The following is a 144,179-nucleotide window of genomic DNA, read 5'->3' as shown; positions in this document are numbered from 1 at the left end:
ATGACTGGGTTTTATGATCCTGGTTTGTCTCTTCCTTGACATAATTTCCATCCCCTTCTCTTCATTCAATAAGCAGGAATGTCCTGGGCATTAGGTGGTTAGGATTCAGTGCAGATTAACTGGAAACACTTTTCACTGCAGTTAACCTAGTGATCTGCCTAGTCATAGTTCAGTGGATGTTATGTGAGCTCTTTTTCTTCCAGGTTTGCTAATTACTTCGCTGGAGGCTGTGCCAGTGCTGATAAAACTCTGCATTTCCCTGGGCTGCATGTAGAAAACTTTTTTTAAACTTCAGATTACTTCCTAGACATCCATTCCCTTGGAAACCATTCTTTTTATGCCATGTGACTGCTGGACAGGGTCTGATCCTTCATCTGCATCTTTCATCTTCAGGATTATTCTTCAAAGTTACTAGTTGATGCCAAAGTTCTCCACAGCATAATATAAACATCCTCTCCCTTTTCAATGTCCAGATTTTTTTTTTTGTGGGGGAGGAGATAGCATGGAGGAAAAAAGTAGGATGTGACCCTGAGGAACTTACAGGAGACAAGGAAGAATGAGCAGGATAAAAAGTTGTTCTGCTCTCTTTTTACAGGTGGCAGCCTGGGCACTAAGAGAACAAAGCCCAGGTAACAGAGAGAGTTGGTAATTTGGGGAATTTAATCCAGGGTCTTGATCATGAAGAATGCAAGGGATACTTCCAGAAGATTCAGTTTTTAATCTTGTACTTTTCTCCAACCTAGTTTAGCCACTGAAGGGCTGATCCAGACAGCAGTCTTTTACTGTCATGTCAGAGATTTTTAGCACATGTTAAGTGGTACAAAGTGAACTCGTGACAAACCAATTCACTGCGTGGCACTTATAACAGGATTCCTTTTGGCCAACTTGAGCCATTTAGTAGGTGAGCAGTTTAAGCTAGTCTTCTAGACTCTTCCTGTAATGCTTTTCTCTCTCTGCTAACTAGCTTAGATTTAACATCTAAGTACTAGGTGGCTGAAGTCATAAATCCCGCTCTTGTGTATTTACCGGACAGTTTATGGTAAGAAGTAGTTTAATGTCTTAACAGTACTCTTGTGCATCGCACCTTTTCACAACTTATGCCTATGAAAACTAAATTTTGGCATGGAGCAATTGGAATCTCTCCTTCTGGAAAGGAATTTGGCAGATACTGAGAGGAGACTTGTGGCAGTACTTCCATATTTTCCTGGCGGTATTGAAGAGAAATTGTAGAGGATGGAATCTTCCATGCTGCTCCATATAGCTGCTGCCAAGGTGCTGGTGGTAGGCATACTGCTAGATGAAGTTTAGCAAAAAATTCCTGTATTCATAGTCTCATATGAAAATATAATTTGAGAAAGATGTCCCTTTCTGACAAAGGAAAACCACAAGACTGCAAGCTCTGATACAGCTGCATAAATCTGATCTGTTAACTGGAAAGCTAAATTAAAAATTGACATACTTGTGGTGTAAGTGAAAAGTAGGATGAAGCACATTACTGTGAAAAATAGGCTGGGCACTAGAAGGAAAGTTAGCTGTTTGTAAGATTGGTATGGGCTGCATTTCCCTGATACTAGAATCAATGGCACACCTACTAATAACCTGTGCCTGGCCCACAGACTGTAAACAAGGGTACATAAATGTCAGTGATCAGATCAGATTATTGCAAATATGATGGCAAAGAGTCCTCTCAAAAAAGAAACAGAAAATGCAAAGGTTGTGTGCTTCTGAAACCTGCTCTCCATGAACAGACCTAGAAGGTCCCTGTCAAAGTACATCAGTTTATTATTCTTTTCTATTACATGCAAAGCAGCTGAATATCACTGTGGAAGCCAGGAGCTTGCTGCCCTAACACTTCCTGGACTATTCCCTGGAGACCTAGCATGTTCTTTAATATCCATACCACGCAGTGGATCGTAAAGAATGCAATACCAACAAATAAACTAATGAATGCCATTAAAAAGAAAAATCCATGAAGGAAGGAAGGACGTTTTTCATACAGATTTAACTGAAAAGATCTCAGAAGTAATTTTCTCCTATGTTTTGGAAAGCCGATGGAGTATGTCCTTGTCATTAGAAAATCACCAGCTGCAGGTGTGGTTTTAAATTGGTGGGTTTGTTGCAACTTCAGGGTGTTGGAAAACTGAAAAGAGTTCAGGAGCTGTAGGGAACATTCATGTGGACAATGCCGTTATAGTCTCCAAAGAATAAGGTGGGTTTAAGACAACTTTTTATTCTGTGAAACATTGTCTTTTAAAATGTATTCCTATTGTTAATTAATCAAACGTAATACAATTTTTCCATTATTTTGCTCAAGGTTGTAATCAGGATCCAGCATATCATTTGGTTCCCCTTTTATTCTTTTTAAACATCAAGAAAACGCTCACTTCTTTTCATACTGAGATGCTTTCAGCATTCTGAGACTTTCTAAAATGAGTGTTACGGCAGAGGTACCACCAGCCAGTTTGTTAAGGACTTTTGGGTTCAAGCTGTCTAAAGCTCTTGATTTTTAGATTGTTTATGCCTGAGGAGGTGGTGCTCTTACATTCTTACATGGCATACATGTACTGTGGGGTTTTTTTTCCCTCGTAAATACAGAATCTACTGTTAATGGAACAATTTGCCTTTTCAGCATCATTATTGAGAACCTTATAATTTCTATTTAATAAATGGCTGTGTCTTTATTTCCTCTTGTGCTATGTGCTACCTAATATTAAGCCATGTGCATTCAAATCTTGCAGGACTGAGGTAGCAGTGGTGTAATATAGCATGTCACTGATTCATCTCTTCTTTTCTCTAACACAGCCTATCCTTCCTATGCAGATTTATAATCTCATAGCAGCTTCCCTCATATCTCAAGGGTTCTGGAAAGGTGTGTACCCAGGAGCTAATTACAGAGACAGATACACTAGTTGCTGGTTCACTGGATATCTGTTAATAATTTGATACTTCTAACCTGGCTGAATGACCTCAGATTCTCTTTCTTCTCTGTATTAGAGAACATCTGTTAGCTTCTTTTATTTCTGTACTGTGGTTATTTCATTGCTTATCTATACCCTTGTGGTTATCTGATATATGTTAGTCTTTTGAGAATCAAAGCATCAACCATGACTTCTTAAAATCAGTTGAGGAATTTTTGTGCATACATCAGCAAAGAAAAGGGTGAGGGGTTAATAAAAAATGTTGGTAGATTTGACAGATAGTGCTTACAGCTGTTATGTATGTGATCAAATAGATATTGGAATTGTGTCAGCCACTGAGGTGCACCAGAACACCAGGTGTCTGATCACTACAAGCTGTGCGACATCGAAATGAATGTTAATTCTTGACTCATGTGAAGAGGATGAATGTTGAATTCTGCTCTGCAGCATGCCATCACAAAAGCTTTAAAGTGACTGGGAATGGTTAGACAGCACTCGCTATACTTTGTGACAGCAATATTGCAAAAACAGATAGAGTTTACATGGAAGCAGCTGAATTAGCAGAAAGACCTTAAAAGGAGGAGACAACACGGTGCATGTTAACATCTAAGCATGTTCATTCTTAGGTTACCATCATCAAAACTCCATCAAGGAGTTCAGACAGCACAGGAGGGCTTTGATGTGACTGATTAAAGAAAAAATTAAGTGATCTTTTTATTATTTTTCACAAAACCTCTGGAATGGGGTAATTTTGAAATTAGTGGAAAGCATTGAATGGATGATAGGGTATTAACTGTTTACTTCTTCATGAGGATAGATTCTTTAAGCATTGACAACAGCAAAATAGGATTGTGACCAGACTGAGGAAAGAAAACTTTAGAGACTAATTGATAGGAGTTTGTTTATGGATAGAAATCACATAGCAGTAAACACTGAAAACCTGTGTTACAGATACTGTAGCAGCATCTGCACTTCAGAAAATGAACATAATGTTGCAAAAGTACTTGCTAAGAATAGAGATCGTAAGTTTTCTTAGAGGCATGCTTGAAAACAGATAAGCTATTAAATAATGAAGGGGGTTAACACGAGTTTGAATTGTGATGGTTGAAAGGGATTAGCCTGCCGCCTAGCTCCAAAAGCATCATGTAATGAGGAATGCCCCATCCTCTCCTTCCCCACCCCTAGGCCTGCCTTTCCCTCCCAAAATAAATCTGTGTCTGAATGATGGAAACAAGGAGTTTAAATAGGAGACTTGGAAATATGGTTATTTCCAGCAGTACCCATTTCTGGAGAAAATGGCACCATGAGAAACACAAAATGATTTAATATAGAAGTTTAAGAGAGTATTTTATGCAACTGGCCAAACTTCCAAGCATAAAAATGTAATGTGCCTAGCACTATTAAGTTGCTGAATATTTAATGACAGTATACATACAATAGTGTGAAAACATAATATAGCATGCAATCAGAAATCTCATATCTCAGCTTCAGTGCCCAACTTATTACTGAGAAAAAGACAGAAACTTCTAACTTTTGTCAGTGTAGCTGTTGCCTTTATAAGTAAATATCAAGGTTAAGAAATATGTAGCCGATTCAGGAAGCTACATTAAATTCCTAGCAGTGTTAGCCCATAGTGGGTGTTAGTCTACTTGAAATAAACAGGAAAGATTTCCTTTTATTAGCTGTTATTCCAGTTTATTTGCAACTGTATTGGAATAATTCCTATCCAAATGCATCTGGGTAAATTTTAATTTTCATAAATTAAACGACACTCACACTGAAAAAGTTGAGGGCAAAATTTATTCTCACGTAATTCAGATGAGGCTTTCTCTACTTCCCTCATTTTCTCAGGTGCAGTGATAGGACTTAAGAGGTTAAGAGGTTAGTGAACATGCATATGGGTTTTGGGGGGGGTTGTTTTGTTTATTTTCAGAGCTGCTAATAGACTGTATGAGTTTGGGTGAGGAATGGAAAGCAATGGTTCAGCTGTGAGTTACAGCTATGAAGATTCTGTGATCCTTTTAAATGAAGTTGTACTGCCTATACTGTCCAACCATTACCCCAAAAAGAGGAAAGGAGCATCCTTGACATTGTCTCCTGTTCACGCCAGTTGAGTAATGTTTTTGTAACATTCACTGCTGCTGGTTGCACCATGAGCTCTTTTGACAGTGTCATTGTCATTGGGGTTCTCTGTGGTGACACAGGCCAAACTGTGGTTTTGTTGTTTTTAAATGCATTTCAAAACTCTGGCTAAGGTAGCCAAAAGCATGCATCTTACAAGAGAATTAGACCACACTGGCTATTTCTAGGATGCAGAAGTCACTTAACTGTCCCTGGATTTCTGATGTAACAGGGTCCCTGAATCCCTGAGTAAGTGGAAGTCCATCCCAGTCCTGAAATTTTTAATTTATTTTTATTTTTAAAAGAAAAAATATGGTTATTAGGAAGAGGGGCTCTTTCTCATGATTCACCAGTCCTATTGAGCAGAAAAATATCTCCAGTTCACTTTTGAGTGGCTGGGAAGTGAAGATACTTGTCCTTGGCTATATCAGTGTAAGAGTTAAGTCCTGAAACACTGGGATTCGTCCCACCTAGGCTGTCCAGAGAGGATTCAATTCTGTCACTAATCCATGACTGGCAGACATGCAATGAACTGCTGTCTAGAGGTACTTTTCTCTTCCCATTGTCTGTAAAGGAAGCCCCTAGACAGATCATGTCATTTGGACACCTCTCCATTTAGAGAAGAGTAATCTCATTTTACTACTAGTTTTTGTTTTCTTAACAAGCTACTGCATTGCTTGGTGCCAGTAATTGCAGTCATCTGCATCAAAGCTTCCAAGATGGCAAAGGAAAAAAAACCCCAAACCTAAGTCTCATTCTCTCTTCCTTTAACCTTGAAGGAAGGAAACTTTCTTCTTTGTTACTCTACAGAATATGTAGAGTGTGGCCATGGTTGAAATGGTGGGAAATAATGCTGTTAATAGTTCCCTGCATGTAAATGACAACTGGATAGGACTTTTTGAAACTAGTAAGCAGGTGAAGAAGTGTTATTCAGAGCTAGTACTGTGAGTTACCAACCTGTTTCAATAATGACTTTTGTTAAACATTTGGGGTTTTGTATGCAAGATCAGAAGTAAGACTAGCGGAGTAATAATAGTTTGTGTAACAATGCAATACAAGAAGGAAGCTTGCTGCACTCTCTTAAAACTTGTTTAAGGGTTTAAAGTCAGCCTGGAATGTTGTATCCTGCAACAGCTGCACCAAGACCACTGTGCTAGATTAGAACAGAGGTACAGCTTCAGATCAAAGGAAAACAGCCATCATTTTCAGTCTCTTGGTAGAGGATTGATGAAAAGCAATTCTGGCTGTGTTAACCTTGTGATTTTATTTGATTAGCTGATGCATTCATTTGATGATTTCAGAATTTGATTATTTAAGACATCACCATTAACCCATTTGATTTATTGATCCAAATTCTTTGTGACCTAGACTTGGCTATAGTTAAATTTTAATTTAGAGAATTTAAACCAGTTTTGGCCTAGTGATATATTGGTTTGTTCTTAATATTTCCTTGCTAATTTTTAGAAAGAAAATCTATACAGAGTGCATAGATCTATGTTTTGTATACTCTTTGTTCTTTTAAACCCAGAAGCCTTGAGGGGAAAAAAATGTAATTTAGCTTTGGTATTAAAGATATTTGGCTCTCTTTTAAATTAAATCCTTTGTTCCCACATATGGCACAATACTTCAAGCAGCAGCAAAATAATACCCTGTAAGTTGCAGTTTGCTCATTATAAGATCCAAAATTAACTAATAACAGGTAATTATCCACAAACTGCTAGTTGCTCATTTTGGCAAATCTCTTCAATACATCAGTTCACGTGCATAAAACCAGGTCCTTACTGTACTGTGAACTGAGTTAGAGAAAATGTCCGTATAAAGAGCAAAAGAAAAAACATCCAAAACCCCAACATTTAGCTCCACTGAAATATCATAATATCGTTCAGAATGACTCATCAAATTCACATATTCGGAGACCTGGTTGGAGGTCAACAGCTTTTATATTTAACAGGCTTCTTCAGTGAAAGTAAGTTAATCCTGAAATGGTTGTGAGTGAATGCAGTGTGCTAAGGAGCTAGAACAGAGGGAAAGCTACAATAATGTCAAACCGTGGGTGGGAATCAAGACTGGATTTCAGTAGAGAGGTGAAAGGCTCCTACAGATGAACGTCTGTTCTGCAGGTAGCAGAAATATGTGAAACATCTAAACACAGCCCAGGAGGACACCTTGATTCTCTGTTGCTTGAGAATATGCAGAACGCTGTTGAAAAACGTTGCTGTATCACTGATGCTAAAGCAGCCTTACAGCCTGATTTCTTCATGGATTTTTGTCTGGTTTGGTGTTCACGCCAGACTACTTGGACTTATGTAATGGTGGTGTAACCTGCCAAGGCAAGGAGGAGTCAAGTGTGTGACTTACAGTGGATTCATTTGAGCACCCAAGCATGCTGCAAAAAACGGAGGACTGTAGGACCAGTTGGGTCCCTTGCATTATTGAGTACAGCCTGCCACAGTCCCAGGCAGCCCTGTCACGGAAGTTTAGATGAGAAAGGACCACAAAACATTCACCCTCTGCTGGGAGTGCTGGAAATGCAAAAAAAGCAAGAGCTGACTGTGATGCTAAACTCTCAAATCTGTGGCAATGGAGCAGAGCTATCTTATGGGTTTTCTGACCCAGGCCAAGTGTAGGAGCCAAGGATTAAGTCTGATCTCTTTTCCATGTGCCAATTACATCATTCCACCTGAAAGAGATAGTTGCCTCATTAAATGATGGCTTGGTTTGAACTGTATCACAGACTGCTGCGGTATTGCAGGAGTATCAAACTGAAGTGGATAACTGAACATATGCTCTGTCTAATGCTTGTGGGAGCAGTAAAAATTAATAGTATAAGTCCTTTTTGCTAGCTTGATTTTTCTGAACATCTGAAATAAATTTTGGACAGCTTAAATAACAGTATCCCACATGCTAAGACTCTTCCTGTTTAATGGAGTATGCTGAGAGGAAATTACTTTGCTTAATTTCTAAAATGCTAATTTTAAATTTTCCAAGCAAATTGTCCTATGTACCAGTCCTACCAGCAAGGAAATTCAGTACTAACCGTGCAGCATGCCTGCTGCCCTGATTTTTCAAGGCAATAAAGAAATTGGGGTCATCCTCCCTTGCTCCTCTGTAACTCAGTTATTAGACTGATTTCTAAAGAAAGAGTGGAGTTCGGTTCTAACACCAATAACGATATTTCCCATGAATGTCTCTGCTAATGGCATAACGCAATGAAAAGGTAAGATGTGCTGTTAGAGTGTTTGCTGATCCCCTTCATACAAGCTGTAAGTTCAATTGGATGTTCACTATCTGCCTCTTTCCTTCCCAATCTCAAATAGCCATATTACTGGGAATGGCAGAAGAAGCATGGGCAGAAGACACTTTATTCAGTCTTGGCTTCTGCGTTGAATGCGAAAACCATCAAGACAGGTCATTGTCCACAAAGTCTGACAGACACCAACAGATTGTGACTTTCCCTGTTTTGTCTTAAGGCAGGGGCCTCTCTTGTTTCTAGTCCATCTAACATTGGTGTGCGATTCATGAATGAAGCAGATGTGCAGAAAGCTCTCCATCATGGGCTCCAGGACCTTCTTTCATGGTCATTGCCTTGTCTCCTCTGCTGATTCACAATAGCAGAGCTCACAAACTAGGTGGGAGGGGACATCTTTTTGAGAAGATACAGGATACAAGGTTGACTCTATTTTTCATTTCTTTCTTCTGCAACACCTGCTATCTTTCCCTGTCTTCTGGAAAAAAAACCCCAACTAATTGAGAAATAAAGTTTTTTAAGGTTTTCCTAGCTTGCTTGAGGGTTTTTGAGCCTAAGATGTAAAGCAATGGGTTTTCACACACACATGCTGGAAAAGGTAACTAAAGTGGTTGTTGAGTGTGTATAGATTGTAGAGTGACTTTAAAAACATGCTTAAGAAAGGGAAGAGAGAAAAGCAATCAATTAAAAGCATTGTCGCTTCAGAGAATGTGGGCAGAACAAGGGCTGCCCTTTTCATGAGGGGGAGAGAGCTTCTTGGCCTGTCAGACATGTGATGGACATTAGCGGCAGGAATTACAGACAGTGCCCTGAAGAAAGAATCAAATTGTCTATTGAAGAAGGGGGTAAAATGTATATCCTTTCCTTTAACAAAAATAACTGTGTTTTTCCTCCAAGAGATCAAGCAAGTCAAGTGGCTTTAGTGTCTGTTTCTATTTTTGGCCTAAACCAAACTTTCAAAACTGGGTGTAAAATTGGGAGACATTTTCTCACATGATCTAGGGGAGTGTATCCCATATATTCCCTCTCCTTTTGTATTCCTGGGGGAGCACTTTCAGTACATAGTGTTGGGCAGATTCTGAATGTCTTTGGTCATGATTTCAGTCAAGAAGAGAAATGTGGTTTGTACCTAGGACCACTGTACTTTGCGTGCAGATGATTTTTCCCAAGATTCCTGGTAATGATATATCCTTTTCTCGGAACTAGGGTAAAGTATCCCAGGCAAGAGCAAGTCGGTCACAATTCAGAAGGTTTTATTGCCATCAAAACTCCTCTGCTCTCTTTCCCCCTGCACAGTTCTTCTGGACTGTGCTATTCATATTCCTGCTTCATTTCTTACCTTTAGCAGTATCTGGGCAAGCCTTTGCCATAGACTCTTTTTGGGACGCATACTATTTCATATAAGGAAGTGTTGCAGCCTCTGGCCCTTTGAGAAGAGCAGGTAAGTTCTTTGGAGCAGACAAGAGCAAGAGGTAAGGAGAATATGCAGTAGAAAAAGAGTTATTCTCTCCTCCTTGTGTGTTTGCAACTTCTAAAATATGATTTTGCAATATAAAAACTTATCTCACCTGTAAGGATACAAACTTTCTGGCATTCAGTCCTTTGATTACCCCTTGCCATTTCTACTTAGACTTTTGGTCCGCTTTTTTTCTGCCTTTGCTTATTTCCTTCACAGAAGTAAGCTTTTTTTCCTTGTAGATTCAGCAGTCTGCCTGTCAGGCACATTGGGGCCACATAGCAGGTAGAACAGCTGGCAAGGATGTGTGGGGATTGCACTAGGGTGGTATGAAAATGACTGAGGAGATCTGAAGCTATTACCTGAACTCCCAGTGAGACTTAAGTTGTAGTGACACATGTTCAAGGTCTAAGCTTCTGGCCATAAAAATGCTTTTTGGAGTTTTAAAAAATGATCAGTAAGGCTTTTCTAAGTCCAAAAAAAGCATTGCATTGGCACAAGAAAAGTCAGTTTTATCAGTTAGGGAAGAATTGATCACATGACTAAAATTAGTCTCTGCATAACTGCACATTTTCATGACTTTCTCTTTTGCACAAAGCAAATGTAATCAAGTCTCAGTCACTAGTATATGCAGGCACACACATATACATATTCATATGCATGCTCAGTGATACCTCTAGATAAAGGCTATAGTAATGTGTGAACCATAAGTATCAGTATATACTCAGATACCGCCTTCTTATGTGGAAGCCCACCATAATTATGTTGTGGTATATTTTTCCCTTAGCAGTGGGTTTAATAAAGAGTGGTGGGTGGGGCTTCTGAGCAAAATAATTCTGAGGAAGTCAGTATTTTATGGCAAAACACAAGTGCTGCTCCTCTAAAAAGGCATAGGTTTTGTATTCCCTTACGGGTTACCCCAAGGTGTACCTACAGCCTTTGGCTGCTCATGAATGAGAACCTAAAGAAGTAGCTTTGCTACAATGTAGTAGTAAGTTTTGTTAAGTATACTTTACCACTAACAGTCATGTTATGTTCTGTAGTTTCCAGGAGGCATTATATCTAGTCTTCTGCTCAGTAAAGCAGGAATTGACAGCACAGCTTGTGACAGCTGAATACTCACTTTGGGAGCCTGGTGATGTATTCTCAAAACAATGGGCACTACCTAAGGCTGATAGCTTATTTTTCCAAGTTCTTTTAAAAAAAACAAGCATTTTAATATTTCAGTGCAGTTCAGTTGTGTCTGTCTCTTCTCTCCTAGCATATGTGTTTATTCCTCTTCTCTCCGTGCATCTTTATTTGCTGTGACATTTCTTCATTGTCTCTTGTCTGAGAATGTGAGGTCTTCTGAGCTGGGATTTTGCCTTCCTCTACATTGGATAGAGCCTGGTCCTATTTATCTGTGTTATCTATATGGAATGCATTATTGATCAGAGCTTCTGCCCATACCTAAACAGTTAATAATTGATGGAAGAGCTGAAAATGGGACCCAGTTCTTCAGGTCTTGAGGGTTTCTCTTCCCCTCCTAAATTTCATAAAAGATGTTTCACACAGCTCTAAGAAACCACAGCCTCATATAGCTTAAAAAGAGGTGGCCAGCAGCCAACTTTCAAATAAACACTCTCTGCTCTTTCATTAAAAGAAAACATTATCATAATATTAAATTACAAGTCAAATGGTGAAGGTATCTTTCCTTGTGTACAAGATATTATCCTTTGAAGTCATAGAGCCCAGAGTGATTTTCACATGAGGGTGACCAAGTAGGAAAAAGGGAAAAAGTAAATAAAACAGTAACATTGGTTGTTTTTCACATTCCTCTCCTGGTTATAGAAACACATGTGTTTGGATAACAAGTTTCTCGTTACCCACATCTTTTTCTTTCCCTGAACTTTAACGCCCTTTATTCTTTATTTGCTGTCTAGGATATGTTACCTTTCTGGTATGCCTTTCCATATTGACAAAAAAGGCTAACATTGCAGCTGTACCTTTGTGAAACATTTTGAAGTCAGATATTCTATTCAAACTCTTGTTGATGCTGTTGTGAGAAAGAGTAGGAAGCTTGCCAGTGAATCTAGCTGAGATAAAGGAGAAATTTCATGAAAGCTGATAAAAGGCCAGTTTTTGTCCTGGTCCTAGATAGCAAGCCAGTTAGATGAAAGAGACTACTAACAACTAATTCTACTGATTATTGCTATTTTTCTTCTTTTTAAAACAATGCAAATAAAACTTCTCACTCATAGACTAGCACACTAGCACTTTGTAGAATGCAGAACTGGATGGTCAAGATGGGAAGTCAGGAAAGTGACCTGGCAAAGCAGTGTGCGAGTCTGCCTCGTTCTACATTGGCACCAACAACTGTCTTTGGACTTCGTGATCACAGAGTTTCTTGTGCCCTGACCCCTTCCAGCTCAGTTGGGCACTTTATCTGCTGCTGACAGGGGTTTTCTTTGGCAGCTGCTGACTGGCCATCTCTATGACCATGTATCACAATGTATTTAGCATTCTAGATGCTACAAAGAAACCAAAAAATCTGTTTCATCCTTTAGTTTACTTCGGATTTTTTGGTTCTGAACTCTCTTTTAAGGATTCCAGACACTTGCTTTTCATGCAGATTGTACAGTTGCTACCCGTTCAAGTTTGCTATTGACTGTCTCTTGGAAATTCTGATGTTCACTTCTGCTAGCTGGGTAACTGGGTGACATTCTTGGTAAAGTCTTGCTGTTCTGGTTTCCCAGCATGTTAGTGTTTTAACTGCTTCCCAGTTCATTTGTCTTTAGCTGTAAAGACATCAAGCATAGGCAGTAACAATTGCATTGTCCTCTCTTTTGTGAGTCTGAATCGGTAAGTGATAAATGATATGTTGCAATAACTGTCAGGTCAAATTACTTGCTATTTGTCCAGCTCACTTACCTTGATACATTTGAACTTCTCTTTCAAATTAATTAACCAAAATGAGAACTGTAGCCATAACTATAGTAATCAAAATGCAGTTTACAGTGTTTTGCTATGTTATTACTGTGAAACTCCACTTCAGAAGAAACGTTAATAGTAGTAGCTCGGTAATAATAGGTACCATTTCTGAACGGATCTATATCAGCATCAGACCAAGGACAACCAGGAATATCGTGGTTCTAGCAAATCTCTCTCATTCTACGCTCTATGCTCTGTACCTGCTGCTGACTCCTCCTCTTGATGCTTTTTTCCAACAAGAGTATTTGTGCTATGTTAGAATAAGAGATTTGAGCCTCATTCTTACACTTTCATACTTGGATCAGCACTTTAAATCACACGTCGTGCTTCTGATACCAGACTGCATTTCAATACTAGGAGGACAATAACTGGGAGCTTTTCCTGCTACAAGAATTTTTGCCTTCTTTACAGAGGCTCTTTGTGTATCAGCATAACATTAGAAGCAGCCATGTAACTGTAAGTGTCCTTATATAATTGATGGTTTAACAGCATTTTCCACAGTCTCCTAGGAAAAAAATCAAATAGGTGGTACCTCTGCATCTCCGCCGCGCCCCCCCCCCCCCCGCTCAAGTTGTATGTGGGTTGGTTGGTTGTTTTTAAAGTTGTTTTTGGGGCGGGAGTGGTTTCTTGGGTTTGAATTATTTATTTATTTAATGATGAATTTGCAATACCTATGAGTTTTCTTTTTGATAGATTTATTTAGACTTTTCCTAATCCCTTGCTCCTCCTTCGGTTGAGATGAACATCGTCTCTGGGGCAGTCTCAGAAGTGATGAACAGAGGCAAGTAGAAGCAACTAACTAGCAAGCTCTTTCAGTCTTTTGTCTTTCTGTAGGGGTGGTGTAACTCTTCTTCTTCCCTCTGTTTTTCATTAAGAGGAAGTTGAGAGCAGAGCCTGTTTTAAAGAGAATAGGTAAAGGCAAGGATAGCCTAATCTTAATAATGCAGTCAATCATTAGTAAGGGTGTTGAAAGAAAAGGAGCTAGAGGAAGTTCACAGTGTTATGTGTTTACTACTGATTCCACGAGGAGGATTTTGTGATTTAGAAAATACAGTATGCCCAATAGCACGAAATCACAAACAATGTTATTAAAGATTGGTATGGTCAAATGAAATGGGTACTTACTCTTTACAAATGACATTATGTGTATTAGACTGTGCTTTTTTGATTAAACATGAATTTTTCAGCTTAAAACATGGCATCTGGTGCTTTCCCAAAGTGGTAGTTTCATTTTTTTTCTGCTACATTTGTCACTGCCACATCTTGGAAACAACTGTATATATTGAGCTGGTTCGTTTCTATATCCTCTATATTAATTTAATATCTGAGTGTTTTCTCATTGTTAAAAATAGATGTGGTAAAATATTTTTCTTGTTTTGTTGCTGGGCAGACTGCTGTGCAAGTGGCTTTGTGTGTGTGAATATTACATTTGTGTGTGAGGGCACAGTGCACAACTATGCATGCTCTCTTCAAGGCAAAACAGTATTGAGAAGCACTTTGCATGCAGTTTGTGCACAGGGCTTTTAGTATGAGCATGGAAACCGTCTGGGAGCACGCAAGTTTTTAGGCATCTCTCTTCTGCTACCAGTGTTGCAGAATTCACTGGTAGTCATGTGGTCTTCAGCAGAGAGTGGATTTTGGTAGGTTTTAATGAAACTAGGAGATGACTTTGTTTCTGATATGAAATTGCAAAAGGATGGAATTATCTGCCATGTATAGATTAGTTTCTGATCCCTCAATAATCTCCTAACAGATTCATACAGAAGCTGAATATTGAAGAAAAACTTGTAGGATTTGACGGCCAAGAGTCCTGGAGAAGGAAATTAGTGTTGGTTGTGATAGTTCTTCCTTCTCCTTTAGGTGAACCAGGAGGGTTGATAAGACAACAGTAACCAAGTCCTTGCATCCCACTTTCCCTTCGTTTTGCTAAAAGCACCTTCCCCAAGAGGTTGATCCCATCATCTGTATTGTTATACACAGTGACTCAGAGGGCTAACAGAGTGGGAATGGGAATCCTGCTCCTGAGTAGTGTCTCTGCTAGACAGAATGCTGTGGCGTGAGAGCCTCTGTTCCTATCTGGGAAGAGTTACCAGAGAAAGGTGTGTATCTAATAAAACTGCTTTTAATGTTGTATGGAGCATCCTTATAGCTGACTTATGCTGCTATGCAAGGGTTAAGTTCTCAAAGGGGAATCCTTAGATGATGAAGAGCTGTTGGCAGTCATCCTTGTGTCAAAAGTAGATCAAAGGAAAAAGAAGTGCAGGAAATGTGCCTTTGTGCTTGGATAGCCTCTGTGAGCAGCGTAGCCCCTGAGGGATTCTTGGAGCAATGCATGCGTTTAGAGCATTCCTAAGGCTGTTCCTAGTAAAACGAGGATAGAAAGGAACATTAAGTAACCTCGAAGATCAAGGGAGCTCAAGGACAGCTTAAAGTCACTTTTGTCCTCTCCACTTAAGTTATGTCGTGTGAAATCAAGTAATTGAAAATAATTTTCTTTTTACTAAATTGAATTCTACAGGATCAATTCCACATTCATTGTAATAATTCAGTCAAAACCTGGATCTGAAAATTATATTTCTTTCACTTTCTTGCTGGCACACAATTTCTCTTTTGCTGCAAAATGTTGCACTGCCATGCCATGGAAGCTGAAGGGAGGGGACACAGAGCTCCGGCCACAGGGCACAAAATGCAGAAGCATCCTGAAGCTGGTAACTGAACATCTCCTAGAGGGCAGCTGTCTAGCAATTATGTCTCCCATTTCTCTTTTGCCTAATTTTCTTGGTCACTCTGGGCAGTTCACAGAGGGGTTTTCTGGCATCTTAGCATATGAGTTTGTTGAAAACTAAATATTCTGTCTCATGGGAAACTGATTTTGGAAATCTTGTTTCATTTCTAATCATGATGAAGACTCAAAATCTTAACATTTTTCACGAACCAAATTGTTCCAAATTTATGCTTTGACTTAATCAAAATGAGTCATTCAGTATGGCAAACAGTCTGTTTTGAAAGCATTAAAATATTTTCCTTCAGCTAGGTATTACACCATATTACTGCATTAATGTTACAAACTCTGGACTCAGAGCAGATTACAGAGTAAAGAAGATATGTTTCAACCTTAACAAAATGCTAAAATGGTTTCCACGTGAATATTTGGAAGATATTAGTATCTCCCATTAAGTAATGGAACTGGCATTTTCATATAAAAACATGCCATGAGAAAATAAGTCACTGCTCAGCATTTTATGGTCATCAGCAGAGTGAGGCTATGGGTAGTCTTTTGAGGGAGCCTTTCTCTTCCTCTTTCTAACTCTCTTAGCAGCTACAGGCTTTGTGTCTTCCTTCACCTTCCCTTGTGACTAATTATGCCTGTCACATCTACATGTGTGAATTCACACATACATATCTCCTTTTAAGATGCAATTGAAAAACCCTATAATGAGTGCTGTTCTGAAGGAATAAAACAATTATATTTCTTCCTCTAAATTTATACACAAGAGCACAACAGTTTTGAAGTGCTGTTCCCTTGGAAGGCAAAATGTATTTCCATCACGTATTCCTTCTTGGTTCTTCTTTGGAGCTGCTTGAAAACCTCTATTAAGAGTTGGACACATCTCCCTTGATTTTATTCATCTTGGAGTTATACATCTCATGTAAGCCAGTCATCCAAGCTATGCTCCCTCTGTGATGATGGTTCTTTGACAGTTTGTTTTAAAACAGGTATCTTAGGGTGCAATTTCACATCCCTTTCCTCTAATGACAAAGCCGGCTTGAAAGGCTTGCATCCTTCCCCTCCCCCCAGCTTGTCAACCTTCTGGTTTTGACAACGTAACTGTTTGTGGGGCCCAACTGTAAACTAGATTGAAGATATTGAAAGGTTAACCTAAAAAATTTAACCCATGAGAAAGGAAAATTTTCCTTAAGAATGGATGGTGTTTTTATTGCAGAAAAATGAAAAAGTGTTTTAAGGTTTGAAAAGGGAATAAAAGGTTTCAAAGAATCAAAAATTTTTTTTCACTTTTTCATTCATTGAATACTTCTGATATTTTTTCTCCCCGCCCCCCCCCCCCCCCCCCCCCCCTTCTTTTTTCCACCTTTGTTTTGGCCAGTTTTTAGGAACCCAAGAAGATCCATATTCCCTGTGAGAAAAACACAGTCATGCCTCTCTTAATTTATTTTAAATTTTTCTTTCCCCATTAATGTGTATGGAGGAGCAAGGGAAGAAAAGATACCAGATTAAGAGTTCAGGATTTGGAATTCTGCTGTCTCCAACACAGATGTGATATAAGCAGCAAATGTGTTTTTTACATGCCATCACCCCAGGAATGGCCAACTTTCAGATGCAAGGCTGTAGCTCAGACCAATGAAATTCTACCAAGAAAAACAGAAGCTGATTGCCAGTGAAGCTTTAGGTCATATGGACAAATCTCTCTTATTCAGAACCAATGTTGGTACAACCTGTGTTAGCTGTCAGTATCACATCTGTACACAGCTAGCAGAAACAGAGTAGATGCCTCTTCTGCTAGCAATCATCCCAGCCTGAACAGAGAAGAGAAAGTAAGAAGTAGAGTAGAATGGAGCTCCCCTGAACAGTGCATCTCAAAGGTCCTTGGAAAGCCTTCAGGCAGTTGGGTAGCATATGATTGATTGCTGGCAGCTTTAATAGAGGTGAAACACAATGCAAAACGTAGCCCTTATTATCTGTGAGGAATAAGCAGTTAGTATTATAAAAATAGACATATGAGTAAGGAGCAGCTGTGCTATAAAAAGAGAAGTCTTTCCAAGTTAATGTGACAGTATGTGCACACATGACTATGCGCATGTACATACTACACAATTAGTAGATTTGGAGGATGCAGTAGATGGCATATTTTTGGATTTCAAGAAGTGTTTTTGGCATCCTGTTTCTCAACTGTAATTAAAATAGTCATTCAGATCTATTTCAGTAGATGTACATGTACACGTACACTGAAAACTGAATAAGAAATCATAATTAGCAAGTTGCTATTCAAAGGCAGTATGCCAAGTTAGGGAAGTAGTATCAAGAGGAGGACCCAAGAACTCCGTCTTGCATCTTATCTAATAGGTGAGTTTTGTGAGAAAAATGTAGATGGCACAGGCAAAACTTTTTCTGAGTGAGTTCTGTCTAATAGCTGTAGCACAGTGGTGGAAACCTGCAATGTACTGTATTTTGTGCCGGAGCTTAAAGAGTCTTTGTTTTTTAAGTGCAGCGTAGTGATTTTTATTAGAAACAAAGATTTGAGGCGTGAAAGAATAAGTACGCACTCTACAAAGCGTTGGAGAGGATAAAGAGTGGTTGGACAATATGATTCAGGAAACATCACTACCCAGGGAAGGAACTGGCCACTGACTGACTGAATAGAGAAAGCAAGGAAATGAGAGACAAAGCAGCATTTTGTGTAACTAGGGGCAGCCAGGAAGCAGGCATGCTGTGAGCAGCAGGAAAGAGGACAGTAGGAATTTTGTACAACTGTAAATGTCTAGTCATTCTGTATGTCATAGAAACTGCAGATGATCTTTGGCAATCCAAGTGAGTATTATAACAGGCAGTTGCTCAGTGCCTGGTTGTGAAAAGCTCTTCAGACTGATCCACTTACTACCCTTCAAGGAAGATTCTTGTCAGCAGGTGGGCAAGGAGGTGGCATTCTGTCTCTTGTGGATGGGATACCAGATAGGATTGCAACAGCTGAGTAGGTTCTCTGAAGTAAATAAGCAAGGAGCTACCAAGGGTAGTCCATACTAGCATAAATGACTGGTTTTAGTTTCACAGAATATAACTAATTTTTAGAAATCTTCTAATGGTGCCAAAGAAGAAGGACGTACAAGGTATGTTCTTAGATGCCATTCATGTTCTGCACATAAAACAATACAGAAAGTTAAAAAAAAAAAAGTCTGTAAGTATTCTGCTAGCCAGATATGTCGTATAAGACTTGGGTCTATGAAATGCATGTCTATATCCTCTGGGGAAAAGAGACTGCATGGTTTTACTGGCCTCCAGCTCACTGGAGGGGAAGCAACTGTCTAGACTTGTTAGGCCAGACTTGTTCGGACAGTGTTAAATTAGCAACCAAGGGAAATGATAGAAAAGCGAGGAATAAAAATCACTTGTTTAGCAGAGTCTCAAGCTGTCAAGAATAAAATTAATCAAGGCACCAAGGAGTGAAAGAGGATTTCTTTAATCGCCTGCTGCCAACGTGATGAGGCTGGCTAATAAACAAGTGGCAATGGAATGGAATTACTAATTTCTAAACCTAAATGCTGATAAGCTGGAATTTCTCAGACTAGGAAGGAGGATTCCTGTGATTGGAATCAAAGGACAGAAGTCGGTTGAGAACAACATCACATGGCAAAAATGACATTTCCTCTTTCCCCAGCCATTGAACCAAATGATCTTGAAGGCCAAAAGATCAATTAATACCTAAAATAAATGCTGATATGCTTGCTGATGACTGCTATAGACTGTCAAATCCAACTAAAGACCCAGAGGAAATACTAACTAGCCTGTTGTGTGTAAGGGGAGAAAAAAAGCTTTTGTTTTTGTGTGAGTGTGTGTGAAGCCTTCAACAGAAGTGGCATATTGGAGGTTTCATTCTGCCAGCATGAGAGCATCTTTGCAAATGTTGAGTAGATGACAGTATCTGAATGCAAATCCTCATATCACATATTAGGATATTGTCTTAGACCTATTCTCAGCAAATAAAGAATTGAGGTAAGAACTGAGCTCAGAACTAAACCCAGATGTTATACAAGTGGAAGTGATGGTGGCTTGAATACACGCTTCTTTGAAACAGAATAAAATCTGAAGTGGTCTGATAGGTACTTCAGCCTAGATATTCAAATAAATGGACTTTAGTGCCTAAATAACATCTGAAGTGCTATATCTTGGTACTTCCAGAAGAGGTAAATCTCCCAAAGTTTAAAACAATTTCACACTAACTCAGTTGAAAGAAAGGCTGTGGACAGAAAAATGCAGATAATAATTGGATTGTTTGTGTAAACAGCTAGAGAGCCACAAACCTATAGCTGAAAGGGGAGGCTATGCTGGTATAAAAAATAAGGAAAAAAGTACATTGCTTGCAGTAAAAGGAAGTTGAAAAGTCAAAAGTTTAGCAACAGATGAAGAAAGCAAAAGAAATTAAGAAGAAACCAGCAGCAGAGTTAAAAAGTCTAAGGAAGTTTTCCAAGTGCAGTAGTAGCAAAAACGTCTTTGCAATTATATGAATCTGTCATAGGTGTGTGGCAGGTTTGTCAATAGTAGAGACAAAAAGAAAGAGTTCAATAAATATTTCTCTTCTAGGAAAAAAACACCCAACAATTGATGCTTCACTGTCACATAGAAATCATGCAACAGTTTTCATAACAACACAAAGATGTTGTGAAAAGCAGTTATTAAAATGCCTAGTTTGTAAAACAACTGGTCAAGACAGCTTGTGTTCAAGAATTTTGAAAGAACTAGCTAAGGAGCTTTAAAAGACATCCATGTTGAATTTTTCAGTATGTGTTGGGATACTGAAGAAATTCTGGAGAACTGGAAGAAAGTTAATGTTGCATTAGGATTTTAAAAGGGTAAATGGAATATGCTGGATGGCTGTATTTAATTACATGTGCTGGTATACTCTCTACTCATGTGAATAAGTCTGCTTGATAATACAAAGATTGCTGCCTTAACATCAGTCTGAGTAAAAATATCAGAATACTTGATATAGGATCAAAGAACTAGAAAAGGGTTTATAATTACATGTCAATCTAAAGGGTTTATTTGAAAAGATTTCTTGTTGCAGTGTCATTTTTTTAAATGAGTTTACAAGTTTGACAAAAGTCAGTGTGGATGTAGGACATTCTGACTTCAGTCACGTACTTAAATTGGTAACTCTTGATATGTACTTTAGCGCGTGCCTGGGCTGGTACAAATCACTATGTCACATGTAGGTTTAAAATAAAAGTATAAATAGGAATTGTTGTCGATTAACTCTGCCTGTCAGTTTCCTGTAAGGGTAAGTTCTGGTCTATGTGCTATTTAACAGTTTTAGCAGTAAGTCAGAAGACAACATAAAAACTGTACTGATGATCTGCTGATAACGTAAAGATTAAGATAGGAAAAAATAAGGCAGAGTCCAACTCACCAAAGCAATAAAACCAGGTATCTCAAAGGGAAATAATATAGATATGGAGGGTGGGAGTACCTGTTCTGGAAGAAAATATGCCAGAGAGAGACTTGATGTCATGGTGGATGATCAACTAAGAGGATTTATTTTGGCCAAAATGACTGATGAGATGTTGCATGGATAAACAGGGAGATCTCAGGAGGGAGCAGAATGGCCATTCTGCATAGCACGGCATTAGTGTGCACTGATGTCTGCCTTTCAGCAAGAACCCTGAAAAACTAGAGAGGGCTCTAAGAAGATCCTAAAGTATCACTTTATATAATAAGGTTTGTCAAAACTGCCTTTTGTCATGTTGCTCCCCTTTTTGACCATTACCTGCAATCTATCCGGACAGAGTACAAAAAGAGTGATGAAGCAAGCAAGGGACATGGGGACCAACCAACTAATGAGCAAAGAATAAAAGAGTTTAATAGCAAGTAGCAAAAGATCACAGTGACATTTTCAAGGTGAAAGGTTAATAACTTAAAGCTGTAAATACTCATGAAGGAGAGAGATTATTTATTGAGCTGAAAGTGGAAGGTTTTGGAGTAATTGAAAAATACTAGGATAGGTAGTAGACAAAGAGTCATCTTTTTGCCTAGTCTGACTTCCTTACAGTCAGATCTATTAGTCTGTACATTAGTTTATCCTCTCAGAGAAGCAGTGAGACATATTGAGTTACTATTTTGATATTAGATGGGGAAAAACACTAGAAAATGCTCTAAAGGAAATTCCTGTTTTGGCAGGAAGATGGCTTGGCTGACCTGGAATTGATTTCCCATCATGAGTTCTAGAAGTATTTTCTGTAATTTTCTTCTTTTCTGCAAAGTAACATCAGGATTCAGGAAAAATTTCAGCCCTGCAGGTGTCTGAATGCTTTTTTCTGAAAGACAGTGAAAGAAATCAAATTACCTTCTGAGTGCTGGAGGCTTCTGATTTTACTGTGTTCGATTACAGAAAAAGCAATGGATTTGTGCTGTGTTGTTAAAAGATCCCATATTTTTGCTGTGACAGTTGAATATTGTTACATTTACTGTTTCTTCCTGATCATTTTATGTTCCTTAATGCAGACTTAGCTTAAAAACACGGATCTCCTTTCTCTCCATCTTTTATTTCTTTTCACTTAAATGATTGCCTTTTGCTGATCAGGACAGAGAAATCATGTAGTTGATAAGCAAGTCTTTATTATTTGTTTAATGCTGGAATTCATGTCACGCAAGAATTACATACAAGCATGTATGAGAGGATATGATGTGGGGTTATTGGAAGCATCTCTGGAGTTCCCAGTTTCGAAAGAAAGTGAAGTTAGTGACTGTGTGCACTAGATTTTCAGTTCAATCAGAGAGGTTGAATGAGTGAGAGAGAAAAGTAATTGAGATATAAAGTAAGAGTGTAGGCTGGACTGGAGTGTTACGAAACCACTGTCCAGATCTCATGCATGGATTCATCATACTGTGAGTCCTCTTCTGCTCAGCCATAGCCAGAAATTCTTTGCTGTGAGGAAATAAATGAATGGGGGCATATTTCTGTGGGTGCATATGAACAAATCCCTTGCCTATCACTGCGTCTAGGGTCTTCTGTCCAAGTATATTTTGTCCCTCAGTGAACTCAGCTGTAATGACTGCCTTTCCTTCCTCTTATATGGCCAGTTCGGTAAGTAGCGTCTTCCCAGAGTAGGTGAATAGGGTTGTTACCAGGCATTTGAATGAACCCTCTTGGCTTTTTGCCAAAATTGAATAGGATGTTGCTGACAGTCTGCACAATGGGTAATGTAATTAGCAGATCAAGAGTCATGCAGTGCTCATTGTGACAAATCAGTAGTTAAGTTTTAATATATCTTAATACCAGACCAGCAAACTTCATAGACACTTATCTCAACAGTACAAAAAAACTTTTGTACCTTATTTGTCTCAGCCATCACCAATGGCAATGGATTTTTTTCACACTAAAGCAGTAAATTCATTTTTCAAGTAGCTTAGGCCTCTGTTCATGGTAGTCTGCCACTGGAACTTGTGTTTGCTAGTGAGAAAGAAGAGGAAAATCCCAAAGGTGTTTATGTAATTGGGGGGGTGGGGAGGAGTACAGTCAAGTACTTTGATTAAGTTTTAGTTTTATCAGGAGGAATGTCTCTAGCAGAACTTCTGCCATGACTGTACTATGTTTTGTGGGTCCCATGATATTCAGGCCATTTCCAAAATACACGAGCAGTCTGGAGCGTGTGAGGAGATGAGTGGGTGGACCAGACTTTACAGAAAGCCCTGAGGGAAGTAAATACTGAAGCTACAGCAGTGCTTAACAAAGATCGGGAGATATAGAACTGAGAAACATCTCAACAGACACAGAACATACTTAAGTTGGCAGGAGCAGACTCAAGTTGTCAAAAGGTCTTTTTCTCTTTCCACAGTGGAATTTCTTTTAATATGGTGAAACAGATTTATTTCCAATATGTGGTTGATTTTTAGCATGGATTTTTCATAAGGCAAGCCCTTCATAAGGCTGGCCAAACTTTGCCCAGCTAAGTGCCACGTAAGAATTCACTTTTTTTTTGAGGATTTAATCCCATTATTGAAGATACCTTACTTAGCAGACCAGTGTCAGTGTCTTACATACAGTGCAGAATCAGCTTTTCCAACATTAACGTCCCTACATATTTGAACACAGAGGCGGGAAAAAAATGTAGTGTTTGACAATTGGTCTATGGAGACCACAGGTCTGTCATCAGTACAGCATGTGTCTGCTGCAGCATGATGCTGTTCTGTTCTAAAGTTATCCTTTTCCTTGGAACCCCATGAAGACTGACGGCTGTCTTTAGTACTGTAATAAAAGATGGAAGGATACAGCATTCTCATGCTATGAAACATTTCAAAGCATTTTACTCACTGTGATGCACATCGCCATATATTTTAAAATGAAAATCGTTTTAGCAGTTTAAAATCAGACAAGATACTGCTGAAAAACTAAAAGCAGTGGTAAGTTTGAAAAAGTTGAACATATGTTCGTTTGGGGGGTTTTTTTGTTTTCTTCTTCTAGATCCTTCTGTATGTTTTCATATTGCTGTTCAAATAGTTCTACGGAGAATATATTAGCTGTTATCAATGGCATGTATATACCTCTTTGTCTCAACTGCAATTCATGTGAACAGGATTCCTGGCTCCTCTGACATGATTTCACATTTTCATATTGCTGAATTCATAACCCACATGGCTGAGGTTTGAAAGCAATTCATTTTGCATCTGTCTTTGAACACCTTTTGAAAACAAGTATGTTTGTTCTAGTCAACTTGTTTATGAGTCCTAGAAAAGACAAGACCGGATCTTAAATAAAGATTACTGTATGCTGTCGTGGTTTAGGCCCAGCCAGCAACAAAGCCCCACGCAGCCACTCGCTCACTCCTCCCCGCCAGCGGGATGGTGAGGAGAAAATACAACAAATGGCTCATGAGTCGAGACAAGGGCAGGGAGGGATCACTCACCAGTTATGGTCACAGGCAAAACAGACTCGATTTGGGGGAAAAAGAAATTGATTTAATTTGTTAACAATCAAATCAGAGTAGGATAATGAGAAATAGAACCATATCTGTTGTGGTTTAACCCCAGTCAGCAACTAAGCACCACACAGCTGCTTCCCCCTCCCCCCTCCCAGTGGGGTGAGGAGGAGGAAAGGGAACAAAAAAAGTAAAACTCGTGGGTTGAGATAAGAACAGTTTAATAACTAAAGTAAAATATAATACTAACAATAGTAATAATGAAATATAATAATAATAGTCATGAAAAGGAATATAACAAAAAAAGGAAGGGGGGGGGGGAACAGTGATGCACAATGCAATTGCTCACCACCTGCTGACTGATGCCCAGTTAGTTCCTGAGCCACGATCCGTGCCTCCCGGCCAACTCCCCCTGTTTATATACTGGGCATGACGTTCCATGGTATGGAATACCCCTTTGGCTAGTTCAGGTCAGCTGCCCCGGCTCTGCTCCCTCCCAGCTTCTTGCACACCTGCTTGCTGGCAGAGCATGGGAAACTGAAAAGTCCTTGGCTTAAGATAAGCGCTACTTAGCAACAACTAAAACATCAGCGTGTTATCAACATCATTCTCACACTAAATCCAAAACACAGCACTGTACCAGCTATTAAGAAGAGAGTTAACTCTGTCCCAGCCGAAACCAGGACAATATCCACCCCTTATTCTATACCATTTATGTTATGCCCAGATCCCACACTTTCTGATACATCTCCAATTAATCACCATCACTTTTCCTGTCTTTTAATATATACATACAGATATCATTCCCGCGGTCTATGTGCCATCTCTATCAAATGTCTGTTGAGTTCATTCAGTCCATGACTTTGAGCTCCGTCTGTCGTAACAGTCTGTCTGGGCAGGAGGGGTGATGCAAAGTCCACTCAGTCGGCAGAACAGGATTGGGCTTCGGTGTGATGTGGCAGGCAGGTGACATTGGGCGCAGCAGGAGGATGGTGTGTGGTGTCGGATTGTTGCATGCTGAAGTCAGTCCTGGTTCCATCACTACTGTACTTCACTCAGTTTTGTCAAAGTTCATTCTTCATTAATCTAAGTAATTCTTACTGTAATACCATTAATATAGCATATAACAATTATAATGATGATGACATACAGTGGCAAGATTATATAGCAATTAATATCATACAATTTAATCTATTGGCTGTTCTCACCTAAAATGAAATCCCCTTGAGGCACACATTGGACTTCCCCATTCTTCCGCATCACCCACCAAGCGCACCCAGGTCCTTGAGCAAAAGCAGTCCCACGAATGGGTTTGCCTTTGCCTGAGGCAGGAGTAACCCAAACTGTTTTTCCTAGCATATTTTTTATATGCACTACAGGAACTTTATCGCCTTCTACAGTACGTAAAAGTTCTGATTGGGCGGGGCCACCTCGATTGACACAGATCCTCTAGTGTTGACTAACCAGGTGGCCTTTGCTAGATGTGTATCCCAATGTTTGAAAGTCCCACCCCCCATTGCTCTCAATGCAGTCTTTAACAATCCATTGTATCGCTCGATTTTCCCAGAGGCTGGTGCATGATAGGGGATGTGATACACCCACTCAATGCTGTGCTCTTTGGCCCGGGTGTCTATGAGATTGTTCCAGAAATGAGTCCCATTATCTGACTCAATTCTTTCTGGGGTTCCATGTCACCATAAGATTTGCTTCTCAAGGGCCAGGATAGTGTTCCGGGCCGTGGCACGGGGCACGGGATATGTTTCCAGCCAACCAGTGGTTGCTTCCACCATTGTAAGCACATGGCACTTGCCTTGGCGGGTTCGTGGGAGTGTGATATAGTCAATCTGCCAGGCCTCTCCATATTTGTATTTCAGCCATTGTCCTCCATACCAAAGAGGCTTTAACCGCTTGGCTTGCTTAATTGCAGCACATGTTTCACATTCGTGGATAACCTGTGTGATAGTGTCCATGGTCAGGTCCACCCCTCGATCACGAGCCCGTCTATGTGTTGCATCTCTTCCCTGATGACCTGAGGTGTCATGGGCCCACTGAGCCAGAAATAATTCACCCTTATGCTGCCAATCCAGATCTACCTGAGCTACTTCAATCCTAGCAGCCGTGTCTACCTGTTGATTGTTTTGATGTTCTTCAGTGGCCCGACTCTTAGGTACGTGGGCAAATACATGGTGTACTTTCACAACCAGGTTCTCTAGCCGGGCAGCAGTATCTTGCCGCAATGTGGCAGCCCAGATGGGTTTACCTCTGTGTTGCCAGTTACTCTGCTTCCATAGCTGCAACCACCCTCACAGAGCATTTGCCACCATCCATGAGTCAGTATAGAGATAAAGTATTGGCCATTTTTCTCGTTCAGCAATATCTAAAGCCAGCTGGATGGCTTTCACCTCTGCAAACTGACTTGATTCACCCTCTCCTTCTGCAGTTTCTGCAACTTGTCGTATAGGACTCCATACAGCCGCCTTCCACCTTCGATGCTTTCCCACAATGCGACAGGACCCATCAGTAGACAGGGCATATTGCCTCTCATTTTCTGGCAGTTTATTATACAATGGCGCCTCTTCAGCGTGCGTTACCTCCTCCTCTGGCGATATTCCAACATCTTTGCCTTCTGGCCAGTCCATGATCACCTCCAAAATTCCTGGGCGACTGGGATTTCCTATTCGACTTCGTTGTGTGATCAGTGCAATCCACTTACACCATGTAGCATCAGTTGCATGATGTGTAGAAGTGACCTTCCCTTTGAACATCCAACCCAGCACCGACAGTCGGGGTGCTAATAGGAGCTGTGTTTCAGTACCAACCACTTCTGAAGCAGCTTGAACTCCTTCATGTGCTGCTAATATCTCCTTTTCAGTTGGAGTATAGCAGGCCTCAGATCCTTGATATCCCCAACTCCAAAACCCTAGAGGTTGACCTCGGGTCTCCCCTGGTGCTTTCTGCCAGAGACTCCAGGCAGGGCCATTCTCCCCGGCTGCGGTGTAGAGCACATTTTTAACATCTGGTCCTGCCCAGACTGGCCCAAGGGCTACTGCATGAACTATCTCCCATTTAATTTGTTCAAAGGTTTATTGTTGCTCAGGGCCCCATTTAAAATCGTTCTTCTTCTGGGTCACTTGATAGAGAGGGCTTACAATCATACTATAATTTGGAATATGCATTCTCCAAAAACCTGCAACACCTAAGAAAGCTTGCATTTCCTGTTTACTAGTTGGTGGAGACATAGCTGCTATTTTGTTGATCACATCCATTGGGATGTGACGACATCCATCTTGCCATTTTATTCCTAAAAACTGAATCTCCTGTGCGGGTCCCTTCACCTTACTCTGTTTTATGGCAAAACTGGCTTTCAGAAGGATTTGGATTATTTTCTCCCCTTTCTCGAAAACTTCTTCTGCTGTGTTGCCCCATACGATGATGTCATCAATGTATTGCAGGTGTTCTGGAGCTTCACTTTTTTCCAGTGCATTTTGGATTAATCCATGGCAAATGGTGGGGCTGTGTTTCCACCCCTGGGGCAGTCGATTCCAGGTGTACTGGACGCCCCTCCAAGTGAAAGCAAACTGTGGCCGGCACTCTGCTGCCAAAGGGATTGAGAAAAATGCATTAGCGATATCAGTTGTGGCGTACCACTTGGCTGCTTTTGACTCCAGTTCATATTGAAGTTCTAGCATGTCTGGCACGGCAGCACTCAGCAGCGGTGTGACTTCATTCAGGCCACGATAGTCTACTGTTAGTCTCCATTCTCCATTAGACTTTCGCACTGGCCAAATGGGGCTGTTAAAGGGTGAGCGAGTCCTGCTGATCACTCCTTGGCTCTCCAGTTGACGAATCAGCGTATGGATGGGAATCAGGGGGTGTCGGTTGGTGCGATATTGCCGCCGGTGGACCCTTGTGGTAGCGATCGGCACCTGTTGTTCTTCGACCCTCACCAACCCCACAACCGAAGGGTCCTCAGAGAGTCCGGGCAAGGTGGACAACTGTTCAATTCCCTCTGTCTCCAAGGCAGCTATACCAAAGGCCCACCAGTGCCCCTTTGGGTCCTTGAAATACCCTCTCCTGAGATAATCTATGCCAAGAATGCATGGAGCCTCCGGACCAGTCACAATGGGGTGTTTTTGCCACTCATTCCCAGTTAGGCTTATTTCAGCCTCCAATACAGTTAGCTGTTGAGATCCCCCTGTCACTCCAGAAATACAAATAGGTTCTACCCCTTTATAGCTTGATGGCATTAGAGTACACTGTGCACCGGTATCTACTAGAGCTTTATATTCCTGTGGATCTGATGTGCCAGGCCATCAAATCCACAGTCCAGTAAACCCAGTTGTCCCTCTCCTCTGCCTGGCTGGAGGCAGGGCCACTCTATTCCTGGTCATAGGATTCTCCACTCACTTGTTGTAAAAATGGATTAGAATTCCTTTTCATAGAATCAGGAGTAAGATCAGCCCTTCCACACTGTCGGCCACACCGCTCGCGGTGCTCACTGGAGGCTGAAGCAGCAATTTTCCTGGAAGAATCCTCATTTGTGTTTGTTTTTCCTTACAATTCATGTACCCGTGCATCTAGGACCGAGGTAGGTTTTCCATCCCACTTCCTCATATCCTCTCCATGGTCAAGCAGGTAGAACCACAGGGTACCCCGTGGTATATACCTTCTCTCTCCTCTCTCTTGCCCAGAAGAATACTTTCTCCTAATAGCTGAGGTATTGGTCCATACAGGTGGGCGGCCAAACTTATCCTCAAATCACTGGAACTCTTGGGACCATTTCTCGGCTAGTAGGTCTGGCAGTTTCTCCACAGCTGCAACGAGGGAGGAAGTGAGACTTTCTTCGTATTGCCGAAGTCAGCGAGCCAATTCATCTACTGTTGGTCCCTCCTCGTCTTTCCAGTTGTCCTGGTTTCGGCTGAGACAGAGTTAACTTTCTTTTTAGTAGCTGGTACAGTGCTGTGTTTTGGATTTAGTGTGAGAATAACGTTGATAACACGCTGATGTTTTAGTTGTTGCTAAGTAGCGCTTATCTTAAGCCAAGGACTTTTCAGTCTCCCATGCTCTGCCAGCAAGCAGGTGTGCAAGGAGCTGGGAGGGAGCATAGCCGGGGCAGCTGACCTGAACTAGCCAAAGGGGTATTCCATCCCATGGAACGTCATGCCCAGTATATAAACAGGGGGGAGTTGGCCAGGAGGCGCGGATCGTGGCTCAGGAACTAACTGGGCATTGGTCAGCGGGTGGTGAGCAATTGCATTGCGCATCACTGGTTTTTTTTTCTCTCCCCCCGCCCCCCTTCCTTTTTTTTGTTGCATTCCTTTTCATTACTACTATTATTATTATATTTCATTATTACTATTGTTAGTATTATATTTTACTTTAGTTATTAAACTGTTCTTATCTCAACCCACGAGTTTTACTTTTTTTTCCTTTCCTTTCCTCCTCCTCACCCCACTGGGAGGGGGAGGGGGAAACGGCTGTGTGGTGCTGAGTTGCTGACTGGGGTTAAACCACGACACCAGTCCATTACTGCCAATGCATTGGCATATGATGATGGTGCACTTCGTACAAACTTCTGCCACATGGGTCGTGCACACTGGACTTCATCTGGATCTGTGGGTAACTGCCCATCGTCTGGGTCATAATAAACCATCTCCTGCACAGCTAATTCCCTCAGGTACTGGATACCTCTCTCCATGGTGGTCCACTTGCCTGGGTGATGTACAACATCTTCCTTGAAGGGGTACCTTTCCCTCATGCCCGATAGAAGTTGCCTCCAGAGGGCTGAGGGCTTGTGTCTTTTTCCAATCGCCTTGTCAATGCCCCCTTCCCTAGAAAAGGATCCCAATTGCTTGGCTTCCTTACCCTCTAATTCCAAGCTACTTGCCCCATTATCCCAGCATCGGAGCAGCCAGGTGATAATGTGCTCGCCTGGACGACGGCTGAAGCCTTTTCGCATATCTTGCAGCTCACTCGGGGATAGGGATCGGGTGATTATCTCTGGTTCTGCCTCTTCCTCCTGTTCTCGTGATGACCCTGGTTCACCTTCATCCTTCGCTAAGCGAACTGATTGTTTTGTATATTTCTTCTTCTGTATAGGGGCAATTGATATTGGCGCTGGTTGATTCTCTAGTTCAGCTGCATCATCCATCGCCAAGGTTTGAGTAGCCACAGTGCCTGTTGCTGGGGTTTGAGTAGCCACAGTGCTTGTCATAGGGATTAGAGTAGCTGCAGTAGCTGTCACCAGAGTTTGAGTAGCTGTAGTGCCTGTCACCAGCGTTGGAGTAGCTGCAGTCGTGGGAGCTGATCTCTGGGTGGTATTTTTAAATAGTTGTTTAACCCTAGACAAGATCTGAATCACATTCAGGAACAGGCTGATTCCTAGCAATAGGACCATACTAAGTTCAACATCCCAAGGATATTAAAAATTTACAAACTCCTTCAATGCTATTGTAATTAACCTGGCAGAGAAAGGGAAGATGTGGGAAGATGTCTCCCCAATAGGTTGGCTCCCCGAGGAGAAAAGGTAGAAAGTGCAGTTATTAATATTCTCTAGGAGATAGCACCCGAAGTTCGGAGATCTCTCCTCCATAGATTGGCTCCCAGAGGAGAAAAGGTAAAAGGTACAACTATTAATAGTCTCCCATAGGCGGCTCCCGAAGTACAGAGGTGACAACAATGCCGAATACAAACACCCGATTAGTTTCACGGCTTGCACTTCTATCATATCATAAACCAGTGTTACAAACAACAACAACGTGATAACTCTAGCCCAGTTCCCACAGATGATAAACAGCACAACAGGGAGCATATACTGCAAGTAGGGCATTACATAACGCAACTTCAAGAACCACAACACCAAATTTGAGAGCAAAAGAACCCACATTGTAACCAGTAACTATCAAACCAATACAATGAGTACTTATAACAAGTTTGTTTTAACACACTGATCAGATCCGACGTTATCTCAACCCTTCGTGCCCCACGTTGGGTGCCAAAAAGGCTGTCGTGGTTTAACCCCAGTCAGCAACTCAGCACCACGCAGCCGCTTCCCCCTCCCCCCTCCCAGTGGGGTGAGGAGGAGGAAAGGGAACAAAAAAAGTAAAACTCGTGGGTTGAGATAAGAACAGTTTAATAACTAAAGTAAAATATAATACTAACAATAGTAATAATGAAATATAATAATAGTAATGAAAAGGAATATAACAAAAAAAAGGAAGGGGGGCGGGGGGAGAGAAAAAAAAACCAGTGATGCACAATGCAATTGTTCACCACCTGCTGACCGATGCCCAGTTAGTTCCCGAGCCACGATCCGCGCCTCCCGGCCAACTCCCCCCTGTTTATATACTGGGCATGACGTTCCATGGTATGGAATACCCCTTTGGCTAGTTCAGGTCAGCTGCCCCGGCTATGCTCCCTCCCAGCTTCTTGCACACCTGCTTGCTGGCAGAGCATGGGAGACTGAAAAGTCCTTGGCTTAAGATAAGCGCTACTTAGCAACAACTAAAACATCAGCATGTTATCAACATCATTCTCACACTAAATCCAAAACACAGCACTGTACCAGCTATTAAGAAGAGAGTTAACTCTGTCCCAGCCGAAACCAGGACAATATCTTAAAAACACACCTTCCCCCCACCCCTCCCTTCTTCCCAGGCTCAGTTTTGCTCCTGATTCCTCTACCTCCTCCCCTGCAGCAGCGCAGGCGGACGGGAATGGGAGTTGCAGTCAGTTCATCGCATGCTGTTTCTGCCGCTCCTTCCTCCTGGGGCGGAGGACTCCTCACACTCTTCCCCTGCTCCAGCGTGGGGTCCCTCCCACGGGGGTCAGCCCTCCATGAGCTTCTCCAATGTGAGTCCTTTCCACAGGCTGCATGCAGTCCTCCACGAACTGCTCGAGCATGGGCTTTCCCACAGAGTCACGGCCTTGTCGGGGCCCATCCACCTGCTCCAGTGTGGGGTCCTCCATGGGCTGCAGGGGAATCCCTGCTCCACCGTTAACCTCCGTGGGCTGCAGGGGGACAGCCTGCCGTCTCACCACGGGCTGCAGGGGAATCTCCGCTCTGGCGCACCTCCTCCCTCTCCTTCCTCGCTGACCTCGCTGTCTGCGTGGTTGTTTCTCTCACATCCCACTCCTCTCCTCACTGCAGCACCAATTTAGCATCTTTCCCCTTCTTAAATACGCTATCACAGAGGTGCTACCGCTGTCGCTGATAGCCTCGGCCTTGGCCAGAGGTGAGTCCAAGTTGGAGCCCGGGAAGCTTCTAGCAGCTTCTCACAGGAGCCACCCCTGTAGCCCCTCCCCTGCTACACAAACCCAATACACATGCTTAGTTTGGGCCTTGTGTATTTCTACATGCACAGGTTAAATAAATAAAAAAAACCATTGTTGGTATGGGTTGTTCCAAAGAGAAGTCAGAAGGTACTGAATATTTAATTGTCAGAAGTACTACAATGGATAATAATTTTGGTAAATTCGTTTTACTTTGAATAACAAAAATTTGATCCAGAAGAACACCTCCATTTAAAACCAGCTAATCTTAGCATGCTGGATTTACTATTGTCATGGTTTAACCCCAGCCGGCAACTAAGCACCACGCAGCCGCTTGCTCACTCCTCCCCGCCCCACCCTGGTGGGATGGGGAGGAGAATTGGGGGGGAGGGGAATAAAACTCATGGGTTAAGATAAGAACAATTTAATAATTGAAATAAAATAAAATACAATAATAACTGTAATGAAAAGGAAGATAACAAAAAGAGAGAAAAATAAAACCCAAGAAAGGCAAGCAACGCACAATGCAGTTGCTCACTACCTGCTGACTAATGCCCAGCAAGTCCCTGAGCAGTGATCAGGGCCTCCTGGCCAACTCCACCCTGTTTATATACTGGGCATGACGTCCTATGGTATGGAATATCCCTTTGGCTAGTTTGGGACAGCTGTCCTGGCTATGCTCCCTCCCAGCTTCTTGTACACCTGCTTGCTGGCAGAGCATGGGAAACTGAAAAACCCTTAACTTAGGATAAGCACTACTTAGCAACAACTAAAACATCAGCATGTTATCAACATTATTCTCACACTAAATCCGAAACACAGCACTGTACCAGTTACTAGGAAGAAGATTAACATATAGATAGCATATATTTTGCAGTTGAACTCTTCTTCTAATCATAGAATCATAGAATGGTTTGGGTCAGAAGGGGCCTTTAAAGATCATCTAGTCCAACCACCCTGCCATGGGCAGGGACATCTTTCACTACATCAGGTTGCTCAAAGCCCTGTCCAACCTGAATGCTTTAGAGGTGTGGTTGTTGGCAGGCAGCTAGATGTGCTGTTACTGCAACATGGGCACTACTGGAATATACAGGGTCGCTTTAGAGGTTATATACTGGTAAAAATGGGAATGGATGAAGAATAGTAAAGAACACATTCTTCAGTAAAATATTTTGTTGTAGTTATGTTTCTGGGAAGTGGTAGGGCTATTCTGAAACAGCATCAGGACAGTACTGCACCAGTACACTGTAATGAGGGTGAGTGTAATATAACAGGGCTTTGTTAAATATATGTTCATGCTTAACAATATGGGAGCATAGTTTTGTATAGAAACATCAAACTCTTCCCCTGTTCTTTTTGTTTTGTTATAGTTGTTGTCTCCTGTTCTGGATCACATGAAGAAAACTCTTCTTCACCAAATCCACCTCAGAAGCTCTCCCTGATAAAAAATAGGATGGTTTCATTGCATCAGCCTTCTAAACCAGGTACCACAAGTCCTCTTCCTTACATCCTCCTTATTTCTACTTTAGAATCTAGGTGTAAGATAGATGCTAGCAGTCACAAGGACCCTTCACCAGAAAGCTGTGCTACTGGATTTCTGACTGGAAATGGAGCAATGACTCAGAAAGGCCAGTGTAACCTTAAGGGAATCCCTTACTTATTAAAAAAAAAAAGAAAAAAAAGGAAAAAAAGAAAACAGCAGAAAAAAAAGGAAAGAAAAAGAATAATCTTCTCCATCAGCACAGTGAAATCCATCAGATTTGAGGCTGGGAGTTCTTGAAATAAAAGCTAATTAGTGGAGCTGCTTTCCAGCAACTGTAGAAAAAACTACCTTTCTTGATACTGAATTAAGTTTTTTTTCAACCGGAATTTTCTTTTTCTAGGCATTGTAAAAGCACAGTGAGCTGGACAAAATGCTTGTGAGATAGGTAGGATGAATTTGGTCTTACTGTGGTGCCAGGATAGAAGTAGCAAACACTATACTTTATAAATGCCTAAGAGAAATGACCCAGTTGTTATTGGTGGTGTGAAAACTTGGAAATTGAAGTGACGCCTTTTCATTTAGTGAAATAATCACAGAATGGTTGAGGTTGGAATGGACCTCTTGAGACCATCTAGTCCAACCCCCCAGCTCAAACAGAGTCAGCTAGAGCAGGTTGCCCATGACCGTGTCCAGATGGCTTTTGAATATCTCCGCACATGGAGACTGCACGCTCTCTGGGCAACCTGTTCCAGTGTTTGACCGCTCTTACAGTAAAAAAGTGTTTTCTTGTGTTCAGATTGAATTTCTTGTTCTTTTAATTTGTGCCCATTGCCTCTTGTCCTGTCAGTGGACACTACTGAGAGGTATCTGGCTTCCTCTTCATTCCTCCCATCAGTTGTTTGTACACATTGATAAAATCCCCCTGAGCCTTCTGTTCTACAGGCTGAACAGTCCCAGTTCTGTCAGCCTGTCCTCTTATGAAAGATGCTCCAGTCCCTCAGTCATCTTTGTGGACCTATGCTGACTTGTTCTAGTAAATCCGTATCTTTCTTGTATGAGGGAGCCCAGAGCTGGGCACAGTAGTCCAGATGTGGTCTCACCACTGCTGAGTAGAGAGGAAGGATGGCCTCTCTCGATCTGCTGGCAATGCTCTTCCTAATGCAGCCCAGAAGGCTGTTGGCCGCCTTTGTCACAAGGGTGCATTGCTGGCTCATGGACAGCTTGTGGTCCACCAGGACCCCAAAGTCCTTCTCTTCAGAGCTGCTTTCTGGCCAGTCAGTCCTTCTCTTCAGAGCTGCTTTCTGGCCAGTCAGCCCCCAGCATGTACTGCTGCCAGGGGTTCTTCGTCCCGAACTTTCAAGAGGTTCCTATCAGCCCAATCTCCAGCCTGTCCAGGTTGCTCTGAGTAGCAGCATAGCCGTCTGGTGTGTCAGCTGCTCCTCCCTGTTTTGTAACTCCTGTGAACTTGCTGAGGGTGCACTCTGCCCCCTCGTCCAGGTCATTAATGAAGATGCTAAACAATAAAGAAAGGCCTGTGCATGTTAGAAAAGTCACATACATTCCTCACAGGAGGTGGCAAGGTGACCTAGCCTTGCCAGAGAGGAGTTCCTTATAGTAACATCTTGCAGATGGTATCTAATTCTTTCAAGTGTGATTCTCCTTTCTGACATGCCCTGGACTGTCCATGAGCTTTCTTCAATCTAAGCTTCTTCAGAGCACTTTTGTAACCTCTTAAAATATGTCCTTTGCTGATTGTAGTAATATGGATACATTTCTCTCTCTATTTTACTTTTTTCCTTTTCATCTCTGTCACATTTTGCCTTTCTGCAGACCTGCGCTTGAAGTTCTCCAAGTTCATAGGTGCTAAGCAAAGCTGGATATGAAGCATCTGTAAGGTGCTACACAGTAGTGTCAGAGGTTGCAGCTTTCAGTGTTCTCTTTCACTGTGACCACGTGAGTGTACCCAGTTCTTTTGCTCTGTGATTTATGCTGAACAACAGCTTCTTGTTGATCAGTCTTTCCATCACAATGCAATGCACATGGTCTGTTGCCAAAAAGTCCTTTTTTTACCAGATGTCAACAGCTTCCCTGATCTGTTTCAGACTCTTCTCCCAGGCGTTTAGATCCTCTCTGGCCTCAAGTTGTGGAAGATAGGCTTTATACAGCCCGGAGAATATGGGAATTAGGTGCTTTTGAAAGAGAACATTGTGGTCGCTTATCTGAGCTGCAAACTGCTTTGTTATGTGAGGCATGTTCGAAGGATTAAGTCTGCATTGGTACAGTCCTTGCTACTGCAAGCGGGGGTGTTGGTAAGATGTAATGAAATTATTTTGTCATAAATATTAAGTTTCAACTAACCTTCTATTTAAAAAAGAAATGGAATTTTTTTCTTTCCTGAGCTCTCACTTCGCTCTCTTGCACTGTCATGCTGTTGTGAGAGAAATTGCTTTCTGGGTTTTAGGACTAACTAGATTTTTACATGATAAAAATATTACTACTACTACTGAGAATAAGTCTGTGGGTACTGAGTTAAACTGTCAAACTTTAATAAATTTGAAACAGCACAGCAGGTCTGGATCAGGACTCTGCTTTGTCTCACACAGCCGTGGAGTTTCTGAGCTATTGAGATCCCTAAAGCTGTTTTACTGGATCGTCAAACCACAGCCTGAAGCTGTGCACAGACATCTTTCCTTAGATCCAGCAGAGCCAGGAGAGTGGCTGGTGTCCTCCTTCCTGTGCCGTGCTGGAAGCTGGCATTGCGTACGCACACGCACACGCACAATTTGCCAGTTCATCTGCTTGTGGCTTCCATTTTAAAATGATGGGCTAAACACTGCAGTAGACCTTTGGTAAGCTGTATGGATTTGATGAGGTGAGCTGAGAAGCTATTAAGGTGGTTGGCCAAGGTGGTCGGTCAAGAGAGGCAGTAACCTCCAGCGGCGAGCAGGCCAGAAAGGGCTGGGGAGCGCACTAGAGGAACTGGAGGAGGAGATGTGTTCAGGTGGGATTTCACAGCCTGTCCCAAGCCACAGTGATGTGCAACTCTGTAACATCTGTGTTTCTCTTACCCCTGCACACTGGGTGGTGTTTTATAAAAATGTAGTTACAATTAATTTTAAAAATTAGGAAAACTTGTCTTCTTTGGCTGTTGCACTCAAAAGATGCTTCCATTTCTTCTTTTTCTGAAAGCTTAGTTAAAGTATAGCCAATCTTCTGGAGGCTCTTATGTTTTTATTTCTGCCCCACCTGTGTTGCCTGTGCAACCACCTATCCTTGTTATATCCCTGACCTTAATTCTGTTCTTTATACCTGTCTTTTCTGCTCCCCAGAAACAGGGCTACCAAAGGGATAACATTGTGTCATTCATGTTTGCAAGGTCTGAGTACCCTCTAAACATCGAGATCCCAAATATGAATGTTTAGTCTCTTATTATTTCTCGTGTGGCCTGGGGGTCCTCCAGTTATTACTGTAATATTATTATTACTACTGAAAATAAATATCATGCAAGTTAATATCAGCTTACCATATCTATTCAGCCCCACTCTGTGTGGGAGAGCTTTGTGCAGCTAACATCCCTTCAGGGAGTTTATATTAGATTGATGAGAGAACAGTGAATTACTTTTTGTCTGGTTTATAATATGCTGATTATGAAAAATTCTGGCCAGGATGATCTAGTGTTCTCAGTGCTGCAAATGGACTCTGGAGTTTGTTAAGAGGGTGTTCTTGTCCATCCTGCTGGAGGAAAGCAAAACTGTTTAAAAAAATAAAAATAAAAAAATAGTAAAGCTTGCATTGCTCAGCTATTCTGCTTGAGACCCTGTCAAGCTCTTTCTATTGCTGAGAGAGGGTTGACCTTAGAGTTTCATTTGTTCCTCTCTGCCAAAATGCTAAATCCATACAGTTTCAATATCCTTGCTGCACTAGGTATTATTCTCATTCAGGATTTTATGTACATGTGGGCTAGACCTTCCACTGATGTAAATTCACTGTTGATACCGGTGGGAGGATGCTGATTTACACCTGCCAAGAATTTGCAGGGTTGTTTTTCATTCTGGCATGTTCCTTCACCCGCCCTGGGAGAGACTGTTGTTATTGCACAAGATAAACTTCCTTTTTTCCCTTCAACTCTTCCATTTCTTGGGAGAGATAGCCCCCATACACTGTACGTCTGTTCATTCATGTGCCCACACCACCCCTGCCCCTTGAACTGGGGAAGGCCTCAATGAAACCTTTGGTTTCTCATAACAGAAATCTCTTGTATCATCGGCTCAAGCTGTTCATGGGTGACGTCTACAGACAGTTTTGGACAACCGGACTGGGTGTTATCTTCAGTTGGTGTCCTGGTGTCTCAGGAGAGGCAGCAGCTGCTTCTGGAAAACAGTTCCTCCCGTGGAGATCTTGAAGGTAGGCAGAGTTACAGTTCCCCTCGAATGGACACCTGCTTTCTCCCAGCACTGGTAGCACCTGTGGGTGGCAGCAACAGGAGCCAGCAGGCTGAGGCCTCAGGCACATGTCACCAAAAATACTGCCATGTGCTGGTTCTGGTGCACAACTCGTAAGTGCGCTGTCAGTGCCCAAGAGTCACTAAGAGCCATATAATGTATGTGCACTTCCTGAGTTGTGTATGTATGTACCCTGTAAACAGCCAGCCCCTTTATATACTCGTTTTGTATCTCCCTGTTTTAGTATAAGCTACTTTTGCTTACAGAGACTGGATTTTTCTTAGGAAACTCAATCCTTTACAAGCCAGGGCTGGCTCCACATGTCTGCTGTCTGACTTGCAAAGTCTTTGGCTTTTGTTTTGTTGGACCTGTCTTCACTCTGCTTTGTTTGGTTTCTTCTCTTCTCATTTCTTCTATCACTTCTTTACTTATTTCCCTCATTTTTACTTTATTCTCCTTTCTCTACTTTCTGTTATTTTTTGGTTTTTATGTATAGTCCTCTCCTTTCTTCTCATGATTCCTTTCTTCAAACTCCTTACCCATTTTCCTCTTACTATCTCTCTTCCATCCACACTGTGTGTCTCTTCTTTTTTTTTTTTTTTTTTTTCCTCACAGGGGACATTTTCCTCCTGAACACCAGTAGGCTCCCAGATAGATGTGAGTTCAGCCTGCATAGCCCCATCCTGCCTGGGAGCTTGGACTCTTGCTTGCTGGAACTGGCCATATGTTCACAGGATGCTGTTCCTCTCCTCCAGAGGTTCACAGTTGAAATCAGATATGTGGAGACAAACAGAAATATAATAATTTCTCTGAGAGTTGGCCATGAGGAGGATGCCGGGTAAGACAATCAATTTGCAGCTGTTTAGACTTTGAATTGCAGGGTAGGGTGGAGTCCCTCCAGGCCACTGTTTATCAGTGTCTTCTCCCTTCTTGAGATAAGTGCTGCTGTTACAGCAGAAAATGAAGGCAGAACTGTCAGGACTGAAGCGTGCAGCTTCCTGACAGGATGTCTGTAACAGACCCAGGTTTTATGTGTCCCCTTTGCGAAGAATACACTTGCTTAGGACTCACTCTTCTTCCTTCACATTTGGAAGGGTCAAGAGTGGTTGACTCTCTCACTGATGCTAGGACTATAGCTGTAAAATGCACTCAGTCCAAAGACTGCCTTGGCAATGTGACTGGTATCTCTAAGTATTCAAGGGGTCCTATCATTGTTACAAGGGTCACATTTCTTATTTTGAGGTAGGGTTAACTTTACCTCTTTTGTAATTTCCTCCTTCTGTCTGCTAAGTTCAGGAGCATCCTCTTTTGCTTCATTTGTAGAGCTCAAGGTGGGGAAAAACAGAGGCTAGAGGTGAGAAGAGGTGAAGACAAAAAAAGAAAGTGCAGCAACCCTGGATCTTGTCCTGTATTCTCTTCTTTTGATCTTCCCAGTGTTTTACTTTTTCATTCCTGCGTGTAGCAGAATGCAGTAAGGAGGAGAAATGGGCAAAGGGAATGAATCACAACAGGAAAAGAAGGAGAAAAGTCCACGTGTCATCTGATTTTGCCATTTTCCATGCGCTTGTTTTTCCTTTGCTGCAATCTGCCTTGTAAGAACCTAGGTCAGACACGCAACAGAGCTTTTTATTTCCATCACCTGACTGACTCCCATGGAGAACTTAAGCAATAGATCCCAGTTCTTGTTTTCTTTGAGTTCTTTGGCACTCCCCAGGCTGCCATGGAGATGTGTAGCCAAGACTCCTGGTCAGCCAAAGATAGCAGAGTTTGACTAAAAAGAGGTATTTATTTTCTTTCAGATCCCTCTCTCTCTCTCCTGCTTTTAGCTATTGCTCACTTCCTTCCTGGCTACTCCTTCCCCTTCTTCTTGCCAGTTTCACAAGGAATCTGTTGCATTTTCTGGGGTCAGTTTCTAATGTCCTTCGTTATCTATAACTGCTCTTGCTGCTTTGAGTATTTGACAAGCCTCTGCAACTGCAGCCACAGCTCCATTCCCCTATATAAACTCATAAAATACCCTTTTGATATACCTAGCTGGCCAGACCAGGCGTTGATCACAATCACTGCAGCATCTCTGGAATGGATCATATATGTTTTTTAACAGCTTATTTGAGAACTGCAAAACAATTCTACATGAAATCAAGATTATCATCTCTCTAAAAGTGATGGCATTTAGATTTATTAGAATGGAGTTAACTTTACTGGAAGTTGGCATAGACACTGGTATTACTTTTTCTTAGTGAGTGAAATGAAGCACTGGTAAGCTCAGGGGGTTTAGTATTAAGGTTTTAAAGATGGAAGGTGACTGGGTCCTGTTTTAAATCAAGATAGAAAGGAGGGATAGAAAAGAGACAAAACAGAGTTAGGAACCAAGTTAGGTCAAATACCCTTCCTTTTCCCCCTCATTACAGGGAAACTCTTTAAAGTCTCTGCACAATTCCAGAAAAATCTGAGCGTGCAGGCAGGACAAAATTTATTTCTAACACACTGATTGAGCTGCTTCTTACTAGGCAGGTAGTCTGAAATGAAAATTCTCTCCATGATTAAGATTTTAACAACATTTGTTGTTAAGAAAAGACCATCCTGAAGCGTACCCGCTTTCCAGGGGCTTTCCATAGGGAGTGGGAGTTCTACAAGCTTTTCTGTGTTAACCAAACACTGCTGCACAATTTAGAGCAGAACAAGGAGGACGATGAGCAAGTGACCTTGTGATAGATGCCTATGTGTAGTACATAATTTAACCATTGACAGTTACTACCAAGGGATTGTCTTGAGATCAGAGTGGAAACTTAGATATAGAAAAAAGGCTAGGTGGCACTTTTTCAGACGATCAGGCACTCCAAAAAATCCTGCTTTAGTCCCTTTTGTCACCCCTCAATTACAGAATCAAGCTATACTTCATCATAAATTCTGGCTGCACCAGACCACTTCAGTGAACTGTCCTCTTTCTGGACCTAGAAATCTTCTCCTGATGGTGTTTCCTCCTTCAAGATCCATCAGCTACACAGTTCCCAAAAGCTTAGATATATGTCATGCATGTGAGAAAGTTGCTGTCCTGTCCACCTCACTAACTACTAGGATTTATCATTAAATTGGTAGTATTGAAGCTGCCACTCATTTTTTCACACATATACTTTAGTGAAAGAACAAAGAAACAGTTGGACCTTCAGACACCATGTCCTCTGAACAAGTAGGGCAAAGTCACAGTATTTATTGTTATATACCACACGTATAGGGCATGGGTATTCTGAGTTACTACCATTAGAGGGAGAACCACTGAGGGAGTGAGGTGTTTGAAATTCTATATATTTACAAAAAATATATAAAATTCTATTTCTCATTATCTCAGTAGAGCTCAAACATCAAGAGCCTATAGCTTTGCTTGCAAGTGCAAGCCTTCTTCATCTGGCACTTGGCTCAGAAAGCTGTCTTCACTTTCTCAGGGTTACAGTTACAGTGCTCGTTCAGGTCACATCTAATGTCTTTTTTACTATTTTGCTTATCCCACCTTTTTCCTCTTTACCACACAGACCTAGAAACAGTCACAGCTGAAAATTCTTCTGAGTCCTGTGTGCTTTTGTTTTGAATGGTTTCACATGCTTGTGTTTGTCGTTGACCACAATTATTTCAGTGTTGTCAGCCAAAACTGTTTCAGTAAGGAGCTAGTTTCTTTCAACTCTAAATATTCACACTTCAGTGAAAATAAAAAAGCATCACTTGGGGCAGGGATAATCTTTTCCCTTTCCGTGGTCAATAAGCCAATTTGATTTTGTTCTGTTTTCTTTCTGAAATATAAGGCGCTGGCCATGATAGTCTTGGTAGGTCAAAAAGCAAAAAGTTCACTGCCGTGTGCACACGTGGGTTTTCAGTTAGCCAATCTCACAAAACAATTATTGCTTAGTTTTTTGTGACTTCCCCCTTTTTGGGGGGGAGTGGTGGTACTAAAATGCCCTGCCAGCTTCTGAGACACTTGTAGAAACTTACCATCTTTGACACTTCTGTTCTACTAATGTGGTTGTTTTCATCCACAGAAGTTATTTAACTTCTACTATTGTGCATAGAAACATTGCCATATAGCTATTCTGAACATCTAGAAACACGTATGGTCATTTGAGTTTCATAAATTAGGTGTCCAACTACATAAGCCTTTGAAAGGGAGCAGTCTGGTAAGCATCCTCAGAAAATGCCTAATACATACTGACAACAATGAGCACGGCCATTTCGACTAAAAAATGCAGCTAAAAGAGGAGAGGCTTTCCAGCCATTATATAAGACTATGATTTTTGAACACTAATCTGGGAGTATGATTTACTGCCCCTTATGCTTCTGTTGAAATTGCACCCAAAAATACACTGGGTCAAATCAGAACTCTTTAACTGGTTGGTGAAGACAAGAGGGGTAGGCATGTGTTCTGCTCTCTCATCTATTTCCTTTTAAGTCCAATGGCTAGAACTAGATGTTTGTGAAGACTTGCAGGCAACAACTTCCTGTATGTAGAAAAGTAATGTAAATCTTCGAATTTGTATGTTCACTGATTGAGCCTAGAAGCATTTAGCATACATACCTTTGTGCAATAACCCATGCAGTGAGTCCCCCTAATTCAGAAAAGGTTTCAGCTTTCCTGTTCTGCTTTGTTGAATTTTTCACTCTTAATGAAGAAATTGTTGTTCTTACTATTAAAAGTCTTTCTTAAAATTAATGATCAGTTACCTTTGTTGGATATGGAAAGGCATGGCATAGAAAGGATTGGTAAGGAGGGGGAGGAAAACTTTTGCTCAGCAGAGGAGATTGAGAGGCTAATGAAAATCAAAAGTTGAAAATACAAATCAAAAGTTGAAATTATAGGTTTGCAGGCTGAATCTTGAATTCTCTTGCGTTAAGCATCAGGGTGCTTGCAACTCCAAACTTTCTATCCATGCAAATTTCTCAAAATTATGTCCGACTCTGATAGCCCTTCCATACATACAGATCCATTTTAACATCTCTATTTAGAAGCAAAGTAATATTACCTCATTACTTGAGATCTGCTTTGACATAAAATCAATAGTAAAGGTATTGTCAAGCTTGGCTTATCTGGAAGCTGGCTGCAATGATCCATCTTCTGCTAGATCGACGATGGGCTTCGTTTCTGATTCCATTAAGAAAATTAAATTGGCTCTGACTAGCCCCTGTGTGGATAGTGGGACCAAGCAAAGAAGGTGTAATCATTTACAGCATTAGAAATCTTGCTGCAGTTGGATCTTGGGGGCGAGGCTTTCTCTGAAGGGGTATACCTTGATGATGATGAGACTCCATACACAGAAGTATTCTGGGTGATGCAAAGCTACTTGTCATTTTTGCAGTCTCTGGATGCTTGCCAGCTTTTGCTGTGGTGTTATAAATGGAGTCAAATTTCAGTACTAGAGATATTTCAGTGCAGAACTAGAATGTTTCATGGGACCTTAGGGCTCTGACTCAGAAGAGCTGCCAGTTCACACAAGTAGTGGTTTAAGACAGTGGCCTTGCTCTTCTACCAGATGCCACAGTTCTCCCAGCAGAGGTGGCAGAATGGACAGTGTGTCTTTCTCAGTTGTGACATTTCAGAGGTTGGTTTATTGACTTAGATCACCAGTGGTTTTCATTTATTTTGATATACCAGGCTATAAACGGCAAGTTCCAAAATGTCTGGCTCGTAGACCATGTAGGATTAAGGTGCAGCAGCTGAACTAGTCATTGTTTTCAGCTGTGGGGCAGTAATCTCTTTGGTTGCTACTACTAAATGTAACACTGATTGTGAATCAGAGGCTGTGTGCTACAGGTTCCTGTACTCAGGGGTGTGGTAACACTGGCGATACTGTGATGTCTCAGCTGTGGGGTGAGTTGTAACTTGGTGGAGGTACTAGTGTACCATGTCTCAGTGCTTGGAAGGTCTAGTATGCTTAACAGGTAAATTCAAAAGATTTAAAGACTGTCCTTACCTTCAGTGGCTTATTGAACCAATTTGATTAAGGCCCGTTGATTTTTGTGGCCAACAGGATGCAATGGAGTGAAGAACAAAGCTGTGTCATGTAGCAGAAGTGATTCAGTTCTGGGTCAGTGCTGAATGGTCTCAGATGTTGTGCCACAGTGTGGCGGGGGGTATATATTTATAAGTGTATTTATAAGATACACTTATAAGTGCTGGACATTCCTGAAGCTGCACTGTAATACCAAATGAAAGTAAAAGTCGTTCTCCTTTGTTGGGTAGCAGAGATGGTGCAGTTGTGGTTCAGGGCTGTACATTTCTGAAGCTGAATTAAATTATATTGAACTATTGAATATGCTATGATGGGACAGGAAACAGGAGAAATAGGGTCATCTTGATAAGAAGAGCTCAACTTCAGATGAGTTTAGGGTATCTGTGGGTATTTATGTGTGTGTACAATGGTGAAAGTGGAAGACGGGGGGATGCCATAGAAGGGATAGTAAGAAACTCTCACCAGAAAAAGGTATATAGTTGGTTTGTGGAGGAAAGAATAAGTTAGGTAACTAATTAGTGGCAAGGAAAAGCAGAGAGGGTGATAAAAAATTAAAGTTGCTTTGAGTTTTTTGCAAGTTGCAAATTAGGTGGTCTGTGAGTTTTATATTGTGTCCAGTAGAGATGTGTCTGTTGTCCGAGTGTTGCCTTCTAATGTGTTTCTGGTGCAGGACAAGGGCTAGATGATCACTTCAGGGCAGCTGAAAGCATTTTGCAAGTGTAAAAATAATACTAGGTGCAGAGCCTAAGCAACACATCTTAACACTGTGGCCTGGCCTCCTTATCATCCCACTGGCACTGACTTAGAGTCACTCATCCAGGGTGCCCCCAGCAACATCAGCAGCATGTAGGATATGGGTAAATTTATCTCTGTCTGGTACTCTTTTCAGAAAAGAGCTTAGAGCAAGGATTCCTTTGTCACTATCCTTGCTACAACCCCTTTACAAAATAATAACATATGGTTTTAACTGTATTTTATTGTCTTGTTAACATGAGGTAGAAGGACAGTTTTTAAAAATAAAAATATTTTTAAGAATACTGCTGGATTTTTTTAATGACACCTGGATACCCTGACTTCCATCAGGCTGATTTCAGTGAAATACTTTGAAAATTCCCATTTGGTATGTCTCTCTAGCTTTCAATGCCTAACAACCATCTTTAAAATTAGAGTGCATGGGACCATCTGTCTTTCTCTGAACTGCCACAAGTGCTGCACAATTGAGAAACCTTTGCTGTCTAGGGGCTATGGCATTTGTTCTGTGGTGAAATGTAAATTGCCAGAGCAATCTGCATTTTCTGGAACACCACTTCTCTTCTTCCCCTTGCTCTGTGGTGCACTTTAGCTTGTTAAGCTGGGAGATTAGATAGAGAATGCACAGAAAAAGGTTCTCACACTTGACACAACCACGAAACATTCAGGGCCAGACATTTACTTCCAGAACATACAATGTCAGTGTTAGCTTGAGGAGATCCAGAGCCTTGTGCAGCTGCTTGGTTGATCTGTACTTGCAAGAGCAAACAGAACACAACCATATATATGGAAGGCACATATTGGGGGTGGTGGTGTCCAAAACTGGGGGTAATTTAAGCCCCGTTTTAACTTAAGAATCATTGGGAATGGTTGGATCTTTTCATCATTAGCAATAGGATCTGCAGAAAAGATAACTGAACATGAGCTTGTTAGGCTGAACGTCACTTGTTTTATATTAACACCTGTTTGTTGTGTTGGAGTTTACATTCATCGACCTATTTCCCATGTGGATACTATTACTTCTATTTGGTACAGTGCAGAATCTTTATGCTAGAGACTCCATGGATTCCAGTGTGCTGTGTGTATGTCTGATAGCTCTTTGTTGTCTTCTAGGATGAAATGGAAATACCTGATGGCCCAGATTGGCCGAATAGAAAGACCTTTTAAAATCACCTTGCTGTATTCAAACTGTGGAGCACAAGAGGTTGGAGTACTGGCAGTGGGCTCCTTGCAACTCAGGAACTGCTTTCATGGTATGTTGCAATACAGTCAGGTTTGGAATAACCAAATGAAGTCAGACAAGAGAGCAGCATCCTCACCAAAATTGATGAGTGTGATCAGGGAGTTGGTCAGATGGGATTTAAATGAAAGCTGAGCCTCCTCTGGGGTTTCTGGCAGAGCTTACCTGTCAAGGGTCACATTTGCATGTGCTTTATGTGTGTGCACACATGTGTACGTGATCCGAAGGTGGGGTTGAAGCTCAGAATTATAGAACTGATTTAAGTGATCCTCTCTGCTTTTTACCTTTGCTTTGCTTGATCTTTGTATGAGAAAACAACAGGGCTTATGCTGCATCCAGCAACAGGGATGGAAAAAAGTCTTTGCTCAGATTATTTTAGCATTTAATATTTTTCTTTCTTAAATAATCAAGAACAAAAGACTACCCTGTGTCACCAAAGCCGTTTCCATACTGGGGCTCTATCTTCCAAATCTATAAAGAAAAGAAACATTGATCTGCACTCCATGGGGTCTGTTTGCTACTGCCAGGCTGAGAACTTCTGTCTGAAATGAAAATAATTGGAATGTAATTATTTTCTCCAAAGTACTGAGTGCTCAGCTCAGAAATCCTCAGTTTTACCTGGCACTTACAGGCCTGTTGTGAATGTCGTGCAAATGATCCTCAGTAGCTGTGCAGAACCTTGCTAATGTCATTTAGGCTTCTTGGAAGTACAAGAGTCTGTCGGCACAGGCAGCCTGCAGGGTGGAGACATAATCATCTTCACTTCCTGGTTTTCATGCATTAATGTAATGCTATTGTCTCCATTTTGCAGACACTATAGCAATAGCTTGGAATGTAATGTAAAAAGCTTCAAATGTAAAAAGAGAATACTGGTTTCACAGAGCTGTTTCGTAATACATCATGAGACTGGTTTTGATCATATTAGAGATTTAATTTTATTGCAGTCATTATTCTTTTAATTTAACAAACGTTATATTTTTAATGTAATGGTTTTTTGACAGTCATGGAGTTTTGAGGGGATGCATACAGCCTGAAGCACTATGCTAAACACTCAGTCCCTAAATAAGCTGATGCATGTACCCAGCACAACACAGTGCCATGAAGAAATACTGTTTCAGACTGTGTACCTGGACTGCTGCAGAGGTGTCCTTTTCCCTTTCTTCTGGAATTGGTTCCCTAATTTTTGCATTTTTTCCAGAGCAGTAACAATCCCGGTGGAACTTCTGTGCAGAGCTCTGCTAAAGGGGAGCAGGTCCATAAGAGACCTACACAAACCTGCAGGTCCATAACAGACCCATGCTCACACACATCCACAGGACAGGCTGGCTGCATTAAGAGTCATGCTTTTGGGAAATATCAGACTTAAAAATTGTGTTCAGCCTGGTTGCTGGGTACCTGTGCAGTCAGTCAAATGCTCCTGGAGTGTAGCTGACTAGACTAGCTAGGGTGCATGAGTAAAGTTCCTGCACAGTGAGCTGACTTGCTGGGGAAGCATCTATCATCTCGGGCTGGATGCCACAGAGCTGGCACAGAAATGTGTCAGCAGCACGAGTGTTAGTTAAGCCTGAGTCTCAATAGGGCATAGCAATGTGTCTGTCAGGACCAGAGTTAAGTGGTTATCTCTGCCTCCAGCAGCAGAGTGTCATGCAGCATGCCACAGCTGCCTGGCAGGTGCACAGTCACGTGTGCAGAACTGAGGAGCACACCATGGTAGGAAACTGCAAATAAAAAAAGAAAAAAAAGTTTTAAAAAAGAAAAGTCATTATCTAAAGATAGCACGAACACAGCAGTAGACAGTGCATGAGAGAGAAAGGAGCAATAAATTTGGCCTCCATGAGAGCTGAGTTGATCTGCAGGAATCTCATGCTGGATAGAAACCTACATGGTGAAAGGCAGAGGTGAGTATCATTTATCACCCAAAGGATACTCTCTGAGGTCCTACACATGAAGGCTGATACACATGAAGGGTCATACACATTCTGCCAACTCATCTCTGGGCTTCTTTCTCTTTTTTCCTTTAGATAAAGAAAACCAAGATCTTTCTATATATGACAAAGGCTCCACCTTCCCCTGCCTTCATGGAGGCTGTGTCAGCCACCTACAAATCTGTGAATTCATCAGTGATTGCCCTGCCAAAGAACAGGAAGGAGTGAGGTGTGGTGAGTATGTGGCATGGCACTTTGTGGGAACCTTCATCCCATTAGAAGAAATAATTTAGAATGAAAAATGAGTTAAATTGATTCCATCTCTAGATTAATTCAGTATTTTGCCTTCTGAATTAATTTAGCCTATTTACATTAATTGGATACCAAGATTCTCTTTGAAAATTCACCCTATATAGGATAAAATGGATTTAGGTTTTTTGGTTTGGTTTGTCTTTTTAAATGTTGCAGTAAGGAGCTCAATGACCTGTCTTTCATAGTTGCTGCTGCTTCAGAGAAAGGCAAAACCTTATTTACATGTCTGCAGCTGGGTGAGCAATTCCTTCTGGACCCAAGGTCTGAACCTCCCTGCACTGGAAGGTGCTGATTGTCTTTCTAGTGCCAGCCATCAACGTGGTCATAAGTCTGTCCCTCCAAGATCCCAGTTCAGAGTTCTTCTTGCACATCATGATAGAGAAGTCCCCTGGCTCAGTGTATGTGGTGCTAAGAAGCATCATTTAGCATTGTTGCAAGTACAGTGGCGGAGATCTAAAATAATCTGTTGATTGGCCTTCCTTTAAGTGGACATAGAAAACTCTGTGATGCCTGCAGTTTCATATGGAGCAAGGCCTTTACAAACATATGGCAGTGATATACCATTCTTTAGATTGTGGGAGCTGCGGTTTTGTACAGTATCTAGAGCAGGACAGAACTGCAAAGTCTCAGATATTTCCAGAAGCAAAGTGTTAGCTTTCTGATGGTGACTCTGGAAATAAACAAATGAGACCTATTTATATTTTGACACTGAAAAACTGTGTAGCATAGATTGGGTAGCTTAGACAACCACAATGAGCTTTGACTTTTGCTGCTGTTTGTGTTCTTCCATAATCAAGTTTCTCCTATTTTCCTGCTTTTTCTTATTCTCCATTGTAGACAGTCTCCCAGAGGGCTCACATTGCTCTTTTGAAGAGGGTCCATGTGGCTGGACACTGAATGAAACTGCAGCATTTCCTTGGTCTATTCGGGGCTTTACTGAAATGATTCAAGATGACTCATTTGTAGGGTCTACCTTGCAAGCCACTGGTGGTAGGTTCCTCATAGTTCTCTCACTCTCTTTGTGTATGTGTGCATGTGTATGTATATATACAATAGCCTTGAACTTAGGGGTTTTAAATTGGTTAAAATTTTTGGCATCATTGCCAAATGAACTTTAGCATCAGTATTATCTATAACAACTTTAAATGTAGCTAAAATTAACTTTTGAACATGATTTGAAACTTTATATGAAACAAGTTCTGCAACAAAGTTAACACGAAACTATCGGAGAGTAGGATTCTCCTTCACCTTAAAAAAATATATATAATGAATTCTCTTTTCTCTATATATACTTCTTTCCTCCTTCTTCCTCTTATGAGCTATGCAATTGCAGAGTACTTCAGCAGCAATATGACAGCTGCTGCATCACAAAGTAAAAATTGCCCAACAGAACTAGGCAGCTTGTAGAAACAAATCTTTTGGAGACCCTTGCCAGACTCCACCAGTGGGTTAGGAAGAGCATCACATGTAAGCATATCTCAAGACCAAGTGATCATACACGTTCTCTGCCATAGAATACCACAATAAAAAAAGAGCCAGATAATTCCCAGAACTGTCAGCTTGGTAAATAAGAAGGAGGGAGGCCTGACCCTCACATGTTCAGGTTGAAAGTCAGGAGTGTTAGCACAGATGAATCTTACCTCACAGTTCCCTGTCAAAATGAAGGGTGTCCATATGAGTGTCCTGTTTGTCTCTTGAGAGCTTGTATAAACTGTCCCTGGGAACAAAGACTACAAATAAGCTCTTCCGGCCCAGTGTTTGTCTCAGCAAGGGTCATTGATACTAATGGTGTAAGAATTAGGGCTGATCAGGAGTTCACTGTAGATTGGTGTGAGCCCCTGTATGGGAAGATACTTGAGTGGTGTCTGAGGTTTATGCACTCATATTCCAGGAAAGGGTTTGGGAGGTTGACTTTTGTGCTGCTGAAATCTACCAGAGTGCTTATTATATCCTCACTGATAGATTTGCTCTCAAGCCACGCTTGTCATCTTACTTAGACTGTAATTCAGCACGATGGGGTTAAATTATTCCAGGAGAGTATAAAAAAAAGCAAAACATTATCTTGTCTTTTCTGATTCACTTTTCTGTTCACAGGACACTTCCTCTACCTGCGAGCAGACAGCAATCAGACAAGCGGTATGGCCAAGGCTTACAGTACCAGCTTGCCAGCCGGTATTGCCACTGAAGACTACCAGGTATATCACACTGTCTTAGCACCTTTGTGGAGTTAATCATCAGGCTGTAGGCACTGTTTGCACAATTAGCCCATTCTCCTGTGCCTCTGCACACTCTACGAAACATTGGAAAGCAGAAGAGTTGGCTATACCACCTAGCTAGCTACTTGTTGAAAACTGGAAGGGAGACGTGAGGTGCATCCCCAGTAAGTGCAAACAGGAGCCCCAAATCAACTCCTCAGTATGGAAAACTCCCCAGCCTAGCTGTACCAACTATTCCTCTGAAGGGGACCCAGCACCTGAATTGTATGGGGTGGCCTTGGTTTGTAGGAAGGGAGCTGGCTGTCTGGGCTGTTGAGCCGTTCAGTATACCTGCTGCTGAGACTTCATAAATTCTGCAATACTTTCGTAGGAGTTAACAAACTTGACAGGAGTGTGAAGTTAGCAGGCATTAGATTTTCCAGGAATAGATGAAGATAATAAACTTCTGTTCACGTTCTTCAGGAATTTCAAAAGGTGAGGGCAACCTGGCATGGATAAAATCACGTAACCTGCCTTCAGCCCAAATCTCTACAAAGAATAAGGGGAGCTCCGAGATGCTGGAATTAAAAATATTAAATAATATTGTACTCATAACACTTAGGAAAATTAAGCTGCAAGTTTGAGCTGGAGTCCAGCACTGCTAGGGGAAAACATAAAGCTTTGATGCCTCCTAATTAGAGCTGGCAAAAGAAATATAGTGCAGGTGCCAAAAATGTAACTTCAGCATTTATATTTATTTATAAATCCAGGTCAAGTTTGCTGGGTAGTTCCAACAAAATAAAACGTGCTTGGAGCTAGGTTCACAAAACCAGGAGGAGGAGAAGCAGTAACTGTTGGTTATGGTGTACAGGTCACAGGAGATCTGGACCCATTCTCTCCTCCACTGGCAAGGATTTGAACCCACATTTCAGGAGCGAGGAACTTCCTGTGGTTGTTCTTTGCAGCGCGTGCGTGTGTGTGCTCCCTTTTCTGCTGGTGCTGGTGCTCTCTGTAATACAAAGAGCAGCTGAGCACTCAAAGCAGTGGTGGAAAGAGCAGTTCTCTCTTGCTCTGTGGCAAAGTGGAAGTGGTCGCTCCAAAGAAAGAGGAATGAGTCCTGCTTCAAAATATTCTTTGGCCTGGTGATCAGGTTGCTCACCTGTCATATGGGTGCTACAGTCCAGATGGTGCCTATGACTTGGAGCGCGTATATGGATTGAGGTTTCCTGCCTCTAGAGACAGCCTAATTTCCTCGTTTCAAGGGCATTTGGGGCAGAGCAGCTCTCCCCTTAGAGTGCTTTTGTGCCTGGGTATAGATTGAGCTGTATCAGTGCAACACATTAACCTGGGTGGTTACAATGGGAATCCTTAAAAGATTTAAACTGTGGTTCAAATCCTTTCACAGGAATCTTTAAGCTGGTGAGAACACTAAAGAGGAATGTGGTTAGGATTGTTTTTCTGCAATAACCTAACTCTAGTGGAAGCATTTAATGCTAAAGCATTTCTTGAGTTTAAGCCTGTATTCCTCTGCTTTACTACTTTCTGTTCCTGAAGGAGATAACAAGGAAACCAGTGCTCTCTCACCCAGATGGTGTCTGAGGCCACGGATATTGTCATCAGTGGTTGGAGAACAGCTGCCCAACAGGAGTGTCAGTCAGGGTCTCCACTGAGAAAATTCAGTGCTAGGAACAGTGATGAGTCATACACAAGCAATGGGGGGCCTTAGTGGTGTGCGTGATTAAACAGTTTGACCCAGGATCAAAGGTTTGGTGTCTCAAATCCCCAGGGAGGGGAGAAGTCAGTACCTTTCCCTTTTTATCACACGATACCATTTTTTTTCTCTTCTTCCTCTATTACAGATCCAATTCTCAGTGCATGTTTTTGGCAGCTACAATGGTACCGTCTCCTTCTCTGTCAGGGAAGAGATAAAAGGAGCTCCAGTCACCTTGCCAATGTGGGAAAGGGCAGGGAGCTGGAGTGACCACTGGTTTCTCATCACCTTACCAATGCCAGTGCTTCAGAACCGGTAAGAGCTCCACTGGCAGTATCCAGGGTTATCCCTAGAGATTTAGTAAATTGTTACTGTCTTTGTTGTGAGGCATCACTTTCATTCTTGCCTTCTTCCAGGGCCGTTTCTACTGGAAAAATTACAGGAGTACAGCAATTCTGCTTGCTGAGGAAGTATTCTGTCATACGTGCATATCTTCGTGCATATACACAGCTTAGCTCAGCACAAGCCCACACTGTGTGTCTGCACTTCCATGCAGCCTCAAACAGTGCTTAGGTATTGGGAATAGCAAGGGTCTGTACTAGAAACATTTTACCAGTCTGAGAAAGCCAGTATAGTCACAGTGGCAAAGTGCTCCCACTAGGAAAATAGCTATATTAGCATAGCTGCACTTCGTACTCCCACAGTAAAAACAGCCATGTGAGTCAAATAAGTGGTAAAACCACATTTAGCCAATACAACTGTCTAGTCTAGGATTTATATCAGTGCAGCCTAGGCAACTGGAGATCATTCATTGCCACGTCACTGATGCAACAATCTCAGGAAAAGACCATTGCCCAAATCAGCCTTGCACTAAAGTTTTCACAGTTTTAGATGTGAAAATACAGCGTGACATTGGTTTTCAAATGAAGTCAAATAGTGAAGTTTCAAAGAATTTCAACCCAATCTAATTTTAATCAGGTATTTCTTCTCCCTCACCCAGTGTCATTCGATCTTAAGCCATGTAGCTAGTGTTGGCAGCTGGTTATTTTGCACGACACAAACGATTTTTAAATTGCTCCAATCTGTTTTTTTGCATCTTCCTCAGGAAGGCCTGTTTCACATGCCACTTAAGACAAAAAAATCTCTAAGTCTATACAGTGAATATTATAAATGGCAAAATATCTACCTAATATTGGCAATAAATAATGTCTCAAAACTTCATGGATTAGAAGATGTGAGGGGATTCTTTTTAACTTCAAATATTCTCTGCATCTTTGTGTAAAAGGCTAAGGGATTTGGGTTTGGAAGTGATAGCGACTCAAACCCAAGCAGCAGTAAAACTCAGAGAATGTTGTTCCACACTCTTTCTAGTTTAATTTCATGATTACCTTTGGTTTCAGCATTTTCATGTGTTCACCATACATACCTTTGCTGTGAATTATTCCTTTAGGATAGGATAGGTCTGCATGCTGGCAGCGTGTTTAATATTCTTGTCTGACACTGTCTGGAGCCCTGTGGATTAGCACCTGTTTAGTTCTGCATATGTAAAGTATGACCAGTGAATTTGTTCAGAATAGCTCTTTTCCCCAGGCACTTTCATGTGGACCTAACCACAGCAGAGTCCTACGGCTCTTCAGAGGTATTTAAGACCTTCTGCCTCCTCTGATATACAGTCCCTTATGCTTGTCCCCTGAAGCCTCCGATTTCTGCATCAGCCCTCAGTTCTGAAGCAAAATCGATCTTCTGTGGCAGGAGGGAATGGACAGCAAGAGGCTTTAGGGAGCACTAGCCAGCACTGCATGAAAAAAATTGATATTAAAATACTGTAATGTTTGAAAGAGTTGAGTACTTAGATAAAATGAAAGAAGTAGGTAGGTCATGCATTATGACAGTCTGTTTCAAGTAGTTCTATCTTGTTTCACTTCGTGTAACCTTTTTGCATGCCATTTTCAAACAAATTTAAAACTGATGTGGCACAACAGTGACAATCACTGTGGGTGAGGCTGGAACTGTTCAATCTAGCAAGCAGACCTGTGCTACCCGAGCTAGCCAAGTGACTAACAGAAGTAATAAGTTGTCATTTGCTGCACTGATATGTAACAGAAACAGAAGTGCACACTTTGCTGGAAAGTGTTGCAGCTATTTGCCCCAAGTGAGGAAACCCTGGTCTTTGTGCTCCCAGGGCACAGGTTCCATGCTAGGCCTCTTGCCTTGTTCCTTCTGTGCTCTGCTGCTTTGAGCACTCAGTGCCTTTCTTCCTTGTTTTCATATACTTGGTCTCTCTTCCTTCTCCTTCAAGCTCCCATTTGTGAAGCCATTTTATCTGTCTCATGCTTCCAGTCATAATTTCCCTCTCTGAACTCCTCCCTGCTTCGTTTCCACCTCTCTTCCAGCAGGTGCTATGTCTCTCTGTGTTGTTTTTTTTATTAAGTCTGACTCCCTTCCCTGCACTTCCATTCCGTTCTCCTCCTAGTTATCTCCTGTGGGCTTTTATTTCGATGATCCCAGACCTACAGTAAAGGTTTATTCCCAGTCTTCCTGTTTGACTGGGTATTTGTTTCTCTCCATAGATCTCAGGCCCAACCCCCCCACACCAAGTCCAAGCTCCCCTGCTGTAAAGTTCCCAGGGAGCTCTGCAACCTCTCCAAGATGCCACCTTGTTCGCTCTGAATTCAGTTTAGGCAGCTTTTTTCTCCTATTTGGCCAGGATTGGCAAAAGAAAGAAGGGCTGGGGAAGAAAGAGTGTATTCATTAATTTGGAAGGGCAGTTCTCAGTTCATGTAGCTGAAGCGGGACCTGACACAGTTCATAACAGCACTGCCATGGAAAGTACCATGTAGCCCAGACTTGAAGATATCCAGGGAAGAGGAGACTGCAGGATTAAAAAAATTCTACCAGGCATGGAAGTGTCAGGGATTCTAAATTTTAAATTTTCAAGGACGTTTTACTAAAATTGGAATAGATTCTCATTCAAATGGAAAGAAAGTTCATCCCTGCCATGTGACTCTCTTCCTCACAAATTTCTGATCCCATTTCCGATACCTGGTATCACAGAGCACTTAAAAAGTTGTTAGCATTTTCGAGCATGGTCAAAATGATGAATCCCTGCATTGCCTCATCCTCAACACTGGCAAAACATTTTGACTGCTAGGCAAGTCATACCAAATCACCCAAAATAGAAAAGTTCAGCCTAAATTGGTTTAAGGTTGGTGAAGCTGCAAACAATTGTAAACAGAGGCGTACGGTGAACATTGCTGTACAATCTTAGTACAGTTTGGTATAAACCTCCATGAATGACTTTTCTCTATATTTGTGGGTGCTGGCAGCTTTCCTTGGTAATGCAAACTCCAGCAATGCTGTGCTTAGGGAATTTTTAGTACAGAGTTTGGGCTGGCATGTCATTTTCCTGTATCCTGAATCTTCAGGAAACTCCTGTCCTTCTCCTGCTGTATGAAAGGGCTATATTTTTCCCTGGTTCCTTGAAGGGATGAAAGCCAGTACCAAAGTGGGTGGGAGGGGACAGATCACACAAGGAGAAGGGGTAGACATGAATTGCAACACAAATAGTTGCTGTAGCAGGACGTGAATGGCATGATGGGGCCAGAATTAGAGAAGCCTTAGCAGATAGGAGGAGGGGGCCATGGAGGGGATATATAAGTAGTGTTTAGCAACAGCTTCCTCCAGTGAATTTATTTCTTAGGAGAGAAGGAAGACCAACTACACAGTTTGCTGATCAGCCTCCCAGTTGGGCATCTAGCTACTTGGAAAACTGCTTCTGATGATCAGATGGCAAATTCACTCACTTGGTTCATACACACAGGGAAAAAGGCTGCTATCAGAAGAAAATCAGACAGGCAGAAGACCTGACATAGAGAGCTGGAGAGTGTAATATCTGGAGTCAGCAAAATGAGCTCAATGAGCAGGAACACTGGAAACCCCTCTGTCTAACACAGCACAGAGTTCAAAAGGCAAATTCCTCCCCTTTTGCTGAAGTTATGAGGAAGGGGAGGCATACAGAGCCCAGAGCTTATGAGATGTCTATTCTCATGCACTGGGGAAGGGGGAGTCATTCCCCAGGCTCCCACTTGTACTCAGCTGGAGCAGAAATCTGCCTTGTAGCACAGTGCCGTGGACCCTCCCCTGCTCTGACTCCATGGACCAGATGCAGCAGATTGACCTGACCAAGGCTATACTGCCATGTGGATGCCTTAAGTAAGGGGTAGGCTGTGGTGCTGTATCTATGCCTGTGGGTCCTAGAAGTGCCCTAGTCCTGGGCTCAGGGGGCTGTGGCGTTCTCTTCCATCAAATGGCTGGGGGAATTACTGTCTTGTGTCAGCGGACTTATGTACAAGGTCTGAAAATGGAAAAATATTGCTAAACCTGCTAATAAAAAGGCAGGTTTCTGTAGGAAGGGGATCTAATGGCAAATTCCCGTGCCAACCCCATAGCTAAGAGAGTGGTCGTTCAAGAGACCCTTGATTTGCATTTGCTGCACCAACACTTACTCCCAGAGTGCTCAGATCCTGTAGGTGTGAATGCTTTCATTTAAGCACAAGGGGCCATTCTTGACTTGGGGTAAAAGCAGCTTATCCCTAAAGATTTTGATGCAGCTATGCAATGTTATATTAACTGTGGACATGGACCAACATTTGGCTGGTGGGTGGAATACGCACACATACTTTATTGCCACTAATTTGGGACAAGTGTGTTCCTAGGCTGAATGATTAATGTGTTAGGCAGGTCAGTCCTTGATCTCTCATAAATCATCATTGAACTTCACCAGTGACAGCAGTAGAGGTCCTCTCCATATGCTTTTAATAAGATCTAAATGGACTGGACATCAGACATCTGTTTATTTCTGAAATTTATTGAAAAACAATTCAGTCCTATCCATTAGAAGGAGATCCTTCAGCCTGTTTTCTTTCCTCCTTATGAATTCAGAATGTGGCAACATACAAGGGACATGACAGACCTCCTAGATAAGTAGCTGAACACCTGGTCATGGTGGAAAAAGATGAGACAGCCCAGAAGGGGAACACTTCAGGGAGTTATGGCTGAAATTTAAAATGTCCTGACCTTCAGCTGAAATAAACTCATGTCACCTTGTTGAGTTACATTGGCTGAGGATCAGGTCCAAGATTCCTGTCTATTTGGATATTGTTGGTCTGTTCAGTTTTTGTTCTGGCTATCTCTTTGGGGATGGAAAGGAGGAGATTCTTTTTCCCTTCCCTTTTGCACACATCTAGTTCCCTGACTGTTTATAGCAATTGAATAAGGATGGTTGTCCGTGTATAACTATTGGTGAGGGACAGTAGCTTTTGTTTCTCCGTGTGTGTGCAGATAGCAGGGGAAGTAGGGCTCTCATTCTTGTTCCCCATGAATTGTGGCATTATATGAATGTTGGTTGGTCCTTATTAACTGTTGATGTGTGGATAAGATTTCTAGCAGGCCCTTTTGGCTGCTCATCAGGGCTTGTCTGGAGGAAACATTCTAAATAGTGATGATCATGATTCGATGATAAGGGAACATTGTATTTTTAGGGGTTTTTTTCCCCCCTGCCCTTTGTCTGTCTTCTCTAAAACTTCTGTCTTATTGCAAAGGTTTCAACTGCAAGTCCTGGCAACCTGGGGCTGGAATTCCCAAGCTGACATTGCTATCGACAATATTACGTTTGGACTGGACTGCTCCACTGACGGTGAGCCACAAATGTTGCAGAATCCCTTAAAGAATTTGGGTAGTGTAATCAGCATCCCACAGATCCAGGACACACATGCTCTGTTTTCCCCACAGAGTACACATGAATCATTTGTGTTAGCTTTTACAGCACAATGCCATTTTATCTCAGACCTACTGAAGATTGCAAGTAGAGGCAATTTTATAGTATGTCAGAGTCTCCTAGTGCTCTTTTTTTCTCTAATCTGGGATATCCTGTATCACATAGTTGAGACCTGTCTGTGTGTCTTGGCAAGAAACACTAGACTTATTCCTTAGTTCCTAAGTGGAAGGATTACATCACACTGTTCTTCAGCAGTCCCTGCTGACCTATGCACCCTGGCAATAGATAGCTGAAGGGAATTTGTTGAAATCAAAGGGGAAAGTCACCATATTTTAGTGGAGGAAAGGAAGAAAATGAAGGAGTAAAGTGACTCTCTGACAGTAAAGTTTAGATTATTGCAACAAGTTTGTTCTACTCTGCAAGGAGGTACATCAGCTGTCACTGCCAGATATATAGCAGACGTGCTTTCCTTTGCTTCATTACTGCGAACGCAACTGACGACAATGTATTCCACTGAAAAATGGAGCCAGTGGTACTCTCTGAAGCATGTTAGCAAGAGTTGGATTTTCTTAGCAGACGGGTGGAAAGAGGTTGAATACTTGAACCACTTGCAAATATTAGAAACTGCCTTCTTTTTGTCCCTGGAGAAAAGACCTATATGCTCTGTTGTAAAGGAACTGGAGAATATGCAGCACTTGAATTGTGACTTCTGTTGCAGACAAAATGTACATCAGTGGTCCTGTGCCACTCTTCATGTGTCGCCACACCCAGTATGTCAGCATTTAGGGTAATAACATGTCCCTGCAGAGGCTAGCTGTAGCCTAACATAACATGTGGGAAGGCTTATGTCAAAACAGACAGGTGTTAAAAGTTCATCAGCAAAAGCTCCTTTTCCCTCCCACCTTTGTCTGATTCAGTCTCCTGTTCTCTGTCCCTTTGTTCTGTGGGCACTGAAACCATCCTTCTATAAAACGCTGAGCATGCACATTTTCATTTGAAATTAAGAGGAAGAGATGTTCCTTGATGGTAATGTCATTTGTTCACTCCAGCTCCTTAACACCCCTGGCTCCCAAACACTTTGGGACCTCCAACACTTTGTTTTGAAATCTTTTGAGGAAACTGAAGGGAGTGATTCCAGATGCTCTTGTGCCAGCTGATGTGCACCCAACTGCTGGAGTTTACTGCCCTTCTGAGAGCAAATACAGCCTCCAGTTTACCTGCAGACGTTTTGCTGGCTCTGGTGTAGGGATGTATCCTTTGGCAAATAGGTGAGGTGTAAATGCCACTGCAGCAATGTTAGCAGAGCTTGTCCGTTAGACCGCCCAAGTTACTCCTCATTTTCAATTCGTATAAATCGCACTGATGTCCGGGAGCAGCTGGCACTTACCCCATCTGAAGGTGTGACCCAGAGATGTGTGACTCATGCAGAAGAAAGACATCACGAAGGAAACATGTTTCTCAGAAGCCTCGCACTTGCCACTGTTCCTTGAATCCTCTTTGCAAACTGACGTTTTCTCGCCTCTGAAAGCAACCCCCTTGCATTTGTCTTCTCATGACTTTAATTCAGTTAGGTTGCAGAGAAGCCCAGCAGCTCTGCTGCGTTTTCAGTAATGAAATTATTTCTCCCTGGCAAGGAGAGGTTTCAGATGTCAGAGATGGAGCCAATTAAGAGCCAAGCAGTGAATTCTTTGCATGAGTGCAGCAGGAAGGATGTATGGCAGGAAGGAAGAATTTGCTGCTTGCTAGGATGTAAATATTATTTTCTCCATCTATTTCAATCCTGTAGTTCAGTTGCTCTACAAAACCCAGTGCAGACTCTGAAAGCACTGGTTGTCTGTAGGCAGGCTGGGAAAGAAGGTGAGGTTTTCCATATACCTCAAAATCGAGAGGAAAGATTCAGTAAGATTTAGGAGGAAAACAAGTAGGTAGTGGGGGCAGCTCAAGGGACATCAATAAGGACAAAAACCAAACAGACCATTTTTTGGATGGCAGCTCCTGGGCAGTGACAGATGTTTTCCCTGTGAAAAAGGTGAGATGAAACCACCTTCTGGTTCATACAATCACCTTGTGTAAGACGGTGTCACAGACCGGATGACATGGGTCTGGTTCGTTGTGAGAACTTTTAGGGGACAGGCATAAAGATATTTTGTCGTTTCAGTTAACTAGTGCTTTCACAGGAAGAGGTCTGAATTTTGAGTGTCTAAATATGAAAACATGGGCTGACATGGCAAATAGAGTGCTGATTGTTGCCCTCCTAAGTACTTGTGTCGTCACTGCTTTTACTATTACCTTTTGATGCTCCAAGCATTATATTGCTCCAATTAAGAACATAGATCTGTGGGCTATCAAAGTGCACTCTACTGCCCTGGCCTAGGGATTACATTTCTTTCTGTGCATAACTTACAATTTCCCAGAAGACTGATTTATAAATGGCAAGACTGTCCAAAGAGAGCTTTTGTATAGCGTATCTCTAGTTCTTGACTTTGGAGTCCCTGACCCAGCAAAGTCTAGTTCTGTTGACCTGCTAGTCTCATTGTTTGAGGTGAATGGTAGGGGGTGGTTCAAGCCTCATTACTCCAGGACAAGCTGCAGAGGCTTCCAGGAATACTCCAACCTGCATCAGTAAGGTGGGATCTCTGAGGAGACCATGCATGCTTTGAGGATCCTGTGAGGCATCTTACTCTGATTAATCCTGGCCACAGGACTGCTGTATCTTTTTTTATTACAGTCCCAGAGACAGAGAAGTAGGAGTGAGTTACTTTAGCTCTTTGCCTGCAGGAGATGCCCTGTCTTTCCCCGTTACACTTCCCTCTGTCCCTTTTCAGTGTGGAAATCAACAGCATTAGCTAAATCCTGGAGAAAGGAGTCCTGTGCTCTTCATCTTTTTCTGATATAGGTACACCTTGATATGAGTTAAGTCTTGTTCCCTTCCGTTCACTTACAGTCAACATGTTGGCTGTCAGAGGAGGCAGTGGAAGCTAAAATAGGCTGGAGCACCAGCCCCTGGATCCCAGGGCTACCCCATGTTTGTAGAAAATGCCATCTTACAAATTCATGTCTGACAGTGCATAAAATATCAGCCTTCTAAGAGTTAACGGCTCATGTGGACAGGGTGGTGCTCAGCCTGTCTTGCAGCTTGTCTGCTGCTGAGCACGGAGGAGACAGAAGCTTTCTTCCAGCATGTGAGGATTTGAGACTGTTTGGAGAAGGAGGAAAGATTGTTTGTTTGGAAACGAGGCATTGCCTTAGGATACTCAGTTGGGATGCTGCAAAAAAATCCATGCAGACACACAGACTGAATCTCTGTTTCAGAGTGATTTACATTCCTTCACTCTGGCAAACATAACCAGACTTCTTGTACGTCTCTGAGTATCTGAAACTGTTGTGACCTTTGGGATTCGTAATTCAGTGCAGGCCTTGGGAGACCAAGCATCTTTTCTGGCCATGCATTGTCTTTTTCATTTGGTTTTTCTTCTTGTCTTTGATCCAGTTCATTTGTTTGGGGTTAATTTCATTTTTCACTGGCTTGACAACTTCATCCATTGAAGTTCTCTATCTCAGTATGAACAGATTGTGTCAGTACAAAGCTCCCTTTTACTTCCATCCATCAATGTGCTTTCAGTCAGACCTGGGGGGAATATTCTCAGGAGTAAAAGCTCAGCAAGGTCTCCATGCTTCAAGTAGTTATTTGGCCTTTCTGACACAGCTAACAAGGGTGTTAATTATCGCTATTTAGAGCAGTGGCTTTGCGGCAGAGATAATTGTCCAGCTGGAACTGAGTGAGTCTCTTTTGAATAGAGCATCAAACAGCTGTTAGATTCTCACAACTGGAACAAATTAAAATATTTGTAATGTTTTTCAACTGATGAAAAATGTTCAGTATTAAATTAACTGAGGGCTCATAAAATGGAAGGAAGTCTCTCCCTTTTCTTATAGAGATTTTCGAATCAAAGATCCGCATAAAAATGGGTAATTTAACTGTTGAAACAGGATGCTTGCAGATTATAAGGCAAGGGTTCAGTTATTACTTTTTCCTGTTGTAAGGCAGCTTTGGTTGTGTGGTGTTCTCAATGCATTCAGATGCTTTGGATCAGCAATTGCTTTGAAGTCCCTCCTCTCTGAGAAAGGGCTGATTTTGAAAGGCCTGTTTCACTGGTCAGAAATGTAGTGTTTTGCTCTGTGTTTTTTGAAAAGGTTTGTCCAAAGATTTACGGCTTGTGTCAAGGGTATGCTGCTGTTTCTTAACTGTGCATGTTAGTGAGACATGTGATTTTATTTAGTATTTTATTCTCTAAGCAAGGTCTGAGGTGCTCAAAGTTGGTTGCTGAGAGGGGAGCCGTCTGTTAGGCTGGTTTACTTACCATGACACCATTCAGAACCAAAGATAACAATTTTTGCTGTCACTTTCCTTTACACCTCCACTCATTTGCCTGTCCAGAATTGTCACCTGCCCCTTTGACCAGCAGAGCATCAATACCTGGTATCTGTTCTCCCACACTATGCTTTTCCTGAAGTCTCTTGTAATCACAGCCAGTGCAATTTGCTGGCCAAGGAGCTTATCCTGCAGGTGAACCTGCATGGGATAACATGGAGAGTTTGTGTTCATGTGAAGACCCACTGACTTCAGCACAGATACAAGTAGCTAACCCCAGACATGGGCCCAAAAGAATAATAAAAAATTATGATTGTTTAAAACACCTTTTCTGCCCAAGGTATTATCTACTTATTTTAACCAAATGGTTGTACTTGGTTCATTCATGTGATCTTTAAATTTTCTATCTCTCTTTTCTACCATCCTCCCATCTCTCTCATCCATTCTACAAACTATTACAGGAAGACAACCAAATCATTTTGGTGGGAAGCGCCAGTACCCACAGGAGATCAGTATCCTGGATGAGCATCTTCTGAACCCCCTTGAAGAGCCCTCCCTCCCAGGTACATGTTTCAGTACTGAAAACCTGTCTCTTGGCTATAAAAGGTGGCTCCCTTCCCATCTCCTGTGTGTGATCTGCCTGCCCTATAGCAACAGGGCAACTAAATATAATCCATCCCAAAGATGTGGAGACCATGTCAGGTAGTCTCTGTTTGGCTACAGGGCAGCAGTTTGCTGGAGCCCAACTCACCAGTCCTTAAATAGCAGGACCCCTTTAAAGAAAAGCAGAATCTTTAAGTAAAGAAGCTTTAAGTAAATGCAAAAGCTGCATGACTCAAATACGGAGTGCACAAAAGCCAGCTCAGGAGCGAATGGTGTAGACCAGTACAGAAAGGTGGGGATAGAAAGAGATTTACTGCGACTTGGTGAGCAGTGAAGCTAAACCTAATGAGTGGAGAATAGAGCTGTAAAGATGAAGATCCAGGGAGGGGAAGTAAGTGAGGATCTGGAAATCCACTGAGGAGAAAAACTGGATGAAAAACTAGGAGAACAGGGGACACTGGGGACCAGTTTACTGATAGCAGTAGAGACTGCCACTCTGGAGGACAGATAACTGTGTGGGTGAGAAGAGCTGTCTAAAAGAGGGCCTGAGGAGGGGAGATTGTGCTTGAGGCTGCTTTGCTGCCAACAAATACCTGTGCGTGACTGCACCACCTCCTGAAGACTGTGTGTGCCTGAAATGTGACAATCTGTATGGCTGTCAGTTCCTGTTAGCTCAAGGGGCAGAGATTTCTGTAACGTAGCTAACACTCTTAACCCCAATGATCCGTCCACATGTTCGCAGGATGACATCTGTTGGGGATAGTTTTGCTTGCCTTTTCCTTTAAACAAGATTAGAATTTTTCTTTTAAAGGTTTATGATTTTTACTGCTATTTCAATCATTCAGCTCTTAAACAGTTCTACTTCTGACTCTGGCCCTTGTGCATGCACTGCATCATACAGTTTTTAGATACGTTATTGAATAGTTTTATTCTTAGGCCCCATCTCATTCACTGGACAAGATGGATATGTTTGGGTCTTGGACAAGGGTTGTGAAATGGAGGAGATGATTATCTGCTGCATTGTTATAGAAACAAAAGAATAATGCTTAATGAGAGCCAGGAAAAAACTTGCTTGGAGGAAAAGGGCACTACTGAAAGTAGCAAGAGGCTGTCCTCCTGACTGTTGCTGCTGCCACAGGGTTCTTGTACAAGCCTGAGACAACTCACTTAAAACTTTCACCATGTTTCATAGATGGTCACTAGTTGTAATGGCAGATGTTTTCAACCTTTATTTCTGTGTATATGCTTCAGTTCTCATCTGGAAAGTTGAATAATATCTCCTTGCTTCATACTGGCACTGAGAAGAGAAATTTGATAATGTCTGTGAGACACTCAGATAAACCCCTTCTCAGAAGTGTGTCCCCCCCTGCAATTGATGGGATTTATCTGCAGTCCATGATTTATTAAATAGTGTGCAGGAAATAAGGTGAGAGGGGGAAAAAAGCAAACAGTGACTATATACAGAGCAGTATATGACTAGACGAAAGTTGGGATAATACAAGTACTCTGTGATCATATCATTAAGGGTGGTATCTTAGTGGATTGTATTACGAGGGAGCTGCATTAAAGTTGAACAGATAAATTTAACTTTGGGATGTACTGGCTTTCAAGTCCTCAACATTGTAAAAGCAAGTTTAAGCATTTTTTGGTATTATTATAATAATAAGCATGTGATCAAATAGACATATTGAGTTTTAAAGCCCTGTAGATAACATATACTGCTGCAACATTGTCTTTCTCTTGATCATCTGTTTTTTATATAAAAATCATTAATGTTCTTCATGAATAATAATAATGTGAATTTTTTTATCGAAGGATCATTAAGGAAAGATATCAACAGGAACAGTTGTTTGTTTCAATGGCACTTGCCCTTTGGTTATATAGTTCTGTGAGTTATTGCACATGTCTGAGAAATAAAGGGAAGCTCACATCTGCACCAACTCTTGCTGTTTTGGTCACAGGGGACACATCTGTTGTTCTCTGGTGGTTCACAACATGTGGTGCCAGTGGTCCACTTGGGCCAACTCAAGCTCAGTGTGACAGTGCCTATAAGAACAGCAACGTGTCGGTGACTGTGGAGAAAGAGGGCAGGCTCAGGGGAGTGCAAGTCTGGAGAGTGCCAGCCACAAACCGATACAGGTGAGTATCGGTGTGCATTGGAGAGGCAGCCACATTTAACTACTTTTTGTTTGTGGAGTTTCAGCAAGCATAAGTGTGGGACCATCTGTACTGAGTGGGTGGAGGGGGCAGTGAAGTAAGAGAGAAATAGAAGCGCTAGCTGTAAGGATCTGTGTCTGAGCTACTGCGAAGCACAGAAGGGTGGAGTGGTGACTTAGAAGAGATCAGAACAGACATGAGTGTGGGCATGCAGTTAAGTGGAAGTGCTGCCTGCCATCATTTCAGTCCCGAAGCCTTGGTCTTCTAGATTTGGCTATACCAGCTCATGCTGTTCGCTCCTGAAGTCTCTGTCTCCAGTGCTCTGGTGTAGAGTTGGTCTATCCGCTTGAGCAGCCTAGCTATGTGGGTTTCAGACAAAGAGTAGCCATGAGATGCTGCAGCAGGGGAGCCTGCTCTGAAGCGATGCCTGTTTGGAAGTGCAGGCTGGGGAGAGCTTGCAGATGGAGTTGCTTTGGGGATAAGAAGTGTGAGATTTGTCTCTTTAACTGCTTAATTTTTCTTCCAGGATTTCTGCCTATGGAGCAGCCGGCGGGAAGGGAGCCAAAAACCACAATAAGAGGTCCCATGGGGTCTTCATCTCAGCCACCTTCCAGCTGGAGAAAGATGAGCTGCTGTACATCTTAGTAGGGCAGCAGGGGGAGGATGCCTGCCCTGGGGTGAGGGCTGCACAAGCATATGTGGGCAGAGGCTTTGCAGATACAATTCAGTGAGATTCAGTGGGTGGCTTGGGGTTTGGTGATGAAAGATAGAAATCCCAGAATCCAGCAATTAAATCCACTCAGGAGACTGGGAAGAACCAATAAACCGAGTTAGAAAGAATCTCAAAACAAATATAAAGAACTCTGAAAAGAAAAACAATCCCAAAATGCACAAACAAATATGAAGCCCACAGGAACTTTGCTTTAAGCTCCTGGTGTTTGAAATAAGTTCTTCATCAGCTTTCTTCTGCTTATTTTAAGCAGGGAGCTAGTAGGCTAGAGTTGTGTGCTCCCTCTCTTATTTTTCTGCAGCCTAGGTTTCTTTCTGTCTGCCAGGATTTCAGATAATTTACTATTACTTATGGAAGCATCCAGCAGTGTTGTGGCTGCACTGTGTTAGATACTCTCTAAGCTTAGAGACGAAGGTCTGAATCCAAAGCCTATCAAAACCAGTGGGAATCTTCCCACTAACTACAGCGGCCCCTGGATTAGGCATTTGTAATGACAAAAAACCCACTCATGAGAAACAGAAATTGATGACATGAATGCTTATATATGTATCCTCGAATGCTAGGCCCAATGACTTGAAAGTCCTTTTATCACTTTGGCTCAAAAGTTGCCTCTTTTCAGCATGAATTCTTTGGTATTGCCTCTTTCCAGAAATGTGATCTGTCAGCCCCTGCCCAGGAACAAAGCTGTTCTCTCTTTTCCCCACAGATAGACTGCTGAGTTTTGGATGCATACACTACTCTCTTCAGCATTCAAAGTTACTGTTCACCTTGCCCAGAGCATGTGATGCCTTACCCAGATACTGCAACAGATTCTAAAACCAGCCTTTCTTCACTTTAGATAGTACAAGAATTCTATCTGTCTAAATAAAACGTACATTTGTATATCTGCAGTTCCCTCTCCAGTGCACTCTAGGCTTAGGTCATAATCTGCAAAGTTGTCCATTATTCCCTTGCATTTCATGACTTGTTCTCCAAATTGTAAAGTATAACCCAGCACTAACTAGCTCCCTTTGGCAGACGCTATTGGAAAAATCTTCCATTCATTTTTCCCACTTCCAAAGCCTGACTTTCTTTGGCTTTGGAAATCCCAGTGAATGTATATGTTGGGTAATTAGTGTTTGTTTTCCTTTCTCTGAAGTTCTGCAGCTCCAAACCTTCGTTCTCTCTCCTTGGATCTACCCCAGTTGCTTTTCCCTCGTCCTCGTCTACCTTGTCATCTTTTGTCCTCTTCTTTGAATGAGAGGACACAGGCAATAAAACTGGCGCCACACTTCTGGCCTAGATATGTGACATGACCCACACAAGTAGGGATTTCACCTGCACTAAGACAACATAGCAGTTTCTGAAATCGTTCAGACTTCATTATCTGAGTGAAGCTGGGCAGATTTACGAAGTCATTGAAACTCGTGGAACTCAGTGTCACAAAAGAAAAAAAATCTGAGATGGCCAAACAATCTTCACTTTTTCAGCCTTTTCAGTGTTCTCTAGTATTAAGCAGGAATAGGAAGCCAGGACTCCAGATTTCTCTTCCAAGGTGTGTCAGTAGGTCACTTTTAACTATGTGCAGGTCACCTCTGTCTGCTTTATGCATTTATGACCTTGAGAAATACCTAATAAATACAGCAGTAAGGAAGGAAGTTTGGAGAATTAATCCATAATTCAACACATTTTAATGTTCTTGGGTATAAGAAGTTCTGAATATGCAAAATATGAATTATGTGATATCAATAATGAGTTATTGTTGTATTGCTTTGCTTTTTTCTGTGAGTGTTTGTATTTTCACTTGCGTGTGTAATGTGAGTTTGCAAATCAGAGGTAACAGACAGATCTATCCCTCAGCTGTTGGTCCTTGTAGAAGAGTTCACTATCCACAAAGATAATATATATACTGATTTATATATGCCTGATATACGTCACAAACAATACAATATTATTATACTGAGATACACAGACAACTCTGAGTTGGAGTTTGCTGATATCTGAGTGTATCTCTTGTTTCCTTTCAGGACAATCCTGAAACCCAGAAGATCTGCTTAGGGGAGTCATCTCTCATTGAAGAAGATTACAGAAAAAAAAAGGACCCAAAGAACTGGGCTGGAGGAGGTGGGGGTGGAGGAGGAGCAACCTACATCTTTAGAGTAGGTATTTCCTCTTTGCATCCTGCCTGAGCAGTGTCCAGCAGAGCAACTAGCTTTCACTGTCAATCATGGCATATGATACTCGGTTCTTAATAAAAGGTGATGAAAAAAGAGTCTCCCTCTCCCTCTCCTCTCTTTCCCTCTCTCCTTCCCTCCCTCCCTATCCCTCTCTTTGTCTTTTTAATTTAAATTCTTTATCTCTTTTCATATGCTTGATCATACTTGTCACTGTCACTAAGCTAGCTGAACTGGTTCCTCAGTTCTTGACAGCTCGGGTCTGGGAATCACACCAGGATCCCACTTTAATACTGGCAGCAGTTCTAAAAAAAAAAAAATAATCCCAAAACCTTGGTGTTCAGTTAAACAGTTACTTTTGTACACAGGAACAAGATGTAAAACATTTTTGTAATGAACTTAGGAAACAATCAGTAGCGTTGCCCTGGCCTTGGGCCACTCTTCTTTGGGATGCTTTCAGGCTTTTTGATGAGTCTATGTGAGTTCACGTATCCAAGGGATGTGAAGTTTTTCTGATGTTTGATGGGGGGTTTTCCAGCAGAAGGATGGGATTTTCGAACCTTTGCTCATCGCAGCAGGAGGAGGAGGAAAAGCCTACCTGAAGGCTCAGGACAGCTCCCTGGATGACATACCCCTGGAGCAATTTGAGAACAGCACTGCAGTACCTGGAGTCAGTGGGAGGACTGGGGCAGCAGGTCAGACACTAAAACCACACAAGGTCTGAATCAGATGGCTGAATACACACATTGTCCTGTAGGCCCTAAGTGAGGGTCTTCTTTTTGATCTTTTGGAATTTTTCTGTGGCAGTAGTTGTTAGAAATATGCTGGTAGTCTATAACAGATGTCTTCTTATATGGTGTGTTACCAGATAAAAGAGACTGCATAGGACAGGTGATGAGTGTTCAAGTAGAGGCTATTCCACAGGAGGACTCCTCTCTTCTATGAAATGACTCAGTGAAAATGATGTTTGGGGGATGGTGCCCACTCCTCCACACTGTAACAATGGCCTTTGAAGAGAAGACTTTTTCCCTGTTACTACCCTGAAACCCTAACAACAAGAATTATATTATGGGAATTAGACCAGAAATGGAAGCTTATTTATAATCTTGTAACAGCTGTGCCTAGACTCCATTCCTAAGAGACAAAAAAATCCAGTGGTTCTCCATCTCCTGCTATAATAGCCTTATAGAGGGGCCACTAGAGGGAGATGAGGAAATCCAGTTTATTTTTATTTCCCAGGGGAACTCAGCATCTCACATGGCTGAAAGCCCTAACCAGTTATCCCAAAGGGGAGTGGTGGGCTGCTTATTTCCCTAATGTCACTAGAAATTGGTGCTAAGGTGCTGGTTATGCAGCACATACCACAGGTTGTGCATTAGATTTCCACTTTGTTATTATCCATGGCAACAAGGAGCTTGTCTGTATATTCTCTTAACCTTAAAGAAAGAGTTAACTTGAATGCAGGCACTTAAGAAATTAATAAAGGCCAATCTCTGTCTCTCTACAGTATGTCTCCTACTTTCCTCTGCTTGTGCTTCCCTCACCTGTTCTTGTTTTTTTTTCTCGCTCTCTGACTGAAGGTGGAGGAGGTGGCTGGCAAGATGAGAGTCTGCTTCCTCAGGCTGGGAAGTCCCTTCTGGAAGGTGGAGAGGGGGGTCAAGCTTGTCCCCAAGCACTAGCCAAGCTCCAGTGGGCCACCTCCGGTGGCTTTGGTGGGGGAGGAGGAGCTTGTACTTCTGGTGGAGGAGGCGGAGGCTACAGAGGTAAGTCTGCTGGAGGAATAGTCATGACGTCTAATTTTGTACCCTTCGGAGCACCTGCAGTTAAGTGCTAGCGCTCTTAGTGCAGAGGTACACTGCTATAGAACGTGGTTAACAGATACTTCAAGCTGAACAGTATGAAACCCGCCCTACCCTTTGTCATCTCTTTTTAATTGGGGAAATCAAGGTCATAGAAGTGTTCCTACGTGATTTAGTATTTGCAAGGTGTGCTGAATCACCCCTTCATTCGTTCCCAAGTTGCCCAGGGAAAATGTTCCATTTCTTATTTCTGTTTAAAGCAAATATATTTTTACCTTGCTGAACTGAGAAACCTACATTGGAATAAGTCACTTCACTAACGTTGGTACTGGCTGGGTCAAGTGAGCATTTATCCGTCAAGGACATTACACATATTAATATCACTGGAAGGTTGCAGAGTGACCCCAGGTGATAAGAGCCAGGAATGAATGCAACACTTCAGAGGCATCATATTTTTTGCAGCATGCAGCACTGATCAGCTAGCCATACTCTTCTTTCCCCAGGGGGGCATGCCTCTGATAATGATGATATCACAGCTGGTGGGCAGGATGGCATCTCTTTTGTGAACCCCATTGGAGAGATCTTCTTGCATCCCCTGGCAGGTACAATATACTTCTTATTCCTCTTAGTTCTTTTCTTCCTTCTTTTTCCTTCTTCCTCTCTATTTCCTCTTTCCTGCTCCCTCTCCTCCTGTCTTTGCTTTTTATGCATTTCCTTCAGGCATATTTCACTCTGCAGGTCAGATCTTTAGCTGTGGTCATTTCTTTAAATATTTCTATAGTGCTCTGGGACCTTTTTCCTCTCAATCTCTAAGCCAGGAGAGACACCAGTCATCAGATTCAACTGCACGTCCTCAGTCCCAGACATTTCCAGGTTAATTTACTTCAAGACCTCTCTGTTTGCTTGAGAGACCCAATACCTTCTTCCCTCCTGGCCCTCAATCAGGTTTCTGATGTGCCTGCATTGTGTGGGACTACCTGCTCTCCTGCAGAGAAGGAGAGAAGTTGTAGGTGCCTGCTGGGTTTTGCTTTTTTTTTTTCCCTTACCGGAACAAGATGGGAAAAACTGAACTAAGCCCACCTGTTGTGTCTGATTCCTTGTTCAGCCATGGAGAGTCATGGTGAGGTGGAGGTTCAGATCTATCTTAACTGCAGTCACTGCCACTCGGACAACTGTAAGCGGGACCCTGACACCAACCTGCCAGTCTGCCAATGTGAGATGGGGGCTGTGCTAGCCAGTGACAATGTCACCTGCACTGGTAAGATAAGAAGTTTTATCCTCATTGCATAACGTCTGTATTCTTTGTATTGTCTCTCCTCCTGGCTTTTTTGATGGTCACTTCTCCAAGTTACAGCTAGTGACTCCAGTGAACACAGTGTTATGAGAAATGTCAGTCAAACATACGACTGAAAATTCCTGATGTCCTTTCCTTACATGCTGAGCTGCATCTCTGTCACCGTCTCCAACATGCAGGTTTGGATTAGATAGAAGGTAAAGTATCTGTAAAGAGACACAGTGTAAATTTCCTGAATGGGCACAGTGTATCAGATACTTAAGCGTAAATACCTCTCCGGTATAACATACCACCTACGGCTGAGTTATTTAAGCCACAAATTACTTGCTTCCACAGCAGTTTCCCACTGTGCCTGTTCAGCTGATGCCTGGTATTCACTGTTATTTCTTGACACAGTCTCTTGGAACTCCAAAGCATCAAGACTGTAGAGAGTTTCAACTTGTGAGCAGTGATGTTACCCATTTATAAAAAACTGAAGAATGGATAAGAAATCTGTGTTTTATCAGTTAGTTTTCTGTCTTCACAACATTTTTAAAATTATTTAGGTATTTTTTCAGCCTCCAGGGCTGTAGAGGGATTTGCTGTAATCTTTGTAAGATGGTCTGGCCATGATCTCTGTATTGTTTTCTGAAATAGGAGCAACCTTCAGAGGGATGCTTTACAGCAGCTCTGGTTGCTTTCTGATTAATGCACCTCTATTTTTCTTTTTCCAGTGCCCCAGGGTCCTATCCCAGAGGGACACCTGCCTCTCCCACTCCTCCTAGCTGTGGTGTCTGTGATTGTTGTGCTTGGAATGATCCTCACTTGTGGCAGCCTATCTATCAGTAAGAAACACTTACTCCTTATCACCCTTTGACTTGGCTTTTCCGAGTTAAATTAGACAAAAGGAGACCACCCAACCACATGCCACTACTTTTAATATTTGGAGCCAGAGTGTTGTGGTCTCCCAAGTGGATCAGAGGGACAGGGAGAAAGAAGTGATAGAAAACAGCACCACCCCACAGTTGGGCCCAAGCATCGTCCCAAAGGGTAAGGACTGCTCTGTTCTGGTATTTACTACAGAGAGAAGAGCTTGGAAAGCCCTCTTAGCAGGCATTTCTTTAGCAGCCACTGCTATATAGGCTGAAGTCACAGTCTGTAATTAAACATATAATTCATTCAGGGAGATGGAACTCAATGCCAGCAAGATGTCTTGTGGAGCACCCTTTCCTTAGTCGATGTACAAACAAGAAGAGGAAACCTAAGTTGCTCCCAGGTGATTAGGACTCTGCAGGAATAAGACTGTTTGCATATCCAGTATTAAATCACTACAGAGCATGGAGAAGAGCGTGATACTGGCGAGCTAAAGATGTTTCTTGAGCACTTATAATTATGGAGTTGGTTTCTTTCTGTTCTGTGTGGCCAGCGTTATCTTTTCTCTCCAGGTATTGATCTTGTTTGTGCATTCTTATTTGCCTCCTCACCCACAGTTTATCACCTTAAGAAGCAGCAGCTGGAAGGAGCCAGAGCACGACTGCAGAGCCCAGAATATAAACTGAGCAAAATACGCACATCAGCCATCATGACAGATTACAACCCCAACTACTGCTTTGCAGGGAAAGCTGCCACTCTGAGCGAGCTGAAGGAGATCCCACGGAAGAACATCTCTCTGCTTCGGTAAGGCTTGCTGCAGGGGTTGCTCTCTGGCACAGGAGAGGAAAGGCAGCCAGAAGCAAAGGCAGAGGTAGGGCTTACATGCTTGTTTTACTCATCATCAAGTATCCAAGACAAGAAAACAAGGGCCACTTGTCTGACTAACTGGAAAGCACCTAGTCCAAGCCAGCCAAAATACAATAGATGAGACACTTATTATGTTCTCTAAGGTACTTTCATTCCATAAAGTTCTCAAGCAGAAGTATAAGTTCATGAGTCTCCTGTTCCATGTTCCCACACACAGCATAGGGTATTTCACCTCTGTGTTTTTATATGATGTCCTGGATTACACTTGCCACCTGGCAGTAACTCCCTTCCAAATCTATAGCAGTATTTCTTTTTCAGCATTTCCTGTCACAAGGAAATTTCCTGTCACAAGAAAATACATGCTAGGTTGCTCTTCGGCTCCATACCATCCAGATGATATTGATCAAAGTTATGTAAACTTTAGAAGGAAAAACTTGATCATTCTTATGTGCTGTCTTATACCATCTCCTGAAGACATTAGCTTGCAGCTGCCTTATTCTGTTGTTCTGCAGTTCTTTCTTGCCTTGCTATTGCCATAGCCATACTTGGTGACAGGGCCCTAGGATTGAGCAGGCTGCTCTATTTGTTCAGAACCATTAAGGATAGAACCTCCCTGCTTTAGTGACAGTGACAGAAAATACTGAGAAGTTATTTTCAGAAGCTTTGAGATGAAAACAAAACTCTGCTGTTGATTCCATCTCTTAGAGCAGGTTCTATTCCTATTCTTGGACTGGATGAAGAGAAGAGCTCGGCCAACGCTGGATCCAGGGGCATAGTAACATCTGTTCTCTCTCTTTTTTCCTTCCAGGGCACTAGGACATGGTGCATTTGGTGAGGTTTATGAGGGAACCGTGGTAGGCATTGCAGGGGATCCCAACCCTCTTCAAGTGGCTATCAAGGTCAGTACCCACAAATTTCTTATACAACAATAATTACCCATAAGAGCCATAGTATCTTATTACTATTCTAGTTGGAGATTCACATTCATCACATGCATAATGCCACATACATGTGTGTGATGCAGGTTTCCACACATTGCTGCATCCGGGAATTATAAACTTTGATTTTTAAGCTGTATGGCACTAGCAGCAGGTTGAAAGTAAAGCATCTGTCTTGTTTGCTGCATGCCTAATGGCTGTAAGTTGTGGTCTGACTAGGAGGAGAATCTAAAAAGGGCAATCTGTTTTGTAAGCTCCATTCTTGTTGCTCAGGAGAGAGAGAATCAGTGCCCTCAGATGGGAAGTTGTGTGAATTAGTCACCTGGAGACTGCACAATATGGTTAGTTAAAATAAGAAATTCTCTATCAACATAAATAAATATAGCTCCCTTGAAATCAACACAGAACCATCAGTTCACCCCAGCAGAGAATCTGCCACAATGGCTTTTCTGCCACAATGATTTATAGATCTGAGTAGCCAAGAAAAAAAGAAACTTAAAGGGAAAAAAATAGCAACAAACAGACATTTTGGGGACATTGCAGACTAGATGGGGATTTCTAAATCTTATGTAAAGAAAAGAAAGCTCTAGCAAATATTAGTATGAAGCATTTATGTGACAGCAAACAGTAAGCATTTATAGTAATGCTTATATACTATTACTTCTGCATTTCAGTGGTTTTCAGTGCTTTCTCCTAAGTTTTTCACATGACATTACCTTATTTAAAAATTTGTATTGTTTCTCAGTTACATTTCCTTTATACTGAGAGTAGTGTTTGTCTACCATATGTGAAACTTTCAGGTAGTCTCTTATTATTGCACAGTGTTAAATATGCTGCTGTGAATATATATTGTGATATCATGCTAATTTCCATGTCATTAATGGCAAGAGATAACAGGCTGGTTTTCTGTGAAATTACTGCTGTTGCCTCAGGATTTGTCAGTTACTCAGCCCTGAAGTTAAGGATGCTTATAGCCTGCTTTTGTTCTTTTATAAGCTTGTGACTCAGAGAACCAAATCTACTTCTATGAGTTCAGCCCAAAATGTAGCCTTCATTAATAAAAAGAAGTTCTATTGTTATTTGTCCTGTCTTTCAAAACCCTCTTTAAAAAAAAAAAGTGAAAGGATCATGCATTATGGCATTTAGTTATGAACTTCCCTGTGCACTGAACGAATGTGCATGAAAACCCAGAAGAGACACTAGCAAGCAGTTGTAACTGCCCAGCCCAGTTTCACTGACCAGATTGGAGGAAGCACCACAGCACAGTGGCAAACAGAAGTAGATGGGCATGTTGTTCAGTTGTGATAATCCACTGAGGATGTCACCGGTTTTGAAAGTCTCAGCAACGATGGCTACTTGTTAGCGCCCTGTCTGCCCACCTGCCCACTTGTTCACCCAGTTCCCTGTAAAGTGACACCCTGAACATCACCAAAAGGCTGCTCTTCTTCCCAGCTGGAAACTCGTAGAGTATCCATGGGGCCCAAGCTGTGACCATGCTCACCTTGGTTCATGATGGAGTGTATCAGTCTTGATCTGACTTTGCAGAAGAAGCAGGTGCAGAATGGGAATAAATAAAAAAATATATTTGCAACATACTCCACATATTGTTTGTGGGTAGTCCACCAATTTAATAGATCATCTGCACTGTCCTCTGTGAAGCAATCACTTATTTCAGATAGTAAAATGCAACCCTGTCTTCTGTAGCCCACACTACTGATGACAAGAACTGTTTCCATGCCAGCCTCACCACACTGAGCAGCAAACGTCCCACCTCTCTGCGGGCAGTTTGGCAGTGGGCACTACACACAGCTGTGGCCAAACCATCCTGTAATGTTAAAACAGTGGGCACAGTAGCAGGCGCTGCTTCTACTGCTGCCTGTGCTCTCAGTTCATGTTCATCAGTGACAGACGCTGTCCAAATCTTCTGGCAGGAGAGAAAGCTATAAGGCCACGTGACACAATTATTTAAATCATGTGGCTGTATGTGTCATATGACATGGAAGCATGTGCTGCAATGTGGACATATAGAAAAGGGAGAATAAATTAACACCTGTCATTTTAAAGTGCTTACTAGGTCTGTAATTCCCCACCTAATGCATTTCTTGATGCGTACCTGAAGCTATTTTGCTCCAGAACACTGCATATAGTTAAATGTGCACAAAAAAATCTCCAAGTAGGTCACCAGTTTCCTGTTCTAACTTTAAATACCAAATGGGTCACATGCAGTCCAATAAACTGGGCACTGAAAAGATGAGCCCCTCCTTGTAGGTTCCTGAAGTCATTCACATGTTACATGCTCATCCTTGTCTTTTTTTTTTCCTTTTTCCTTTGGTGGTCACCTGAATGTTCTCAATTCTTTGGTGGGATGGTCCTCGCTGTCTACCTCTTAACAGACACTGCCGGAAGTCTGCTCTGAGCAGGATGAGATGGATTTCCTGATGGAAGCATTGATTATCAGGTATAGTTTAAGGTTTTTATACTGATGGTGGGCAGGGGGAAAAAGAGTAATGCAGGTAATAAGAATAATTTATCCACTTGCTTGGGTTCAGAAAAGAAATCCAGCCTTATTTTTCACCAGATGGCATTTTAGTAGCATATGAGTTACTGGTTTCAGCTACCTGTTCATTTCAAACAAGGCAACTTGAGGTTCTTTTGTTGCACATCTGTAGTGGTTTAATGCCAGTAAGCAACTGAGCCCCACACAGCAGTGGGATGGGGAAGAGAATCAGAAGGGCAAGAAAACTCATGGGTTGAGATAAAAACAGCGTAATAGGTCAAGCAAAAGCTGCATGTGCAAGCAAAGCAACATAAAGAATTCATTCACTACTTCCCATTGGTAGGCAGGTGTTTAGCCATTTCCAGGAAAGCAGGGCTTCATCATTCATAACAGTTACTTGGGAAGACAAATGCCAAACTCTGAATGACGCCCCCTTCCTCCTTCTTCCCCCAGCTTTTATTGCTGAGCACGATGTCATATGGTATGGGATATCCCTTTGGTCAGTTGGGGTCAGCTGTCCCAGCTGTGTCCCCTCCTAGCTTCTTGTGTACCCCCAGCCTATTCGCTGGCGGGGCAGTGTGAAAAGCCTTAACACTGTGTAAGCACTGCTCAGCAATAACTAAAATATCAATGTGTTATCAACACTGTTTTGATCACAGATCCAAAACATAGCACCATACTAGCTACTGTGAAGAAAATTAACTCTGTCCCAGCCAAAACCAGTACAACATCGTAACAAAAATTTCTGTTGGTCGATTCTGCTGGTCATGTTCAGAGGAGTAAAAAGGCACAACATTTTTGTACAAACATGTTCTGCGCTTGAAATGTTTTCCTTTTCAAAGAATCCCATTACCCTTTTACTAAGTATAAATCATGTCCTGAAGCCCTTGCTAAAACAAATTTTCAATGATGAAATGGAAAGCAATAGGAAAGCTAAAGATTAGAGCCACCTGTGCAGTGACTCAGAAGTTCAGCCTCTGCAAGACCAGTACCAAGGTGGTACAACACAGGCTGTGTGCCAGGGAGGTAAGTTTTTAGGCTTGGATGCTAGGGCTTAAACTATATTATCTCTTGCAAATAGAAGTAAGAGTTTTGCTAAGAGCAGGCTTGGCAACTGAAGAAGGAGAAAATGTGAAAAGCTTTTCCCGTTGTGGCTTTCAGTCAGTAGCTAAGCATACGTGCAGCCTTTTTGCTTTTCCTGTCTGTAGAACTGTTTGCCATAAGTAAGTGCTCTTTGCAGTGAAGGTCCTGGGCTTTTACCCTTTCTTTGCACAAAAATAGCTGAGCGAGACACTCTGAAACCTCTGCAGGGATAAGGTAGTGAATATGGCTCTGAGTGTGTAGCTTGCACAGATAGAACACAGCCCTTCTCCCAGTGTGGCCACTTCTCTTAGACATGTTCTGGCTTTTGATGTCTTTGCAAGCTTGACAGAACCTTTATAAGGTCTCATCTGCATGACCTTCTGACGGTGAACTATGAGATCTATAAAACCTGCCTGGAAAAGATAACAGCCAGCCATTCCTATTACCACCTGTACTTTGAGATGAATTTACTTCATTAACCCAAATCCATAACCTTAAAACAATAGTATAGTCAAGGGTGACTTTAAAATAGTAGTATAGTCAGGGTTGATTGTAAGTGATCAGAATTTATGCATTTTTAATTTGTGCAACGTGACGTTCCTCTTCTCATTGTCTGGCCCAACTCATACCTAGATGCTGTTTTTCTGCTATTAAAGCATGAATCTCATGACATAGTGCTACTTGCTAAAGTCTGCAAGAACTTTGGCAGCTGAACAGGAGGTAACACTGATGTACGTTTTTTTAAAGAGCAGTTTCAATCAATTACAGAGTGCTTTGATTCGCTTAGTAGCACATGACTCTTTCTCTTCCCCAACTTCCTTTCCATTTTAAGTTCCTGTATTATCCAGGTAATCACTATCCAAGGGAAGATGCTGCTTTCTAATGACTGAGTCTTACTGAGCTTCTTGACAGTCTCAGCTTTCTTTTGTAAGAGGTGGAAAGCCATCACATAAGCAGCTGCTGCAGTAGGTATTAGCCGAGTCCCTCTTTGGCAGACTGGATACTGAACTGAGTCCACCAAACTAGACAGCAGTATATTTAAAATAACCAATGCTCAATTAAAATCCCCACCGGTCAGGATTTTGTTTCACAAATGCCAATAATATTTGCATATTTGAAGTGCTTAGCTTTCTTTTCCCTCTCACATCACCCCCATCTTTCAGTTAGTGTGTCCATTAAGTTCTCTCTTCACAGGCAGAAGGCTCTGCTTTACTTTCAGCTTTTCATACCTTCTGTTGAAAGCTTTTCATGGGCAAAGCCAGGCATAACCGTGATCTTGGGGCTATCATAATCAGAAAGACATTTTGATATGGCTGAAGTAGGAATTTGTTTGGTAACTTGCACTGCATCAGGATTTGCTTCAATCCAAGTTGTCAAAGCTCAAGGCACAGTGAGTGTGATGGATGCTGGCCAGGTACTAATGCTGTATTTCTCTTGCATGTTGCTGTGATTTTGGCTTTCAGTAAGTTCAATCACCAAAATATCGTGCAGTGCATCGGTGTTAGCCTGCAGACTCTGCCTCGCTTCATTCTGCTTGAGCTCATGGCTGGAGGAGATATGAAGAGCTTTCTTCGGCAGAATCGACCCAGAGTGGTGAGATAACTTCCCTGCTAGGCTTGTGGTTGATTTTAGTATGACCGTTTTTATTATTTTTATGAATTGGATAAAGGCACTGAAGCCAAGCAGGGCTGTGTATGTGTCCCAGCTGCTACAAACTTCTGGATACATACATCTGTTTGCTTGACGTAAGCAGATGTCAGTGAGAGAAAATGAAAGCAGTGCCAGAACTCCAGTCTATTAGTAACTAAGGAGGAAAGAGTAAAATCCTGTCCTGCCATTCCAGAGTTCTCTGTCAACTGGACTACAAATTAAGGGGCTTTCTTTCCTCAATGTCTGCCTTGTTTTCTGTGCACTGTGATGGTGTGTGAAGAGCTCAAGTTATAACACTGATATGCAGTAATGGGAATTTGTAGCACTAAGTTCTCAGCAGGTGTGCATCAGCACCATATGGAGATGCACAAATTTATACTAGTTGAAGAGCTGAGCCTGTATGTAGCACTGTGACAGGGATTTAAATCAATGCAAATGAAATTATCAAGTCAAATATTTCTGTTTAAAAAACCCCACCTTTATAAAAAGCTGTCATGAGGGTTTTTGCAAATTATCTCTGATTTCTAGTACTATATTGATGCCAACCAAGTACAGTGAATATTTGGAATTAATTAGTTTCAGTGTTCTTATAACGAATAGCTGATTCCAGATATGTGTTCTTGCTTCTTAACAGTGTGGTCCTGGGCACCTCTGTTAAATAAGTATGTATCTCTGCTTGAGTGGACACTTCAAAAAAAAAAAAAAAAGAAGAGTTAGGCCTGATTCTACATTATTTCTTGTTGTATTGAGGTGCCTATGCTGGCTGCCTACAGGGGCAGGAGGAGGCTGACTAGTGCCTGATGTACTCCTACACCACACGGTGCAGTTTCAGAGCTTCTCCTCCACACACACATACACCCCAAATAGTTATGACAATATAGCTTCATGTGTGTATACTCCTATGCTGGTATTAACATGTTGTTGAAAGATCAAGCTTAATCTCTTTCTCATACAGGAGTATATATACTAATTAAATGCACTTACAGTGGTATAATAGCACCCAGATGGAAGAGTTTGTATATCTTTATTTTTGGCATTTATAGTGAAAGTGGTGCAATTTCTGTGAGTAAATAAAGTCTGTGGGCAGCAGAATATAATAAATACTCTTATTTGAATATTATATATAGTTGTAATGTAAAGAACAGTTATCTTTTAAATATCGTGAAAACAAACCAGCTGCTATGTTAGTTGGTATGCTAGCATATAGCAAATACAGTAGTTCAAGTCCCCTTAGTACTCAAAAAAGTGTCCCTGTACACCTTTCCTGAAGATAGAAGTAGCCCCATCATTAATGTATTTCACAACAAGTTTCTCTGGCTGCAGAGAAAATGCATGTCCGTCACAGTGTTCTGACAGAGGGATCCCAGAACAGAGATAAGGTCTGGAAGTCTGTGGTTCTATTTCTCCTCCTTGCTCTTCATTTCCTCTCCAGAAATGCCCACTTTATAACTATAATAATTCTTCCTGGCAGATGTCCAAGAGCTTTGTACAATAATTTGCCTGGCCAATAAAAATAGTGCTCAATGGCTGTAGTGTATGTTATGTGGTTTAAGCATGAGAAATTACAGCAATAACAGCATCCAAAAACAAAAGCAGCGTTAAAAAGAAAAATTTGTTTAATCGCTCTCAGGCTTTTGATCAGCAATGTAGTAATTTCTCACTACCCTTCCTGAGAGCAATACAGAAGTTCCGGGAGAGACACCAAGGAAGTTTCCCTATGGGGAAATAAATGATGGGATGAAAATAAGCAGGGCTCCTGGAGAAAGACTTCTTTATTGTTCTTAGTTAGGGAAGTGCAGATGGTGAAGGGCTAGTACCAGTCCCGGAGTCCTGTGGTAAAGCATCTCTTTTTTGCATACTGCTCCTGAGGGTAATCTCTGTCCTTCCACAAGAATGGATAAGTTGATAAATGCTGACTGCTGGTGCAGAGATGTGCACTCGTGCATCTTTGCTCTCTCTCTGAGTTCATGTGCTAATTTCTGTTGATAATTTATTAACTCACTCTTTAAAAGTGGATGGGGTTTTTTCTCTCCCATCTCACCTTTTAAACCTGCTTGTCTTTTGATTTCACAAAGTCCAACACCAGTAGGGAATAGTTCTCTCCCACCCCCCTTTACTAGGCTATTCAGGCCAGGCCATAAATCTCTCACCAGGTTGCACTCATGCGCTGTGCTCTGGAGAAGTGAAATCTTCTGAAAGTTTTTTGGCTTAAATAAGAGTTTACTTATTTTCTAACTCTTTACTTTGATCTGCTTATGTTCCTCTTTGCTCCTGACTCATTTAACCCTTCCCCCATCCTGTATGTATGTCTCTCCCTTTCCCTTCTTCTGCCCCTCTCTGATTATCCCCTGCCTGAACTATATTCTTCTACTCCACTATTCTTCCCTTACCATTTTCTGTGTGTCCTTTTCCAGAATCAACCATCCACACTAACAATGCAGGACCTGCTGAACATAGCTAGGGATATTGCCTGCGGCTGTAAATATCTGGAAGAGAATCATTTCATCCACAGGTGAGGAGAAACAGTCCCTTCTGAATGTATGTCAAGGTGCGTGAAGCTCACACAGTTTCTATTTGCAGTGGATTAGACAGAACTAATCTTCAGGGGGGGAGACAGAGATTTCCTCTACCAATACAGGCTTGGGCTTAGATGTCCAGGCTAGTCTCACTGGTTTTTGATAGGAGTTAGGCTCTGCACTGCTCTTTGCACTGCTGGGGAGAAAGGAATCTTCTGTTTGCAGTAACCATTTTCAAGTGTTAATTTTCAGGTGCCTACAATGTAGACACATTTGAGATTAGCCCTGTAGTCCACTAGATGGTAGTGTCACTCTGTGTTAGCTTGTAAGACAATAAGGTATCATTTCTCTCTTTTCTGATCTCCCTATCTTGACTTAATGTTTTCGCTACCCCATCAGCACAGGACAGCCCGTCATATTTGAGCCATTGACTAGAGAAGGGTAGAACAGGGATAATAGGAGGTAAAAACACAAGTCTAAGGCTTCCTTCCCAGCTCAGCGGCTGACCTGCTGTGTGGTCTTGGGGAGCCCATATTTGTCTGTTCACACCTCTTTTTCCTCTTTTGTAGAGCAAAAAAATGTTGATATGGCAGGCTTCAAATAAGAATAAAATATTATAGAAGAGGTAAAGGTTATTATAGGTAGCCTTTTAAAATTCCTAGTTGGATATTGGACTCCTTTGCTTCTGATTAAGAGTTGTTTCAGCTCATAATGTTCCCAGGCATAGCGTGCAACTGAATTCCTTCCTGAGTACGAACTCCATGCTGAGTTCAGCCCCTGTGTGTAAAGGAAAGGAGAGGCCTGCACACAGGAGGGTCACACAGACTCCAACTAAACCGACGTGCAGCCTGGAGTTATGCAAGTAGACAACTGATTCACCCACACGCACAAGCACGTGTACATACGCATGACATTGCACAGAGCAAAGAGGCAGAGCTAGGCAAGAGTGGGTAGAGACTGGAGAAACTGAGGGAAACAAGTGGCAAGCAGCAATTGGAGCAAAAAGCCATGAGGCTGAGATATGGGCTATGTTACGGCTTTATGATTAGAGCATCTGAGAGAGTTTTCACTCTCCTTTATATTGGAACAATAAATAAGTTCCTTTGAAAAAAGGATTAGAGTTTTCTGTCATTAAAAAAGAGCAGTAAGAGCATGCAACAAGTTTTGGCTCTTGGATCTCTCAATAAGTGCATGAGAGGATCTGTATTCTAATTGGAAACTTCAGAGTTAATCACTACAGCATTATTTTTTAAAAATCTTTACTGTAATAGTAATATCCTTCATCAATCTCCACCCACCCTGATCTATTGAATTTATGATAAGGGCCAATTTTTGCTTGTGCTACAAGAAGTCCGAAAGAAACTCAACAGAAATTTTCTCCACGAGTGTTTTATAAAACCAATTTTCATTTCTCCTGTCAGGTAGATGTTCCCTGGTTTTCTTATCATATGTCACTGAGCCCAGCATTCATCACATAAAGCTTCTAACATTTATGTCAACAAATGGACAGGCGAGCTGTTATTGCTCAAGACCAATCTCCATTTCAGGAGAGAGATGGAACAAACTAGTGCCTGACTCTCTTAACAGCAGTGTATCACTTTGAAAAAACAATCTGGGTCAGTTTTTGCACTGTAAGATCTCTAGTATAAGCCACCTGGGAATGGACTCGTTTTGTTTTAGCCAACAACTCAGGAAATCAGTAGAAGGAATTTCATTCAGGTTCTGTATTAGTATTTGTTAGTCGTGTCAGTATTACTTAGAGTGGGTCAGGAAGGGAAGAAGGTTATCATTACAGATAACAGGTGTCCTAGGGGGAAAAGCTAGTGTAGTGGGGTTGTGGAGATGTCACTAAGGGCAGGTCTTGTCATCTAGGAGTCACAGCTGATGATGGAAGAGAAAGCTGAGCTTGATTTCCAAATCCTGAGGGATTTTTCAAGGCTGGCAGTGGGAAGAAACATATGAGTTGTTCAAGGAGCTCATTTTTCTTGGCAGTCAACAGGACCCCCACAGTGCTGTGATTTTTAATGAGTTCCTTTTCAGAATCCGTATTTAAAATGAACACAAATCCTTCAGTCTCGGCCATGCAGTCATCACTGCCATTTGTCACAAGCTAAACCTGCACCCAGCAAACGGCTGCTCCCATATGTAGCTTTGCTTGGTTCCATGGGAGATATCCAGAAGCAACAAAGCAACTGTTTACCGAATCCGGTCCTACATTGACTTTTCAAGCAGTTTACTAAGGCTACCCAATAGCATCACTTCTGTAACTGATGGAAACACTGCTGAGATGCCACTCTAAAAAAAACAGAGCAAGAAAGAAATCTTATAATGTGGTTTAAGCAAAAGAGATTGGATCTGTCCCTGGTCTGACACTGACCCTGTTTTCTGCCTTAGTGAAAGGAGATGGGAGTGGGGAATGCTTGGAAAACACTGGGTAGAAAATGTAATGTAAATGCAGTTTAAGAATTGTGGTTAATAAAAATGATAATGTAGCTGGCATTATTTCTTGTTTTTAATAAGACTCTTCTCATTTGTGTAAAGATGACTCAACTAAGACTTGCAGGACTGGGTCTAATATTCTTTCTTTATTCCTTTAGCTACTTAAGAGTTTAGAATTAGAATTAATTTTTTTTTTTTTTTTTAAAGAGATATAGCTGCAAGGAATTGCCTTTTGACCTGCACTGGAGCAGGACGAATAGCCAAGATTGGTGATTTTGGGATGGCCAGGGATATTTACAGGTAAGTGAAAGGCCATTTCAGTCCTGTGAATAACTCAGTAATCTGTATGATTTTGACCGGTTTGAACTGTCTCATGGAGTCTGAAGCAGTGGAACTGTCCATTACGTGTCTGTATTTGATTACCAGTTAACTAACTGGAGTTAACAGACTGTAAATTAACACATCTATGCCTACTACCCAATACACTTCAACTGTGTTTATTCCAGACTGGGCCCCAGGGAACACTGCAAACACATGTGGACACTAAACCAAGCATAGGCAAATTTATTAGCTAGTCGATCATAAATAATCTTACATTTAAAAAAAACCTGACCATAATTCTCAGTTTATGATGTCAAGAAGACTTGCTGCATCAGCACCCTGTGCTAAGCATCGGCAAATATGATGTCTTCAGCTGTGCACCTACAACATGCTCAGTTTCCATCCCAGTTGCAAAGAGGGTATGAAATACTGCTTCAATGCACTATTTGTGTTGATGACTTTTCCTTTTTCCCACTTGGCCCCCATTGCCGCATGCAGTCCCCAGCTGCTGTTGCTGTGGTGATAAGATCTTTTACATATCTGAGCCCTTTGAGACTGTGTGACATTCTCCATGCATTTTATCTTTCCCAGAGCAAGTTACTACCGCAAGGGAGGAAGAGCCATGCTTCCTGTCAAGTGGATGCCACCAGAAGCTTTTCTAGAGGGCATTTTCACCTCCAAGACTGATACCTGGTAACAAATGTTGTTTAATCACTTCTGCTACTCAGTGATAAGGGTCAAGAAATGTACTGCTCAAGAAAAAAATGTCTGCTCAGCAGGAACCTTAAAAAATGTCAGAATTTCCCAGAAAAATATTAGAAGTCTTCCCTCTGCATTCAGTAGAAGCACAGCTAAAGAATTCTGAATAAGAATTAAAAAATCTAATGTAAATGGAGGTAATAAAAATTCGCTATACATAAATGTAGAGTATCACGTAAAGGCAATCAAGAAGTGAAAAGAGAAAGCAGCTTAGATTCCCAAGAAGTCTCAGTTAAAAAGCCAGACAAATACCACCAGACACTTCCCTGAGCCCTCAGTTTCTATCAGTGATGAGGCCTGCTTATGTATCTTGTAAATGACTCTCTCTGTACCACCCAGGGTTACTCTTTTGCATAATATTTTTCTGTTGTATATAAAATGACAGCAGATTTAATCAGAAGTCCTTGCTGGTTGCTGAGGAAACAATATTTATATATTAATTCCTCATGTAACTTGATCTTTCTTTAAAATAAGCACCCCCTCAACAGTAGCACATTCATGCACAGGTGCTGGGGAATGGAAGCTTTCCAGTTGCTTAAGAACGCCTCTCTCCCTGTACAGTAGATTCTTCAATATACTGTACTGAGGCATTCCCTTAAATGCCACACTGACCCAGTTTCCTGAAGTTGTTAGCGATGCCGGAAGACAAGGGATTGCTTATCAGCGCCTAACTGTGAGCAGCCAGTACTAAATATTTTGAAGGAAAGTGCTACAGTTCCTGTTATAGGCTATTATAAGTAACATGTGTGTACTGGAAATTTCTTCCACCTTTGCAGCAAATAGTGACTCTTAAAATTCTGACCCTGCTGAAGTCCTGGCAGAACCCTCTTGACTCTCCTGGGTCTAAGTCATACATTATTTTCAGTGGCACTGCCTAACTGACCCGTGGATGTAAAAAAGGAGAGCAACCGTATCATGACAAAAAATAAATGCTGCTGCCTTTCAGTTTCACTGCATGTCTCTTACTTGATTTTATTCTTGAGTGTCCTGTTTGCAAACACTGATTCAAACATCTCGAGTCTTCACCAGTAAGGTAGGAATCTCCATGCCAGATCTAACAGTTCTTTTCAGTTAGAACATACATAGCAAAGGGTGCTCTGGCATTTCCTGCTCTAGAAATAACGAATGCAGCAGAAAGAACAACTTCAGAGTTATTAAAATATTTTGAAACCTCTGCAAAGCTAGTTTTGGAGCTTGAGCAAAGGTTTTGACTGACTTTTTTTTATATGAAAGTTGACTCATAATCACACTAATTGCACATTACTGTGGTTGGCCTGCAGCTTCGAAAGGTTGTTGCTGTGGTGTTACCTACACAGCTTCGTGCCAGGTTTGTGGAGCACAAATGAAACCTAATTGGTATTGTTGGCTGGTTTCTGACACAGGTCCTTTGGTGTGCTGCTTTGGGAGATTTTCTCTCTAGGCTACATGCCCTACCCTTGCAAAACCAATCAGGAAGTGCTGGAATTTGTCACCAGTGGAGGAAGAATGGATCCACCAAAAAACTGTCCAGGACCAGTGTAAGTATTTCCTTACTCCCACAAGCCAAGGGATAGTGGGTATCAAACAGGTTAGACAAAGGCAACTAGACACGTTTAGTCAGGGAATGGTGATTGCCCCCAGTGTTAGGTGGGTATTATTGAATGTCTCTTGAACCACTGCTTCTTGTATACAGCTTAGAGCACTATAGGATTTGCTTTAAGTAGTTGTCCCCTAATGGCTCAGGATCCAAGGATGCAGAAATGACATGGCCACTTTTGCTCTCCTCCTTTGGGCCATGTACCAAGTGCAGTTCCTCTGGACCCATGATCACTTCATACTGAAACACATTTTACATAATTATCTTTCTTGATTGATACTTTTTTTTTTTTTTACACTTATGTTAAGATACCGGATCATGACACAGTGCTGGCAGCACAGCCCAGAGTATCGGCCAAACTTCTCCACCATCCTGGAAAGAATCAAGTATTGCACACAGGTACTGATCTTTGGTATCCATGGAATGCCAGCTATCCAAAGGCACTAGCTTTAGTGCCCAAAACAAGTGAAGAGTCCTGACAGACTGATCTAATTACTTTCCCAATTGTGGTGGTGCTGTTGGCTCAACTGCTCTTTTCATTTGGGTTTTCCAGTATCCATCCTTACTCTCCCATCTTCAGCCCAACCAAAATGAGATTATACTGTTCCTGTGCAAGTGGATGCTTTCAGCTCTCAGCTTGTTCAGTAGCAAATTGTCCTTCATTTTGTGATGGAAAGGTATTTCAAATCTCTTTCAAGGTCCATATTCTGACCTTGCCTAATGTTGCTTGAAAGCCACAGCTGAATTGGTATGGAGTGGGGGTGGAGGGAATGAGATGGCATGGTGAGTTCACCATCTGATAGCATTTTACAGCTACAGGCCTGGATCCAACCTCCCGAGGGAGAAATTACATACTAGTGACCCCCAGCTTAGCCACTGATTTCAATAAATCACAGCCTCTGCTCAAAGGAAGCACGTAAATGAGAGAGCATTTTTGCAAGTCCTAACAGCACGTGATATCCGGATGGCACACAGCACCTTGTACGACGTGCAGGAATATTGCCCAAACCTGATGTCAGCCTCTGCCAAAAGCTTTTTCGCTCTCATAGCTATTTCTCTTAAAATGCCGGTGTGACAGTCACCCTGGAGGTGCTCAGGGTGTAACAGATTCTCGTCTCTCTTTTTCAGGACCCTGATGTGATCAACACTGAGCTGCCCATGGAGTGTGGCCCTGCACCAGAGGATGAACGGAGTACGGTCATGCGCCCAAACATTTCCAGTGGGATAGTGCCCCTGTTGGTAAGCCCTTCTCTCACACCTCAGACAACGCCTAAAACACTGGACTCCCACCATGCTGGGCACAAACTTGTACAATGTCCACAAGAGCTACTGGTGGAGAACCTGAGCAACCGAACTGCTCAAGGGCCCAGCCTGCCATGCCTCAGCGATTTCAACAGTGGGTCCTGGTTCCAGCAGACCTCAAACCAGAAGCTGGAGCTCAGCAATCCACCAACCCACAGACTTAAAAACAAAACAAAAAATCTTTGGAACCCAACCTATGGATCATGGGTGCTAGAGAACATCTGTCACTTGAGCCCCAGCTCCAAGCTCAAAGCAACACCAGAGCGGGAAGATTCAGGCTTTGATGGGAATTGCAGTTCTTCTCCTAGCTCTCGGGCATCTCCAGCATCTCCCAGTCGAAGCAACTGCCCTCACCTGGATATCAGTGGGATTGAACTGGTGAAACTCCAGACTTTCCCCTGTGGCAATGTAAATTATGCTTATGATGACCTGTGCTATAGCACTGACCACCAGGCATCAGCTTTGGCAGAGGTCAGAGCAGCTGTGCTAAGGAGCTCCAGTCTGCATAGAGATGAAAAGCCTTTTTATAAAACAGAGAAAACATCAAGAGAGAGGGACTCTGGTCTGTCTTTGTCAGATGACCTGAGTGTTACTCCAGTATAACAGAAACGGTTCTTCCAAAGATCAGGGAATGTGTGTGTCTGGAAGGACTGCTTCCTATTTCACTTCCTCCATTTAAGTTCCTTCAGATGGGTGACGTTTCAACATCAGCAATGTTCTGCTTCCTCCTTCTACCTGCCAGATCCCCAGATCGTTAAAGACAGTTGCATTTCTATCTCTGTCCATCAAATGTGTTCCACTGAACCAGCTTAGAGGTGGAAAACAGTGGCATTGCTGCTCTGATTCAGAATACAATACTTAATGAAAGGACTCCTTCTCAATCTGCTCAGGTGAAAAGCAATGGACCTACCATCCAACTGCAGCATTTGGATGGAAATAATGACCAACACAGGTTGCACTTCTTTCTGACTGAAGAAACCAAAAACACATGCTGTGCCAGCAGCAACCAACTTGCAAAGGCTGCTACATTCCCAAGAGCTTTTTACAGTCCTGATGACTTACTAATGATGCTCATGCACTGTAAGGGAAGTAAATAACTAGCAGCCACATTTGCATCTGTTTTATTAGCAGGCCCTGTGGAAAAACATGAAAACGAAGCTACTGCTCAAACTGGAAGCAGTAGGAAGGATGAAAAAAAATCCAGGCTCCTCTGAGCATGTGCTTTGAAAACAAGCGATGAAGAGGAAAACAAATTTACTATTAAAAAAAATAGTTGGTGGAGCTGACAGTATCCCTTTGAATAGTGAAGGAAATGTGCTGCTTGCCTCATGGTGTCGCTTTCCTCACAGCTCCTGGCGTGGAAGGGACAGGTGGTTTTTCAAGAAAGGGTGCATGGCGTGATCAGAAATGGACTGTCTTTATCTTTTAACGGACTTTACTTGGGATGAACTTCATTTTTGTAAGTACTTTGATATTCAGCAGTAATTTCCTGTGCTATGTTGGTAAGCATTAAGCTGAGGTTCTTGGGTAACTGTCTACCATTTGGCACACTGGAGTTCTTGGGTTTAATACCTACTCCTCTGAGGTAGAAACAAAGTAATGCAAGGGAGGGGCAGAGTGAAGGGAACCTAATACAAACACTACCTTACAGTGCCCTTTACACAGGAAGGTAGAATAGCTCAACCATTTGAGAAAGCTAAAATCATGGCTTGGCTTTACACACCTGAGCAGGTAATCATTTCTTCTCACCTTGCAAGCATACACACTTGCTGGTAAAGGTAGCTGGTTGTTTGTTTTGAAATCTCACGTCTAAGGCTTTCTTCTGTTGCTTAGGGTCTAAACTGATGTTTACTGGTTAAAGCCTGCAAAATAAGGAGGCTGAAAAAGTAAATAATTTGGATTAAGCCTGAACGGTCTCAGCAGCATTTTGTCCTTGTCCCACTCCTGAATGTTGCACTGCCAACCTACAGTGGCAAATGACATGCTGCCTTCATGTGTAATCAAGTTGTATGGTGAGATGTCAGTTGTAGACTCTGTCTGGTTCCTTTCTGAGGGAAGAGGTGCTCTGGTACAAGCTTCACACTTGGCGATCAGCTGCATGTACAGTCTGAAGATGTGGGCTGGCAGGAGAGGGTTTGCTTTGACCACACAGACTTCCTGTCCTCTACGTCATTCAGGAATGGACACTACTGAGATGTGGCGCAGAACAGCACAGTGTGAAAAGTCTGAATCCATCTTGAGTGAAATGCGTCTTCAGCCCAGGTTTATGCTTTGTTGGGCTGACTTTGTGTCTGTCCCAAGCTTCCTATAGTTGTAGGCCTTTGGCTTTAGAATGGTTTTATACACCGTCATTTCCAGACCTGAGTGGTGCTGATGGCTACCTTTCAGCAATGGACCTGTATGGTATGGAAATAATTCCAAATCCATGTTGTGAAATGACAGATGGTCAGAATAGAGGAGTCCCGCTGTCTGTGGGCAAATTCCAGGAGTGGTGTGGGGACTGATGGACTTAGTGACCAAGGGAGATGGTTGCCCTTGCCTCACGCCCTTCTTTCCATTTCACCTTTGCTTTAGCTCGCTGGCTTCTCTCATGTTTAGCTCATTGCCTGTCCTATTGTAGATCCAGGAGCTGCTACAGCCCAGTTAGATGAGGCAGGAAAGCCCAGTTAGAAGGAAATTTTCTCATTCTTTCATCTTGCAGAGGCTAATATTTTTGGTCATGTTTCAGGCTGGCCACCTCTGGAACACACTGGTCAAGAATAAATACATCTACTCTTAGCTAACTGGAATAACATCAATTTATCTTCAACATCCTTACCTTTCAGATTATGTTAGTCCTATTATTTATGCATTAGTTTTTTCCCCAAAGGTGAGCTATCAAACTCCCCAACAGTTGTGACTGGGCGTCAGCAACGCAGCCCCTTCCTCCCTGTGTATACGATAAGGCCACAGCAGAGTGTAGTGATCCTAGCCCAGCTGCAGTGGACGTGACGCCAAATCAGTTTCCAACCCATGTTTGTAACAGGCTCTATCCTAGGCAAAGCACTGGTGGTCATGACCATGCTTTTGCAGGCCCATTACGACTCTGCTTTCAATTCTCTTTAGCCATTAGCACAGGTGGGAAGTTGGTGGTAAGAGAGGAGTGAAGTGCTGACTTGTTCAGAAGCCCTGGGAAGCTAACTATACCACCTTTTCTTCCTGCAGACTTTTTATAAAGTAGCAGGCACAAGACAGTTCTTCATTTTTTCCCATGGAAATGACTGTACAATACCCTAAGATTCCAGTGAGAAGCAGGTAGGATCCCTGCTGTCCATATGGTTACCCAGCTTGAGCTACCACTGTTTTCCCCATACACAGCACTTGCCTCAACATAATTCACGAATTTAGAAAGGCTGATAGTGATAAAACTAGGGAAGCCATTGAAAAGTGAAGGGAGAGAAGAGCACAGTTCTATTACCAATGCCACAGGCAGTCTTGGCTGCAGCTAGGCCTTCATTTTATAAATCAAAAAAAATACAAGTTCTTTAGTCCAGCACTTTGGACAAATACCTGTTTTTACTGAATAGCTGCGTCAAGGTACTTATTCACAGGAAGAGCATAGACAAAGCTGCACTGAGCCAGAATAAAGCTCCATCCTGCCCAGTATCTTATCTCTAAGAGTGACCAACAGTGGGGTGTTGAAGGGCAACCCTAAGAGTAGAGTGAGTGTGTAGTGATTATTTCCTAGACATGCTTTGCTGGTTTGCAACAGCATGTAGCTCAGCAATGTACGGAGCCAGATGCAGTGCCTTGTAACAAGACAGAAAGTGGAGCTGCACATACCAAATGGGCACTAAAAGAAAGAGCTGGGAATTTTAAAAGAATCTGCATTAGCAACCTAAATTTTATATAAGCTCTTAACTCCCTCAAATTGAACTAAAGGTAAACGATCTTCTGTCAGCACAGTTGCCTTGAATCTTTGACCTGTAACAGTTTTTCTGTGCATATCTGATCTCTTAGCTGCTTTTTAAAAACCCTCAGAGACAATGGATTTTTAATTAATATCCTGGAGGAAATAATGCTAATATTGCTCCTGTTGTGATGCTGAAATGCTACATGCTGTCCAAACCATATTATCTAAAAAGAAAAATAACAATTGCAATGACATGTACTACAACCTTCAGTCCAAGGTTGCTTTCAGGCAATTGAAAGCCAAAACCTGATTTTGTTTCCTAGAGGAATGGCATGAGCTGGAGATCTGGGATTAATTCAGTCCTGTAATCCATGTGAAAAGTCTTCCAACACTTCGCCACTGGAGAATCAGCCATTTATAGGATTATTATAAATTGCTCTTCCTGATGGGTGTCTGTCTTTTAACAAGTTACCAACTTGGTTTTAGATTTGTGTGTATATCATTGGGTTTTTTATTTCTGGGCTCAGCATTAGTACTTTATGTTGCTTCATACAACCTCATACCTACATTTTAAAGAGGGGACTGAATAACGAAAGATGAAATAATAATGCAAATTTCAATTTGTCTTTCTCTGCTTTCTTTTCACATTTGTTGATATTCTTGCTTCTGATTTCTTTGTTATCTTTTCTCTCCTCAACTTAAGCGTTTTGTATCTTCATTTTCCCTTTAAAGAAACAGAATTTTTAACTGCACAGATTTAAGGTGTCCCCCTCATGTCAACCCTTTTCCTGAGGTAAGTTCTCCACTGATTTGCCAATGGGCAGGTGTGCACTAAGAAAGCTTTGCGAGTCTAATGAAATAGTGATGGGCTTTTGCAAGTGTAACTTATTCCACCTCCAATACCCTCCCCCTACTTACCCAAAAGAGAAGAAAACGCTACTGCTGGGAGTATAGTTTTCCCCAGTGTATTTGCATCTCCACAGCTGTGTCAGCCAGTGACCACACTTCCTCAGACCCTTGAGCTGCAGAGCTCTGCAAGACAGTTTCTCCTGTAGACATGGCTGCGCTCTCTCCTCCTGGCTGCCTACCTTTTTCAATCTGATGCAGAGACCTTAGGCATGACATCACTAACATCTTCCCATCTTGTCACATGACTTCTTCATTTAGTTGAATTTCATTTTGATTTGTCATTACCTCTGACCATGGCAGCACTTCTTGCCAACTTACCTTTCTGGGTGACTACTGTACATAAGTAGATGACATGCCTGCTGCTATGCAATTTAAAGCTGGACAAGTGTATACTTCTATATTTGCAACACAAAATAAAGAGACACTAATGGTGGCTATTTGTTTCCCTCTCTGCTAAGCACTCTTTGCACACAGGTAAGAGGACACTCTCTCTTGTGAGAAGTGTTGCCAGACCTGGAGGGCTGACTGCTTCTTCCCTGCTGCCACACAAAACTGCCCCGTGGAACAGTTAACTGCTCTGAGTCTGCCAAGTGCCTTCTGATGAAAAATTTTTTTTATATACTGTAGGCTATGAACTGAGATTTTTGAGACAGAGCTTACCTCGAAGGAAGCTGTCAAGCTTTGTGTGGATCAGGTTATAAAGCAAAAGTACCTAATGGGTTTTGGAACCAAGCTCCAATGTTAGCTTCTACATGTCTTGGAACCGGCTTTGTTTTAGGCAATACTAGATGCTAAAAACTACAAGCACACAAAACACTGAAATAAATAGTTTTTGTCCCTTCCCTAAGGACATTCTTGAAGATATTACTGTCCTGTGACCAAATCACAGTGGACGTCTTTTTTCCTTCAGTCTCATTTATTTAGTAGCATACACACTTCAGAGTAACAAACACTCAACCAATACAGTCAATGTCAAAAGTGACCACGGTCAGCATTGCATTGTAGTGTTCAGAACGGATGCATGTGGATGATACAGGCCATTTGATCTCAGTACCTTAAGAATAACAAATAAGAACAACAGCAATAAAAAAAAAATAGCAAGAGCCCTCTGAGATACTTAAGGGTTTGGTCCAACTCCCATTGAAATCTTTCCCTATAATAGGAACTGGATCAGATGTTAAGTGAATTCCCTCCCTGTGTAAGATTAGGAGGGATTTAATTTTTACCACTTTGGTTAAATTTCATCCAAATTTATATCCTTGTGGGACTCCAACACCCATCATTTTTAAACTTAGCTGATGTATCTCTTTGTGCATTTCTTTCTATATTGCACCTTCCTCCAAAGAATCTCACAGCATCTTGCAAGCAATAATGAAGGACAGCCTCACACCATTCCTGTGAGATAAGTAGGTACTATTCCCATCTGTAAAGTAGGAACAAAACTGAGGCCTAGGATAGTTGCCCAAGGCCAAAAAACCAAGTCACTGACAAAGTTGAGGGAGAGAAGTCCTACTGCTAGATTCAGAGAGGAATGCAGCAGCTACAGCAGTAAGCATTGCTGCATCTATATAGTGAGTTGAAAGACCTTGGTGCCTAAGTCAGAGGTTAGCTGTTCAGCACCAAAGTGCCTCTGGGCCAGCGTATCTCACCATGCTGGGGAAACACGTGTGCTCTCGGTGTCTCCAGAGTGAGGCAGTATCTCAGCAGAGGCACTGAAGAGCTACGTTCTGGACTTCTATGTGAACAAGTACCTTGGTTATCATGCATCAGCTCTTCTATGTTACATGCCTGCGCAAAGGCATCACGTTGACCCTCTGGTAAATATAAGCTTATTCAAGGCAACTTACTCCATAGTGAAAGAAGGCTATGCTGCTTCCTCACACTAGCAAGTGAGTGCACACAGACAGGCACTCTGGGCCATGCGATGTGAAGCAAGGTATCTCTAACTTACCCTGTGGTAGTTTGCTCATGAGCTCATAGCCTCCAGCCCCTTAGAGCTCAAGTGCTCAGTTGCAGTCCTACACTTGCAGTTTGCTAATGAAAAGCTGCCTCCTTTTCTCCTTTCCCGTAACAGCAGCAGAAGATTGTGGCTTCTTCCCTTCTAATCCCTTAGCAAGCCAAAGGGCCATTTCAAAACTAACTTGCTAGAACTATTTATCATCTAGAATGAGTTTCCAGACCAGGGTCTGTGATAGCAAGGGTTTTCTTTTTTCCCTGACCTTTTCAACTACTGCAGAGGAATGGATCATTCTCCATGTTCTCCCCCAAGACCAACATACTGCAAACCATCCAGGTGCTAGCAGCAGTTGGGTTTTTTTGAAGCTACTGGCACCACATTGCTTCTAGCTCTCCTTTAGAACTGGACAGTCATTCTAAAAGTTTGTCTCAAATTCTCAACTGACATTTGAGCATCAACTTTTACCCTCTAAATCTGCCCTCTAGAAAATAAAGTTACACTGGTGCAAAAGATTCACATATGTGGTAACAGAAGAAAGAAATTTAACTCTGAAGATTAATTAGGCAAACCACTAATGAATTCTACCACCTTAACAGTCTCATTCCTAACTTTTCTAATTTTTTTTTTTTTATTATGGTAGGACTGCTTGCCATTGCAGTCTTATAGAAAAGGTATTGTTATTAAAGTCCTCCTCTGTGAGACTGACTTACTTCCTAGTCTCCTTAAGCACTGCTAACTGGTGGCTTACCTATTGGCTGCAGGAAAGGAGGAAGACTTTTTTTTTTTTTTTTTTAAATTGTCTGAAATTCACCACAGATTAATTCATCATCTCATAGCAGTTCAAAAGTTAGGAGGCATCTGGAATGATAATATCTGTGCTCTCTATTAAAGGCTCACTGTCACTTTAAAAAAAAAGCGTAAACCCTCTGAAACATCTAAGTGGAAAATTCATTAACATACTATCATGAAAATAAAACTGAGAGGGACTCTGGGAGGCCACAGAAGTCTGAATTTGCAGTGAACTGCAAAAATAATTACCAGTTTCAACCAACTTCTGTTTTAGGATGAAATGTTTCCATGTGTCATTACTTCCTACAGAATACCCACTCTATGTCATCTAAGTTTTAGGTCACAATTGAGCTTGAATTTTAAATACTGCTGTTTTGTTTAGAGGTGATGAAAAAGTCATTAAATCTGACTGATCTCTTAGTACAGTAGTGTGTTATCTAAAGTAACTCCTTTTAGAAATTATTTTAGGCTCTTCAATTCTAATTACAAATGTTATAGATAGATTTCATTCCAGATCTGGACTCTCAGTCTTTTTTTTGCTCATGATCATGATTATTATTGAAATAGCAGTTTCCCAAAGGATGGAGTCACCTTCATATATCCTAAAGTTCTCAGAATCTCTCCTGAGCACAGGACACCAGCAAAAGACAGCAATTTCTGATCAATGTGCATTACTAGCTTTAGATGTTGAAAGGGGATTAACAATCAAATAGTAACGTAAGTCTTGTCCTCATTTTGAAAACTGCATCATCACATTATTAATGTTAAAACTTGGAATGCAAGTGAACATGTGAATACTGATAGTATTTATACTGCTAGTATTTAAAGAACTGTTCAAGTGACTAGAGGCAACCAACAGAGAAGGTATGTGAAGCCGTTACAAGAAATCACTTCAGTCTTTCTTGATTTTAACCTAAACACTGAATTTTCTGTGGCTGTGCCTGGGCCACGGAAAAAGAAGAATGAACCACAGACAGCCCCACGATTCCAGATAGGGACTAGGGGATGTGATGTATTGACATTCGTTCCCCCAAAGTGCCCTGACTTAACAGCTGATACCTTGGAGGAAGGATGCCTGGGAATTATCTCATCATTAGTATAATGCTGTGAATGCAGAAACATTACCTTCCTGATCGCTGCGCCAGTGTATACACTGAAGCAGCAGCATCGTATTTGGGAACAGGAACACGGCTAAGAAGTCACATGCATTAGTGACAGTCAAACCATGATCTTAAGAGATCACATTGGTTGCTGGCTACTAGTGTGTGCGTGTGTGTGCACGTGTATAGGGGTTTTATCTTTAAAAATAAACAAGCTTTGAAAAAATCCTTAGTTGCCTGGTCTGTGTGCGAAAGAGTCATTACTGATTTTCAGAACTGCAGTTCAGCTGCAAGAGGCCAAACTTGCCAAGCCAGGCACTTTTCCAACAGCCCACCCAGTCTAAAAGTTAAATGTTTTTGGAGACAATAGGCTGCTATTCTCTCCCTAGAGTATGTGTAATCTCCTGAGAGGCTACATAAAAAGCAAAGGCTGTTCTTGGATAGGAGTGAATCCAGGCTAGGGTAGGGAAGAGGAGGAACGGTCAACAGCAGTTACCACATCCAGCCACTACAAACTGCTGTCTCCCTTTGCTCCAGGTTTCCTGTGATTATCACCCATTTCCACCTTGTGCACACTGTAACACAATGCAGCAGAAGTTGTTGGTCCAACCTATAGCGTACACAGGAGCAAGGAGACTTGGAATTACAGGGGGGAAAAAAACCACTTTTGCTGGTTTCAAAACTGCAGTTCCCTGAAAAATTGTTATTCCTACCCTGAATCCCCAAGCACTTGCTCTGGTTGACTAAGAGGTAATCTGGAGTCCCATCTGTTTGCCAGAAATCAGAATCATTCTGGTTTACCATACAGACCTCTTGACTCATGCTGGTGTGATTCCTGAGTATGGAGATCTTCATTCTCTGAGGACCAGTCTGAAGTTCAGCTGGTGCAATACAGACCAATCTGGAGTTATTTAGGTTCATAGAGGGCCGATGCAAAGTCATTTTGCTGGGTTCTGGATGCAGCTCCCTCTGCACTGATGACCTCAGGAGTTTGGAGGGAGTTAAAGGTTTCCTTCTAACTGAGTGACCCCAGTAGAGCAGAAAGTTACAGAGAAGCCCTGCAAGTTTTGTGCCATTCTCAACTCATCTTTCAGTGATGCTTTCCAAGATGCCAATCAAATTGTCCAACCCCAACAAGTACCCATCCTCCCTGTTGCCTTCTTGCCAGGGGATCCTGTGATCCAGTGTCTGCCCATCAGGGAGAAGGGTGGTCTTTCCAAAATCGATCAGCCACACATTGGCATTTCCACTGCCATCATGTACAAAAAGTAGTGAACTTCCAACGACCTGGAAGACAGATTGAGATGATGTGGTTAAAAACACATCTTTAGCTCTCCCCCATCACTTACAACTTCCCACTAAGAAGATGACCTCCTCAGATGACCTTCTCACCTGTGACCCAACAGACTTTTGGGCTGCACTTATACATTAGACAATTTACACGCCCTATTTGCATAACCATATCAATCAGTAACGTATAAATGGGCATGCAGATGGGAAAAGGGACCCAGTAGACAAAGAGAAGAAAAGCAATTCTCCAGCTCACTTGGCAGCAGGTCTCAATTTGAGCAATTCTGCAAAAGCCAGTGACTGTTTTCAAAGAAAGACCATGACCCATGATTAACAAAAATGCCTCTAGTGGCAAGAGGAAATCAGCCAGGTAAAATAAAATGTCTGATCTCAAAATCTTGAGCTGTAACCAGCAGAACTTACAACACTAATGATAACTTCTCCACGGCAAAGCATACAAGGAGAACATATAGAGCAGAATTATAGTGTTTCAACATAAATCCAGTATAACTAATAAAGCCTTCATTGTCAAACTACAACTGAATGCTACTGTACCAAATGCAAGCTTCCACATTACCATTCCCCTGTAAAGATTCCCACTGGAACACACCAAGATTAGAGAAACTACAGGAAACTGGTACAAATAAACCACTCCCTGCAGTGGCCCAGAGCTATAAGTGCTGGGATGTTATAAAGGTGGGAGGATTTATTATTCCTCAACTGGTTTAATCTTCTGTATCGTTGTGATGCAGGCTTTGTGGCATCTGTGTTGTTAACATATATTAGTTTTCTTCTACTACAAACTCCTTTCTACTAACACAGCAGGCTATTCTGAAGTACCTTTCTACTAACACAGCAGGCTATTCTGAAGTACATCTGAATGACTAAACAAAGCAGCAATACACCTCCACAGCATTACACTCACTGCTCACCTCATGTCGTTTGAAGAAGTCTGAGGATTCAAGAATGATATGAATTTCCTGCAGACGCTTGAGGTATTTTTTCTGGAGGAAGAGGAGGAAAAAAAACAACCCATAAACATTTAAGTAAAGAATGAATGAAGATTCTTTGTTTACAAGAGTCAATATAATGAAGAGATCATGTTAATTTTAGGCTAGAGGTCCTTCAAAACAACAGGTTCATCATTTGAAAGTCAATCTGAAAATACACTTCAACAGGCTTTCATAGTGAATGAACAGACTGGAGTTCCTCTGCTGCATGTGTTACACCAAGCATATTTACCTGTCTTGCTTTGGATGCAGTGAGACTTTCTGCATCCCTTTTTTTCTTTTTAATAAAGAGAAAAAAGTTTCAAGCAATTAAAAATCTTCCAGTGTGAAGATTTCACTTCCACAGTGAAAAGAGAATGAAATTATGTTAGAGAGACAAGGAGCTCCAACCATGGGGGGGGGTGGGGGGGTGGGGTTAAAAAAAAAAAAAAAAAAAAAAAGGCCTAATGCATAAAGCTCTAGTATACATTTTTAATGCTGCCCTGTGTTACCAAGCATGCTCCTCCTGGAGGGCTAATCTGCCTTCATAACAGCTTCTACACTGCAGCAAAACACTACGGCATCCTTTGAAGTTCCAAAGACAAGAGACATGTTATGCCATCTAACACATGCCTGCTATGCTACTCGTGAAGGAGCATACAGGAATTGCTCTTTGAGGCGAGTCTCACACATGAGAGCACAGCCAGCCACCAATCTCACTTCCTGCCCCCATGCTTTGGTTTTATCCTCTCCAGACTGAATTCCCAAATCACAAGTTTTCCTGCCAACACAATCCTTGCTTAGACATCATCATCCCTCTGATGCATCTAACACCCATAGTCGAAGCTGATGGCAAGCAATAAGTTAGCTTGAGTGATGTTTTGCTAGCATGAGGAACTTGAGGTGAACCCATGGCAAGAGCTGACAGAACTGGTCTCGGCCAACTACTTCTCACAGCCCACCAAGTCCCCATGTCCACTCCATCTGCTGAGAGGGACTGGAATTCGAAACCATTTTCTTCCTTGGTAGTTTAATTCATTTTTCTTATACCAGAGGAAGCATGGCCCTGAAGCAAGCTCATTGGGTCAAAGATCAGTGAACCTGAAGAGTTCAGACTCACCAGAATAGTTGTGTTGCCTTCAATGAATTCCACAAAAACCTGCAGAACTTGCTCCTGTGTTTTCGTGGTTTTGAAGTTTGTGTTACATGTTCCATCCGCCTTCTGCACAAAAATGCACAAAGACAGAGACAATTTATACTGCACACATATCATTCCCTTCATCAGTCAATCCTCTTGAACCATCAACAGCTCAGCTCTTGCTAACCAGATGAAAGGGAGTAGTTGAACAGGAAGAGAGCAGATAAACCAAGCAAGAAGTGGAGGGGAAAAGATACAAAAGCTGATTGGATAACTTTAAATGGCACTTCATTTCCTGTTGAGTGCAGTTAAAAAAAAACAACTCATGATATTACCAGCTTGCAGGAGGGTTTCCTCACGTGTCAGTACTAGCAGTGCAAAGTTCAATGGGGCAAACCACAGTGACCTCTTTGATTGTCCTCTCATCTAGCTTGGTGTAGTCAAACCCTGGCTGGAGGTGTAAGGGGACATTTTCAAACCCAATTTTACTAGTCCTTTTTGTTTGTTCTTTTGTTTGTTTGTTTTTGTTTTTCAATGGGGAAAAATCAAAGAATTGTGGTTAAGACTCAGTTCCCAATATACCTTTGCACAGTAATGTGACCCAGAAGTCACAGAACGGAAAGTTAGTTGCAGACAGGAACAACTCGGGATTTGCAATGCTAGCTGTGACACAAATGCTAGCAGTGACAAAGCAGGTGTGTGAGTTTTGGCAAAGGACAGTGCAGGCATGCTTGTATCCAACTGGGTCCTGGAGAAATTCGGAGTATGTTTGTGCTAGCGTTAAGGCTCAGTACAGAAGCATCCTGCTACTGAAAAAACTAGTCTTTTTATGTGCTGGTAGTGACCAGTTTCTGGTTGTGGAGCTACAAGTAAATAAGAGCAGCGCACGAATTAGAGGTATCTGTCATAGACTATGCATTTCTCCAAGAACATCCCTGTTGCTTCAAGAGACACAAATATGAGCTTTTAGGACATGCATGTAAAATACAGCAATTATTGCAGTTGGTAGCCTGTATCCACTAAAAGCTTGCAGGATTATCAAACTGTATTCCTCTCCATTGTATCAGTCCAATGAAATCCCTCATTTCCGTCATAAGAGGAAATCAACAGGTCATCAAAATGTGTTCCCTCCTACGTGTTAAAAGTCACTGCACCAAAACTGGCTAAATTCAGCTCCAGTCTCAGCAGGTGAAACACTATTTACTCCACAGCAGGACTCGGCTCCTAGTATATACAGGAAAAAAAATCCGATAATGCTAAATTTCCAGATTTATCATGCAAGAGAATGAACTGACTGAATGGCAAAGCCATGCAGAACAGCCTCCCACCTACCAGACTTTCTAGCAACAGAATAAACAGAATTTTATTCCAAGGCTGTGGGCCAGATACAAGCGTGGCATGTCAGCCTGATGAGATGTGCAAGTTATGCAAGAGAAGTTCAGCAGGTAGGCAGTGAAAGTTAGGAGCCATCTGATCTGATGTATGATAATACTCAACAGCACACAGAAATTTGGAACTTAGTCTGATGCCTCGTACCTCTTCACTGGAGTAAGGTTGTTTTAAAAATAGTTTCTCCCCGTGCCCCAAAACCCAGAGCAAAGTCTGGAATAGCTGCTGTGTGTTCCCTTTTCATCCTTTTTTGCCTGGACAGACTAGTTGCTTGCTTGCCTGTTGTTTAGAAACACTTTTATGATTTTGTTCCTTTGCGGTGGTTGGCAGGAAACGTAACTGCTGCCTGTCTTTACTTGCTGTGAACAACATCCAGATTTTGAATGGCACCATCCCTTGTATTTTATACCAGGTCCTTGCAACAACTCTGGATGTACCTGGTCCCCAGGAGGTGCTTGCCTGACTCGCTCCTTGAAGTCATACCTTTGTCAAGGCCTCCACATACATTCCTGCACAGCAGAGCAGTCCATTGCACAGTGCAGCTAGTGGGCCACTGGCAGCACTTCTCATTAGATGTGACAGTGACATGGCTAGCAGGAGGGCAGGTTTGGTGGCTCCATAAAATAGTGCTACCTATCTTAACCTATGCAGTCTTGCTCAGATTCCTCTGCAGACTTCCCTTAAAGGGCTCAGGCTTAAGGTCGTGACCTAAATGGATTCATAAAGATTTGTGAATCAAATCTGATGTCCTCCTGGGAAAATGGCTATCCCTGATCTACAGCTAAAGGAATGGTACCAAAGGAAGAAGTAACTTCCCAAACTGCACAGAGATTCAGTGACAGAATGGGAAGCCAGAACTCCTGATTCTCAGCTGCATACATCTCTGCTCTGCAAAACTACTAGCTTAGTGTTGTAGAGACAATGTTTGTGATGCCTAGCCATCAGACAGTCCCTTCCAGAGAGGAAACCTGCATTCTGAATCTGGCAGGCACAAGAGACTGAGTGTCAGGTGCCAGCTGTAAGGAAAGCCAACGGTTCGAACTACTTTTGGTAAGAGGAAGAGTGACAAATCCCATAAAGGAACCTGACTTGACTTCAGAGATATGGAAGCAAGGCAAGGAAAAGAGATGGATCAACCTAAAGAGAAAAGGTACCCCACTGATGAAGGAGTGCATATGGTGAATCAGATCTCGTTTACTGGCAGCCACTTCACAGAAGGGCTTCTATGATTTCACTTCCTTTGCTTCCGCTTCTTACTCCAGCAGCCACAGGGCAGGAATATTTCTGAGTGACCAAACCCAACATATCTGCTCAGCTAACTCCAGGAGTTATCAGTGCGCTCAGGGAGAACAACCCCTTTTTCCCATCAACCACTAGCTGGCACCACTGATCCTTATAGGCTCTCTTCTCAAAACGGGGATCTCTGCAGCATGGCTTTGCTTTTCTGCAAATATACAGAACTGGATGTACAGTTCAGCTCCAGTGAAACAGTGTAGGGAGTACTGACTAGCTGTATTGCTTGAATAACTCACCTTCTGTCACCATTTCTCCATGTAAAAAAATAAAAGAATGATACCTACATCCCTCATAACAGCACAGGGAGACAGAGGAAAAGGTAATGTACTGCAGTACTCCAAAGCATTTCTTGTGCTTAATCAAGGATTAAGTATTTGTGTCCTGTTTTGCACAGTTACAGCATTGTCTCAACAGAGGGAAATATCACGCAGTCTGTGTGCCATACTGCTCCTACTCACCTCTGATAACCAGCCAAACCACAAAGAACAAGCCAGGAGGTTTTATTGGAGCTCCCCTGTGCTCCCTTAGCTCAGTCACTCTCCAGGACTCAACATAAATCTGTACATCTTCTACACTGACCAACTATCTTTCCAAGAACATATGTAAAAGGACTCAAGATCATCTGGGTTTCTGATTCCATTACACAGACCTAAGTGGTATAGGAATAAAACAGGTATCTTGATAACATCATTAGATGGCTAAAGGGTAAGACAGAAAGTGTCTTGGCTGGACTGGAGCCAGATCATCTACCACCCAGACAGTTCCTGCATGAGGATCCCTGTGTCTAACAGCCAGGAGTGGGCGGCACAGTGTACAGGGGACCAGCACAGCATGAGCTGGAAGCCCTAGTTCCTGTATCACAGCAGGAGAATCTGTGAATGAAGAAGGGAAAAGACAACACAGGGAAGCAGAGAAGAAAGGGGTGTTTAAAGAGCCTCTGCTCATCAGCATCACCCTCCCTTTCTTCTTCCTATGTGCTTGAACTATGAAACAGAAGCGAAACTAATCCAGATTATAATTTACAATGTCCTAACATACCTAAATTAAACATATATGCTCTGGGAACATCCTGAAATCACACAGGATAACCCATGCTAACTTCTTCATAGCTGTCCCATCATGAGCTTCAGGTAACAAGTACTCATCCAGGGTGCGGGGGGGTTTGGGCAGCCCTCACTCACCATGCTCTGTGCTGCTACAGGTACACCACTATCTAAACCCAAGCAAACTAGTTTAAGGCTAGCTGTGACGGGCCTATGCAACCAGAAAGCACACTTCTGCATTCCAGCAAGTGTTAACATTCAAGTAACTGAGTCAGGTGGCTGATATTCTGAGAGTAGGTCCTAATGGGCTTCTGGGTAGGTATCTGACATTGCCATGGGGCACAACAAATATAAAGAATTAATGGGTAGGAAAGAAAATTGCCAAGGTTCTTCTGTGACTGTAAGGTAGTATCCTAGGAATGGTATAGGGGCACAAACTTATCCATCAAGAACAGCAGATGGACTTTGTTGATGGACAAATTTTATTTTTCATTGTTTTGGCTTTATTCCAGCTCCATCTATACCGGATATTGTCATGTACTTAAAAGGAAAAGCAGTTTCCTTGATCCCAAGAATATCTAAGCTAATGCTTTTAACATGCCTTGCAAATAAACATAACTAGAACAAAAACACTTTACTGTGATTCACTTGGAATAAATATGCATAGTTCCTGGATAAAAAAAAAAAAAGTAATTGCATGGGGAGAGGTGGCAATTTCTTCAGTTCTGAATTCTTCCTTATAACAGTCTCATTTTCATTCTATCTATGCTGTGTACCTGCTTGAGTCCTTTCTGCAATGCCTCTGTGGTTGAACCAAGTATGGCTGATGTGCATTTCATACTTTACTTCATTGACACTACTCTGTTATAATTACAAGGGATACTTTAAAACCACAATACACTGAACTCTGTGGTTTCAATTACTGCATTTTCACATAATCCTGTGGAAAACCTGGCTACTGATGCGCACTAGCTTTTTGATTAATCAACAAATCAAAAAAAGTTTGGTCTCCAAGAACAGGCAGAAGTGCAACAATTACCTTAATCCCTTCAATCCTGAAGCCCAGATTGGCACTGGAGCTGATGGTTTCCCTCCACTGCATGTATCGGGGTTTGGTGACAGCATGCTGGGCATTCTCTTCAGCTGTGGGAGCAAGAGGATCCACTTCAATCATTTTCTTGTACATGTCCTTACGCAGCTTTGGTTTCTCACGGGCCTTAGTCAACTCTTCCTCCAGGTATGTCCTGCAAAAACATCACATCCCAACAAAACTGTAAGGACTCCCCAAATGTTTCTTTTGACAACTTATAAACTGGCCTCAAGAAATGTCAGCCAGGAAAGTAAGTGTTATCATTACCCCAGTTTTGCATATGGGGAAACTAAAGAACACAGGCTAATGACTGCGCAGGCATATTTAGTAAAACAGCCACAGGAATCGGGAATTGTGTCATTCACTTCTTGTTCTAACTATACCTTTACTTACTGTTATATGTTATTGTTATGTCCTGCTTACAGAATGGGAGAAAGCTGAATTCCTACTGTGCCATGACACAGAACTGTATTTTCAGAGGACAGTTAGGAGATATCACTTACAATGAAATCAAAAGCAAATAGGACTGCTGAAGTCTTACTGTCTTCTCTCTTCTCAAAAAAACCCTAACATCAGTCATGTGTGATTTTTTTTAGGCCTCAGAAAGCAATTAAGGTGTTACTTAATGCATCACAGTGAAAGACAGAATCACTCCTCATATAGTAAAAATTTAAGAGTAAAGCAGATTATCTTAGTTCCAAACCAGAAGAGGTAACTAACAACAGGAAGGTGAAGGGTGACAAACCTTCCACATTTTGCTGTTATCACTCAAGCTGTTAATCTGGTAACCATTAGAAAGGCACTATCCGTGTTCTCTACATTCCACTGGACTCCTAAAGCTTGCACTTTGTCAGGTGCCTGGAATGTACTTTTTTCATCACAGTGTAATAAACCAGGCTGGTGTTTAGGAGATGCTGTCACTCACTACCAGAATGTCACCTACTTTGAATAAAATATGTACTGCTGCAAATCCTTCTCCTCTTTCTTCTGGGCATACCAGTGCTAAACATTTCTACTCTGATTTAGCTGACAATTCATTTAAGATTTTGCATCTATTTGGAAAGGCTCATCTGCAGTCCTGTAAGTTGAATAACTCATTTATGACAATAACTTTTGAGCATCTGAGCTGGCACCCAAAAGATTACTATGACAGTTCACACCTCTCTGTACTACTACTCCAGGCTCTCAACAGATTCCTTATCTATTTGTTATGCTTAAAATAACATTTTTGCAGTTTTTCTCTTAATCACAGACAAGAAAAGGAAAAGAAAGTGAGAATCTGGAGAACAAGGTGATAGCATCATGGAGATGTCAGAGTAGGGAAAAACTCAGGTCAGTCCTAAGCAGAGGTCAACTCTTTTCTTTACAGAAAAGATCAATACCAGTGAAGACTCAGTCAAGTGTTGGAAATGGGCTTTCACACTGCTATTCAGCCATTCACATTTGGAGATGGGAATTTTACTCTTCGTGGGGTTTTCTGAATCACTGCATGCACAAAGATTAAATGAACTGGCAGTGAATGAATCATGTAATTTTTTTCCCCACATATTATCAGGCCACTGCAGAGAAACTTTGTCTTAGATCACCTCTGAAAGTTTCTTGATGTGGATAGTTTTTGAGGCTATAGATCAGTTAGTTTCCAGAATCCACGTACAATCAGGCAATAGTGGGACATACTGTCCTCAGGTTGTCCAAGGTGATTGCCAAACCAACAACAGGTTGTCTGGATTGAATCCCAAGGCTCCAAAAATATTACCAAACTCTCCAGACAGACCATGACCACATCCCCCTCTTCCTTCAAATGCATTTAGGTTAGAAAGCACTTTCTCTTTCGTATACCCCACCTGATCCCCATCTTGCAGTCCATCACACAAGGCCCTTCAAAATCAGTAAGCAAGTCATCCAGCTGAATGTAGCTCTCGCCATCTCTCTCCACCACACCATGGAAGCAAGGGACGCAGGAGCATAGCGGGTCTTTCATCAATCGCTCAAAACACTCCTTTTCATTCTCTGAGAAGCGTTTGAGAATCTTCCCACTATCAGCTGCCTTGAAACTCCCTAAAAAAGAAAATCAAACACATGCTGACAAGACTGACCCGCAAAAAAGACAGACACCTTCCCCCACCACTCCAGTTTCATCTACCTCAGCCTCATGACACCAGTTAAAGATTTCCCCTGAACAGAAAAGACAACATGCTTTTCATAAAAAATAAAACAGCCAGGACAAACACGGCCATTGGCAGTGAAAGTCCATTTGGATACATTCCCATGTCAGAATTTATAGCTTTAAGGAGTGCAGCTGCTCCAGGCCATCGGGTTTTTTTCCACGCTAAACTCTTTGTTAGGATATTAAACACTACTATACTTACTAAAATGCACAGGAAGAAGCCACGAGCCAGAATTCATTAATCCTCTGACATGCTATTTTAAAGCTGCATAACACTGTCAGCGTTGGCTTTGTCCTTAATCCTCACATAAGGTATACCTGCTGAGTGTGTAGGTACGGAGGCAGTACAATCAATCAGTGATCATTAAACAGCCACAAACAGGCCAGAAGCCAAGCACTGCCCTTTCTACACACACACGCTGTGACTGCGCGTGCGTGTAGCTCCAGGTACTGCCTCTTCTCCAGAGCCCTGCTAATCTGCACGTACAGCCTGTATAGCGCAATTGTTTTTTTACAACTCTGTGTCTGAATGGTATCCAGTACAATGACAGTCTGCATAGGCCAAGATTGGCAGTAATTAGACTCCAGATGTCTGGAGTCTCCTGTCCAGACGCTCTCCTGTCCTGCAACCTGCCAATAACATCTGAGGAAAGTACACGTTTCATTCAGAGGTACCCTTTAATCTACACGACATAAAATAGGTGCCAAAGTAGGAGCCTCATTAATCCTGGGGCTAATGCTCAACTTTTATCGCAGCAGGATCCTTCAGCCATTGCAAGCTGGTTCTTCTCTGACTGGTTCAGTGCCTAAAACTGGCACTGCCTCAGCACAATAGTGAGGGTGGAGATGGCCCAGGTTTTAATTTGGAAAGAACTTGTCATATCAGAGAACAAGTGCAAAAAAGATGGACTAAATGCAGCCACAGAAAACTATCTAAAGCAAACTGGAGCAGTATCTCTCCTAACTAGCTTCTAGTAACCTCTTAACCCTCCTCTTCCACCCTACTACACAAGCCTCCAGAAGGGTTATGATTACACAACCAGTGCATCACTCCACACAGATCAAGCCAACCCCATACACATTGTGATAAAAACTGCAATAAGACTGGGTCATCTTGGCAGTCTGCGTGACACAAGTCAGCCCCACCAACTCCACTGTGCACAATGCAGCTACTCCATTTCTAGGACTAAATAAATTTCTCTGCACAGCTTTGAAGTGCACTATATTAGTGCATTAGCATATAAAGAGGTGGTTCAGGTGCTGCATTAAAGCACGATGCAGCGTAGGTGCCTGCCCACATGTGTACTAATAAACCCCGCACTAGCACTTTAGGAACAAGGGCTGCATAGGAATTAAATGAAGCACGAAAGAAGCAAACCTGATGACTTCTCTTTGTTGTTTTTTTTTGCCTTACCAATGAAACAAAGCCTACATCAGGAGCACACTTACCAACTTCTACAGACACAAAACTAGAACCAGCTGACTGAGTTGCTCCTTGCACTCATACAGTGAACAATGACAGACTCTCAATGCAAACCCCTGGTCAGCAAGTCAGTTTTCACCGGATGTGTTTTCCGCCCAAGGGCTTACATTCAAATGAGGGGTTTGGGGTTGGTATTAGAAACACTGTCCTTGCCAGGGCTAAGGCACATACAGGCACGGACAGTAATCCTTCCCACTAGGGAACAAACATATTGGCTACTCAGTCAAGAAAGATGATCCTATACCACAACCAACAGCAACAGATGGACTAGGGCTTCAACTCCCCAGTCCCACTTGTTTCCCTCTAACACCTGTTTTACATATATCACCTTACAAGGACGCATCGGGAGCCTGGCCCTTCCGCAGTGTCTGACCATTGCTTCCTTGCTCGTCTCATTATTCAGGTGTATCACTCCCCCTTCCCTATCCCCACCACAACTGAAAGAAAGATGTTCTAGTTCACAGATTTATGTGATATTGCCTGCTTCCTTTTTACCTGAATGAAGGAAACAGAGAAACACCAAAACACTGTTTTCCTTGCTGCTGCCATCCCCACTCCAGAGACAAACATATTGAAGATATCCGTCTCACCTGTATGCCCAGCCAGCTGCACCCACGAGTAGCGTTTCTTGAAGGGGCTGATGACTGGTAAGTTAACCATGGTTTTAATTGTATGCCATGCCTTTTTCTGGAATACAAAGAAAAGAAGTATTAAGTTGGGCAAAAGCGGAAATCCTGACATGCCACAAACCTACCACATAGCTTCATGCACATTGAATTGTTCCTCACTAATTTGTAAGTGCTCAAAGGTGGAACCACAAAACAGACACTATGATCATCGTTGGCAAATATGCACATAAAACCAAGAATGGACAAATACTTAAATATAATGCCCTACCATCCACAAGAAATAAAAAATGTCATACTGCACGTCACAGGCCTGTTCTTAGCCACACCTGACCCTCTCTGTGTCTGAGTCACGTGGTATGCACACAGCAGATGCTGAACACACACTTATGCACATTTAAGTTTCCATGAGACATAAACATAAGCTGTTTGCCACTGTCAGCAATACTTGCTTTCCCAGAGAACTTCAGCATCACCTCGTGATAGTGGCTTTCTCCGAGTCAGCAGGTGAGTCTTACTGTAACAAATGCATAGAAACTGCATCTCTAGCTGGACATGGAGGTCACCCAGGTCCATCAGCAACCATTGACAGTGTGCTGTAGAATCTACTCCAGGTCACGGATTTTCCTGCTCCCTCCCCTCTTTCCCAGTCTTGTTACTTTTTAACAAAGCCGGGCATTGCTCTGGCCACCTTTGGGTGCCGCACAGTGCCGCTGTCTGGGTACTGCTGCATGCAGACAGGGAAACGGAACAGCTGCTCACAAACAGCAGCTGAGTGCCCTGTCGCAAATGCAGAAAGGCAAAAAAAAAAATAGTAGTAAGTGAAAAAGTCTTGTGCTCTGGAACTGAAACCCGGGTGGGAGAGAAACACAGCCCACTGGCATTCATGTTACGCTCTGAGGGGTCCCAAAGTGCTTTACAAACAAGGACAGCAGGTTCATTTCTTCTGTCACTAGAACATGATAACCTGCTGGAAAAAAAAAAATGGAGCTGCACAATACTTGTGCATGACAATTCAGTGCTGAGGGTTTTTTGCTGAGATCAAATATACTTGGGGATTAGGCTGCACTTACAGAAGTGCTTATCAATGGCCTAACTGGGATTCACCAAACTCAATGAGAGGCATTGATTTCACTGAAAACGAGTTTAGGTCATTGCTTAACACCTGAAAAATCCACCTTCAAAACAACCATGTCTTCTCTAGCAGGGATATTGATCTGACTATTTAGGTGCTTAGGATACCTGATTTTTATTGTCTTCTACACTATACTTCTACAGAAGTGAAAAATACAAAAAGTGAAATTGCAGACAATGATACACAGGCAAAATGTAGCTCTCCAGATCTCACTCTGACCTGGCCACCCTTCCCCAAACTTGTTCACTTATACCACATTTTTTATAAGGTATCCTCTAGCAATGTTGGTCACTGTGCGAGGGCAAAACCCTGCAGCTATCTTAGAATGCATCAAGAGCATATGTGAACTCACAGACACAAGTGATCTTTCTTTTAAGGATTTGTCTTCACAAGAAAGTTTTAAGTTATGCTGCAAATTAAACTGACATAACAATATACTCACTATATGAGCATACTTATTCTGAAATAAGATTGCTTCTTCCTATTTAACTTTGGTTTTGAACGCAGTTCAAGCTCAAATGAAGTCACTCTCAGTCTGATAGAAGTGCCCCATGCAGCAGTAATACTTTTGAAAACATACTGTGCCAGTGAGAGGAAGCATCCAAAGAAAATCCTGGATGTTTGAGAATCATGAAGACTCAGTTGCACTTACTGCAGCTCCACAGATGTTACTAGCCCTAGCTAAACTCCAGTTTCATAAATACCTTCTGCAGGTTTAAATGACTGTTTCATATTCTATATTACTTGGATTTCATAATCTGTATTATTTGCCTTAAGTCATTCCAAACTGCAACCTTGCAGTGCTAAACAGCGACTTGGCTCTATCATAGAGCTAGCTGCTGTTTAGTGAGGATGTGAGAGACTCTTGTACACCACTTACAAATGTCCATAGCCTCCTTCTGGAGGAAAGTGCAATGTAAATATTGTTATTCAAGTAGCAGTAGCAAAGATAAATTACTTTTGAATAGTCTACTTGGCAGATTTAACTGACAGGAGAAGTCCTTCAGTCTACTCTGCTGTTTCTACTCCAGAGGGACACAGCCCTAAGTTATTTAAAGAACAGTTGAAAGTAAACATCATTCTGAATTAAAATGACCCCTTTGAATGTAACTCCTGCCAAAGATTTAGTTTTTGAAGATTCCAGCCCAATTTTCAGGGTAACACTGCTTTTCCCCCCATCCCTTAATGAGAAGTCAGCGTTGCTCCATAACTCTCCCATCAAGATCCTACACTCATCATAATGTCCCGCTCCCAACAAACTGCATCCTGTCTCCCAGTGACTTCTCATACTGCTATATCCGGAAGTGATGAGAAGCACAGGTTTTCAAGGAATGCACATCAACTGTCAATGCAACACCACACTCCAGTGGCTTTCCCGCCTCCTTCCCCCCACCTAGACCTAAGAAGCTGCAGCTTTTATTTGTACCGTGGGTGTGAAGGAGAGAAAATGCACCAAATTCAGCCCCAGCTCAAGTGGACTTTAGCTGCTTAGGTTACAGCTGCCTTGGATGAGTATGTTTAAGCTACTCATCCAATAAGCAGACACTGACAATTTTTAATTCTTTTTATTTTAAATAATCTCTTCACAAACCTTTTTCCCCCTCAAGACAGGGGGAGCATGAGGCTCAAGCTAGGAGGGAAAGGGCTGCTTCCAGACCCATCCCATGAGGTGTGCTGCCATCGGCAGGGGTTCAGCAGTTGCACTTTCCTCTACTGCAACTTCCAGTCTCCCAACTCACTCAACCCAGGATGCAAATTGCCAGGATGCAAACAGGGCTGCATGCTGTTGGAGCAGTGGTGTGAGTGGGAAGATGAAAACTTTGTGTGCCTGCTGTAGGAGGAATCTTTCTCACTTCTATTTCTAAAGCAAGATCTCTTCCTCTTTGTTAGCAATGGTATTATGTGCTTTTCACATCACTGCTTTATGCTGCAATGGCAAAGAGGACTGCTACCACTGCCCACCTGTATTTGCAGTCCATATCTCCCTCAGTCCCTGTTTTTTCTAGATTCCTGCTCACTCTTCCTTGATCTTTTGCTCTGTCTGGGTTTCTCCAAGCCCTCATTTCTTCTAGATTCCCAGCTGGTGTATACTATTCACATACATTCAGGGAAAACTCAGATATCTCTGTATCAGGATTGCCTGAATCAGATGCCCTTGACATCACTGATGCTGTTTTATATCTTGAGATCAATATACTCAAGAGTTTTCCAATAGGAAAAAGGAAACCATTCCAAAAGGGCCAAGAGGCAAACATGAGAAATATTAACATTCTTAGATTCAGGATATAAAGTTACTCAATATGAACTGTAACTGACACACTATATATATCTCCCTAAGCAATAAAAAGTGTGGAATGCTAAAGAGGGGAAAAGCTAGTTTCCTGCGAATGGGTCAGCCTGTGTGACAGGCTGTGCCACTGAAACCGTCTCCCTGGTAGCAAATGAACAAAAATTCAGGGGAAGAGAATGGGAGAACTGATTCTCACAATGCAGCCACAATGCATGCAAGGGATTGTGGCTTGGTATCTGACATTGATCTGTGTTATCTGGATTACTCTTTTGAATCACTCTTCTGAATTTGAAGCACAGCACTGAAGAGAAGCATACATCCATGCAGCAGATGTGGCAGGCTTGCTCTCTGTTAGCACTGGCATGTGCAGACAAGATACTGGCCAGATGAGGTACTCCCAACCTATTCAACCCTGGATAAAGGTAGCTGTTGCCATCATGTCTATCCATTAAGAAACAGCAAAGATGAGCAGCAACTGAGTGCCACTGGTTCCTGTAAGCACAGCTTTCTCCAGGCCTTTTCTCACGATGAGAGCATAACTTCATACGTTACTAGTACACAGAAGCACAGCCATGATGATCCTGCCCAAACACACCAGCAGGACTTGGCTGAGGAAAACCCACTAAACTCACTGGGAGGCGTTTCATCCATTTTAAGGGGTTTTGGCTCAGGCCTCACTGTCCCCAAGAATTAATCCCCAGGAACTACCAGGCTTTCCTGAAACCCACCCACCATTTCAGGACAAGGGCTATAACATCCTAACAGCCAAGCTCACTGAACAGATTAGTGCAGACTCCCTGAATTGGCTGGGGTTTTTTTGGTTGCTGCTATTGTTTTACAGGCAGTATAGAACACCTGAAATCTCTCTCCGAGCATATGCTGAATCCCTCAGGGATGGGAGAGCCACTCTGACTCCTAAGGGCAACAGGGGATAGGGACCTGAACCTTCTTCTGCTGTTCTGTGGAAAAATAAATAAAATCTCTCCCTTATTTAAGGGTAAAATGAAAACAAAGTTCTCGGTTCTGTGAACACCTTAAACACATGTAACTACCCTCAGGCAAGCACCGGCAAACAGGTAACATACACAGGAATTTGCAGAATTGAGTCCTAAGTGAAGCAATTACAATAATTAAAAACACCAATCGCATCTAACCTAGTAAGTTTTGGGGGAGGAGCAGAATAAGAAAAACCTTTTCTTCAGAAAAAAAAAAAATCCAGCAGTTTTAATAATACTAGCATGTTACTTGAAACTATAGTGAGTTAAAGAACAAAAGTACACTGAAATGTAACATAAATCAACAGGGTCCCTAAAAAACTTCATTCTTCCATCAGCAGCAGAGTGGAGGAGTAGTTTCTTGCCTGAGCTGGTAAATTTTCATGGAAATTCTGCTATAGTAAACAATGACCCTTGAATCCTTTTTCCAGGAAAATTTCAGCAGTTTCTTTATCTAAGATCCTGTTGTCTTTTTTTGTGCACTAGTACAAAGCCTACGCAAGCCTACAGAGAGCTATTATGACAGCAAGAAACAAAAGGATAGTGAGAAATTTCTTTGTAATTTTTTTTTTCCTAAAAGGCTTTAAGAAAGAGTACTTAATTGTCAGTCATCATAATCTACTGTTCTCTTAAAGTCTTTACATCATTTAGGCTAAATTCTGCCACTCTGGGACATGGGGGCTGAAATCTGATCTGTAATGCCGGTTGCCACTGCCTACTCAGTGTCTCTCTAACTCCTAGAAGGAACAAGGTTCTTCCACAGGGACTTGCAAGGAGTACAGAAAACTATAATTATAAAAAAGTTACTACATGTGTTTCAAAATAATTCTGTAAGAGCCATGTGCCCAAAACGCAAAAGCACTGAGCAATACCTTGCCTGGCAATCTCAGCCAACACAGTGCAAATGAGCAAGCACGTGAGAAGGTGATGGGTGTTGGCCTCTTTCAGGACACAGTAACCGTAATAATAGTGACTGGAAAAGTAACACCTGGGAACCCATCAGACCATTAGCTGGAACTGTGTTCTACAAGCAGACCCTAAGTTAACACTAAGCATTACTAAGCTGGGTATCAGTTATGACTTATCTATGCACAGTATTAGTCATTCTCCAGTGGCTCACCTTTCTGCTGTGATTCCTCCCCCCCCCCGCCCCTTCCTCCTTTCTGGGTCACACACTAGCACCCATATTACTCTGAGTGACACAACAAATCCTCATGAGGTCCATAAGATTATTCACGGAGCTGTCGTAAGTATCAGCGTGAGCAGGTGGTAGGGTCTAGTCCTGCAAATAGCTCTCTTAATATTTGTTCCTTCTAAACTCTGTGTATGTTTTACAGTTTTATAGTGTATGCATTTACTTAACTCAATAAAATGTTTTTAAAATCCTATGAGTTAATTTTACCTACAAAATCCTTGACTTTTGTTTACCTTAGTTTACTAAAACTGAAATAAATCAGCTTGAAGGCTAGTTTGTTTCCTTAATTCTTTATGCCATTTTACTCAATTATTTAATTCAATTTGGAAAATGAAATTAACATATTCAGATTTGTTCTCCATTTTCAGTATTGTTTGTCACTTTATTTGAATTGGCTTTGACCTGACATATTGGACCTGCACAGACAAAGAAATTAAATGTCGGTCCAAAACTACTAACCATATTATTTTAATGAACTAAGCCTAGCCTGAACAACAATTTGCTTTCGTCTGTCTCAATGCAGTCACTACCTGCCATTACCATAAAAAGCTTCCATAAGAAATCATTTTGAGCGGACCACAATCAAGACAATTATTAGCCTAATTTAATTACCCTGTAATTAGATATGCTTCTCTGTCTGTATGAATGTCATCAATAACTACAGTACTATAATTACAACCTATTAAAAAAAAAAATCACAAACACTTTAAGAAAGAATCTACTGCTTTGTCAAAATCACGATATTCTACCAAGACAAGTTATCAGTGTAGTTTTCCCCAAACCAATGAGTTTTCCATGGGTGCAGCTTCACAGCAGCCAGCTTCAAAGGTTATTAGGGATTTCATTTTTTCAAGGGAGTGCAGCTCTGGGACAGCCAACCATATGGTTTCATCTCATGGAGAGATCTGGGGATTTGAGTGATGTTATATAAAAAAAAAAAAAAAGTTAAAAAGATAGTGAGAGTTGCTGAGCAACATGGTATCTTTCCGGTTACAGTCACAGAATTTGCCTACTGAGGGATTCTGGTTTTGAGTTCTTTCAGTTTGAGGCTTAGTGTCGTCGTGTTTGCAGGTCTGAAAGAGGCAGGCAGTTGACTTGGTCAGATCCTGGAACAGCAGACATTTTTACGCCCATTATAAGCAAATTATAATTATCCTTCTTTTTTCTTCTAGTAACATATGCAGATATATATACATACATGCACACTTTTAAAATATCTAAAGCACCTACTAAAAGCTTTTCATTGTAGTCAATCAAAATTCCATGACTTTTTTTTTTTTTTAATTGTCCAGACTGTTATGACTGCTAGCCTTGGGATCATTTTCTTCAAATACCAACTTAGAAGACCTAACAAGGCATTGTACTGCAATGGAGAAAGTGAAGCATACATGTCATTTTTCCCTTATTTGTTGAGAGAAAAATAACTTAAATATCCACAAAGGCTCTGTGTAGGGAAGCAAGGTGAAAGATTTGCCCATAGCTAAAACAAAAATGCCCCAAATAACAACAACAACAAAATAAATCCCTGAATTTGTCATATAAGGCACTTACTTTATACTTTCAGCAGCCAGTTTCTGTGTTTTTGCCCCTTATTAAAGGTTTCTGGAATCCTCAAACTAAGGAGATTCTTGCTGCCAAGTCTACTACCCACTTGGCTGAATCAGACATGAATCACAAATCGAGACAAAGATCTCAATGGGTGGGAGGTGAAAGAGCAAGTCAACAAGAAGAATGCTCCTAAAGCAAGCTCCGACAGGAGTATGTGAGCAAACATTCATACAAACCTTTATAACTAAGTTTCTGAGCGCAACACTTGATTCAGCTCCCAAGATAGGGTGAGGCTCTTACAGCAACTGACTTAGCCCCATTATTACCACATTTCATCTTCTCTTGTCCCTGGGCAATAAACGGGTTGTTGATGCACACAAACACTAGTCCGCACAGTAGTGACTGTTCATCGCTAGACAAAAAGGTATTTAGGGCCAGAATCGAAATGTTGTTCTGTAATAACTTACATCAATGGATAGCCCAGCCCAGAGTCTGGAGATCCGAGCATCGACTTTAAAAAGTCTGTGCCCTGACCTGATACACAACAGCATCATTCTTCAGACTCTCAGAGGTGCTATGCTCACTAACATCAACTGCTAATTTGGCCAAATCACTGCAACTGGCCTTCTGCCAGGGCAGCTGTGTTACTTCAAATGCTGTCAGCTGTCACTCAAGGAATACAAACAGTGTAACCGTCTCCCTGATCAAGGAAATCACCAAGCAATCTCCACATGCCAGACGCCTTGGGAGCCTTGACCATCCTTGTATCTGCTTCAGTCCCCAAGGGAACTAACACTCACTGCTTTGTCACACAGTTGATCTTCCTATGGTGTATGAGTGCAGCTGAAGCTGTAAGACTGATGATCAACAGCAAGAGAGAACACACACTCCTAAACAACGGCAGTTTGCATGCTACACGAGCAACTTCCTGATCAGCACCTCTCATCAGACTGCCAGGCAAACTGTGACTACACCTTCATCTCTCCCTCCCTCTCTTTCACCATCCAGCCTCCAAACCTTTGAGAAGAAACGGTGCTCAGGCTGTACTTAGCCCTTGACACTTCTGGGTTTGCACTCAACCATGGGTGAGGGCCACAGCTGCTCAACCAGTGTTTGGCAGGTGTATCCTCTGACTGCAGGGTTTTCATTTCCTGTTTGTACCACACTCAAGATGGGCTGGGCTAAATCTTCAGAGTCATGAGAAACGCTTAATGCAATAAACAGAAACAAAGCTGAAGACAGAAGCCTCAGGTTCCTGTGTTTTCTCCTCTGTCATGCCTCACCACGCAGCGAGATGCATATATCATTTGGCTTCACTACCCTTTAGGATACTTGGTAAGCTTGTTGGATATTCACTGTGTCTGGACTAAAGGAAGAAGTGAAGGGAAGAGAAATGGATGGTACGTATCGGACTGAATTACTAGTAGCACAAAATCCCATGTCCCACTCCTCAGTTGGATTCTACTTGTAATTCCAGGAGCAGCCCCTCTCCAAACCAGAGGAAAATGCAGTGCAAAGAAGTGAAAGCATTGCTTGACTTTCTGCAAACAGCATGAAGAGCCACAGTCTGCCGAGTATTCTGCAGGAATCAACACTGGCATTTTGTTTCTGATCATTATCAAGTGAAATACCTACAACCTTTATGTCATTCCCAGGCCAAAAGCCAAAAGAGTCAAGGAATTAGATGGCTTTAAAGCTGCACTGTCACAAGGGTTTCCTTCACTTTTCTCACAGAGATGTTGTAAAAGCCAGTACTGTTGACTGAAAGACAGATTTTATTTTAATAAGAATCAACATTTTCTGTTTTAAGGGATACTGAAATGTCTACCTTTGATAGCAGGCATTAAATACAGCCATTATCTCTACCTTCATAGCTTGTGCCCTGCTCTGAAAGACACTAGTTCTCTAATAGGATGGAGATCTGCCACCTGTCCCTACTGAACACAGGAAAACTGAACCAAAGAGGTTCTGCCCCTATCAGGGTTCTGCCAGAACATCACTCTTGCTGGAAACTGAAATTTTATTATCCAAGAAGTAAACGGAAAGTTCCTCACTATAGGAAAGTTGACTCACTTTCATATCCCAGACGTTTGAGATTTATCCAGGCTGTCCATCACCCAGAACAATTTTGTGGTAAATCAAACATCACTTTAGCAGATGGTGTGGCAGAAGGAAAGAAATCTTTCTTAACCTCCCAAACAACTGCAGTTTAAGTCTTTAGAAACTTCCTATGCCACAGTTTGGCAATTTGAGAATTCTCTGCCCATCCTCCATTTATCCTCCGCTTGTCATAGGTCACTGATTGACATCACCAGTCATGAGAAAGGGACATCTAGAAAGACAACACTCTTCAGATGAAAAAATGAGCCTAACATCCTATTAGGCAGGACACAGAACTACCAGTTCCAAACAGGATCAATATTTGGGAATACTTAAAACCCAAACACATCCACACTTCTCTATACATAGACCAATAAATAGGTTCAGCCTAAAACATAAGCACAATTTAAGGCACAAACATGTCATTTGTGAACTGTGTATGACCTCAAATCCAAATGTACTACAACAAGTGCCAATCCATTTAAATCAGGTGTAGTTTCTGCATAACATCAAGAGAGACTGCGTTCTGGCAACAAGCCAGGAAATAACTTCAAGAAGCTAATCTCCCCTGAGTGAACTCCAGGGACTTGGGAAGGAAGCTGAGCATGTGCTTCATCTTATTTGCTAAGGTGGTGCAGACTGTTACCTAGACACACAGCTCTATCCTGCCTGCCCAGCAGTTCAGGGCTAAGCTCACCACCAGTTTAACACCCCAGCGATTCAGTGGCCACAGGAGAATCTCCAGTTTGAACGGATAAAGAGAAATGAAGGACATTTTAATGCTTATCCTTTATTACACTTCCCCATTCACCACAAACCACTACCATCAGACAGAAATTGCAAAATTGTCTTCTATTAACTGGTCAAAGACTCCTCTCTTCCTATCCCTAGCAGCTTGGATTAGTGAACACGTTGAAAGCTTACCATGCTTTCAACGTATCTTCGTGTAAGGGCCCCAGAAGCCATATCCCGTACAACTTTGAGATTCTGCCTGAAAGGAATGTAACAGTGGAAGACTATTGTGCTATAATTCATTTTTTCCTGTAGGAAAGGATAGGAAGCACAAGGATAGAGTTAAGGTTGCTGTAAGAACCTACTGGTTATGTGTGATGATTGTGCTCCATTTTGGTCACTATTCATGAAAGTTTTGACAAACTGGAGGAAAGTTCAGGGACGAATAACAAACATTGTATCACTGAGGCTGAAAGAATTGTGTTTGTTTATCCTGAGAGGACCAAGCACGGCAACTGCCTTCTAATACACAGCAAGTTTTCATAACTATAAGAGCAGTCAATTGTTCTCCATGTCCACTAGGAAGGACAAGAATAAATGGCTTTAATTTGCAACAAAACCAAAACATTCAGGTGAGATATCAGAAGAGGGCTTTCCAGGGGCATCAGTGAGTTTTCAAACAGGCTTGACAAATGCCTGTAAAATCGTGGTCTAGCTCAGTCACAGGAGACACCTGCCACCAAGACAGAACTGGGCTGATCCCAGTGTCATTGAGCTGCAATACTTTTAAAGGAGTTCTAGTCACAAGCACCAAGATGGTTCAACATCAATGGTCTAATGACACTTATGTCCTGCAGGACAGTGAAGAAAGTTACACGATCCCTTTCTGTGCTTTATTTCCATTTCCTAAAAACTATTAAAACGTTCATTTAAAAAATTAAGTCCTTCTCACCAACACTTGTCTGCAAGTCAGGATCTCTGAAATTATTGTACGCATGCATGTACATATGCACATACATATAAAGAGGTAACTGACAGGTGTTTATTTTTAAAATGTACTTACATAACTTTTTTCTTTCCTACCATGATAGTTCAGGTTCTAACATCCTAAAACATCAGACACTCATTTGCAAAAGATCTGAACAAACTCCACTGCTTCAGTATGGGATCTAGGTCCAGACACGTGCCCTTTCTCTGGCTCCAGTTCCCACAACTGCAGGCTGTAATAGCTCCACTTCAGAACACTGTTGAACAATTTAAGTAATTAATGCTTGTAAACTAAATTCGAGGTACTCAAATAAGGCATTCAAGTACTCAAATAAGCAGCAATACAGTGTTAAGTGAAAAGGATTATTAGAGTCTAAAAATATGTCATGTAAAAAACAGATCAGACATACACTGGTAACAGTTTGCCATCTGCTCTTCTAATCCATCACAAAACAAAGTCCAGTACTTCGTCTCTCCTCTCCTCCTTTGTCTCCTCCAAACTTACACCTCCATTTTCCTCTAAAGAAGCATAAGCAGTTACTGCTTCACGTATCATGTACGCCACTGTTCAAATATGGCCCACCCTTTGCAATGGAATGCAAGTGTCAACATGCGATAGGCACTGTTATTTAGTGGGGTGTGGTATTTACCTAGGGGAAAAGCCACATCCTTCAGCAACCACTTTAGTAACTCTGAGCTTTAACATAGTAACTGTGAGACCATTCCAAACCACTGTGTTGACAGGATTAAAAAAAAAAAAAAACCAAAACAAAACCCCAAACAAAACAAAACAAAACCCCAACAACAAAACCCAAACAAACAAAAAAACACATTCCTATTTAGGTTAGCATCAGAACAGAATAAGTGAGGCCAGTGTCCCAGACAGGATGGCAGCCCATAAATGGAACGTGGCAATGATGGAGAAACTTGGAATTATATGGAAATGGAGACCCTTCACCTTCACCCATAGTAGTGAGAGGGCCTTCTGGGTTATGAGGTAGTTGTTTGATTTTGGAGCAAACCTAAGATTAGAGAAACTCTTCCAGTCCCAAGTCAGCACTAGGAACTATGTAAGGAATCTGGAGAAAAGATGACTTCTCCCTTGAGCAAAACTACAGGATCAAAAGAGAATTTCTGTTAACAGAACAACACAAGAAAGACGAGTTGAATTCCTCCTCTGTATCAGAAGCAGGTAGTTCCAGTAGACAAGGGATTATTTAAGATTTTAATTTCCATAATGTAGCCTTAAGAGAGTCAAATTCAGACCTTACATAAGCAGGAGTGACTCAACGAAAGACTGAAACTGAAACAAGGCATCTGCCTTCCTGAAGAGTTGTGGGCGTTTGAACAATAGTGAATGTGTTGTACGGAGTATGTTTCCTCTACCCTGAAGGTAAACAAATGTGTTTACAATAAAGATCCTGGAGATCCCACCTTTTTAGAAGCACAAACATCAATTGCCAATTATTAAGATGCAAACCCACCTAAAAATAAAATAAACAGAGTGTAGTTTATACATAGACCATTTATCTACCAAAACTTTTATCTCATAGTAAACGAGACCAAAAAACCCCAGAAAACTTAAGAGAATTTCATACTGTTGGCTCCTAGCAACAGAACTGCAAGCCACACTCCCATATCTTGCACAACCTCCTACACCAGCCTCCTGAAATATGGAGCAAGCAGCAGCTTCTATGCCAGATTGGACATAGGTAACAGAACCCACGAGTGACCAACACCAATGCACCAGGGCTCAGCAGACAAAGAAAAGACAGACATTTGAAACATCATTTGCAGGCGGTTTATGGCTTACGCTGCACACAGGGGAACAAGCCATGCAGAGAAGTTACTTCACGAGCCAAGACTGATTTTGCTGCCCTGACTGCTCTTTTTCTTGAAGAACACAACGTAAAAAGAAAATTGGCAACTTGGCTACATTCATCCTATAACCATCCCCTGTCCCAGACAGGATTGCTGCCTATACAATCAGAGGACTGAAAAGGCAGACTGGGATCAAGACACACAACTATGGCAATGAGAGAGGACATATTTCTAGAGATAATGCAGAAAATCCTAATGGATAAACAGGGATGGAAAAAAGATCTTTAGTTTTCTGTCACTCCCATTGGAATGGGAAACCACGCTCAGGACATCAGCCAGTCCTACTGCTGGAAAAAGACTTGGAGACTGTTGGCGTAGTGATTAACAAGCACAGGGCTATTAGATAGCACAGGACTTCCTTCCTCCCTGGTCTCATTGCTGAAGGCAGTCAGTCACATATTCTCTTTGGTCTTGCTATAAACTTTGGGAAAGCAAGTCATGAAACTGTTACAGGGGCCTGATTAGTGCCCAGATCCATGCAGATCATTAGGCCAGAGAGAACTCCAGCAACTCACTTCTTCCTAACTTATTTAAAATATGGCTTCATTATTTTTTCTACTGAATGCCTTTGGTAGCCATGGTGGCATCATGAGCAAGTGATAGGCAAAAGCACCTGGAAGTCAGGAATCTCCACTTTAAAATCCTCTCATAGGATTTTCAACAGAATGGCAGGATCTGTCCTGAAACGAGTACCTCGGATTTAATTGCTTACTCCTTCTTGGTTAGTACAAAGAAGGCAAAAAAGTTCCTTATCTAAATTCCACAAAGCAAGACAATACAAATTGTATCCAATTATCAGCCCAAAATTCTGACACTCAGCATTTTGCACTATGAAAAGTGAAAGCTGGAGCGTAGGAAGGTTTCCTAGTTTCTTCAGATTACATTCTCCTCTGAACAAAGCTGACCCTTTGTGGAACCGGCGCTGCTTTTCCTACAGAACATGCATGGGTGGGAACGGCTGAGGAGGGAGCCCACAGCAAGCAGAGCTTATCATGATTAGAACATTCAGGTCAAGTGCACTTAGCCAACAACCCACTCAAACCCCGCAAAAGATAACAAACAGCCAATCTGCACACACGAACACTGTTCACAGATTTTTATCCTTTCTATCACTGCATCACATAAGCATACAGCGATGGAGAAAAATACAGAGGCCACCTTTTAAGACTTGCTCTAGCTCTGCCTCTTTCAGAAGATCAGGGTCTCAAAATCCAGATTTCCTGTACAGCCACTAAAGCACCAGTGCACAAGAAGTCTTTCTGTTTCTGTGCGTCTCATTCTCCTGAGAATTGCTCTAAGTTAGCTCAAAGAAGGGCAAAAACTGTTTGCTTCAGACTGAACAATTCCAACAAAACTTCAGCTGTTTCCAAGGCTAGAAAAAGATACATATTGATCCCATTACAAAATTTCTGATGAATACTCTGAAAAGCTTTTTAACCCTGAATTTTGAGGAAGGAGCCTGAAATTTGACAATAGGGGAGTTTTCAAAGCAGGAGCAGGCCACGGGAAGAGTAGAAGTCAACCTGACCAAACCTGGCAAATTGTAAGAACCTCAAGTTAATTTGCAGTAGACACTCATTACTCTTTAGAAGTTACCTTCTGTGGAGATTGCACAGCACACACAAGGACCTGATGGAGCTCAGCTGTGAAGGGTGTGTTCAGCCATCCCACTCTTCAGACACAGGAGGCAAGCCTGAGGAGGCTGAGCTGTGCACAAGGCAGCTGTGACCTCGGTTTGCCCGATACAAGAGGGCCATCTCTTACTGGGCCTGAAGAGCCTCTCCAAGTCCAGCACTCCTTTGAGCGACCTCTTTAGCACAGGCATGTTAAACGGGCCAGCCAGCTCTAGCTCACTCTACAGCACACGCTTTGGAAATGAAGGGAGGATGAAACATTGCCATGTGTCAGTGCCTTCCACTACTGGAATGTGTTCAGATGCTCTGAAATCACCCCCTCTGCTGAAAATCTTCAAAGATCCCCTGAGCATGTGGCACAGGTAGCGGTCTTCTCTTGCGCTTTCAAATGGCCAGTCTTATGGGCAGGAACGTCGCAACAGGAAGCTGCGCGATTCTAATGCAGGCTAGTCAAGAGAAAAACTTCGGAGACAAGGGAGGTAAGAGGGTTGTGACAGGTACAGGGTACATACAGGCAAACAGGAGGGGAGTGATTGGGACTGGCTGGGAACGCCACTGGAAATGCAAGAGGAAAGACTAGGCAGAAGATCAAAACTTAATGGGCAAGCAGATTATTGCTTTAAAAACCAAGGAAAACACATTCTCAAAAAAAAAAACCACATCAGGAGAACATGAGACAACTATATTAAGAAATCATCATTCAGTCGAGCATTGAAAATATATGAAATAAAAGAACTAAAGTGACTGCAGTGTGGGTATATTAATATTTGACAGTTTAATTACAAGCAGGCATAGTACTTGATGCACAGAATGCATGACTCTCAACTAATAAGCAGCTGTTTTATTTTTCTGATCAACTCACAGGACAAGTTACAGTTCCATAGTGACTGATGCCATGTGTTGCAGGACCTCTGTTTCTTCATAGATAGGTATGCAGCATATCAGGCAGATCACAGGAAGAGAATGACTGACTTCCCGATTTAACACTGCTGAATGCTGATGTGGAGAACTGCTTGCCTTTCACAGTGTCCCTGGGAGAGACTAGGCAAGTTATTTATGCAGACTTTCACCATGGCCACTAATTGTATTTTTCTCATTCTCATACTGACCGACTTGAGGGTATTGGTCTTACTAGTAGAAATGCTGAACATTTGTACCTGCAACTGAAGTTAATGGGAGCTGTTCTACAACACTATTCTACAGTATTGTATAAGACTAGGTATTAGGAAGAGCAACAATTGACACCTCAGATTGGGCTTTCAAAATTAGTGGGTACTTTCCATATTAACCTATCTTTCCTTCAGTATTTTCCCTATAAGATATGAATAAAACAGTTTGTGTAACAGATATTGTGAAAACAAGTTCATTAAAATTTGGAAAGCACTCTACTACTGCAGTGATGGCTGTCTTAAAACTACCACACACAACTCAGTAACTACATTTACAGTAAATTTCCAGTAAGTGAAGTAAAAATGGTAAAGCCAATGAGGACAGAATAAAAAAAAGCTGCTTTTTATAGAGTTGGGAATTGGTTGTTTACACTGAATGAATAGGAACTACAATATGTTATTATATAATTAAAGACTATATCATAAGCTCTGTAGAAAAGGGTAAGCGTTGCCATAAAGAGGATAACTTAAGTTTGCATTGAAAACTTCAATTCTGAAAATTTCTAACTTTCTCAGTTTTGCATTTAAGACATTATTAAAGTTCCAGTGCAAACATAATTCTGCATCTGAACACATTCCAGTAGTGGAAGGTGCTGACACATGGCAATGATGCTTCATCCTCCCTTCGTTTCCAAAGCGTGTGCTGTAGAGTGAGCTAGAGCTGGCTGGCCCGTTTAACATGCCTGTGCTAAAGAGGTCGCTCAAAGGAGTGCTGGACTTGGAGAGGCTCTTCAGGCCCAGTAAGAGATGGCCCTCTTGTATCGGGCAAACCGAGGTCACAGCTGCCTTACGCACAGCTCAGCCTCCTCAGGCTTGCCTCCTGTGTCTGAAGAGTGGGATGGCTGAACACACCCTTCACAGCTGAGCTCCATCAATCCCTTGTATGCACTACATATAGACTTCGACAGGCACCAGCAGCTCAAAGGTGAGAAGTAGAAACCTGCATTTGATTCACCACTCCACCACAGGAAGCAAAGAAAGTATAGCACAGAAATGACATGCTGTCCACACTGAACATCACTGAGAAGAACCACTGCAGTGTTCTCAACTATATGGAGCTGCTTGAAAAAAGCTAAGACACAAAGAAAGCTGTGTTCTCTGTAGCAGCTCAGAGTAGTGAAGGCAGCTATAGCTAAGACTGGATCATTTTATGTCAGGATGTGGCAGAGACCAGGGGACAAAATCAGTTATATTGACAATGAGCAATGATTTCCTACCTTCACTGGAAAACAAAGGCATTCTCTTTCTATGCAGTGTTCAATGTAATTTACCAAGAGATACTACCCTTATAATATGAAAGTTGTATGAAGACTACAGCAGTTTGCACTCTCCTCTGATACATCAGAAGTGAACTGTGCTGTTGCCACTAGCTTTCTTCTCACACAATTCTGCGACATCCCAGCTTCCTGTTAAACAGGTAATCATTTGGTGGACTGATGAATCATATACATTTCAGTGCCAATTACATGCAGCCATAACATGTAGCTATACCTATTCTTTATTATCTGTAACCACACCTCTGTTATCAACATGGCTCAAGTATGGATGAGGTCAGAAGGCTGATGAAGAATGGCAGATTGAAGTTGAACGTGAGTAAAATAAAAGTGGTATCAGTGCGCTGGGGTAAACAGTTTTAAGAGTTTGCATTCACTGCGCCACGTTACTTGAATATTTCAGCCTGTAGATAAGGAGTGTTGCTGGATTCTGGGTTAATGCCAAGCTCCCACAAAGCAGCGTCTGTGTCATGCTTGCTATAGTCACCAACTGGCTTGGAGATTCTGTCCCAAGCTCTAAATCTGGATCGTGCCAGCTCTATGATATTGCTTCAAATGAGCTGCCAATTGGTCTTTGGCTAACTTCTTCCCGAGCTTGCCAAGGAATAGAAGGTTTGGTAACAGGCAGTAATAGCCAGGCCTGATGGGTTCAGAGTGTTTCTATAGCATCAGGCTCACACTTCCATGTTTTGGAATGTAAAGGAAAATTTCATCCCTTGTGGGAAGTTCAGCTTTTATCAATACAAAAACCCACCCAAATGCTGCTGGCTATGTGTTATCCCAGAAAGTATTCTCCATTATTGACAGGAATGGATCAGTTAAGCACTGGAAACAATAAACCAATGCGTTTGCTAGTCTGGCAGTGGATGAACAGGTAGCCTCTCCCCCTTCCCTATGCTTTTGCTCAGAATAAGCTGATGGAGACTAACACCTGCTTCCCCCCCGCCTTTTTTTCTTTTTTATGATTTTTTTCCCCAGGTATGCTATGGACAGACAACACCATCTTGCCCAACTTGTGAACTTTTTAGAGGAAGCTCTGTTGGTAGAGAAGGTTGAGAAGAGCACTTAAAAATGCAATCTAAACTTACGCTATGCAAGATCCAAATTAACATGGACTGACAAGCCAATTCTTTCTGCCTCAGCCCCCTTTCTCTGCAAAAACTACACTGACAGAGAAGGTAGAAGAGAGACAGTGACTCGACTGGTGCTGTACATAAGATCACTTTTTCCGTCCAAGATGTGCAAGGATAATATTACATTTTCTGCCATCACATTTTATGGATAATCACCACAAAATGCTGTATGATGATCCTTAGTTCTTCTCTCAGTCACTGCTAAACAAAACAGCTATCTACCACATAAATATAATGTGCATTCTCAGGTTCCAGAAATATTAGCTGTATTAAATTGCATCACATTGTAAGCATTTAATCAAACTGATTCACTTTAACAAATTCCATTTATAATAAACCTTAGATGTGAGTTGAGAGGTTATTTTTGTCTATGTTAACTACGACACGTTCAATTAAAAAAATGTTCACCCTCATGAAACCAGTCTAATAGGGTAAGAGTGTCAGAACCCAAAAATATACAAACATGCAAAATTTCCAAACTATTGCTCCAGCCACTACGCTTATTCCTTTTGAGACTGGCATGGGTTTTCACAAATAAATCTTCAACTCTGCTGAGTCGATGACAGCTTGAGAAAAATCTGCTTAGGTATGCCCTCTTTAAATATGAATGCATCACCTGATGATGAGGACACGCTGTTACTTTCTTTCCCTCTTTCCAGATGTAATAAGCATTATAAGGAGGTTTGAACTGTAGAAGTGCACATATAGACAAACTTCTATAACATACCTAATCCAACAGGTCCTTAAGAAAAAAATTATAATACAGCTCTTTCAATTTTAAACTGTACACCCAAGCAACAACATGTCCTTTAACATAGGAAAAGTGAAAACTATCAGAGGGAAATTGATGCAAAAGAGAAGAATCTTGTAACCTCTAAGTCACCATTTCAGATATATCCAGGATCAGAAACTCTTAACTGATAAGACATTTAATTGCCCCTCTCTCAACTGATTTGGTAAGAGCTAACTCATTTCCTACCAGACAAGAATCCACATTGCTAATAAACAGTCACCACTAGAACTGATACTGCTGATGTTTCAATATACTGCACCACTTGAGTATACAGTGGAGAAGAGACCATCCTCAAATTGAGACGGCTCCCAATTTAGAGTTTTGGCCCAATAACTGCAGTGTGGAAATGTGGAACATACTCTACTGCTGCTCACCTCATATTTGTTCAGTATACAACAGAAAGATTTCAGTATACAGGACTGTCATTATAAATCAGCATTTTTTTTTAGAACCCTGAAATGTATTCCATTAAAAGTAGTTGTTCCATGAGCAGCAAACTAATGAAGCCTGGTTTCTACTTGACTGGTATCTACTGTCCTGCACCCTTATCAGAGTAACTACAGCTCGTCACTGTCCTCTGTAAGCTTGTCCCAAAAAACCTCCGATTCCTCTCACGCTTCCACATCCCCTCACAATTTCCTCACCTTCCTCCCCTGTCCCTCAACTAGCACCTTCCACATTCCCTAACCTCACCAGCCCACAGCACTGTATGCTCACTCCCACACTTTCTCCTAATTACCCTCAGGACAAGAGACACTACCTGCTGCAGCTGGCTCAAGCACTTAGGCACAGATCAACTAGCCAGTGCGCACATGCCAATTTACTAGTTAATAAGCAAAACAGAAGACAACTGTTAAACTCATCTTGCACCTTCTCCCCCGAGAAGAAAAGGTATGCATTTATTTTGGTTTCCTCTCTTCCACCCAGAGGCTGATCTTTGTGGAACTTCAAACAGCTCTTGAAGAAACTTTGAGATGTCTATGCCACTGCCAAATTTGGCTGAAATCTACTAAAGTTGTTAAAATGGAATTGATAGAGTGATTACACAAGCTTTCTTTCCTTTGGAAAGTAGGCTAAAAACCCATTAACAGTCTTACTTATGTCATCCCTTCGTTCCCATTCTTCATTTAAAAATAACAATTCTATTCTACTGCATTAGCTTATGTAACCCACCTCTGAGCCGAACTAGTTGAAACTTTCAGTCTGTTTTATTAAGTGTGTGTGCCTCTATATGTTTGTCCATTTTAAGGTGCTTGGTATTATGAAAAATAGTGGTGAGAAGATCAGTGAAACCAAATAAGCTTCACTAAGGGCTATCCCCCAAAGTTTCTGGACTAGTATCACTGCAAGCAAGAACTGAACTGCTTTTTCTCTAGCAAGCTGTCAGCTGTTCTCATGGTTACAGATCCAGGAATTTGGAATGACAGGTCACAGTTATGAGAAGGAGTAGATTTATTTGGCATGTTTCTATCTAGTAAATAACATTTTCGTATAAAGAGGACAAGAGGCTGCTGTACGTTATCTTGGTGTTTATTCTCTGTGAAAACCACTTTTTAAAGTCTCTGTCCCAACAAAGAAGGTGCTAACCAGACTTACGTATTTCTTAAAATTGCTCATTCACAGAATGAAGACAAAAATATGTAACTCTTGCACTCTCTCCATTACTATAAATGGACCACTGGTGCTTTCACTGCAAGATTCAACTGTGTATATACACTTCCCAGATGGCGTGAAGCAAGGGTAGAAAAGCACACTTCCCATTTAAATGCAAGGGAAGGCAGGAATGTTAACGGTTGTCATAGGGTAAAATCTATTCTGTCAATTGGCTATTTAAAAAATAACCGATTTTTTTTTATTAAGTTAACTGCCAAGATTTGTGAAGCTCCAGCTATGGCGTTATGCAAATTACATTAGCACAGCTATGCGCAATTGGTTTTCACAGAACCACAAGTTCAGCTAACAGCACAGCAGCAGAACAGGCTTCTCTCACACTCCCAACTCTTCATTGCTGGATGGGTCTTCCTCCATGAAAGCCAGGGCAGTCCAGTTTCCAAAGCCTCTGTTAATTACTGCAAAATGAAATGCAGAACTTGTGCCGAGGAACTGGAACACCGCCCACTGAGCTTCTCTCAAAGGTGGGCCTGCCTAGATGCGAACAGCGTTTTGTCCCTGCGGAGCCAAGCTGGGACTGTACTGTAATCATCAGTCATCGGTCCCAAGGTATTCACTCCCCGCAACGGGAGCCCTAACACTCCAGGGACCTGCCCACGTACCGCGCTCAATAAGAAACAAAAATTTAACGTCGTCATGATGTGCCAATTCATCCAACCCAGAATGCTCTGCGAAACGCTTAACTGAATCACTCATCCTCTTGGAGAGCTCTCTGTTTGCCTAGTGAGCTGCCATGGAGAACCATCCTCCAAGGGCCACAGTTGGGGACAGCACTCCCAGGCTTACCATCCCAGGATTTAAGGCCTGATAACTCCAGGGCGGCAAGCCCTGTACACAGAGGAAGGGATCCAGAGTTTCCTGTCTCTCACACGGGCCTGCACAGGTAGCTTGAGAGCCCACAGTATTTCGAATACCCAACTGGGTCTTGATTTCCAGGTCAACAGTAGAGAGGCCTCCAGCCGAGAGGCCTGGGAGGGCCTTCTTCAGCTTAGGTCTCAAGTTCGTGGGTCTGCAGATGGAAGCCTTGAAGCCCTGATAACAGGAACATTATCAGAACTTCTATTCCCGCAGTTGAAGACCTGGGCAAGTTTCCAAGGTCCCTGCTAGGCACTGGGGACTCTGGTAGGCTTGACAGTCCAGCAGTCCTCTGAGAGCTGGTCTGAGCTTAGTCATAAGGTGCCAGGCTGCAAATTAATTTCTAACATTTCCAAAGAAAAGTCTAAGGAAATTCCAATACAGAGGAAATTTTAAAATGTCACAATTTCCCATGAATTAGGAAACAGCAAGTTTGGCCCACCTCTGATTTCACTTTCCTTCAGAAAAGTCTCTATCCTTTGTGTTCCACTCTGAGAACGAGCCTTCATCTATTAAAATACATACACTAAAACCAATAAATATGAACAAGATGTGCCAATTTGCTTCTGAATAGAATCTTCAAAATATAAAACCGTTCCTCGGGTTATCCTAAAATTTCTAGTTATTTTCACATGTACATGCCTGCCTTGAACCCAAAGCCTTCTGTTCTAAAACACACTTACTCATCCTGCCTCAAGATTAATTAGTAGAAAGGACATCCTGTAGAGTTGAACCCACAGAGGTTCAAAGCAGAGGCTCCTACTTTGGCATGCTATGTACTCACTGCTTCGCTAAAAGAAACAGTGTCTGCAAAGACACTCGACAGGTGAGCATAGGGATTGCTAGTATCACAGCATTGTCCAGTATAGAAAGACATCAAACACAAGACAAGCCTGTCCTGGTCACCTCCAGGTATCAGTGAGCACACAGTGCGGTCACCTGAAATGAAGGGCAGTGTGCACGACCACAGGGAAAACAGCAGATTCCTGGGATTCGAGCTCTCAGTGACTAATGCAGGAGGGGAGAGAGGGATGAACTACATAAACATGCATTAAGCAGATGAAAGATTTGGCCCATTTAATTTATTAGGCAGCGTCACGAAGTTGGTGATGCTTAGTTCTGCTGTTTTAGAGTCCTAGGTACCAGTCCCAGCTCTGATTTGCCAACTTGCCACAGAAGTGATAGTGAGATCAAGAACATCAGTCAGAATGCAGGCTCTTGATGGGCAGTTTGCCCCATCTTCCCCTATGCTGCAGGTATGGAAAAGTAACTCAGCCTTTAAAAACATGAAGTATTTTACCAGTTGAGTGAATATTTACTTTATCAATGAGGCATTAAAAAAATCCTGCAGCTGCACTAAACTTGGGAAACCTGCAAAAACTTTTTCAAAAATTGAATTCTCATAATACTATTAAAGTTCTCAATTTCCCACGCACCTAAATGAATACGACATTCTCTCAGAGTTTAAAACATTTATAATACAACTATTTTTAATTTGTCTATAAATCATTGTTAAAGACCTTCTCCTTTACTTTTAAAATTTTGTTTTCTTGTAATTAAAAGGTGACTAAAGCCTTTTCCAATTTTGCAGTGCCTAGAAACTTCATATAATTTAAGAGAAAGTAATACCACTCACATCCACTTTTGCTGTATGTTTTAGATACATGCATGTCAGACTACAGGGAAAGATACAGTTCTAATGAATGACTTAGAACTCAATATTGCATACAATACCAGTGCCTTCAGAGATGCAGAAGCAAAACCTTAAAGGTAGCCTGACTTCTCACCTGAAGAATCAGTTTTGCTTCAGTCTATATTCACAGACAAGTTACCCAGATGCCACAATGCCATCTCAGAGTTCTGTGTGTTGCTAAAGTGTTACCACGAAATTCTTGTTCCCTATTAACCACGCATAGAGCCCACTGCAACAGCAGGGATATTGAGTCAAATGATCCTATAGCCCTTTTCCATCTTTAATTTCTATTCTTCTGCTACTTTCACAAAATCCCCACTAGCATAGCATGTATTTTAGAAAAGAAAGCAAAACAATAGTAATTGTTTCCCCTACGCACCAGATTCTATCTCAGGATCAAAAGTACAAATTAAGTAGTATTATTATCGGTTTCTTGATATGCAATATGACAAAGTACAAAACCTTTTTTTTTTTTTTCCCCTCTTCCAAAACCAGGCCACAAGTTGATGCAAACAAAACCAACACTGCGCACAGCATTTTAGCTCCTGTACTATGTGTCCTCTAAAGTAGTAAACCCACAATTACCATGAGAAAAGTCCAGCTGGAGGTATCACCTACAAGTTGCATTACTTCTTGCTCATACATTTTTTCAAAACATATGTTCTGCTTGAAAACAATTCAGTGCCAACGAGCTGGCAGTAGAACAATTTAAGTTGTGGTCTCAATAAAAGTAGGAGGGGGAATTTGCTAAAGCAACATATTTCAGTTACAAAACCCCAAGAAGCATATTATAAGGAGTCAGGCAAATATATATTGAAGATCATGAAAAATCAACTAACTATATGCCTTTAAAAGTGCACTTCATGGATGAAAGCTGCCAAATTACAGAGGGGATTTACTGAGAAGAATGTGTTACTGCCAGAATGGACAAAAGCATGCATTCTACCCATTTCAAGCTCCTCCCCATCTCCTGTCATGCTCACAGCAAGAAGCAGCTCAGAAATTGACAACCACAGACTCCAGGACTGGAAGACACAAAAAATACCTGCTGGTAAATGCCTGGAATTTTTTTATTTTGAAGATCTGATAAAGGAGACTGGAAAAAAAAACAAAAAAACAACCCACTTGTGATCAAAAAACATCCCCACATATTCTTGGGACATCAAGCACAATTTCACAGCAGAAAGGAAACAGCGCGCACCTGGCCGGGTTTTAGAAGAGCCAACGTGCAGCAGCGTTTTTCAAACAGGCGCAGCAACCTGTATACCGTATCACACTCCTGCTGTCCCCAAGACAGGAGTTTCCCGGAGTTTACGTGGAGTTGGGTCACGGAAACCTCACTCCAAACGGGAGCGCCTGGTGACCCCGAGGCACCCGGGGGGCACCCAGCAGGCCCGCCTGGCCGCCCCCCCGGGCAGCGCCGGCCGCCAGCAGGAGGCGCTGGCCCGGGAGGGGGGCAGCGCGTCCCGGGCGAACCGCCCCCCCCGCCCCGCGTCCCCCTACCTGATTGGTGTCCTCGCCGTGCTCCAGGTGCACGATGCCCTGGCTCCTGCCCTCCGTGTCGCTCAACACGTCGTCCTCCGAGTCCTCCAGGAGGGACGAGGAGCCGGTGGAGGAGAGCGAGGAGGTGGAAAGCCTGCGGGACTGCAGGTGCAGCGAGCTGTCCGTCCTCAGCCAGCCGCTCTCCGGGTGCGGCGGCTGCGCCTGGGGGCTGCCCTGCGCCTCCTCGCTCTCCTCAGCGGTGACGGTGAGCCGCGGTATGACGGGCGGCAGCACCCCGTTGGGGGGCCGGCAGCCCCTCTTCGCCGGGTCGGGCAGCTGCCGCGCGGCGGCGGCGGCGACGGCGGCGCAGCGAGCCTCGAAGAGGGAGCGGAGCTCCCCCACGCTCAGCCGCTTGGCCCGGCTGAGGTCCGGGCTGCTGTGCAGCCCCGCGCGGGGCTCCATGGCGGGGTCGGCGCCGGGCGCCTGCCGGGCAGCGCCCCAGGGCCGGCGGCCGGGGGCGTGCATGGGGGAGCGCCGCGCCGCCGCCGCCGGGGAAACTTCTTTGTGGCTCAGTCTCCGGCCGCTGCTCGGAGCCCGGCGGCGAGGCTCATGTCCAGCCCGCCCTCCCTGGGCAGCTCTGACTCACCCGCGGCGACAGCCGGAGGCGGCTACCGTGCCCACTGACCCGGCGCCAGGGCCATGGGGGCGCGCTGAGCCCGCCCGGTCGCCCGCCGCCACCGCCCCGCTCCGCCTCGGCGCTGAGGGGAGGAGCGAGCCGCGCCGCGGGGAACCCTGCCCGCCCCTTCCCCGCCGCCGCCGCCTCCGCCCCTTTGGTTTCGCTTTCCCTGAGGGGGCCCCCGGGGAGCGGCGGGCGCCCCGGGCTGCGGCCTCGGGGTGTCCCGGCAGGGCGCCTCCCGCCTTACCTCTGCGCGCGCCGCCGCCCGCTCCAACGGCCGCTGCCTCGCGCCCGCCGCCCCCGCCGGGTAACGGCTCCCCGGGCACGGCGGCTGCGCAGGGCGGGCGCGCCCCGGCTGTCCGCGGGCCGGAGGGGCGGCGCGACCCGCCCGACCCCCCCCTCCCAGCTGGGGGGGAGGGGGGAGGCGGCTGTTTGACGCCCTCCCGGGATTTCGACGCCCTCAGGTCTGCCCGTGGCGGTCTGGGCTCCCTGTTTGATCCCCCCCCACGGTGGGCGCTGCCTGCGGGACGTACCTCGGCGCACGCCCAGGCCCCCATGGCGCCGCCTGGCCCCGGTACCAGGGCTGCCATCGCGGGACCCCGGCATCCCTGGGGGTGGCTCAGCTCTCCCCGCGGGGGCGGGGGGGGGTGGTGGTGACTGAGTTGTCACCAACCCGCGGGGACCGGGTCGTTGTGCGTGAGTGACCCGTTTGGTGAGTCAGCCCCGCCGAACTGCGTGGTGCAGCAGCTGACGGTGCGCCCGCCTCGCTGCGTGGGCCGCGCTGGGCGCCTCTGGAGCACGGGAGGTTCCCACCGACCGCCCTGGTCAGGTTTCACGTCTGGCGTGTAACATCCTCCGGCGGTTTGCGAACAGGCTGGCCTGCGTGTGACAGAGGCTGCAGGGCAGAGCCGTCCTGTCGTAACGCCTGCATTTTCCGTCAGTCAGCGCTTTACCTACTGAGCTGTGCTTAATCAGGTTGCCTTAAGCCCCAGGTTGCTGAGATACCCCAGCCCCCCCAGCTGGATGAATTTCAGCAAATAACACCCCCACCTCGGTACTTCTTGCCCGCTTAACTCCCACTCTTTACCTAAAATGTAACCCATGCTGGGCTGCGGCATGTGTTGTAATTGTAGCTATTAAAGACCCTTTGGAACAGGAAAGGCGTCCTACCGTAGGGTTACATCAGCTGAGATGATTAGTAAAATTAATAATTTTGGAACCAAATGCTAAAGTCTTCAACTTAGTTTTTGCTCATTTATGTCATTGTTTCCTTGTACTCTCCCATCTGTCTCTCCCCATCTGTTGTCTCTTGCCTGGTACTTGGGCTGCCGAGTTCCTTGCAAAAGCGGCTGTGCTCACTCAACACATAATGCAGTGCAGCCCAGGCCATGGCTGGGACTCTGTGGTCCTGTGATACTATAAATAATTTGTTAACCTGTCTTGATTTGATCAGATTATTCGGTTGCAGTTGACTATTTTACAGCCTGATCTTGCAGGTAGTCTTTGAAAAAGTCTGTTTCAACAGGCACCCCACGACATGCCTTCTCCTGAGGCAACTGCCATGCTGCTCACAAAGCCCACAGCTTGCAAATGCCCGGGAGCAGACAGGAAGGCAGCTGGGGAACTTCATAAATAAAAATTGAAGCGTCTTCAGATGCTTTTCTAGAATTAGGTGGTGCCTAGCCAGGAATTTGGACAGTCTGAATTTCCAGCTTAAATGGCCAAGTCTTGTGGTGGATTTAGTTCTTTGTGTAGAAGCAGTTGTGGGAGTTCTCCCAAGGAGCTGCCAAGGTGTATGTGGTGGGTGAGGCAGGGGTGACAGCTACCGCCAAGTTATGTAAAAACACTAGCAGTAAAGTGCAGAAGAAAATGGTTGGCAGTGCAGCTTTTCACCAACAAACAGAGAGAAAACCAAAGCCCCTGCAGGAGGGTATTCCTTCATGGTAGACCATAACGGGTTTAAGTTCCTTCTGAAAGAAGGTACAGAGTCACCGCTTTCATTATTAACTTTGTAATTAGTTTCAAATTTTATAGTGCAGAAAGGCAATCTCAAAACATGAAGAGTAATTAGGCCTAATACATACCTAAAGTCATAACAGTTTAATCAAATGCATGATTTTATAATTGATGGTTTTATAAGAAGATTCACAGTGATAAATTTATAAGTAGAGCAGAAAACGCAGACCCCAGTTTTAAACGGGTATCCAAGATTACACACACAGAGGTTGGACCCATTTAACTAATTTATGTAGCTGTGGCAGCTTCCGTCTGTGGACAAGCAAGATAGAAAAAGTGTTTATTCAGAGGAGAGAGGTTAAGTGTGAGCTTTCACAGACCAAACAGGAACCCTTCAGGGAGCCCAGCTGCATGTGGCAGGACATTTCGGTTTCCAGCCTCTTTTAGCCAGTGCTCTGTCTGCTGATTCTGCAATTACAGGATTATGTGTGGTCTGTGATTAGGAAACCTTATTTAAAAGGTTTCCTTATTTAGGAAACCTTAACCTTAGCAACGGTTCTGAGACCACCAACTCCACATAAGGCTAAGATTAGTTAACAGTTCAGTTATAAAATATAAAGGTTTTACTTTCAACTAATGAAGATAGAAACAAAATATATGTAGTACATTTAATTTTAATAAATTAATACATGTATACAAATAGAAAAATGTCCTTTTAATAATACTGATTAGTAGTGATTGGTTGGATAAGATTAGATAGGTTTAACTGACTGCTTTTATAGTATATCAGCTTTAGAGAGCTACTGATCTCTGAAGTTTGTGTAAGATATAGCTCCAAGTCTTTCAACACTACCAGGAGAATGAAGAGATTCTTCAGTCAGTCGGGTATCACCACGTTTCCTTGTAAGTGTACAACTGTTTTAACAAAAGGAGTGGTGCTCGCGTCCTGGTGAAGTGCTAATGACTTGTACTTTCCTGTTGTGAAATCCTGCATTCCTGACAGCAAAGGGCTGTCAGCATCCACTAATGACACTTGGCAACAGCTAGATCTGGTAAGATGCAGATATGTGTGTCCCTATTTCACAGATGGGTAAACTGATGTACAGACAGTACGAGTTGACTACAGGCGTATAGTGAGTTGGGGCAGAAACAGGCGCTTCAGATTTGCTCTCTGCTACTGTAACCACCAGATCACGTTCCCACCTCCAGGGGTAAAGAGTTTTGTTTATCGCAGTCAGTCTGATTCATATCGGTATTGCTTCTCACTGCCGGGGTTTCACATTTCACACACTCCTGCTACAAAAATAACTTTCTGCCTTTATTTATATTGGCAAAAAAAAAAAAGACTATTTCATTCCCATGAAATCCCTTTCTAAACGTTGTTATCATTAACATATTGCTTATTTTTACTTCCTTTTAGTTTGCATTCCCATAGGGTGTCTAAGCCTTGACAATACAGAGGCAAAGATGCTATGGACACTTCTAACAGATCTGAAAGATTTCACATAGACAACAGTTTAAATATGATCTAGAGGGGAGCCTTGGGTTTAACTTGGCCTGCTTAGCACATACAAAGTACTTCATTGCCCACATGAGACTTCTCAGAGGGCTTAGAGCATGACAGCTGAGAAACACCACGTCCTTCAATTCCAACCTGAGCGTGACCTAAGAAGACCTGAAAAGTAATTGGGAGTTGTGATTCGCACGTCTCTCTTGGATGCAAGAGATACAAGCAAGATAACGTTTATAAGTAATTATAATATCTCTTTCAGGATGTAACTGGGGCAGAAAAAAAGATGGGTACGTTTTCATATAGGAAGGCCCTTTTTCAGAACTTGAATAAAGGTACATGGGCCTGAAAGCTGGTCGGGCCTAAGGGAAGATGCCACCTCGCCCACAGGCTGAGGTTACATGACTGAGCTTGAGGTTCCCCCCAGTGGCTGAAATGAAGATAGAGCACAGCTCCACCTGGAAAGTGAAAAAGAGAAGCGACGGGTGGGCTGACTTCCCGTCAGGAGCGCTGTCACTCAGGAGCAACTCTGCGGAAAGATGATGCTTCTCTGCACAGAGGAGGTGGGAGCAGAGCAGGTTCTGGGCTGGCCAGCTGGCAAGCCTGGTGTAGCTGGCAGAGTAGCAGTGGCAGTGAGGGTAGACAGCTTCATTGACTAGTCACCAACTACAAACGGGCTGGGGGCCCCGGCTGGGCATTTTAGTTGCTCTCTGTTTGCTGCTCACTAGATTAAATGAGCAAGTTAGTGCATGTTACAGTCACATCCTCTTTTTGTCATACAAACGTAACCAGATCAAATTATCCAAGTACATAGCTGTTGCATGCAAGAGGAGAATGAGACTCCAGACCCAGGTTATATGATGTGAAAGCAATTGCTGTAATAGATGGGAGCTCTTTATTTTTCAGATTAATTTTTGTAGGCTATTTGCCAAATTGCTCTATGCAAGACTTGGAGTCTTTTTGATATAAACTCTGGACATCTGCTCAATGAATGCCATATGAAAAAAAGATTTGGGAATCTGCTTTTACCTAAGAAGCAGCATAGCTGTAACTTCGGCAGCAATTTTTAAAATCATACTGTGGCTGGATTATTAAGATGTGCAGTGACATGGACAATGCTTCAGCTGTCCCCTGCCCTGGATCTCTGGCCCAGAATCTGTGAATCAGCACATGCAGAAATCACTTTTTCCATTCCCCAGCCCTGCTGTCAGCTCAGCTGCTAGTATCCCATAGTATTACTCCTGAGCAACCCAGAGGCTATGAAAGCTGATGACCTGAAAGGGGAATCCAAAGCTGCCGGGGAAACACAGGAAAGATGCTGTTGAGTTTAAGTAGTGGAATAAAGTTGGACGCAGATTCCAAGGATATTACAGTTGACTTAGCAGGGGATACTGGGATTTGAGCAGATCCTCAGCTAGGAGGGAGAAGTAGTATATTGGTGGAAGTGAGCATGGTTGTATAGATCTCAGTGTATGGATCAAATGAACCTGCAAGAAAGAGACAATAAACTATGAAGATCCCCTCGTGGCTGGATGTCGTGGTTTAGGCCCAGCCAGCAACAAAGCACCACACAGTCGCTCGCTCACTCCTCCCCCCCAGCGGGATGGGGAGGAGAAAATACAATGAAAGGCTGTGAGTGGAGACAAGGACAGGGAGGGATCACTCACCAGTTATGGTCACAGGCAAAACAGACTCAATTTGGGGGAAAAAGAAATTGATTTAATTTGTTACCAATAAAATCAGAGTACAATAATGAGAAATAGAACCCTATCTTAAAAACACACCTTCCCCCCACCCCTCCCTTCTTCCTGGGCTCAGCTTTGCTCCTGATTCCTCTACCTCCTTCCCCCCGCAGCGGCGCAGGGGGACAGGAATGGGGGTTTCGGTCAGTTCATCACATGCTGTTCCTGCTGCTCCTTCCTCCTCAGGGGGAGGACTCCTCACACTCTTCCCCTGCTCCAGCATGGGGTCCCTCCCATGGGGGTCAGCCCTCCCCGAGCTTCTCTGACGCGAGTCCTTTCCACAGGCTGCAGTCCTCCACGAACTGCTCCTGTGTGGGGTCCTCCACGGGCTGCAGGGGAATCCCTGCTCCACCGTTAACCTCCATGGGCTGCAGGGGGACAGCCTGCCGTCTCACCACGGGCTGCAGGGGAATCTCCGCTCCGGCGCACCTCCTCCCTCTCCTTCCTCACTGACCTCGCTCTCTGCATGGTTGTTTCTCTCACATCCCACTCCTCTCCTCACTGCAGCTCCACTTCTAGCAGTCTTTCCCCTTCTTAAATACGCTATCACAGAGACACTACCACCATCGCTGATGGCCTCGGCCTTGGCCAGAGGCGGGTCCGAGTTGGAGCCCGGGAAGCTTCTAGCAGCTTCTCACAGGAGCCACCCCTGTAGCCCCTCCCCCGCTACACAAACCCCCGCCACACAAACCCAACACATTGGAATTAAAATTACATTTCCAAGTCATATGCCTGAACAAAAGTACCTTGAACTATTCAGCTACCTCACATGCTCAGATGCAAGAGGGGGAGCTAGTGAGGGAGACAACATGCCTCAAGCACAGCCAGATGCCACTGCCCCCTGGGAAAAGGGGTTGCAAGTGTTTGAGATCATAAGGTGACAGCCGTGACAGTGAGAAAAGACACAAGGATAAAGCCAGGGGGAAGGAAGGAGTGTACACAGCACCCCTGCTACCAAAATGACTCACAGTGGTCTGCTGGTGTGTAGAGCATAGGGTTACTCTATAGGGAAGGGTAGGGAAGTACTGTGGGAAGTAAGAGCTACACAGGAGGTGAAGAGAGGGAAGGTCGCAACAGAGGGGAAAACATCTGGGAGAAAAAACACTTTTCTCCCACATCTGCCCCATCTCGTGCTGCAGACAATTGCTGTTCTCCCTTATGAAAGGGGAAGAGTAAGGCCTTTTCTTCCCACTTCTCTCAGCCTGTCACCACTACTTTTCTCCCTCACACTCTTACTGCTGGCCTGGGGGCCAACATATCCAGGGAACAGAATGAAATGGGGGAGGAGAAGGAGCCTCAAGTGTGCTATTCCATGATGGGAAGCGTGTGCTGAAAGGAGCAGCCAGGTAGCAGCATCACTGGCTGCAGGTTGTTAGTTTGACGTGTGAATTGTGTGCTCCCTCCTCAAAGTGCCTGCAGCTTCATAGAAGAGCATCTGAGATACTCTCGGTTTCTGCTTGTGTTTTGCCTGTTCTCGGCTTAAATAAAAGATTCGTCTTTCACGACTGTCATTTTAGCAGAAAATCCACACAAAAATGTCTTAACAAAACAAGAGGAAGTTTTGCTGTCATGTGTTTGTGATGATTACAGGTAACACTTCACCCTAACAACCACACTCCTCATAGTTCCCCGTGAGCTGACTGTGAGAACTTCAGTATGAAGATTTGATTTAAAGATAATTACTCCAGTGAAACCACTTATTAGCTTTACATTTTAAGTAAGCACAGTTGTTATTTTTGGCCAGCCATTTATAGCCCCTCAGAACATCGGGACATATTTGCCTGTGCTTACAGTGATGCTTACATTAAATTCTGTGGATTTACTCCTGTTTTGTAATAGTGTAAAGAAGAGCAGGATATGTCTCATTGTGTATACAGACAGACTGTTTCTAGAAGTTTAATTTCACCTGTTCACCCTGCAATCTGGGGGTGTACTTAAAGAACAAATCATGATTCTTCCCTATCAGAAGAGATTAAAAGACATCTCAGCAAGAGGCTATTCCACTTTAAAGACATTTAGAAGTATAAATTATAAAAAACTCTCCAGATTATGGAGAAAACTGAAAGTCTGAAATAGCTAGTTTAGATTTTAACAAAGATTAAAGCAGAATCTAATGTTTTCCACGGAAACCGTCACTAGTAGTATTTATTACAATAGTGAACCTGGCATGGTAGCTGAATTGAAATAGTCTTTTTAATGAAGGATGTTATTACACAAATGTGGTCAAAAGTTTATATCCCAACAGTCATAGGCTTTTATTTCCCTTTTCAAGAGGGAAATTTCTGGAAAATTCTTAAAACTCCTTACTGAACAATTGAATAGCTGGGGGGGGAGATTTGGTATGCTAAAGATTTCTTTGTCCACACAGTTTGCTTTGCCAGTTCACTTGACAGTGCTGCACTAAAAATCAAATACATCCTGAAAAGTCATAGACACACTCTGGTGATATTAATGATGACATATGAGTGTACTTTAAGGAAAAGGTAAGCAGGAATAATTGCTAAGCAATGAGCAAGCAGCTTTCTTTTAATGTAAGGGTCTAGTTTGCACTTGTGCAAAATTACTCAGAACGTTATTTAGAGTTTTTTAGGATATATAGGTGCTCTTTGGCGTGACCTAATTGCAGATTAGTGCCAATCTGTCTATAACAATACTCACTTTTTCCTGCATATTCCCAGCATGCCCGTTGGCACACACATTTGCCCAGCTTTGTAGACTGGATCACAGTACGATGAAGAACTTGACAGGGATTTTTATTCACAAGACTTGATTATTTGTCCTCTGGAATCAACTGAAATATAGAATAAAACTAGAAATACAAGATAGAATAAAAATAAAAATAATTTGCAAAAATATTCAGGAAACATTTTCTCTGGGGTTTTTGTTGTTTCATAAAATTAAATATTTGCATGCTTTTTATTTATTTGCCTGTGAGAAGTACTTACACATGCTTTCTTTACTTGAAGTCATAGGAACAAATTTAGCACTAATATAAGTACATGCTTATGGTCACTGTCTTCAAAGGGTTTTTCACTATCTGTATCATCTGGCATATTCTTTCTTTAAGTGGAGAGTGTTGCAAAGGAGCGTATTGCGTAACGACTTCCCCCAGCCGATCATAAATGTGCCAGGGAAAAGAGTGATCTATGAGATTCGCCAAGAACAGCAGAATTAAAATACAGCGTGAGAAGAGCGCTTCCAGCCTCACTGCTGACAACGTAAGCGTTGTGCCATTAGGGTCGTACCTCTGTATGGCAGCACTGCGGCCTGGCCTCGCCTGCAGCCCGGCCGGGCGAAGCTGGGGCCGCTGCGGGCAGAGGCCGGGCTCGGGGCCGCAGGGCCGCGTTTCAGGCCTGCAGACAGCTCTTGAGCGCCGGCTGACCGTGAGGTCCTTCCACCATGCCCGGGAAACCCAGCTTTTCAAAAACGACCCCTTCCTCCTGTAAAGTTTAACTTTCGGGTTTCCGTACCAGCTATGGATAGCTTGCTTCGGTAGTACCAGTTATTGTAAGGCTATTGGTACCAAAGCGGTGTTTAAAACCAAAACCAAGCTTAATGTTTGTACTGAGTTATGTTAGTGGTTCTGTCTTCAAAACAGAGAACCCATATTCTGTCATCATCTGGAAGTCCCCAAAACTACCGCTACTAGTAATGCCTCTAAAAAGTGTCTGATAAGATTCTTAGACAGTCAAGCAATGATAACACTGTAGCCGTAATGATGCTGCTAATGCAAGCATGACACAACCATTGATGCTGTGTAACCAATCACAATGGACAGCCTATTGCACTAAACGTTGCAAGAATAAATCAGTACAAAAAGTAGATAGAATACATGTAAAAGGTATGCCTAAGGTCTGGTTCTTCCAAGCTTTTTCTGTGGTAATGTGTATGAAGTTTTAATTACCTTTTTTTCATATTATTTTGAAAGTAAAGCAGGTAGTAGGCTGAATGGAAAATAATCTCTGATTTTTGCATTAAAGAAATATTAACTCTCAATTTCTGCTGAAGTAAATCAATACTGGGGACCGTGAGAAGGTCTGCTTTCCCTAGGGCCACAGATCTTTTTCATTTGTTGTTTGGTTTTTTTTTTCAAATCAGAATATAAATTGCTCTGTCTTCTCCTTCAGCCTAGTGGGTAAATTCTGAGATTTCCTACACCATTGTTCTGATGGGTTTCTTTAGTTCTGTATATGAACAAACTAC

At 42.5% G+C, this 144,179-nt stretch overlaps 2 protein-coding genes across 2 annotated transcripts; one reads left to right on the top strand and one right to left on the bottom strand.

The window, feature by feature from the left end:
- The first annotated feature begins 32,751 nt into the window (after positions 1-32,751).
- LTK (leukocyte receptor tyrosine kinase) lies at positions 32,752-88,970 on the top strand. Its single transcript, XM_050897058.1, has 29 exons — positions 32,752-32,779; positions 34,000-34,113; positions 38,361-38,516; positions 39,170-39,392; positions 46,414-46,553; positions 48,562-48,699; positions 49,615-49,767; positions 50,872-50,972; positions 52,832-52,998; positions 58,284-58,378; positions 63,293-63,394; positions 65,396-65,573; positions 66,118-66,268; positions 68,328-68,459; positions 69,013-69,169; positions 70,055-70,237; positions 70,777-70,875; positions 71,379-71,531; positions 72,281-72,391; positions 73,037-73,223; positions 74,095-74,185; positions 76,618-76,682; positions 79,268-79,397; positions 81,869-81,966; positions 84,617-84,709; positions 85,322-85,423; positions 86,872-87,006; positions 87,374-87,464; positions 88,194-88,970. The coding sequence occupies exons 1-29, from the start codon at positions 32,752-32,754 to the stop codon at positions 88,968-88,970; spliced, it is 4,350 nt and encodes a 1,449-aa protein (XP_050753015.1).
- A 5,101-nt stretch (positions 88,971-94,071) lies between these two features.
- ITPKA (inositol-trisphosphate 3-kinase A) lies at positions 94,072-134,674 on the bottom strand. The gene is made up of 7 exons (XM_050897273.1): positions 134,114-134,674; positions 109,490-109,586; positions 107,094-107,307; positions 105,199-105,403; positions 100,414-100,515; positions 99,237-99,308; positions 94,072-98,301 (listed from the first exon to the last, which is right to left on the bottom strand). Exons 1-7 carry the CDS (start codon positions 134,615-134,617, stop codon positions 98,098-98,100), a joined length of 1,398 nt encoding a protein of 465 aa, XP_050753230.1. The 5' UTR covers positions 134,618-134,674; the 3' UTR covers positions 94,072-98,097.
- Positions 134,675-144,179: the final 9,505 nt, after the last annotated feature.

Source organism: Gymnogyps californianus, chromosome 5, assembly GCF_018139145.2.
Source record: "Gymnogyps californianus isolate 813 chromosome 5, ASM1813914v2, whole genome shotgun sequence".
NCBI classification, from domain to species: domain Eukaryota; kingdom Metazoa; phylum Chordata; class Aves; order Accipitriformes; family Cathartidae; genus Gymnogyps; species Gymnogyps californianus.
Note: the sequence above shows the minus strand (reverse complement) of the source record. Positions and strands in the feature narration are given on the sequence as shown.

Coding starts and splice junctions, on each gene's coding strand:
- LTK (XM_050897058.1), top strand. CDS start 32,752: ATGGGTTGTTCCAAAGAGAAGTCAGAAG. Junction 49,768..50,871: donor TACCTTGCAAGCCACTGGTG/GTAGGTTCCTCA, acceptor TTCTGTTCACAG/GACACTTCCTCTACCTGCGA. Junction 87,007..87,373: donor AAAAACTGTCCAGGACCAGT/GTAAGTATTTCC, acceptor ACTTATGTTAAG/ATACCGGATCATGACACAGT.
- ITPKA (XM_050897273.1), bottom strand. CDS start 134,617: ATGCACGCCCCCGGCCGCCGGCCCTGGGGCGCTGCCCGGCAGGCGCCC. Junction 109,587..134,113: donor ACGGCGAGGACACCAATCAG/GTAGGGGGACGC, acceptor TTTGTATTCCAG/AAAAAGGCATGGCATACAAT. Junction 107,308..109,489: donor GCAGCTGGCTGGGCATACAG/GTGAGACGGATA, acceptor TTTCTTTTTTAG/GGAGTTTCAAGGCAGCTGAT.